The following is a 133,620-nucleotide window of genomic DNA, read 5'->3' as shown; positions in this document are numbered from 1 at the left end:
GAGGTCTAGCGGGACAAGCACAGCGATGAGTCCACTGTCAGAGGCCATAAGAAGATCATTTGTAACCTTCACTAAAGCTGTTTCTGTGCTGTGACGAGCTCTGAAACCTGACTGAAACTGTTCAAATAAACCATTCCCCTGCAGATGATCTGTTAGCTGTTTGACAACTACTCTTTCAAGGATTTTTGATATGAAAGGAAGGTTGGAGATCAAGTGATGGCTTTTTAAATAATAGTTTAACTACTGCCAGGTTGAAGACCTGTGGTATATAGCCAATTATTAGAGACAGGTTGACCATATTTACGATTGAAGCATTAATTAATGGTAGAATTTCACTGAGCAGTTTTGTAGGAATGGGGTCTAAAAGACACATTGATGGTTTGGAGGAAGTAATTACTGAAGTTACCTCAGAAAGATCAATTGCAGAAAAAGACTCTAAATGAATATCAATGGTACTGAAAATACCTGTCGATAAAGTTACATCTGTGAGATAATTATGAGATAATTATAATTTTTTTCTCTAATGGTTAAAATTTTATTTGTGAAGAAGTTCATGAAGTCATTACTAGTTAACGCTAAAGGAATGATTGGCTCAACAGAGCTCTGACTTTTTGTCAGCCTGGCTACAGTGCTGAAGAGAAACCTGGGGTTGTTCTTATTTTCTTTAATCAATGATGAATAGTAAGATGTTCTAGCTTTACTGATGGCTTTCTTATTAAGCAGCACACTATTTTTCCAGGCTACATGATGATCTTCTAAATTAATGATATGCCTTTTCCTCTCCAGCTTACAAGTTATCTGCTTCAAGGTGCGTATTTGAAAGTTATACCAGGGAGTCAGGTACTTCTGATTTGAGGCTCTTTTTCACAGGAGCTACAGTATCCCGAGTCATACGTTGTGAAGAGGTAACATTATTAACAAGATAATCGACCTCTGTTGGAGTAGCGTTCAGGTAGCTGCTCTGCTCTGTGTTGATATAGGTCATTCAAGAAGATAACAGTGGGTGGATTATATTCTTTTTTTTTTCCATTGTTAGATTTTACTGAGAAACGACAGAAAACATAAATAAATGCATTAGAACACTTTTTTTAATTAAGGATCAGAAAAAAACAAAATACTTGGAAGCCTGTCAGAGAGAGAGATAACTACAGTGTACATAATCTTTTTTTAAATTATTAATTGCTTCCTCTGTGCATTCAGAATCATTCAGCCATTCGGGTCTAATGGGACAAACATTTCTGTTTTTCTGTTTTACACACCTGCCAGCTTTTGGCTTTGTCCTGTGGGAGGCTGCCCAATAGACCAGATTAGATTACACACACCCTCGCACACAAACTCAGACTTGAGAATTTCAGTCATTAGTCACCGCAGTATCATTTTCAGCTCTCAGAGTGCCTGTGGACACCCACGGACCCAGAGAGGGAATGTGAAGGAACGTTCGGGACAAAACATAAACCTTTGTTGTGATCCCCGTGATTAACTGAGAGAACCTGTGAGAGAATACATCACAACAATGATGACACTTTGCAGAACTATGAAGACTCCTGAGTGACACATGGTGCGTGCAGGTTAACAGCACAGGGATGGATTACACTGCAAGACGTCTTGAGGACCTTTGACTGGTTGATTGTGTGCCATGAATCCAAGTGGACCATCAAATAGAAATCCAGCACTTTGTGGGCACGTACCTCTGCCGAATCTTAATGGTCTTAGACATTTGTTATTTTAATAATAGCACAAGTTGATTATATTGGATTATATTCTTAAATTTAGTTACAGCACTTTCAGAAAAACATCTACTGTGATGACATCTATTCCTCACTGCTGTGTAATCCATTACTGTAAATGTAAATGTTCTGGTGTTCACTGTTTGCCTGCTGTATCAGGAATAAATGAAAATAAGATGAATTACCTCAGCTTATTTTTTGGCTCAGTAATATTGATGATCAGCTTTGAATGCCTAATAAGGTTTTGGAGGGTCAGAGGACATTCACTGACAGTAGCGGTTTTTGATACGGGCGACACGGGCGGTTGCCCGGGGCGGCATCATGGTGGGGGGCGGCATCACGGGCATCGGCAAAAAAAAAAAAAATTGCTCGTAGTCATGCTGCCCCGACGTCATGCCACCGCATATTGGGAATGGCATAGGGAGTAAGGGCGCCCTCCGTTTGCGAGGTGCGCCTGCTGCTTGCGGCACAGGGAGGAGAGGGCGGGGCGGCGGGGGATTCTCTGGCTGGCTGGAGCGGCATCTAATAACCAACTCGCAAAATAAAACAAAATAAAAATAAACCAACAAACACGAAAACACCAGACATTATGATACAGACTTATAATTTGCACCGATGTTTTTTCGAAATTCTATATGCGAATAGTGAGCGCGAGAGCCCTCGGTGCGCCTGCTTGCTGCTGAAGTCAAATTAAACTTTATTGTCATCTCCGCTACATACAGTCCAGTATATAGAGAGACGAGACGACGAGGCTCCAGTTACAGCAGTGCAAGTAAACAAACAATAAATATAAGAAGAGTAAGAAAATAAATATACACTTTAGGACTAGGGGTAAAGGAATCAATAACAATTTAAAATGTATAATTTACAGTTTGATGATTTAAAGTCTCACACACAACCTGTCGAAAGGGGAGGGGACCGGCTGCTTCCAAATAGAGCACATTTCATTCATAATGATGTAAATCCAAGCCAATTATGTATTCATGTTTTGAATCCTGGGTTGTGTGAAATCCCAGAAATAAACCCTAGACAAAGTGAATCTGTGAACTAAGGTGTAGGTCTGTTAGGTTATGTTGTGGTGATTCTAGGGTTGGGGAATGGGTGTTCATACTGGAGTGCAAAATTAAAACCAAGATGGACAAGAAAAGTTCAAAGCCATCAGGTGCTCAGTTTAGAAAAAAGAGAAAAGAAGAGGAGGAGAAACGAGCAAAAGATACAGGTAAGCAGATGTGTCATTGGATAATGGCAAGTCATCCTGAAACAATCAGAATACTTTATTAATCCCTAAGGGAATTATGTGAGTTACAGTTGCTCCAAGAAGAAATTCTAAAAATAGTAACAGTAACAGACTAAACTCCAAACAATACATTATATTACAGATTTTAATATTAATTAGTCGTTGTCAATTGTTGATTTGTCCTGTTCTCATTGTATGACGAATTATGATGGCTGTTTGGTTGCTGTTCGCATACTATGCATACTCTGTCTCTCTTCATATGTGTGTGTGTGTATGTTTCTCTGGTGAAATTCAGTATGGTTCCAACAACAGTTTTATGTTAATGTACAATCCTGTGTGTACATTAACATGTACATTAACATTAACATGTACGGGGGGCGCCAGAGGGAGTGTTCGCCCAGGGCGCCAAACAGGCTAGGACCGCCACTGTTCACTGATTTATTGAATTATTTGTTGATTCTTTGATTTTAAAATGCATCAAACACATTGTCACAGTTTGGACATTTAAAACGTCTCGCAGGAGCTGAGAGTCTTCGTCAGCACTGAAAACACAGGGCGTCATAAGAGGAATGAGAAAAATGTAAAATCCAGCCATTAGGAGCAGAGTGTGGGCGGGGCTTTCAGCAGGAAACTGAAGGAATGAAGTGGTTTCTGTTCAACCGGTCAAGGCGCACACGTCTGCTGAGTTTACTGACTTCTGTTAAACACAGTTTCCTGTTTGATTTTTAAAAGTTTACCAGAAATTAAATGCACGACTTCCTGCATGTGATCACACATATTGATCATCTGGCACGCGCGCTCTCGCTCTCTCTCTCTCTCTCTCACACACACACACACACACACAAATACACACACACACACACACACACACACACAAGCCCGTTCAGCTATCTTAGTGAGGACCTTCATTGACATAATGCTTTCCCTAGCCCCTTACCCTAACCCTAACCATTAAAAATGAATGCCTAACCCTAACGCCGTCAAATTTGTGAGGACCGGTTTGTGTGCCCTCACAAGTGACTGCTGGTTCTCCCAAGTATAATAGAATGCATTATACTTGCATTTCGGTCCTCACAAAGATAGCTAGACAGGAACACACACACACAGAAAACACATGCACAGCAAAACATGAAATTAAATGGAGTCAAATTCAAACAGAGACCAACTTATAGTTTGCGTTTGTTGGCGGGGGGGCGCACAGAAACCACAGCGAGGAGGTGGAGGTGGTGTCGGGTTTGCAGTGACAGTGGTCGAGTTACATAGAAAATGAACAGAGGGAGAGAGAGGGCGTGTTGGCCGGTAGAACAGGTTTGGGCGAGGCTGTCAAGCGAGCTTCACACACATAGTGAGCCGGAATGAGAGAGAGCAGAGTCAGATTTGTTTCCATTTCAGAGAAGAAGAAGAACACGGCGGCGGCGACCGACGAGCATACAGGTGAGTCCCTGAAACCCCTTTAAATCCTCTGTAGTACAAATACTACAATACATCTACTTCAGCTAAACACTGGAGTACGTCATGTTATAGACGCAGTAGAAGTAACTCTGTACTTGGTTACTGCAGTACCTGTAGTTTATGAATACTTTGATTCACTCGAGAGCACTTTAAAATGTGACTGAAACCTCAGTATAATGCAGTACTCTGTGCTACACTACAATGCACTGTAGTACAGTAAATCAAAGTAAAATACACTACAGTACTGTGTTTACCTGCTCTTTACCCCATCATATAAGGAATCAGACCTCTGAATGTGTCTAAATACTAAGATTTGCAGTACTTTAACTTGTAACCTGTGGTACTTTTTACTTCAGTTAAAGTTTTGAGTACTTCACTGCTGACTTCATGTGATGACTCAGAGTGTGTACACCTCACAGACACATTCATCCAGGTAACATGCCTCACCTGTTGGTCCAGGAGTGTCATCAAATGGTGCCTTCACTTAAAGCAGGAAATCTGGGCCTCGGTGAATTAATCTAACTTTAGTGTTACTGCACGAGCTAATCAAATTCAATCAATCAATCAATCAAATTTAAAGGGCAGATGTCTGGGCGTGGGGCTTTTGCAGCATCACTGAGTACTATCGCATACTTCAAGGGTCACAAGTAAAAGTATAAAGCAGAGGACGAAGTACTCAGATCCTTAACTTTGTTTTACTCTGTGAATGTACTCAATCAGTGAAAGTACTCAGTTACTTTTATCATTCATTGAGTAATCAACCACTCCTCTTATTGGTCAGATCTGATCAGTCACTCTGATCGGAACATCAGTTCTGCAGTAAGTGTACTCATTGATCACCTGTATTGATCTGTTTCCTTTCACATAGGTCTCTTCCTGCACTGCATTAACTGATTGGCCAGCTACCTGATTGGACATAATTTTAGCCTCGCCGTCTTGTGACGTGTCAGCATGTCCTCAAATATCAACGTGTCTCTGGAGAACCCCTACGGTCAGGTAACTATTCCACGGGCTAAGCTCCACTCCTCCAGTGACTCCACAGTGATAGCCAATCCGATGGTTATTACCAGCAATGAGAACCCGTACCAAGTGTCGAGCTCCGCCCCCCCACCATACACGGTGAAGGAGGATGGAGGGGGGGATGATGAAGGGGGGAGCTGCCGTGCCTGCTGCTACCGTTGCAGGAGAAAGAAGTGACATCATCGCAGCAGATCGTGATGTCATAACAGTAGAAGGATTGTGACTGGCTCAGATTTATTTATTTGTTCTTCTAGAGGAAACAAGGATGGAAGGAAATGAGGAAACAATGAAGGAAGGAGGGAAGGAAACTTCATGAACTGGAGGATGTTTTCTCGCTGCGGCCATTTTGTGTCTCAAATACTTCACTTACATGTTTGTGAAGCTCAAACCTCCACCCCTCACCACCATCCCTACCCAGAACTGGGATTTCAGAGGCCATGGGGACTTGTGTGGTTACAAGCACTTGAGGGGTCATGGCGTCTCTGTGGTGCCCTGCGGACTTCGGGGATCACAGGGACTTTTGGGACTCGGGGTCTTTATGGGGTCCTGGGGGTTTTTTGCCCTTGATGGTATTTTTATTTTTTTACTGGCAGTTTTATATCAATACATATAAAAAATATTGGGGAGATGATTTTTAGACACAAAATGGCCACCACTGAACCGCAGTTTCACTTCTGTGCCTTTGTCAAGAAACCTATAGTTTTGATGTTTTTCCTGTAAACAACATTAGGTATGATTTTATAGTGTTACTGGATATAATCAATATGTTGGATTATAACTGATTATATCTAATATCAGACAGAGGATTGTTCTCCAATGTTCTACATGGTTATATAGTGATGTTTGAATTTTGTAGACATTCAGAATTCAGCTGACAAAATCTTTAAAACATTCAATTCATTGATTGAAACTATTGATTATTACAAAAGTTCTTGATCATTAAGAACTCCAAATGAATTGATCTAAAAATATTTTTTATCAGGTTGTAGCAAAGCAGCTGTAAATTATACTGTTTGTTTTTCTTGATGATGATGATGAACATTTGTGTGTTGTTTTTTTGTTATTTGTTTTTGTTTTGTTTTTTAATATTTGACACATAATTGGGATTATTCTTGTTTTTTTCTGTTTTCATCACAGTGACGATGCAAATCAAATGAAGCAATCAGAGCACAGGTCATCATGTGGAATAAAATTTTAAATTTAAACCTTCATCTCTGTTGCTGCTCGCACAACATTAAAGTCTCAGTAACAGCGAGCCGAACATTTCTCTGATTTTTAGAATCATTCTTATGATGGGAATTTTTACAAATTTTATGATAATCATCATTAATTATTGTTAAAATATAAAGTCACCATTTAATTATTTTACTGTTAACAATGAAACAATTATTGATGATGTAGTTGATCATATATTGTGATTGGAGCTGATAGGAGGCAGAACCCTGCCCAATTTGGATCTGCGACCTTTGATTTGATCCACAAGCATAAACTAAGATGTATAAATCTGTACAATGGCTTGTGTCACAAATGTGTGCTCCAACACAAAACATAAACACAAATAAAAAAAATTATTTGAAGATGTAAATTATTTTAAAATGTCTGAATCTAAACCTGAGTAAACAACAATCATTTGACTTACAAATATCTTTTTCACTTTCAGAGCTTCCTGTTGGTACAAATCTCTAAAAATACTTGGCTTTCTTTTCGTTCACTTACATCATCAAGCATTAATTGGCTGATGTGCACGGATCATGCTGCATGTGTGCAGTGAGTTTGGGGGGGCTTTGTAATGCATTTATTGAATAACAAAAACATGGCACAGTACAGTACATCATTCATAATCAGTGTTACAAGCAGACAAGTGCAGATGAAACAAAGCAGAAAGAAAGATACAACAGTATATATTGACAATAATCAAATTAGATATATTAAAAAATCATAATAATAAAAATAAATTATCAAATAAAATGAGATGAAATGTGCTAGGGATTAACATTTAGTTTATATTTTTCAAAAGTGTCGCTGAAAATTGAACCTTTGGACCCTTTCATGAATTTCAAGGAGAAGATGTAATAAACGAATTCTCTATGAAAGGGAATGAGAGCATGCCTTCAGGTTGGGAAACGGGTCATTCGACTGTGTCCCTTGGAGTGTCCTGTGGGGGATGCTTCAAAAGTATGGGCGAATGCCCTCATGCTATGGGCCATTCGATCCATGTACAACTGTTGCAGGAGTGCAGGAGCTTAGTCCGCATCACAGGCAGTAAGTCGGACTCATTTCCGTTGGGTATTGGACTCTGCCAGAGCTACCCTTTGTCGCAGATTCTGTTCATAGTTTTGTGGACAGAATTTCTAGGCATTGCCAGGTGGATAAAGGCTTCCACTTTGATGGCCTCAGAGTCTAATTTCTGCTTTTTGCAGATGATGTGGTTTGGACCCTCGGTGTGGTAAGGTGTAGAGCTCAGCCATCCGGAAGGGGCTCAGAGTAGAGCCACGAGTCCTCCGCACTGAAAGGAGCTAGACATTCCTGGACCAAGGCAGACCTAGGACACGCTGGAGATATTATATCTCTCAAATGGCCTGGGAATGCCCCAGTGTTCCCCCAGATAAGCTGGAGGATGTGGCTGGGGAGAGGGAGGGCCTCTGCTGCCCCTGCAGCCCAGCCCTGGGTAAGAGGAAGAAAAATGATAATTGTTGTTACTTTTCAGGTAATGGAAGACATTTGTTACATCTGACTCGGACCTGGACTCAAACAGGAGGTTGGAATAAAATGTTAGGTTTTATTGCAGGCAAAGAGGATAAACAGGTAGTATTGTAAGGCAGAATTTTCAGAGTGACATTTGCAGGGGAGCAGGCAGGTTATCCACTGAATTCTCTCCACAGTTATTTTCACTGAAGCTTCACCTTCAGATTGTCCTGAGTAAAAACAAAATACAGTTTTTAAATAATGATTTCAGCTATTAAGGGGAAAAAAGGGAGAAAGAACAGTCTAAAAAGTGATTGCCCCTCTTGATAAATCATAAATTTATGGCAATTAAACATATTTTTTGGAAAACCGAGATAGGTTTCACTTCCACACCCAGGCCTCATTATTTTCAGACCTGCCAGACATAGGTATTGAATAGTTTTCTTGTTTAATTAATAAAACCATAACTCAAAAATTTATTTTTTTCATGGTTCTGAGTCTCTGACCCAGTGTTTCATGTTTTGATTCTTGTTAATTCATTATTGTTTTGATTTGAAGAAGTGGGCTTGTTTCTATTGATTCTAATTTAATTACGATTGACTTCCTTGTGTTTAGAAGTCTTTCAATTTCTTTTTAGTTCCCTACTATATTATTTGAGATTTTTAATTTAGTCATAAAAGACTTTAGGATTATTAGTTTACATCCTGTTCCCTTAGTCTCATCTTTGTGTTTCTTACCTTAGTGTATTCCAAGTTAAGTCTGTCACGTTGCCTACGGCTGTGTCTCAACTCAGGGGCTGCATCCATCGGAGGCCGCATTTGAAGGCCGGTTACGTCACAGCGACGCAACGAAGGCTGTCCCAATTCAAAGGCTGCTCCAAATGCAGCCGACAAATGCGTCCTTCATTTCCTCGAATTTGAAGGATGGGTCGGGTGTATCCTTCGTGGCCCAACCTATCCCAGAATTCATAGCACGGCTCAGCCAATTCCAGTTTCCAACAATGGCGGCAACTACTTAATTGTAATATTACTCTTATTAGTCTTGTCAATACTTTATTAATTAAATTATTATTTATAATATTTTTATACTAATATTAATATACTTTTCAAACGTGGCAATGGCGGAGGAGCGCGGCTAAAGAGTTTGAAATATTTCTCTTTCTGGGTCACAAAATAAACTTTTAACATATTTTCAGGTGAGAATGTAGTTGTGTAAACTTCAAATATCTTCTCGGTTTATCAAGACATCACATATTTGCAAAAGTGCTCCAACGTTTTCGGAGACGTCTGTTACCCACCAGCTCGATAGCTCACCGGGTGGTCAAGGCTCACTGGAGCTGGCGAGAACACCGGACTCCCGGCACATCGTTTTCAGACCCAGCGCGGTCTTTCACTACTCAGTTTAAACATGATATATAAGTCTCTTAGATGACTTACAAATGTTATTGTTGAACTTTTTTCAGTGTTTTATTTGATCCTGAGTAAATCGGTTTGGCTGAGATTAAAGTTATAGTTTTTACACGGCTGAATAAACGTCAAAAAGAAAACTGATTAAACAGAAGTGTGAGATGGTCGAGAAATTCAAATGCTCCCAAACAAATTAGTCTGCCTTAAAAACCAAAATATGGCCTGATAACTTTCATTTCTTGAGTTTTTACGAAATAAATCAACAAAGTCCAGTTTCACTTTTCATATCACCAAGTTTTTTGATCAATTGTCTTCTTTCAGCATCATATTTCTGACAATGCATTAAAACATGTTCTATTGTTTCTTCTTCTCTATTGCAGTCACACTTTCCTGTACGGTGTTTTCCTATTTAAAACATGTGCTATTCACAGAGCTTTATATGTTCACCAAAGACAGTAGAAGTGTTAGAAAAACACACAAAAAAGGACAGTTGAAAGGAGTCAAAGTTCAGTGAGGGTCCAGTCTGAGTTTAAGTTTGAATTTAACCCTGAGTTTAAGAGTTTAAAACATTCATGAAACTCATTTAAATCCGACGTGAAATAGTTAGGCCTAATCAGAGTCTGTAAGGAGTTTCCTGCCTCGTTTATTTGAAGCAGCATTCAGGTGACACCCAGGTGGATTTAATCTACTCTAAACCTGTAGCCACAATCCCCTGTTAGAATCGCATCTTTTCTGTCGATCTGCAAGTGAGGGTCTGAAATGCTGGGCTATGGTCCTGCGGTCTCTCAGAGTCACCTCAGGGCTAATGCTAAAACAGGAAGTCCAGTCTGAGCATCAGATATATATAGAAAAGTCACTTTAGTTTCTCTCTGAGATGAACAAAGAAGAGGAAACAGTGAAAGAAGGAGTCCGGTGATCAGTCAGGTGAGCTCCTCACCTTCACTAGATTTATTCACACACTCACACAGTTCCAGTTTCTCTCTGAACCTCTGAATGAGCTGCTCAGTTGAGACAGTGGTATTGTTTCCTGTAACATCAGAATGTGACTAATGAGATGGTCAAACCCAGAGAGACCTGCAGGGGGCACTCCAAACCTGCTCAGGAAACAGGTTGCTCTGAAAAGAACTCTGGTCATATGTTTTTTTTCTGTCTGGCTGAAGTTACAAGTATCTCTGTGTGTGTGCAGCGTTTTTCTCACTCAGAGAAAGGCTACGTCCACACGTACACGGGTATTTTTGAAAACGGAGATTTTCCGTTTTCGTTTTAAAAAATAATCCCGTCCACACGTAAACGCAAAAATGAAGGAAAACGCTGCTAGGAACATGCCAAAGCAACAGGTGGCGATATATTCCTAACCGTGTAGAAATGTTGGCCAATCAGAAGTCTAGAAGCCTCGGTGGGAAATGGTAAACAAAGATGGGGCATAGAAGCAGAACCGAGTCCTATGTGTGGAGGGACAGTAACTGTGTGTGTATATGTAAGCATTTAAACACTGCAGAGAGTACAAATAACAGTAACAGTATTGTAGAAATTCATTTCACCAAAACAATAATGTGGCGCACAGTGTGACGTCAAAAATGGCGCACACCTTTGACGCTGCGTTTTCTCCGTTTTCCTCGTCCACACGTAAGTGCAAAAACGGAGTTTTCGAAAATATCCACCCTGGCAGACGTTTTTAGAAATCTTCGTTTTCAGTGACTGAAAACGCCGTTTACGTGTGGACGAAAGATGGAAACGCATAGAAAAATCTGCGTTTTCAAAAATACCCGGGTACGTGTGGACGTAGCCAAAAACTCATGTGGCCCTAAAGGTGTGCAGACAGTGGATCAGAAAAAAAACTGCAGGTGAAACATAAACACTCCTCTGTACACCAGCTGCCTCCTCCTCCTCAGGCTCATCCTTCTTATGTGGCTCCTCCTCTCATCTCCAACTCTCTCTCTCTTGCTCACTCTCGCTGTTGCTAGGCGATCTTAGTTTATACTGAGCTGTAACCTGATAGGTTGACACAGAAACCAGAAAATAGTTGAACTTTCTATTGGCTGATCAGGTTACAGGTGAAATTGTTGGGTTTTTTCATATAAGAAATTTCAGTTTGTCTCTTTCCTGAAACTATTTTTTATTTTCACTGTCAGTACTTACTGATGAGTTTTTAGATTTGACCTGTTATATTACCTATGTGTTTATTTTCGCTGTGTAACTAATGAATACTGATTTAAACAGCTGTGCAATCTTCATGTTTTATGCTTTCAAGATTGGTGTGTTATTTGACTCTGAGAGAGCTGTGAGTCGACACCAAACAGGATGAATTATTGATAAAGACGAGTCTCTCTCTGAGGCAGGAGTAAAATTGACACAAAGACCAAATAAAGGAGCAGAGAGAACAACAAGAGAAAGCTTAAGAAACAGGAATAAAATAATAAAAAAAAAACATGAGGAAGATAAAAACCAATAAGAGACAACAGAAGAACTGAAGAACAACACCAGAGAGAAAATAAGAGGATTAAAGAGATAAAGACAAAAAAATAAAAGAGGAAAAGGAGAAGATGTGAAGGACAAAATCAGGAAAAGGTAAAACCAGGTGGGTTTCTGTTCCAACCAATCAGAATGTAGGAGGTGAAACGCAAATAAACCCAAAAATAGGGTTTTGATTTTTTAGCCCTTATAGTAAGTACAGAGGATATGCAAATGTATTTTTCAGGTCTGCTCAGTTTTAGTTTTATAGCAACATTCACAGTCTAAGACTGAACCTGGTTTCTGTGAGCAGCTGAAAGCATCGGTGTGATAGATCTGTAGATCTGTAGAGGAGCAGTAGCCAGTGTTGTTACCCTGATGTCTAGAATTAAAGATGTGATGATGATGCAGAGAGCGTGAGGTGTACTCAGGTGTGGTTTGCAACTTTGACCTTTTGCTGGAGGTATGAGTTATACACTCAGTCTTGATAATCATGATGTGATGAAATACAGTTATCACACGTGGTCATTGTGAGCGCTTGAAGTTTAACTTTCACACAGTCTGTCAGGGTCTGGTCTGTGACCCAGTGCTCTCATTTGGTTTTTGATCTCTTTTGCTGTATTTTGAAGATAATGTTAAGTTCTAGGTTAATTATTTAGTTGCCTCAAGTTTAATCTAGTTATGTTACACTTACGTCTTCTGGTTAGTCTAATGTATTTCTTGTCTGTGATTTCAGGTTGTCAAGATTGTATTGTCATGTCTGCGTCTCATGTTTCCTGTTTTATTTTGAAGAGGTCTTGTGTTTCTATGTTCATTGTGTTTAGTTTTACTCTTCCTCTGTGACATCATTATGTTCATTTGTGTTAGCTGTTTCCCCATGTGTTTCCACTTCCCATGATCAGCTCCTGTGTGCTTTTAGTCTGTGTGTGTTCATTCATTTTTCGTCCGAGCATCTGTTATTCTACCTTGTCTCCATGCTTATGCATTCATGCCAGGGCTGTATGTCTATGTCTATGTCTATGTCCATGTCCATGTCCATGTTCCAGGGTTTTGTTATGTTTAGCTCAGCCAGTTTAGATTATGATTTAGAAATGCAAAGCAAAGGGCAAAACTAAGTCCAGCCTTTAATAAACGGCTCGTTTTTCAGTTAATATTAAGTTTTGTTATTTTTGCGTGTCCGCACTTGGGTCCACCTTCTTCACTCTTTACAGTCTGCCTCAGCCAGACTGTGACACAGTCAGTGCAGATGGGAATATAATTTAAAGAGTTTAATTTGAACAGTCTAAAGCAAGATGATTTGGGGTGATACAGTACTATAAGGTCATTAAGATAAGATGGGGCCTGATTATTTAAGACCCTCTATTTGAAGAGCAGAATTTTAAATTTGATTCTGGATTTAACAGGGAGCTAATGAAGGGAAGCCAGTATGGGAGTAATATGCTCTCTCTTTCTAGTCCCTCTCAGTACTCTTGCTGCAGCATTTTGCTTTTCAGGGAGTTGTTAGGAAATCCTGATAATAAAGAATTACAGTAGTCCAGCCTAGAAGTAATAAATGCATGGACTAGTTTTTTGGAGTCAGGATGTTTCTAATTTTAGAGATATTATGCAAAAATATGTCCTTCAGTTTACAAATGTGCAATTAAAGGACATATCCTGGTCAAAAACAACTCAAAGATTCCTCACAGTTTACTAGAGGACAAGGTAATGCCATCCAGAGTAAGAATCCGGTTAGATACCATGTTTCTAAGATTTTCAGGGCCAAGAACAATAACCTCAGTTTTATCTGAATTTAGAAGCAGAAAATTAGAGGTCATCCAGGCCCTTTTTGTCTTTAAAACATTCCTGCAGTTTAACTAATTGGTGTGTGTGTGTTATCTGGCTTCATGAATAGATAAAGTTGAGTGTCATCTGCAAAGCAGTGTACCGTATTTTCCGTACTATAAGGTGCACTTAAAATCCTTTAATTTTCTCAAAAATCGACAGTGCGCCTTATGTATGAATTCTGGTTGTGCTTACTGACCTCGAACCGATTTTATGTGGTACATGGCGCTCAAAAATCTGTCAAATGTTTTACTACGAATTGGGTAAGCTATGAAGCCGCACCGCTTGATGGATTGTCGGAGCATTACGGCTACCATAGTCAGGAGCCTCATGGACTCCAAGTAATCTGGGTCCAAAACTCCGTCCGCTTCAGGTCCCAAAGTCAAACGAACACTGCAGCATCACTGAGAGTTAAAAACTGTCTAAATTCTTTCATCTTTAATAAAATGATCAGCGTTGCTGCTTTACCAGGTGTAACAATTAAGTTTAACATCCAGGCATCCATGAAAACAGAATTTATTAAATTTAACCGAGTTAGATGTTAGCAGGAAGTTAGCTCGCTAGTTTCCACCTAAACATGATATAGCATGTTCTGACTAAGATTTCTGAAAAATTTAAAACTTACAGCTTTGCTATCACTCCCGACATAAATGAAGACAGAAAACTAAACGGCAGTGACTTTTTTAGGGTTACTGAAGTTGGGCTAGCTGGTATATAATGATGTGCCACATGATCACTAGCGACACAGCTATGTTAGCATAACATAAACACAGTGAAGCTAACTTTTTTTCCACTCGATAAAATTTAACGTGAGGGTTCCCGATGGTTAGGGACAAATGCAATCGCATGGCAGGATGCTGTAAACGGACCAAACTTCAGTCAGGAGAACAACTGAGATAATCTATCAACAATATGAGGTTAGTCATTAATATACTGCAACAACATGGGAATAGAGCAGCTGCGAGAGAACTCAACATTAATGAATCAATGGTACGGAAGTGGAGGAGGCAAGAAGAACGAGTTGAGTAAAGTTTGACTTATCTGTTTTGTTTCGCTTGATGCGCCTTATAATCCGGTGCGCCTTATGGCTTGAAAAATACGGTAAATGTATGCTATGCCTTCTGTTAACCCTAAGGGAATCATGTATAATGTAAACATTGTTTTATTTATATCTTATGTATTTTTATTATTTAGTTCCAATGTACACCACTTTGTGTCAGCTGTGGTTGTTTAAAAATGCTTTATAAATAAAGATAATGATGACAATGATAGTGGTAAGATGGTCTAGCTTTACGGAGGGCTTTTTTTTATAAAGCAGCAAACTATTTTTCCAGACTAAATATGATCTTCTAAATGATACACCATTTCCTTTCCAGCGTACGAGTTATCTGCCTTAAGGTGTACATTTGAGAGTTATGCCAGGGAGTCTAGTACTTCTGATTTGAGGCTTTCTTTTTCACAGGAGCTACAATATCTGGAGTCATATATAGTGGAAAAGCAAGTACCTCTGGAGTAGCTGATCTGGTCTGTGTTGGCACAAGGTGTTAAAGAAGATAAGAGTGGGTGAATTATATCCTTAAACCTAATCACAGCACTTTCAGAAAGTGCTACTGTGACGACATCTAGTCCTCTATTCCTCACTGCTGTGCATTGTAAATGTTCTTAGGAAATGATCAGCCAAAAAAATGCTTTTCAGGAAATACCATTGAAAGTTCAGTTTCTATGCCATATGTCAGAACAAGATCAAGAGTGTGATTAACCCTAACCCACAATGGACTGGTCTGGACCAGCTTTAGCTGGGAGACACTGAATCTTCATATTTCTCAGCAAATTCAATTGAGCAGTGACAGGGTTGACCATTGAGTCCATTTCAAATGGCTCAATGAAATTCGGAGCCAACTTTTTCGACTCAGTACGAAGAGGAGTGTTCTTTGCCAACAATCAAACCTTTAGGTCAGCATGGTAGGCTGGAGCAGGAGTCCAGTGACAAAGTCAGTGGAATTCATGCCTCAAGTCTCGTTTTTTTTTTTCATGTTTGTGTTCAAGTTCATGTTTATGGTTTCTCATGACAAATCCTATTTCACCCAGTTTAGGTTATAGTTTAGTTTTCACCTTTGTTCGATTTTGCCATTTGCTTTTGTATTTTTCCACCAGCCTGAATAAACGGCTCGATTTTTGTTAAAGTTCAGTTCTTTCCCTTCTGAGTCTGCTTTTAGGTCCACTCCACAACACACCGGCCATTTGGCCATAACAGGGGATGCTGGACAGATGGTACAGAAAGTTCAACTTCGATGGCTGGCAAGAGAGAAGGTTGGTAGCCCAGCGATGATTCAAAAGGTGATAATCCAGTGGCTGCTGACGTCATGGTCTTGTGGGTGTACTCCACCCATGAAAACTGAGAGCGCCACATGGATTGGTGGGAAGAGACAATACAACGATGGAGGTGATTGAGAATCTGGCAGCTCGGATCCGGTCCTGGACGATATCGCAGCCACGCCCAATGGCGTTCCCCGACGGCGTAGAAGTGGAGGAGGTCCGGCCTGTTCCGGCCCCCAGGATGAGGCCAGCCAGGATGCAGCCTGCCTCCGCGTCTTTCCCCACTCCTCAGGCAGGAGTGAATGGAGCCCAGCAGGGGCCTGCACCCGTTCCTGCTCCCCAGAGGAGGGCTGTTGAGTAATTGCTGGGCGTGCAAGGCACCTTGCGAGCCAGAGGTGGAGGACAAGGCACACCAGGAACCTACTCGGCCAGAGTCGGCGGACATAGCGAGGGAGAGCCCTGCGCAGACAGAGCTGGAGATCGCCATGCCAGCCGTTCCAGCAGTGTCTACGCCAGAGATCAGCGCGCCGTCTGAACCTGCCGCATCTCCACCAAAACCAAGTGCGCGGTGGGGTCCTACATGCTGCCCGCTGGTCAAAGCCGCCTGCGAGTCCCGGCTTACAACCACACCTACTGCACCGGACGCCTACCCAGCCACCTGTGAGCCCTGGCTCACGACCATGCCGGCTGCACCACCATGGCTTGCCACGTGGCCGACCTTTGCAATCACACCTCAGCATAAAAAGCTTTGCTGTCTGTCTGTGGTTGTTGTTGTAGTGTATGTGTCGGGCTGTGATCTGTAGAGCTGTAGCCGACTGTGTGTGAACAGCAACCGTAAAAAGTGTTGAATAAAGTGTGTGTGGAAAGCGTGTACATGTCGTCGGGTCTGCCGTGGATCTTTTACACCCAGATAAGTGAACCAATACCACATGATGGAGGGAAAATGGTCTCTTCCTGTAACGGGCTGTCTACAGACGAAAACCGTCTCGATAGAGCATCAGGTTTTACATTTCTCGAGCCAGGTCTGTAGGTAATGGTAAAGTTGAACCGTGTAAAGAAAAGGGCCCACCTGGCTTGGCACAAGTTCAGACATTCTGCCATTTACAGATAGGTGAGATTTTTGTGATCTATCCCTACAATGAAGGGGTGCTCCAAACCTTCCAGGCAATATCTTTACTCATCCAGCGCCAGCTTAATAGCCAGTAACTCCTGACTGATTTCATTGTGACGTCCAGTAACTGGGCCTGTTTAAGGCAGAAACAGGCAACGGGTCAGGAAGCAGTATAAAAGTTTGTTGCAGTGTAAGGCAACAAATCGAGAGAATGATCAATGACGTTTTGTTCAGGGCCGAGTCAAAGTGCCTCAGCGGAGTGAATTTAGGAGTTAACAATGATTTTGGCCGGAACCAAGAGTCTAGGGTAGGGAAACGTTACCAGAGAGCCTGCCCGCCAGTATCCCCACAGTCACTGGGCACGCCCTTTTGGCTGCATGGGCTGCTCGTCAGACTTGAGTTCACCTTGGCTTTCCAGTGATGCTCCTTCCATACCAGAAGAGGCCAAACAGAAGGCTCCATGGGAGTTGTAGTTCTCTTACAGCCCATGCTCCTACATAGGGTCATCTATATACATATGGAAGTGCATCAAGTGAGGCAATTCTTTAGCTATTAATTCTCTCTTTAAATCATCATTCAAACAATGCAGAAAAACACAATGGAGGGCCTTCTTCTCACAACCTGTCTCAGAATTAAAAAATGGATAGAAAAATCTGCACACTCCGCTTACCTTGCCTTAACGAAAATAGCCCGGGATTAGAGCCCTTGTCAACCACGGTCCAGAATTTACTTAAGAATTCTTCGTACGAAATGGACGACTGGAATCTCAACACCGTCCCCATTTTAGGGCGCTTCCTTGCAGTAGCATCATCATGAAAGCCACCTTAGATTCTCTGATGAAATAGGTCTGACTCTGTTGCTAACAAACTAAGGCGCACTGGGTTAGAAAGCCACCGCTTTTCTCCAATTCACCAGTGAATACCTCCGATGTTGGGGACGGTCTCTCCAGAGGCAGGGGAGGTGAAAGTGGGCATGATTCAACGCTGGATTCTGTGGAGCAGGTGGGTTAGGCAAGGAAACTGTAGAGGGAGTGTGTATCATGCTTTTTACATCAGTCAGGTGTTGAGTTACGGCACTTAACTCTCCTGTGATCTGCTGAAGCATAAGTTCATGGCGTTCCAGCTGCTCCTCCTGAACAGCGAGGGAACCGTTTACATGAACCAAGCCCAATGTGTCCATAATGGCAGGCTTCCAATGATCAGCAGTGAATGTATTTACAGTGAATTCAAACAACAGTTAAAGGTTCAAACACAGTAGTAGCTGCCCCAGTCTCCCCGAGCCTTATGATTCTCCACAGAAGAGTCAACTTACTACTCTGTGACAGGGAATACTCCAAGAAGTCCTCGGCACAAAGACGGGTAAGAAAGAATCACTTTTCACAAATAAATAATCACAAGGGTTTCAGGAGCCAGACAGCACTAACTGTTCTCATGCAACAATCCAGCGAAGACTGAGACTCTGCCACTTCCTCTTGAAGCGTACACAACAAGGTAACCAGAGGCTGGTGTGTGATTACACTAGTGATGCAGAAACCCAGATGCAGGAAACAGTCCAGATCTCGACAATGCACCAAACCCGGTGCACGCCCCGTGCACCTACTATAACCAAGTTTCTGTAAGACAGAGTAAATTGATTTGTTGATCAATTATTAATTCATGTACGAATAGAGACTTGGAAGAGAGAGACCTAACGTTTGATAATCCATATTTCACTGTTTTTGTCACGGTACTGGGTCTGCGACCCAGTATTTGTCCTTGTGACTCTGTAATTATATCATTTGAGTATTGTTGTTCATAGTTTTGGTTTTCTTTAGTTCTTAGTGATTGTAGTCCCTCCTCCCTTAGTAATTATCTTAGCCTGTGTTTAGTCTCTGTTCCCATGTCTACTCTATGCTTTTCCTGTATTCCATGTTTCATGTCTAGTCACTCTTGTTCCTATGTCTCCTCAGTTACTGTGTTAAGCTTGGGTGTCCTGAGTCTGAGTTTCGGTCTGTGCATTTACTGTTTAATTTTGATAGTCCTTGTCCTACACCAGTGTATCTAGTTTTGCTTTCCCTCATCTCATTATGTCTGATTAGTCCCAGCTGTGTTTCCTCCTGTTCCCCATCCTCTCCTGATGCTACCTGTGTATTTTAGTCCTCAGTCTTCCCCTGCTTGTTGTCGCGCCATACCCTCACCGTACTGTGTGTTTTCCTCTGTGTGCCTTAAAGAGTCCTAGTTCTAGTTTTCCCAGTTTAGTGCCATGTTTCTAGTTTCTCATTTTCTGAGTTTTGGTTAGTGCTCTAATGTTTGGATTGTTTTACTACAGCAATAAAGCTGCCTTCCTTAGTTAATTATTCTGTCTGTGAGTCCTGCGTTTGGGTCCAATCTCCTGCCTGCCACAGCACACACCATGACAGAACGACGCGACCACGACATGGACCCAGTGGGCTCAGCCCGGGAGAGAGATCTGGCCCACAACCTAAGCCTGGTGAGGTAAATATCCCACACCTCGGATACGAGGGCAAACGCTATTGGGATAAACGCTATCAGGCAATTCTCGAGGGGAATCCTCATTTTCGCCAGCTCACAGGATTTATGGACTTAATAAACGATCTGTATCAAGTCAGGGAGGCAATACAAGCTCAGGAGCTAGCAGACTTTGCCCGCTCCCAGGATATGATGCCGACACAGCAGCAGCGGACAGCAGCAGCTATGGCACATGCCGCTTTCCGCGACACAGCAGCAGCCGCCATAGCAGGACAGCGTTTCCACGCCGCTGCCGTGGAATTCCTCTCCTTCCACACATCGGTCGGAGGATGAGGAGCAGGCCTTCATTTCTCCGCCATTACCAGTTTCCTCCGCTCCCTCGTCTGGGAGGAAACGGTGTCCACGCTGCCGGTGCTCCTCTCCAAAGCCGGATTCCGGGGCTTCAGAGCAGCCAGCTGTGGTGAGTGACAAAGACGCTATTTCTGTTCCCCCCTGATGTTGAGACTGTTTATTCTGTGCTGCGAGTAAAAACACCTCTTTTTCACTCCTTTCAAGCTGGGAAATACTAAGACTGTTCATTCTGAGGACATCAGTTCTGACTCGTTTTGCTCCTCCCAAGCTTGGGATTATTTCTGTGGGGACTGGTCACTTTGAGGGTAGCTATTCGGACTCAGTGACTGATTATAACCTCAGAGATTGTTAACCCCGGGTCTGTTTACCCAGTGTCTATAAACTCAGTGTCTGTTATCTCGGGGTCTGTAAATTTAGAAATAGTAAATTCAAAGACTGTTTTCCCAGAGGCCACTTTCTCCGGCCCTATAGACTTAAAAGACTCTTTTCATGCTCCTTCCAAGCCCGGGAATATAACAATAAATACAATGGATGCTAACTCAGAGACTGGAAATTCAGAAACAGTGTACATAGCTGCGAAACTGGCATCTCTAGAGACTGTCACTCTCTCAAGGGTTTCCCCAGAGGCTGAGTTTCTGACCTCAGCAGACTCTGAACCCTGGAGGTTGGGCGAGCTGTCTCAGCTGTCTGCAGCAGCCTCCACAGAGAGCTCAGGCGAGCTCACCCAGACTGCAATGAACTTTGTCTCGCTGCAGCCCAAGAAGTGTCCAGAGCTGCCTGCTTCGTCTGGTTCATCTGTTTCCGCGACATCTGGTCCCACGCCGTCTAGTCCTACGCCATCTGGTCCACATCCACATCCAGCACGGCCTGGTCTTCCAAGTCCACGCCCAGCACGGCACCATCACCAAACACTTTCCAGGCTGAGGATCTTCGTCGTCAGGGGTGGCTGTGTTGCCACCGCCGTTTCTCACGCGGCCGGCCTCTGGACCTGTTTTCTCGCCGCTGCTGCTTTCCGCGCTCCAGGCCACTGGATTTGCTTTGCCCACACTACTGCCGCCTTTGCACACGGCTGGCCCCCTGAACTGTCTCATCGCCATCGCTGGCTTCGCGGTGGGCCTCCAGAACTATGTGCTGAACTAGAGTTCCGTCGACCTCCAGGTTGTCCCCCTGAACTGCCCTGTGATGGACTATTGTGCCGTCGGCCTCCTGATTTGCTCTGTTTTGCACTCCTGTGCCGTCAACCTCTGGGTCAGCCTCCTGAACTGTTCTGATTTGGACCTCCCTCCTTTTGACACCAAATCTCTGAGTGTTAAAGGATTACGGTATTAGAAAATTTAATGGCTAGAGGATAATCCTGGTATGAAAATGCAGGCAACAAGAGACCTTTCATATGGTCTAACTCATTTTTAGAAGGCAACTATCCCATATTGTGGAGCTTTAGTGTAAGGTGGCACAGGATAACAACGAAGGTCATCAAACCTAAAATCAAAAGTATTGAACAAACCTCACTTCAGCAAAAAAAGTGGCAGCCTCTCTCTGCTGGGAATACTGGGAATATACAGCTATCTTTGAAATTCTTAACCTAAGCTTAAACCCTCATTTTAGGGATTGTGTTACTTTATATTTTGATCAGTCAATGCAAGTAAATTAGGTATAAACCAATAATATAAATCAATAATTGAAAGCAATCTTCTGTTTTAGTACTGTGAGGGGGTACATGGACTAAACTTGCTGGAGTCTGTCATGTCAGTGGGATGAGTAATTGAGCCATCACTGCTATGTGTCCCTTCCTAAAAGAATTGAATTTTTCACTGTTCTGGCTAAGACAGTGGTGTGGAGTCTTTTTGCGGAGTCCAAATGTATAACTTTTCCTCTTCTCAAAGCCATCATCCACTTGCGTATTAGTGCTCTCCAGTCTCCCAGCATGGAGTCCAGGAGGGCAGGTAGGTGGTGAGCAAAAGGCAAGGTCCAGACACAAGCTGCAGACAAGGAGAAACCAATGTGAAGAAACCAGGCAAGTTGAACAGGTAAGTCATGAATTCTGAACCCACGGCCGAGTAAACTGGAAAGAATGACAAAACAGGATTAACGCAGAGGAACCAAAAGATCGAATGAGTCAGATCAGGGAGGGACTTTATCACTGGTAAGTAGCAGACAGAGCAGAACCCACCCCAACCCAAACTCGGAGGCAGAAAGAAAACAGATTCCAAACACTACAACAGGCCAGACTATGGCGCATTATCCATGTAGGTAGTAGTCCAAGTTACTGAAAGATGACATATATGAATCTTTTTTTGACGTTGAAATCTATCTCTGGCCTCATTACCCCTGTGGCTGTGGAATAGGTCATATCAACAGGCTGCTCTACACCCGGCTCTCCTCTGTTTGGGACTGCAGGACACTTTTTTTCAAAGTGTCAAAAAGATGCAAAAAGTTACTTTTCAGCAAGCTTGCGGAATTTGTCTGTTACTCCCTTCACCTTGGGTTCATACACATTTTCAATGTTTTCTGGGATAGGAGGCATGTTTTTGTAGCAGATGACTCCACTCAAATAAATCAGGAACCTGGAAACTCTCCACTAACATATCATATCATGTACACTGTGCTTCACAACACTTCATCAAATCCCTATCATCCAATTTATTAAGTATTCAGTTGCAACCCCTGTTTCTTTATTACCGTGGGTTTCTATATTGCGCTGTTATAGTTCATTGTTTATTAGATTCCCCTTGTGTCTTCACCTCCTGTGTTTAAGTCTACCTCGCCCTCCATGCGTTTCAGCCATGTCTCATCTCCAGTCCCCTTTTCCTTCTGTATGTTTTTACAGTGTGCATGTTCCTCGTCAGTCCATCTTGTTAAGTCCGTATCTAAGTCTGTCATGTGTTTCATGTCTGCGTGTTCTATGTCGTCAGGCTCTCATTGCCATGTCTGCGTTATGTTTCCTGTTTTATTGTGAAAAGGTCTGGTGTCCCATGTTCACTGTGTTTAATTTCACTTCCCCTGTGGCAGCATTATGTTTATTCCAGTCAGCTGTGTTCCCCTGTGTGTTTCCTTTTCCCTCGTCAACCTCATGTGTACTCATGTGGTCTGCTGTCATGCATTCATTGTCAGGCCATCTGTTGTTTCATGCCATGTTTCCAGGTTTCATGTATTCATGTCCATGTCAGGGTTTTTCATGTTCTATTTTAGTTTACCCAGTTCAGGTTCATGTTTAGTTTTGGATTAGTTTGCCTTGCCCTTTGTTTTGTACTGTTAAAACCAGCCTTTGATAAACGGCTCACTTTCTGTTAAGATTAAATTTTGTTCTCGCGTGTCTGCACTTGGGTCCTCCTCCTCACTCCATATAGTTAGCTTCCCCGACTGTCACACTCTGCATATACAGTGGCTTGCAAAAGTATAATGTCTGTTGTCTGTGGAATCTGTTCAGTTCAAGTTCGAACATTTAATTACAACAGGAACATTGATCAAAGTGCTTTACAGGAATACAAAATAACTTATAATATCAATGTGAAATAACTCTCATGCTGTAATAATTGCTTTCAGATTAGATTTGAAAAGACTGACAGTAGGAGCCTGTCTGATGTGCAGGGGAAGATTATTCCACAGTTTAGGGTAGGCACTACGAACCCAAATGCTCGATTGCCTCTGTGAACAAGCCTAGACCTTGGTATGGCTAAAAGCAAAAGACCATTTCATCTAAGAGATCTAGAGGGCTGCAAGAGGGTCAGACAAAAACCCAGTCGCCTGTCCATTTGGAGCTTTGTAAGTCAATAATAACATTTTAAAATCAATTCTGAAGTGAACAGGGAGCCAGTGAAGAGAGGCAGATACTGGGGAAATATGTTCATGTCTTTTAGTTCACATCAGAAGACGAGCTGCAGCATTCTGGACCAACTGCAGTCTTGGATGGCAGGTCCGACTAACTCCAACTTATAAGGAGTTACAATAGTCCAGCTGGGATGTAATAATGCATGGCTTGTCAGTTTTTAAACGATAAAAATGATTTTTATCTTAGATAAAAGCCTTAGTTTAAAAAAAAAAAAGACACCTGTACCACAGAGCTAATCTGTTTTTCAAAATTATTGTCAAATGTAATCCCCAAATCTTGAGTGTGCAACTTAATAAAAGGCTCAAGACACTGCAGGTTAAAATAAGAAGTGCTGGAATTGCCACTTGGTTCAAACATTATCACTTCAGTTTTGTTCTCATTAAAATTAAGCAATTTGGAGGCTATCCAGGCACTGAAGTAAGGGTTCTAGTGGAGCACAACACCTTCCCTTCAGTTGAAGGTAGATCTGAGTGTCATCGGCGTACAAATTGAAACAAATTTTATATTTTATGAAAATTAGACCTAGAGCCAGCATATAAACAGATAATAAAATTAGACCCAATATAGATCCCTGAGGATCTCCACAAATAAGGGGGGCTGAGGAAGATGTAAAATCTCCAAAGTTCACAGAAAAACTCCTGTCAGACAGGTATGACCTGAACCACTCTAGTAGAATGCCCTTAATGGCGAAATGCTTCAATCGTGAGAGCAACATGCTGTAGTCAACAGTATCAAACTGTCAGATCCAAAAGCAAAAGAACAGCTGAGTCACCACTTTTAAATGTGCAGTTTCAGTGTTTTAAAGAGCTGGAACAACATCATTTAGACAAGACCATCAAGCTATTTTCATAGTTTCTCCACCTGATCAAACACAGGCTCAAACTTATCAAAGACAGAAGAGCAGGTGAATATTTTAGAAAGATCAGGTGAAGGCAGGGCCATCATAGATCAAAGCCATTTTATCTTATTGATTAAAAAACTGCAAAAATCTTTCACAAGTTTCTGAAGAACTATTAATACAAGAAGCTGGAGAAATATTCAGAGCAGAATCAATGATTGGAAAAAGGAGCCTGAGGATGTTACAAAGAGGCACAGTGTCAGTTTTCTGACTGACAGTTGTGAACAGGAGTATTTTTTTTGCTGGCCTTATGGCATGTGCATTTTGCAAGAGTTTCACTCTCAAGAAGCCAACAAAATTTAAATAAGTCACAAATGGGAATTTCAAACTCTGTGGCACACAATTTACTGCAAATTGCACAACATCTAACGTGTCTTATGCCTGTTGTGGTTGTGGCTGGGGTGCTAGGGGTCACCTGTGATGGCCCTGGTTTTCCTGAGACAGCAGGATCTGGTAATGGCCTCCAGGGGTGGCAGAAGGCAGACAATGATTTTTTTGGGCGGTGTTAATTACCCTCTGTGCAGCCTTCCTGTTCTCAGTCGTGGCCCCTACGTACCAAACACCCAGGCATGAGGAGAGCACGCTCTCCACTGAGGAGCGGTAGAAGGCCAGCAGCAGCTTCGGGTCCAGGTTATTCTTCCCCAGGACACGGAGGACGTTCAGCCGCTGCTGTGCCTTCACCACCAGGGTGATGGTGTTGTGGGTCCAGGTGAGATCAGTGGAGATGTGCGTGCCCAGAAACCTGAAGGTGGGGACAGATCCCACCAGTTCACCATTTATAATGAGAGGGGAGTGGACCTGTCTGTGCCTCTTGAAGTCCATTATGAGTTCTTTGGTTTTAAGGACGTTCAGCTTCAGGTTATTTTGTAGGCACCAGCAGGACAAATTCTCTGCCTCCACCCTGTACACTGTCTCATCTCCATCAGAGATGAGCCCAACCACCATGGTATCATCTTCAAATTTTATGCTTCTAAATTCAGATAAAACTGAGGTTACTGTACTCAGTCCTAAATAGAATAGAAATACAGTATCTAACCAGATACTTACTCTGGATGGCATTACTGTTGCCAGTAGTAACCTGTGACATATCCTGGTTTTTGACCAGGATATGTCCCTCAATGCACATATTAAACAAATATGTGGGATTGCTTTCTTCCATTTGCACAATATCACTAAAGATAGAAATATTCTGTCTCAGAGTGATGCTGAAAAAATAGTTCATGCATTTATTACTTCCAGGCTGGACTACTGTAATTCATTATTATCAGGATGTCCTAAAAACTCCCTGAAAAGCCTTCAGTTGATCCAAAATGCTGCAGCAAGGGTACTGACAGGGACGAGAAAGAGAGCGTATTTCTCCTATATCGCTTTATCTTTATTGGCTTACTGTTAAATCCACTGACCCTGGAGACTAAGAGAAACCTGATAACAGAACAGATAAAGTCACCATGAGTGCTGCATGCAGCACCATGAGTGCAGGCAGGTTCAGGACCCAAACGCAGGACTCAAAACAAAAGAGTGAACTAAGGGAGACAGCTTTATTGCTGAAATAACGATATTTAAACATAGAAGAACTAATAACCAAATACTCAGAAATAAACAACTGGGAATAAACTAGGGAGCCGAGAAACACACAGCTAGTGGGACAACACAACAACAAGCAGAGGAAGACAAAGGGCTTAAATACACAGAGGGGTAGCGAGGGAAGTAGAACCACATGGGGAACACAGCTGGGAGAGATGTAACATAAGGAGACAGGGAGGAAGCAAAACTGAATGCACTGCACTGCACTGCACTGCAGGACTCGGAACTGTCAAAATAAAACAGGAAATATGAGACACACTCTAAGATGCGGACTTGACGCTATGACCGGGGAAGAAACAGACATGAGAACATAACTGACTAGGGAGACAGAACGAGAACGCTGTCTGGACACAGGAGATGCATGAACATAGAGACATGGGGGACTAGACATGACACGTGGAACCCAGGAGAGGCACAGAAGAAAATCAAAATCCTAGAAACTACAGAAAATAGCCAAGAAACTAGAAATACAAAGACTACACCATGAAAAATGCTAAATAAATGAATATTCAGAAATCAGAAAACATATAAACCCTGGGTCCTATACCTAGGGCCATGACAGATAATTGTAACTAAACACTAACACTTCATCATCATGGACACATCTCAGACAACAAAACACAAGCAGAATACGGTTAAGTTGTTGCACACCTGGAACAACCAGAGGTCAGAGGGCATAACAGTGATTCAAACTTTAAAGTACCCAGAATGCACTGTTAGCTTCTTCCAGTGAGTTATCAGAAAACATCCAGGGTACGTGAAAGATCAAACACTTCATTAAATAAACTAAAGTTTTGGTGTAAATCAGGTGTTTCTGAGGCTCAGGTGGATTCTGTGATTGGTTTAATATGGATGGCCTTTTCTTCTCGTCCAATCAGATCAAAATGTCTGATGACAGAAAAGAAGAAGATGAGGAGGAAGAAGTCACCTGTCAGCCTCTTCCCCCTCCTCCAGCCTCTGTTGCCTTGGAGACAATGATGTCACTGAGGAGGCAGGACCTGGTGTGCATTGTGTGTTTTGGAAGCTACGACCTGGCAAAGCGGCTGCCTAGGCGACTACACTGTGGCCACACCTTCTGCCAGGCGTGTCTGAAGAGACTGAACACAGTCATCAACGAACAGGTGACTGATGACATCACAGACACTTATCTGAGTCTGTGAGAAGCGAAGGACGTGGATTAAGAGTAACAGGCATGCAAATGTGAGCAGCAGCAGTTAAAGACTGAATTAGAGCTGTGTCCACGGGTGATGTCAGACACACCTGAGAGGCCAGGGGTGAGCAGTTAGGGTAGGGCAGTGTTTATAACTTTTTGATTAGTGGTCAGTCCCCTCTGCCAAATCACAGATGAGGGGTTAATCAGACAGACCTAAAGGTGAGGGATCAGGTACAGAAGTTGTGTGTCTGTAGTCACTCCCCTGTGCTCCACAGGTGTGGATCCCGTGTCCTCAGTGCCGACAGAACACGCCTTCACCCAGAGGAGGCGCCGCAGCTCTGGACCTGGACCTGGCCACCTTCCTGGGAGTGAAGGCCTGTACCTCCAGTCGCAGAGAGGGCCTGTCAGCAGCAGACGCAGCCCAGGACAGGAAGCTGTGGCTGGGGAAGGAGGCTGTGGATGATAGTTGGTCGCACGGAGGGCTGGCTGAGCCCCGCTTCCATCACTATGGCAACTGCTGTCCACCACTTTCCTATTGGTTGTGCTGCTGGTTCTGTTGCCCAGGGCGGGGCTAACAACAATGGGTGGGGCTAGAAGGGCTCAATGATGGAAGTTTAGTTCACTCTTTATTGGTCCCTGAGTTCCTCCTTAATGCAATTTAACCAGGATATTTTGACCATTTCCAGTGAAGAGGTAAACAAGAAATAAAGATAATTTAATTACCATGGTAACTAGGTAACAGCTGGGTGTTACCAGTCTGCACACCTGTAATGTTACACTGACAAAGAGTGACGCTTCTGAGCTCAGACTGTAGTATTTTAGTCACACCATGGTTTAAAAAAAAAAAAACCCACACATAAATAAAAATGGATTATATTTTGTTATGATAAGTAAAATTAAGAACATTTTTATTTCTATAACACCTTTTAAGATGAATATCATAAAGTGCTTCACAACAAAATGCCAGAACATGAAAAAGAGTTGACCAGAAACACAAACCTAAGAAATGACTTTTTAGCTGTGTTTTAAAAGTGACTTTGAGTCTACAGATCTGAACCTCAGGGGGAGAGCGTTCCAGAGTCTGGGGGCCACTATTGCAAAAGCTCTGACTCAGCCTTGTATGATGCACAGCCAGTAGGCCCTGATTAGATGACCTCAGGGACATCCTGGGTACCTATGGATGTAAAAGTTTACTGATGCAAGTTGGTGCATGAAGAGCTCCTTAAACCTTATGTTTAAGGCTGGAAATCACCTGTTACAGTTTCTGATCGCTTATAGCAGGTCATATAATTGTTGGCTTTTCTTTGTTTTCTCTGTAGTATTGTAGAGTCTTTACCTTACAATATAAAGCACCTTGAAAAAAAGTTACATTGAATTGAACTGGATTGAATTGAAATGAATGAATCACTAACCTGTGATCTTCCCTCACCCTTTGATAGCTTAGATAGACTCCAGCTTAACCAGGACCCCAAACTAGACCAGCAGTAAAAGTATGGATAGAGAATGGCTGAGAGGATGATGGATGATGATGGATTGATGGATGGATAGTGACTATGAAAGTATAGACCTGTCTCTGCTGTTTGACCTGATAGTTTCTAAAAAGAATGGAACTCTGTAAAATGTAAATAAAAGCAGAATGCAATGATCTGCCAATCATCGAATGCTTTTATTTTACTGAGAACACATGAAACGTGAAAAGATATCTGTCGTTTTTTTAGAATTTGATGTCAGTACATTTCAAAAAAGTTAGATAAGCTACAAACAACCTCAGACGTTTTAGTAAAACAGCAAATTAACATCTGCCATCTAATGATAATAAGCCGTGATTGGGGTAAAAAAAATCTTCCCAGAGAAGGTTAGAGTTTCTGAGGTTTAAAAAAAAAAGTTTCGAACTTTCTCATGTTTAAAGTCACTGATGAAATGAAGATTTCTGATTGTGTGCATCTGTAAGGATTGCCTGATATACAGCTGCAGATAATTAATAGCTGACCCACGATGTTTCACAGGGTCTTCTAAGGAGCCTTCCCTTCCTGTCCAGTTGCTTTGTTTCCAAGTTCCTTAGACTACGATGACCTGGATGACTGAGAACCTACACAGGCATATTTAAAGTGTCTTCTGATTGGTGGTAATGGCTGTGTTCTTCCACTGGGTGGAGCTGTAATGGTGCTGCAAACCTATCAGCTGATCAACTCCTAAGAAAGAAGCTTTCGTGAGGTGAAAGTGAGCAGCTGTCTGAGAGACTTTATTCCTAAACAAGAAAGGAAGCATCCAGACAGAGAGACACACACACACACACACACACACACACACACACACACACACACACACACACACACACACACACACACACCTGAATGGATTAATTACACTTTACTTAATCTATTTTACACATTCATGTACACTTGCAGTCAAAAGTTTGGACACACCTTCTCATTTAATGTTTTTTCTTTATTTTCACAACTATTTACATTGTAGATTCTAACTGAAGGCATTCAGTGAGAGGTGCCTGAAGGTGTATTTGTGTTCATTGTCGTGTTGAAAAATAAATGATGGTATAACTAAAGGCAAACTGGATGGGATGGCATGTCGCTGCAGGATTCTGCGGTAGCCATGCTGGTTCAATGTGCCTTCAATTTTGAATAAATCCACCAACATTGTCACCAGCAAAGCACCATCACACCTCCTCCTTGCTGCTTCATTGTGGGAAGAGTGCATGTAGAGAGCATCCATTTAGCTTTTCTGTGTCGCACAAAGACACGGCGGGTGGAACCAAAGATCTCAAATTTGGACTCATCAGATCAAAGCACAGATTTCCACTGGTCTAATGTCCTTTCCTTGTGTTTCTTGACTCAAACAAATCTCTTCTGCTTGTTGCTTTTCCTTAGTAGTGGTTCGTGCAGTCTCCTCTGAACAGTTGATGTAGAGATGAGTCTGCTACTGGAACTCTGTGTGGCATCTATCTGGATTTATCTGGGCTCTAATCTGAGGTGCTGTTAACTTGTGATTTCTGAGGCCGGTGACTCAGAGGAATTTATCCTCAGCAGCAGGGGTTACTCTTGGTCTTCCTTTCCCTGGGGTGGTCCTCATGTGAGCCAGTTTCATTATACAGCTTAATGGTTTTTGCAACTGCATTTGGGGACACATTCAAAGATTTAGCAATTTTCCAGACTGACTGACCTTCAGTTCTTAAAGTAATGATGGGCTGTCATTTCTCTTTACTTTGCTGATTGGTTCTTGTTATAATATGAATTCTAACAGTTGTCAAATAGGGCTGTCAGCAGTGTAGCAACCTGACCTTCGCACAACAACGGGGTAATGGGGTTGGGGTCCCAACCCCATTAAGAAGGCAAGAAATTCCACAGATAAACCCTGACAAGACACCTGTGTCGTGAAAACCATTTCAGGTGACTCCATCATGAAGCTCACTGAGAGAAGGCCAAGGGTTTGTAGTGCTGTCAACAAAGTAAAGGGTGGCTACTTTCAGGAATCTAAAATATAAAACATATTTAGAGTTATTTATCAATGTTTTCTTTGCTACATAATTCCATATATCTTCATATATTTGATTTTTTCAGTTTGTATCTATAATGTAGAAAGTACTAAAATAAAGAAAAAGCATTGAATGAGAAGGTGTGTCCAAACTTTTGAACAGTAGTGTATATTCTGATGGGAGTCTGATTGTACAGAAAAGTGTGCTATTGAACACATCTCCTACAAAATGATGAAAGTGCGTGATAGCTGTACACCAACATATCTTTTATTAATAAAGTGTTTTTTTTCTCAGACAGACACCTGCTTGTGTTTAAATGGAGCAACTAATACACCATCCATGTTTTTGTCAAGCATGGTGTGAACCAAATCAGTAAAAATGCAGGATGATAGAGTAAAGCATTATAAAAAGAAAGAAAGAAAAGAAAGAAAGAAAAAGAAATTGACGAGGCGTAAAAGAAGCTAACGTGAATGGCCGATATTGAACAGAGGGAATGGCTTACGACAACAACTGTCAACCACCTACAACACAGTTTTGAGATCCCTTCCCAAGCGCTTCAACACCCACACGCAACTTGTGTCAGCTGACTTTCAGGTCACATGACACATGATAAGAGAACCAGAGAAACCTGGCCTGGACGATAAAGTCTGACTCATCAGTTGGGTAATCGGTTTACTCCCTCCATCGGGACGGCCAAATGTGACTACTTTTTGACCTTAACCACTGATGACCCTAGGAGATTTTGGCAAACTATAAAGTCTCTGCCAGCTCTCATTCCTCTGAGCTACCTCCTCACTTAATTATTGACTCCACTCCTGTGTCAGACAAAACTGAAATGTTCAATTGTTTTAACAAACACTTTGTTGCTTCTTGTTCTTTGTTTAGCACAGTATCAGATGGGAAAATTCTTGCATACAACTTTGCTAGCAGTGCCCTGATAACTAATACTTTTTCCTTCAAACCTTTTATGGGAGAAGAAGCATGCACGGCTTTGAAGAACCTCAACACTAAAAAGTCAACCTGTCCGGACAGTCTATCTCCTTTCTTCTTGGGCCTGGCTGCAAGTATCATAGCTAAGCCAGATTTTTATTTTTTTCAATTTTCCATACAACAGAATACATTACTGGAGATGTGGAACTGTGCCTTCGTACTCCCACTACTGAAAAGTAATGATTCTTCAATGGTCAATAATTACAGACCAATTTTTGAACTCTGCGTCTCAGCTGAGGTTCTTGAAAGGCTGGTATATAATCAGCTTAAGAGTTACCTGGATGAAAATACTACATCTCCTTCCCAGTCTGGTTTTAGGTTATCGCACAGTAATGTAACTGCTTCCTTAATTCTTATTGACATGGATGAAGCCTTGGACTCCATGACTTACTGCACTTCTCTTTTTATTGGTCTTTCAAAAGCCTGTTAGTCATGGAATTTTATGTCAGAGAGACAAAATCTAAATGCATCTGCCTCCCCTCTCCCCTCACTAATGAACAAGACCCCAAAATACTTAAACTCCTTCACTTATTCTATTCATAATGTAAAAGAGCTCAGGTTTCCACTGATTGTCTGTCAGATGTTTCCTTGATTAACTCCATCTGTGGTAAATTCAGTTGACTGGGCATGATTTGGAAAGGCACACACCTGTCTCGGCAGCTCTCTACACAGTCTATGGGATATTTACACCTCATGCTGCATTCATAAGCCACTAGCACACAGGTGTCGAACTCCAGGCCTCGAGGGCCGGTGTCCTGCAGGTTTTAGATGTGTCCTTGATCCATCACAGCTGATTCAAATGGCTAAATTACCTCCTCAACATGCCTTGAAGTTCTCCAGAGGCTCGGTAATGAACTAATCATTTGATTCAGGTGTGTTGATGCAGGTTAGCATCATGGCTGACCCACATCACCCCATCATCCGGAAGTGGACTCTGAACTATCAGGAGCAGGTCGGCGAGATTGTGCAATAGCTTTCCGGCTCCTCCACACTGGACTCTCTTCTCCACACACTTCTTGGACTACATAACACTTTACATAACACTCTCCTCTCACTTCCAATAGTTGCACTATTCAGTATTGCACTGTTCGACTCTGTGTATTGTATTTATTTATTCCTGTTCTTTTCTATTTAAGTACAATAGTGTTGTACTCTTAGTTTATCTTATTTCTGTACAGTTGTATATATGTATATTCAAATTTTTTCAGATTTTTTACACTTTGCACCTTTGATCCAGGAGGACGATATTTCATCCCACTGTATGTTTGACTGTATATTATTGAGTTGACAATAAAACTCAACTTGACTTGACTATTGTCCCATGGTTGATAGTGTCACTATGAGTACAAACCAAGCCGTGGTGCCAGCATCATGCTGTGGAAATGTTTTTCAGCAGCAGGAACTGGAAGACTAGTCAGGATGGAGGGAAAGATAAATACAGCAAGTCATCCCTGATGACAACCTGCTCCAGAGTTCTTTGCACCTTGGACTGGGGCAAAGCTTCATCTTCCAATTGGACAATGACAAAGTAAAGTAAAAGAAAATAAATGGAATCTGGTATGAAAATTGGTATTTAAAAAAGCTGTATATCTCTAAATTGACCAGTGCACTGTGATTTTTTTTAAACATATCTACCCCCACCCCCAAAAAACAATAAATAAAAAAGTGAATGTGACAAAATATTGGACAGTAATTCAGAGTCTAATAATAGACACAAAAGAAGTCTAATAACACAAAGTAAATAAAAGTTTGGGCAGCTAAGAAGTTGGTGGGAAGCTCAGGCCCTCTCTGTATTTTATAAATGTGTTAGCCTTTATATGTTAGCCTAAAACTCATCTCTCTTTATTTCTGTCTCTTAACATCAACATCACTCTGAAATTACAGACACACCTTCCATTAATACCACACTGTTCAGGAACTGATCAGGAATTAGGACCAACTGTGAACATGTTTTACCTGAGCTGTAAGATAAGGTGTGACAAACGTTCCCAAAACATTTCTGCTGCCTTCATTTTTTTTTTTAACCTTTCAGATGAAAATAAAAGATTGAGTAAATAAATTCTGTACATTTTTATTTAATAAAGATAAATTTTTAGTTTGACTTCGCCGCCACAGCTCGGCAGGCTATCCACTGACTGAAGGGACACCATTCAATTGCTGCCACACTCTCACAAAACTCTGCCACCGCGACCACTGGAAGGTTAGAAAGAGCAATGTGCGTGCAGTCTATTTAAAAAGAAAAAAAAACTTTATTCATAATTAGATCTTTTACAAAAGCAGAGAAAATGGAGGAGGTGTCACATTTAAATCCCACAAAAAAAACCAAAAACAAAAAAAACCCACGAGATTAATGAGACAAATTAGTAATAATAACCCTTCAACCAATCACTGGCCTCCAGTCAGATGTGAGCTAGCTGATGCTAACAAAAACCTGTGAGCAATAAAGTTTGAAACATTCAAACAGAAACGTGTTCAGCTGCTGGTCGAGTCTCTGAGTGAGAGGGACAGAGTGGGAGGGGTTTGGCATTTCCCGCTCACGGGCACAAGGCATTCTGGGAGTCTGAGTGCTTGTCGTGATAAGCATCCATTTCGAGTCCTCCGCAGAGAAAAATACCCAGAATTCCTAAAACTCCTCTCTTAAAATCTGTCTCTGATCAGGCCCTGCCCCCTGAGCCTGTAAATCATCTAATTAGAGGCTGCCGAGGCCTTCTCCCACTCTGATTCGTTGGCCAGGCTGCAGGTTGAAGCTGAAGTCTTTGGGGGCCTCGAAAAGCAGAACGATGGTGGAGCCCAGGTTAAACTCCCCGACCGCCTCCCCCTTCTGTAAGGCCACGCCCCCTTCACCAGCAAACTTCACCGTCTGGTCAGCAATGTAGCTGCGATCATGAAAGGAGCCTTTACTGTAACGAGGTGTGTTGGTCTGAAGCTCCTGAGCAATTAAAACAGGAAGTGTTAAAACCAACCATCAATCGATCAGTCAATCAGTTAATCAATATTTCAATATACAGAGTGAACAAGATAAGAAAGACCAACAAGAACTGATCAAAACAAAAAAAAAAACATTCGTTCGCACACGTTCAGAAAATCCACAGGAACACAAAGTAACGTCACCTGGTCAAAGTAAATTCTGATTGAACCGACGTTCGTAGCACCGACCGCCGTTAATGAGAAGAAGCCTTGCTGCCATTGGCCGGTGAGAACCACACGCTCGTTAAGGCAAAAGAGCTCTTTGATCCAACGAGCGACGCCTGGGTTCACCGACATTAACGAGCCTAACGAGGAAGGACACACAGGCGGGTCAGGGTGGGGGCACAAAGACAACATGGCTGCACAGGTGAACACACTCTCACCTGGAAAGTGACGCCGAAGCTCCACCCTCCAGTCTGTGGGCGAATGGAAGCAGTGGTAGTCACCTGGAGCCAGGTAAATGACAACGTGGAAAAGGTCGCTGTCGGGAGACGAGAGGAGGTCGTCCCTGAAGGAGGAGGACGACGAGGAGTCTGAGGACGGAGAGAAGCCGGGGTTAAACAGGTAAACAACAAACAAATCTCAAAGATGCCCTCAGGGATTTAACAGGTGTGACTGCAAAGTGTCAAACTTAAGTCAGGAGATGAGGAGTCACACACGTGCAATCAGGTGAAGTTCACTGAGATTCGCTGTATCTTAGTTCTATCAAACCTGCTTAATATAAAACTCAGCAGGTTTTCAAACCTACAACACCTCAGGGGATTTTCACCTGCATGGTGAATAAATGTCATTTCCAAGAGAAATCATAAAAACTTTAAAGTCAGCTGGTCATTGTGGCAGGGTGTGGTCTTTGGCTAGGCTGCTCATCTGTGTAATGACGGCTCTTCCTTTTTTTCAGTGATGCCTGGTCCTGGAGAGTTGTGTGGACGGGTGGGCCGAAGAAGTTCCCAGTTCCATTATTTTATTTATTATTATTTATTAATGATTCCTTATTTTTTTCACTAGTTTTTGAGCCTTTATAGGGTCCCACATGATCCCTCTTTTAATTTTATTAGACTTTGTGGAGGGGAAAATAAAAGTACTTTCATTTGCCATGTATTCTTGCACATTAATATATTTTGATGCAATGTTTTATTGGGTATATCACATGACATAAAATATACCTGACGTTAGTGTTACAAAACTACACTATGTGAGTTGTACATATGGTCACCGTTACATGGAGGCGGTCTGGTCTTACCTTTGCACCGCCTCTTCTGTGGTCCGAGGAAATGTTCCAGACTGTAGGTGACCCCCTTCACCTGCTCCACCTCTGAGTTCTTTACACGACCAAAGTGGAGGATCCTTCCATCAGCCGGAGAGGTCTGGAAGAGGCCGGAGACCCCAAACAACCAGGTTAACCCCCAAGTTTAATCGCCTAGTTTAACGTTATCTCACAGGTTAACCCCTGGTCTAGCTCCAAGTTTAACTTCGTCTCCCAGTATCTTTCAGATTAGCTTCAGTTAAACTGGGCGATAGAATTGATTTTATCTTCCATCACAAAATTTATTGATCTTTAATGATTCACAGAGCGTCACTAGTTGCACATGTTGTCATGTTACAGCCCTATTCCAAAATTAATTCAATTAATTTTTCACCTAAAAATTCTATACACAATAGCCCACATTGACAAAGGGAAATGTTTGCTGAAATTATTTTTATTAATAAAAAGTAAAAAACACAAATATAACAAGTATCAAGCATCCACAGCATTTATTTATTAATTCAATTCACTTTTATTTATACAGCGCCAAATCACAACAAAGCTCATCTAAAGGCGCTCCATATTGTAAGTTAGACCCTACAATAATATAGAGATGGCACAATACTACTTTTTTATGTCTGATACCAATACCACAAATTTGGATATCTACCGATACCGATATGAATCCGATAGTCTATTTTATATTAAATAAAACTTTTTGTTTTTAAATGTCTTGCTGCATTTTGTATAAGTTCATACTAAAATTTAAAAAAACAAAACAAAACAAACACACTCTATTACACTTGTCTGCAAAAAATACACTGCACCCAAAAATATTTCAGTTTAGCAATACTGATCTTTTTAAATCAAAGTATTTAAAGTAATATTCAAAAAGTAATTTAAAATGCAATTTTATGCAGATTTCAAAAACTCTTTGTTTCTGAAAAAAAGAAGTGCAATATCAGCACAAAATAATGTTTCAACTCAACAACTTAAAAAAAAAAATCAGGTTGTAGAATGGACCCTTTTATACATAAAGCTTAACAATAAATAGACATCCAGAGTGGAAAGCAGTGCAAAAAAATGCAAACACAGCCTCTCACAACACTCATCTTTTATCAAGTCAGTGTAAGCTGTTTCTCTGACATTTAACCTGAGACTGAAATTTGTGCAAATTCTACAAAAAACTTAAAACAAGTATGAAAAAAAGTGTTTTTCATAGTTTTTTTTCTCCAAACCACGAAACTGTTTAGCCATGTGTCGTGCCAAGGTAGGTATCCCTGACAGAATTAGTTTCCCCTGCATCACGCTGGGCTCTCCAAATCACAAACAAACAGTATCTCACATTCTTGATTTTTAGTTCACAAACACTTCTTATAATGACTCCTGAAACTTTGCAGGTTTTAGCTCTTTATACAGTAAAGTTATAGGACGATAAAAATAATTATCAGGCAAAATGTCCTTCATTTGTTAAAATAATCCTGTCTGATACCACGTGAGAATAATAAATATATTATAACCCTCATACTAAATGGTATTGTAACGACACTCATTTTTCACTTTTTCACAAAACTAAAACATCACTACTTCCACGTCTAATTGTCTGTAATGAAGGTGGAGTAAACTAGATCCGCACTCCGTGCCCAGCGAATGCTCGCAACACGGGGAACAAATTTTGTCGGGGATACCTACCTTGGCACAACACCTGGTTTGGCAGCACGTAGCGAGTAGGGATGGGTACCGGTATCCGGTGCCATTATGGCATTATGGCACCGGATACATAAACGGTAGTAAACGGTTCTGACATAAACGGTAGTAACCAGACCGAAAAGCAGCGCACATTTCGGTGCTTCATTTCGGTGCTTCTTTTTACTGAGATGTCATACACTTTGGATTCTAGCCAATCATTTTACCTTTGCAAGCGTAGTAGGCGGGCCCAGGTACGTACGTTCTTTTAGAGCAGAGCTACAGATTAAAAATGCCCAAGGCAAAGCGGTCAAAAGTCTGGCTGTACTTCACAGCAAAAGATGTAAACTCAGCAGCCTGCAACAAGTGCTATTATGCTGATACTGTGATACTGTGCAAAGGAGGTAACACCTCGAATCTGATGAAACACCTGGCGACGCATAGCGTTTTTTTAAAAGCCGAGAAATGCACCGTATTTGATAGCTTGCTGCGAGACCTCACACCGGGCACATCTACTGCGGGTGGGTTGCCTGTTATCGGACCCGGAGTTAGCAACATCCCCCAAGAACCCGAAGAGTAGAGTCCTGGCCCCTAGCCCTGCCAGTGTAGCAGAAATGATGACAGATGATGATGGCAGCAGCAGCCGTTCTTCTCTGCGTGAGTAGCTTAATGTTGTTCGTGTGTAATTTACGTTGAGTAGGCTAAGCACGTTATTAAATTAATGCATGTAAGGTGAACTAGCAAACACCGTCGTAGTTACATGCGGCTGTCTTCTTGTTTGATGGCAGATACTCCCTTCACCCTGGCCAAAATGCTAAAATGACCAAAAAAAGTGGGAAACAGCTAAACATGAGAGGTTTTTGGACAAAGTTGGTGGTTTTTTTCCATTGTTTAAGCACTGCTTCCAGCCAAAAGTGATACCATAAATCCCCTATAGCTACAGAAAAGGCTAACATTGTTATCTTTTTACAAAAAAAACAGCTAAACATGAGGGGTTTTAGGACAAAGTTTGTGTTCTTGATTCTTTAAGCACCGGTTCGAGCACCGTTTAAGCACCGGCACCATTTCAAAAGTACCGGTTTGGTACTGGTATCGGATAAAACCTAAACGATACCCATCCCTAGTAGCGAGGCTCCAAATGCTTTCAGTGTGAACTCCAGACCGCCGACAGGTCTCGCACACAACAGAGCCACACTATCACATGATGCATACTGCTCTGATGTGCTAAGGTCACTACCTGGATTACGCCATGTTGCAAGTTTTGTGAGGTGCTTCTGTGATATTTAATGGATCAGATTACATTTTTTATTTCTACCCCGATATCCGATCCAGTAATTTAGGTCAGGATCGGAGCGATACAGATACTGTATATCGGATCGGTCCATCCTTACAATAATACATACAAAATAAAAAAACCCTGGTTCTGCTGGAAACCTCCAGCAGAACCAGGTTCAGGGAGGGGTAGCCATCTGCTGCGACCAGTTGGGGTGAGAGAAGGAAGACAGGACAAAGACATGCTGTGGAGGAGCCAGAGTATGATGCTACTACTACTAGCTTGTCATGCCTATTTTTGGGCAGTTTCTCCCATTCTTCTTTGCAGAACCTCTCGCGCTCCATCAGGCTGGATGGGGAACATCAGTGAACAGAAATCTTCAGATTTCTCCAGAGATGTTTAATCGGGTTCAAGGCTGGTCTCTGTCTGGGCCTCTTGAGGACATTCACAGCATGGTCCTGAAGAAGCCTGTCCTTTGTTATCTCAGCTGTGTGTTGAAGGTCGTTGTCCTGTTGGTGTTAGATGAAGATTTGCCCCCCACCACCCCGAGTCCAAGGTCCAGAGCACTCTGGAGCAGGTCATCATTGAGGTTGACTCTGTGCATTGCTGCATTCATCTTGCCCTCTACCCTGACTAGTCTCCCAGTTACTGCTGCAAAAGAACATCTCCACAGCATGATGCTGCCACCACCATGCTTCTCTATAGGGATGGTACTGGTCAGGTGATGAGCGATGCCTGGTTTCCTCCAGACATGACACTTCGCATTCAGGCCAAAGAGTTCCATCTTTGTGTCATCAGATCAGATAATTTTGGTTCCATGGTCTGAAAGTCCTTCAGGTGCCTTTTGGCAAACTCCATGCAGGCTGTCATGTGCTTTTTACTGAGGAGTGGCTTCAGTCTGCCTGCTCTAGCATACAGGCCTGATTGGTGGAGTGCTGCAGAAATGGTTGTCCTTCTGGAACGTTCTCCTCTTTCCACAGAGCAATGCTCTCGGTCACCTCTGAGGCCCTTCTACCCTGATCGCTCAGATTGGCTCGGCGCCCAGTTCTAGGAAGAGCCATGTTGGTGTCAAACTTCTTCCAATTACAGATGGTGGAGGCCTGTGTGCTCATGGAGACCTTTCCTGTACCCTTCAGTAGATCTGTGTCTCCATGCAATCCTGCCTCAGAGGTCTACAGACAGTTCCTTAGACTTCCTGGCTTGGATTGTGCTCTGACATGTACTCAGCTATGGTACCTTATAGACAGGTGTGTGCCTTTCCAAATCATGTCCACTCTACTGAATTTACCACAGGTGGACTCCAGTCAAGCTGTAGAAACATGTGACGGATGATCGGTGGAAACAGGAAGCACCTGAATTCAATTTTGAGTCTCGTGGAAAAGGCTGTGAATACTTATGTATATGTTACATTTTTGTTTTTTTTATTTTTAATAAATTTGCAATAATTTTAAGCCAACTGTTTTCACTTTGTCATTCTGGGGTAATATATGTAAAATGAATTTCAGAATAGGGCTGTAACATGACAACATGCGCAACAACTGAAGCTCTCTTGATAATTTCCTGAGGCACAGCAACGTTATCTCTCAGTTTAACCATGTTTATCTCCCAGTTTAGATCCTGTCTAAGCAGGAGGAGGAGCAGGTTACCAGGCAGGAGGAGGCGCAGAGTGGTCGGACTGCAGGTTTAAGGCGTCGCCTGAAAAATTCTCCTAGATTTCTGTAATGATGTAAATCCTCCACCGCTGCCTCCTGGTGGACAAACAGAGGAACAAACAAACTTTATTTAACAGTAATAAAGAAAACAAGATGGCCAAATAAACAAACTGAGCATGTCCTGACCTGCATGTTCACGCCAAAGGTCCAGATATACAGGGAGTAGATGGGTTTCCGAAGCCAAGTGGGGAGCTCCACCCCATTCAGACGACCCCACGCCCGAGAGAGGAGTCGAGTAGGGAAGGAATGGTACAATGCCACCTGTAGGAGGAAACAGCAGCTACACCTTTGAATTTATTTACATGAATGGATAAAATGACTAATGAAGAGTCATTCTATAGACTGGAGTAAAAAGAGAGAGTAAAGGAGGAGTTTTGGGGGAGTCATGGGGAGGAAGAGAATGGATAAATAGGGGTAGGGGACTAAAGGGAGTTTAGATGTCCAACAGTTTTTTTAGGGTAATTGAATCCAATTGATGGGACAAATCAATAAGTTTGTCATCAGTGATCAATAAGGTGTTCTGTTTGTGTTTCTGCTTCTGATTGTTTCACGCTTTCATTTTCAAAATGCAGACAGGTAATGCTGCGTCACTGCATTAACTGGTCGATTGATCAGATATTGATCAAAGGAGACAGGAAAGGAGGTGAAGCAGGATGTACGAATATGGCTGCTGCCCGCCTTGCACTTCAACCAATCAGAGGCTTCTTACCCGGCAGGCCAGTGGCCGCAGAGTGCTCACAGACAGGATATAGCACAGGAAGGAGATTGGCCGGTGGCGCCATGCGGCGGGGCGACTCACGCCACCCTTGAGCGCGCTCAGACGGCGACGGAGAGCCAAACGAGGGACCTGAAGCCTGATTATAATAACAAGATTTAACGTGAACATGAATATTTTTCAAATACAAGAAAAAAATAGACCAGAACAGCTGATGAGTCCAAGTCATGTAAACAGGCGGGCGTAGGCAGATGAGGAGAAGGCGGGGCTTGTGTGTGGGGAGAGGCGGAGGAGGAGCAGACACTAAAAGATAAGAACACTAAAAGATAAGAACACTAAAAGAATGCTAACAGGGATGGAGACTGATGTCACAGTCTGATGACATGATGTCATTAACTCCCCCAAAATAAACTCTCAGCAGCTGGAGTGATGCCATTTATGTTTATATTCTTCAGCCAATAAGATTCAAGCTTCTCACCTGGATACATGAGTCTGACAGAGTGTGTGTGTGTGTGTGAGAGAGAGAGAGAGAGAACGTGTGTGAGTGAGAGCAAGTGAGTGAGACGGAGAGAGAGAGAGTGAGCGAGTGAATATGTGAGAGAGTGCGTGAATGAGCGCGTGTGTGAGAGAAAGTAAGCAATGAATGTGCGTGAGAGGGTTTGGGAATGGGGGTTTCTACGGTGACTGCTTGCTTAGCAGGTCAGCTATTTTAGCTTTAGCTTAGCTTAGTGTGTTAGCCTCTTTCCATTTGATCCTGTGCTAACCTGCAAACCCAGTTAGAGATAACCACTGATGCTAATCCTGCTGCAACACACACAAACACACACACACACACACACACACACACACAAATCCTCTTTAACACACACACACACACACACACACACTTCTTTCACGCCTGAGACTCTTGAGAGTTCTTTGTTTTCAGAGGGTCAAAAGTATTTGGACATGTCAACAACATTTAAATGTATGAACGGTTTGACTGCTGAAGAACCCACAGACTGCTGTGTCTCCTCCTTCAGCTGGTGTCTTCTCTCTGCCTTCAGTTTTAATTACTGAGATCAGCTCTCGGACTTTTCTCTCCCATCATTCTGGTTCAGCTTCATCTTGTTTGTCTGTCTAAAGATCATTTTTCAGATGTTTTAAAGTCAGATCTTCCTGAGTGTACCCAGAGGTTAGTAAGCGCCGTGTTTCCCTCCATGACGGCGTCTCTTGATCACAGACTTTCTCCTCACAGAGACTCCTGATGTTGTGAAGTTGTTTTTCTGAACATGCAAATAATTTTGTCATCACCTTCAGTGCCCTCTGTTGCTGAGCTGATCAGTGATTAATTCTTTTTAACAGTGATCAAGTTTATTGATTGGGACACTGATAAAAAGTTTCTGCTCTGTGACTGGTATATTTTGGCGTTTCAGATCAATGATGGCCTCTCTCACCTGCACTAACGTCTCTTTGGGCCTCACATTTTGAACATGAAAACCATAAAAATTCAGAGATCACCTCTGCTTCGTGAGTCCTGGAATAACATCAACCGTCCGATTACTTCTGACCCTGTGAAGACGGCGGCCTGAGTATTACCTGCACTTCCTGATCTGTGGATCTGATTCGTTAAATTTTAAACTTTGAGCGGCATCCCACCTCTGTCCCTTCCTGTTGTGCTTCTAAATGAAACTGTACTCACTGTTTGTGTAAATAAAGTTTTTCTGTCCTTCCTCTCCCACCTGAATCGTCCTGTCGTTCTCCTCCTCACTCCTCGCCCTCCTCCATCTTTCTCGCTCTCGCTCTCTCCTTTGGGAGTTCGCCTCTGCCGCCTCACCTGCCGCAGCAAGGCACTCTCACCACGCCTCCTGTCGCCACGGCGACCAGAGAAAAACCTCACCATGAACGAGCGTTGGGCGAAGACGCCGTCGCAGGAGAGCGAACCGGCCGACGACACATCAGGACGACGAAGAGTTAAAGAGGAGAGAGAGAAAGAGGAGTGTCCGTGGAGAGCAGACGGAGAAATGAGAGGGAGACGGAGGAACGCATAGAGGAGGAGGAGGAGGGCATAACGCTGAACAGCTCCTCCTCTGTTTATTAATAGCATGAAGGAGGAAGAAACTGTCAATCATTAATCACTGATCATCCATTCACACTGAACCTTAAATAAAAGCTTTATTTTTTATTCTCAGGGTTAAAATCATTTTTATTTTATTTTGGAAAACACTCATGCAGATTATAAAAAGTCAAAAATTAAAAGTTTGTTTTGTTTTATTTCTCCTCCCTGTAATTTTTCCATGTTTGAGGAATTAAAACAAAAAAAATGGTTAAAATACTTTTGTTGAGGATAACATTTAAATTAATTAAAGATTAAAAAAAACATTTTAAAAAGAAACAGCCATTGTTAAATTATTGATCAAATTGTGACAGTTTTTATTATTTTAAATGAGTGTTTAGAATGAAATTATTATTTAACTATTAAAACTATTATTTCAATTTTTTTTTTTGTTTTTAAATTACAAATCTGCACCAAAACAAATAAAATAATTGAAATAAATTTATATTTCAACACTTTATGAAGAGTTTTTAAATAAAGCTCATCTTGTAACCGGAAGGTTACCGATTCGATCCCCTGCTCTGTCTGTCTTGGTCGTTGTGTCCTTGGGCAAGACACTTCACGTACCGCCTACCAATGGCGCGATGTGGCAGCCTCACTTCTGTCAGTCTGCCCCAGGGCAGCTGTGGCTACAACTGTAGCTTGCCTCCACCAGTGTGTGAATGTGAGAGTGAATGAATAGTGGAATTTTAAAGCGCTTTGAGGGTCTAGAAAAGCGCTTTATAGATGCAATTCATTATTATTATTATTATTATTATTATTATTAATAAAATGTATTTTGTCAGTATTATTTAATTATTTTTATTCTCTGATAAAAAGTATTAAAATTATTGTGTTTTTCTTTTTAAAGCAGAAGTGAAAAAATCCTTCTGATCATTAACCCTGCAGATAAAGACTTTTGTGCCAGTCACAGGCCAACCAATCAGAGCAAGACAACACTGAGGAGAGGGGCGGGGCCTGCCTGAGTGACCGAGCTGTGTGACATAACATCACCTTTCACCCAGATAACCAACCACAGGGCTCAGGTTGACTTGCTGTGATGTCACCATATGTTGAGGTTTTTGTTTTATTTTTTGTTTTTTAAAAGGTGAATGTGGCAGCTTCCAGGTGAGGCAGGCGTGACAGGTTAGCGCAGGGGTGTCGAACTCCAGGCCTCGAGGGCTGGTGTCCTGCAGGTTTTAGATATCACCCTGGGTCAACACACCTGAATCAAATGATTAGTTCATTACCAGGGATTTGGAGAACTTCAAGACATGTTGAGGAGGTAATTTTGCCATTTAAATCAGCTGTGATGGATCAAGATCAACTAAAACCTGCAGAACACCGGCCTTTGAGGCCTGAAGTTCGACACCTGTGGGTTAGCTGATCTTAACAGGAAGTGAGGTGTCCTGTTCTATCAGCCAATGGTTTGTTAAAGCACAAACTTATAGATCAACTGTCAATAACCAATAGCTTGTCTGCCCTCTGTCATCACAGAGTAACTTTTAAAGAAACTCAGCAGAATCGCATCATCATTACATCATCACCCTGAGCCTTCAAGCACACAGGTGAGGTGTTACTGATGCGTGAGATCAAAACTGGTATTTCATTATTTAAACTCGGTAACCACAGTGATGAATAGGAGGAGGAGGGCATAATGTCAGCGGTTCAGAGGGGGAGGAGTCAGTCGAACAGGTGACAGTCCAGTTTAAGCTCAGAGTGGGAGGAGGAGGAAGGGTTTATGGGCTGTTTGTGTCCTCTGATTGATCCCCTGTAATAACTGATAACTGACTGTTGTGTAACGCTGACCGCCATCACACCACGTTTCATCTCACAGCAACCTTTGACCTATCCTCAGCTGCTGACACAGCTGGCCTTCTGACTGACACATTTCACTGTTTAATTGTTTCTGTCACGGCTCCACAAACCCCCCGCATCTCTTTCAAAATAAAAGCATGAATTTTTACTGAGCCACTATAAGTCCTCCTGTCGTCAGTGAGAGCCCACGGCACCAACGCCAGCGGCTGCAAAACACTTCCAGAGGCCTCAGAGCATCAAAGCCTTCACAAGCACCGCTGCCGATGTCATCACCACTATGCTGTAATCCTCCGGATATGATTTTAAACAGAGAGACAATCTAAACACAGTCTCACACACACAGACATCGTAGTTACATCGTAAGGTTTTAAAAGCTGAGCTTTAAAATGACTAGTGGCAATAAAAACAGAGAGAGAGTATAAGAATGTGTAAGAATGAGTCCATTTACAGGTTCACTCTGATTCACCGTAGGGGAAATTTGGGGCTCAGTTTTGACCTGAGGACTCTGTCATGCAGACCAGGAGAGCAGGGAATCAAACCATGGACCCACAGCGCCCCCCTCAGGCCCATGAATCTATACATTTCTGTTAAAAATCGCGTAAATAATCAAAAACGTAATTTTATCTTCTTCAGTTACTGTAAAAATAAAAGGCTTCTTTCTTCTGTAAACATAATCAATGAACCGACGCTCTGACTGTAAATGAAGTTTGGAACAAACCGAAGGCCCGAGGAACTGCTTCCTGTACATTTGGTTTGTTTCCTGTTCAAGATTTTCATTTTTCTGTGAATTTAAATTTTTTTAAAAAGTGTTTCAATCATCGAGGAGCTCAATCAATATGAGCCCAATGCTTCCTGTCGCCGCTGTTACAGAAATGTTTAAATATCTGTGGAGTTGTTGTTTAAACGTTGTGTGAGTAGGTCGTCCTGAACGTGAGCGTTTCTGAGTTTTTTCTTTGAAATGAGGCGAGCAGATTTTATTGAGTCGATTTATTTGGGGAGAAACTCAAAACATTTCAAGCGTTTTGTTTCTGATGACGAGAATCAGCATCTTCCACCTGACAGCCGAACGTCTCGATTTTACTTCGCAGAGACAATTTTTCCCATGCTGCCACCGACCAATCACAGAAACGAGAGCTACAAACACGTCGCAGGTAAACGAAAGGCACTGACGCCGCGTTCATTGTGAGTCCGACTGCACGTGCTCAGTGTTACAAGGCAAGTGAGGAGACATCAGAGAAAGTTTTCACTTTACCTGTGTGGGTGTAGCCACAGGGGGCGGGGCTCCATCCTCCCCCTGGCCCCACTTCTGGTACTGCTTGTAACCAAGGTAACCACCACCAGTCACCAATAGGAAGGGCAGGGGCCGGGGGCCCGGCAGAAGCCCACGTCCTGAAGAGACAAGGAGAGCCGATTGGACTACAGAGATTACATCATCCACAAACAAACAACAGCTGAAGAGCTCTGTCTTCTCCAGTTTTGGGGTGGGGGGGGCTCACCTGTGCTGACGCTTCTGCAGCTCTGAGAGAAAACTCTGAAAAACAGGAAGGACACTCAAACTGATCAATCAGATCACATCAGTGATCAATACCTGAGACGTTCAGCATCAGAGAGCACAGGTATCGCCCCCAGTGGACACCTCTAACCTCTGACAGGTTCAGTGGCTTTAAATGAACGAGACACTTAAAATTCTGGTCTCTCTGAGTTTCAGAAAACAAAGATGCTGATTGGTTAATGACTCATTACCGACGGCGACACTGAAAAGCTTAAAAAGAATGTATGTGTGTGAAGGTTCTCAGTCATCCAGGTCATCGTAGTCCAAAAAGCTTCTTCAGTGGAAGAGAGGCTTCTTCAGAGAAGCTTCTTCAAGCAACTTAAAGAAGTCTAGACGCTTTTCTTTCCAAGCTCCTTAAAAAGAACGCTTGATATCACAGCAAATATGCTGCCCTGATCGTCTCAGACAGTGACTGGTTTGATGTATCGATGAGCTATGATGTGTTTTGGCTCCAACATGGCCGCTGGCCTGATGGCACTCACCAGCATGCGTCTCTAAGGGGGAGGAGCCTGCTTGAGGCCACTGCAGGTGAGGGGCGTCACTGAAACATGCTGTCATCTGAGGTGATGATGTCAGACAGGAAGAGAACGTTCCCATAGATATGATGATGTCGTGTGACCCTCAGCATGTCACCTGAGCACCATTAGTTGGCTTCCCTCCAAGTGACTCTTTATGATAGAGGGCAGGTATGTGACAATCACTTCTGCTCTGTGATGTCGTCACCAGGTGCGGGTTACGGAAATACACAGCCGTTCTGAGGAGAATAGATCACGTGCTGCAGGTAAAGAGAGTGCACCTGGCGCATCGTCCCTGACCCAAATCTGTTTCACGCTCACCCTTAAGCCGACCTCCTGTGTGACGTCACCACCGATACAAGATCTTGACGTGAAACTCGATGAAACATAAATTTGACACAAACAATGAACGAGGTCGGGAGCCCCGCGTGACAAACACGGTATCTGTGACGTCCGAGCCACGCGGCTGTCATGTGACATCATACTAAGAATGACCTTTATAAACAGGTGAGATGAAGAACATAAATACCTGCCGCTGCTCCATACCCTCCGAAAGGCCGCCGCCATCTTGTGTTTCCGGACGTGACGTATGACGTCGTGCGTAAGAGCACTACTGGAACGAAGCCCCGCTCCCCTTTTGTCCAACGTGAGGAAACACAAGTATTTAGGTTTATTCTGGATTAAAAAGCTTAAACGATCATAGAGGATTTATTGATTTTAAGATGTAATTATTGATCAATGACGTAACATCCTGATAGCCAAACATGCTCCCTCTCTGAACCCCACTACTTCACCTAAAGAGCAAACGGGTCTCCCGATCACCTGGAACAGCTGGGACAGATATGTCAGCGGGGTCTTCATCCACTACAGCTCCGTCTTGAAAACGCCCCCCTCTCCCCTGCTCCAGGAGCCTGCTCGTACTCAGCGACCGCCCACAGAAGGTCAAACTGAGCCCACAGCTCCACACCTGCTCACTCTCGCAGCACCACAGTGGATTCAGATTCACACTGCTGCGGTTCATCCATAGACAGGAAGTAAGCTAGAAACCTCTGAGGGGCTTTAATGTGAAGAGAATCGGCGGATCAGTGACGTTAACCCTCAGCCTGCTGTTGTTTTATCGAAGTCACATGGTGTGAGTCACGTGGTGTGATGGTGTAGTTTATTATTGGTGTGAAATCAGTGAAAATCTTAACTAGCAACCAGCCAACAGCATAATCAGTGTAAACAGACTGAGGATTATTGATTATCTGGTTATTATTTGGTGTGAGACCTTGAGAGTTTATGAAAACTGTAAATTTTAATTACTTGTTTGTGAAAATCTGAGTAGATACAAAGAAGGAAACAGTGGTATCAAACATACAGCCTGGGTACCAGGACCGGCCAGCAGGATGTGAACTTTGTAGAGGAGGTCAGAAGCCGCGAAGACCTCCTCCCTCTCTGGCCGCGGCCCGTCACATCAGTCGTCTGTCAAGCCTCAGATTGATGACACAAAGATTAATCTTCAGTCTGTGTGTTTGTGGACCGCTGCGTTCCTAGGGATCCTGCAGGGGCGCTTCAGGATTACGCTGTCTCTGAGCTGATGTGGTGGCTGCATGCTGCACTCAGAGCTGCCGAGCGACTCCAATCATGACTCTTATGGACAGAAGCCCGGAGTGGAGGAGGATGGAGGTTTGATGATGATGTGGTCGCTGAGGTAGTTTTGCTGGATTCATCAGGTGGTGACCTGCAGCTCAGTGAAAGCCGTGGTCCTCCGCAGGAAAAGGGTGTTGAGCCTGTTTTAGATGGAGGCGGTAAAGCAGGTTGTTTTCATGAGTGATGGAGGTGGGAGCAGAGCATGGGCGTGGTGCCATGTGAGCACACAGGTAGATACGTACCCACACTCACCCCAGACATGCCGGAGAGACCTCTGACAGATTAGACGGATGTGTAAATTTGAGGATTTCCTGTTTTGTCATGGTAACAAACTGTCTGACCTCCCATCTGTTTCATCACTTCAGTTTCTGTTTGCCTCTGAGCTGCACGGCAGTACTGATCTGCAGCATAAGGTCATTTCCCATCTCGCTGTTAAAGGAACCAATCAGATCAGTCCAAAAATTAATGATTGCAGTAACTGATCCTTCACAGCCACGATTGATCAGGAACCACAAACTCTGACACTCCTCTGTGATCCAGCGTTGTTCAGGAGTGTTGATCCACTATGAGCAAACATTAATGTCCTCTGATCCAGGTGCACACTAATGAGCTCAGGCAAGAAAGTGAGTCCTCCAGGTAATCAGTCTCTTTAAACAGGAACAAAGGGGAACTTTACTGATAATCAAATATCATTATTATGTTAGCAAGTCAACAAGCACATACACAGGAAGTATTCCTCAATGACCTCTGAATTCAGAAAAATCAAACCAAAGACGTTCCGAGACCAGAAAAACTTTATTGATTCAAAAATAGACTCAGCACACAACATACACACTGCAGGCCTGCAGTACAAATAGTACTGCACATAACTCTACCCCGTACCATAGAGTACTGGGGGTGGGGGAGGAGAGGGGGTCATCTTTAATATTAGCAAAAACAAAAACTTAGAAAAAAAAAAAAAAAGGAGTTAGGTTTCACAGTCCGAGTCACAGGTCTTATCCAATCAGCAGCTTAGTGTCTATAATAAGCCCCGCCCTCTTAAAAAGGCTCAAAGGACGTTTTGTCATATTTTCTCAGGTGAGCCTATAGAGGGTATGGTCAGCAGCAGGGGCATGGCCTTACACACTATAAAAAGATCAAAGCAGGTTCATGTTTCACATCTTCATCGTAACCCAAAAAAAAAAAAAAAAAAATCCAAAGAAGCCCGCCCACCACATCACCTGATGGCGTTACTATGGTGACACTCAGTCAGTGGGCATAGTAGCAGCTCAGTTTTTTGGCCTTTTGTTAGCTGATAAGAAGTGATGTCAGAGCTCATACATCCAGACCCTGCCGAGTCAGGAAGTCTTCGAGCGCGCTCAGTCGCTCCACCAGCATCACGTCCAAGTCCGTGTCCTCGCCACCGTTGCTGTGGCAATGTCGCCGAGCAGCTGCTCTTTTCCTGGGTACCATAGCAGCAGGAAGTCCTGCCCCTAAACACAAAAATTTTTCTTCAATTTCACAGTTGATGACAAACAGCTAATCAATAATCAGTAACCACTCTCAGTGTGCCTAGGACAACCTCCCTAATGCAAACTACATTTCCCAGTGTACCTTGTGGTCTCTTCCTCTTTCTGGGCTGTGTGAAATCAGGAAAGAGGAGGAGCCTGCGCCTCTTCTGCTGGCCAATTAGGAGCAGTGCTCCATCCTTTTCCCGAGGCTCCTCAAAGATGGTTTCCAGACTTCTGCAGGAACAAGCAAACCATGCTGGGAGATGGAGTTTGGATATGGAAGCATATTAACATAAAGGGCATGTACAGTCTTTACAGAAAAAACCCTTCACCTGTCATTAGTAGGGATTTGTAGTCTTACCTGTTGTTAGCAGGGGATCTGTAGTTCTTGTTGGTGTAAATCTCCTCTAGACTGAACTCTTTCTTCTTTATTCTGAGAAAGCAAATGTAGGTCCACATTTGAAATAATGCTGGCACTTTTACTGTACATGTAAGTACATGTTTTAGTTTCCTTCCTGACCTTTTGACCTTTGGTAGTCCCATTGGTGTAAGCAGCATTTCGCGCGGTGGCGCACGCCGGATTCTGATCTGTGAGACCCGTTTACCATGCTGCTGTAAAAAAAAAAAAAAAAAATTACTGATAGAGTCCCTGTTATTTAATATTTAACCTGGAAGTGGTCTAGGTCACATTAAGGTTCAACATTATGGTGTGCATGGGGCTTCAAACACTTTGGATAGGATTCCAGGACTTCACTGTAGGAGGCTGACAGCTGGTGCCATGGGCCACCACCTCTGTTCAGTGATGGACGTTCATAGTGGACGTAGATGGCATCCTTTACCCCTCTCAAACTATGTGTGCTCTTAGTCCAAAATATTAAATTTAGCATCTTCAAAGAGTAACCTTTGACCTTTTGGTGTAGGTGTTCAGGTGGGTCCAATGACTGTAGAAAATGACACGACAGCACTTCCTCCCATTGTGCAAAAATGAAGCCAAAATATCCTGCTTCTGGAGGCTGCCATCTTGCATTTTTGGAGCCAGAGTCTGCAAACTAGTGACTTGAGGTGGAAGTGGAGCGACTGTGTCCCGCTCCCACCCACACACCCTCTGGATGTGACCGCAAACACGCCCCCCTACACTTTTTACGTAGCCCGGCTGCTCCAGTTCATTTGCTGATGGGTTTACCGCGACTGACTGTTCAATTAAGGTGAATACAACCACGTCACTGTTACAAAAAAGACACACAGCTTATCATCTTATAGTTCTACAGCATCTGCAATCACTCTGTTGTTAATTTGTTTGCTAGATTAGCCGCTAGCATACGCACTGTGTTGGAGGCTTGTTGCTAGCTAGTTAGTGATGCTACACACCTGTTACTCTAATAGTCTGTATTTTTGAATGATTAAGCACTTCTTAGTTTTTGTTGTCTGTTTTTAGACAGCGATGAGATCAGTTGCACACTCCACAGAGGCCCAGAGTTACTGTTAATATCAGAAATGTAATGCTGTTCTTTGAGATTTTAACATAAGACTGTGAGTTTAATGCATGTAAACCTGTTTAAATCTTCAGAGCACTATACAGCCTGGTAACATAAAAACTTTAGAAATAGCAGGTTTCAGTAGTGTAGTCTAATTTGTTATTTTCATTTAATAATAGAGTCCATATTATATCAACAGCTACATTCACCCTGGGGAGAAACTAGTGAGGGAGACCATCAGGACCAAGCTGGGTTTCCTGGGTCCAGAGGTTTGGAAAACATCTTCCTATTCTTTCATCACAGCTGTCCTGTGCCAGATGTTCTGTTGACCCACAGAGAGGCTTCATTTAAGAAAGACTAAAGCTCGTGGCAGGGATCAAGGAGGACCTCATGATCTTCACCAGCAGCTCCCTCACAGGGAAATCTTCAGAGCTTGGCTGAGATTTAAGTTATTAGATTAGATATAATAAAACTTTATTAATCCCCGGGTGGTTTTCACACAGCTGAATAAACGTCAAACAGAAAACTGATTAAACAAAAGTGTGAGATGGTCGAGAATTTACGCCAGTGTCCTGTTTTATTTTAGATAGCAAGGAGCAGACAGCTGAGTTTATTAAACTCCACCGAGACAGCGGTGACGCAAATCTGAAGGCTAGACTGTCCAGTTTCACAGCCGTTTACTTCCGGCCTACCCGACCTTCTGGGGACCCGGCCCACGTAGACCGCGAAGGCCGGATGCAGGATGCAGCCCATGAATTTGGACACGACTGTTGTTTGATTTATGCTATGTAGAGATCTGAGGACTCCTCCCTGTGACTTTAGTGTTTAGTTTGTTTTCGCAATTCTATAATTTAATAAAGGCCAATATAAGATAGAGAAACACCCTTTACTATTTGAAATATATTTTTTTAAATAATAAAAACTAGAAAACAACTTCACCTCTCCATTTGTGCTAAGAAACTCAGAGCTGACTGCTGATTGGTCTGCTGGGAGTGAAGCAGGCAATCCATTGGCTGAGCAGGCAGGCAGGGGCCGGGGTCGTCGCCGTGGTAGGTAGAGGCTCTGAGTGCTGTGATTGGACCGCTGCTTCTGCTGTCGCCAGGCAGAAAAGGCTGGACTGAAACGCACAAGAAGCACTTTATTTCTTAGATTTTTATCCAACTAAGAAACACAAGTTAAACTACTTATGATGTTAATAATGATGAGGACATTAAACATATTAATATATCACTGGTTAAACTAATTATATTAATATAGACTGTTTAGTTTCACTGAAGAAAAGATTTATTTGTATAAATGAAAAGTTAAGATTCATTACCTCAATATTAGCGTTTGAACATAACTGTGAAGATGAAACAGAAAGACGCCTGTTAAGTAAATTCTGTGATTTAAAGATTGTTAATTAGCCTTATTTAAAAACAAAGTTCGACCAACCAGTGGTCGCTGCTCAGGCTGGGTGGGGCTGTCCAGTCCTTCAGGGACCGCTGTGGACTACAACAAGCTCCACCCCTCACTGAATCCAACATCATTTCCATGGCAGCTGCTGGCAGGTGAAGCAGGGGGGCTGGACTAACAGAATAAGAGGCGGAGCAAACCCTCAGGTGGAAAGCAGTGCGATTGGAGGATGGGGCAAGCGGCTGTGTGAAGCCTGAAAAACGCCACTTGCCAGAAGGGACAATGAACAGTTCTGATTGGCTGCTGGTCAGACTCTCAGCTGACTGGAGGATATACAAGGCATTCTGGGAGGACAAGCTGCAAGTTCAAAAAAATTACAGTTAAATCACCTAAAATCGATTAGCAAGGCTAAAATCTGCTGTGATTGGCTGTTACATCATCAGCCATTGCCCCCTCACCTGTGTTGCAGCAGCGGCACTCTATAACCGTTCTTCCTCACAAACACATTGATGGCCCTCTCTGATTGGCTGGAGCCTTCGGTCTCTGGTCTTTTGTTCTTCCCTTGGCTTAAGTTACACAGCGTGAGCGGCTCCCCCTTTTCACCTCCTCCTCTAACGCATACAGCCATCTGCCCCACAAAGCGCCCCTCTGCCTCTCCCTCCACCTTCTCTTCTTTCTTTTCTGGACAAACACTGAACTCTCCTTGGTGGTTCTTCCTCCTCCTCTTCGTCCTGCTCACTGTCTCTTCTTCTCCTCTCCTCCTCCTCCTCTTTTGTGATTGGATGGAACTGGAAGAAAAAGGAGACGAGGACGACTCCTCACTGTCGGATGATGATGATACTGATGATGAAGAGGATATGGTTACAAGTGGCAGAGGCGGGGTACTACAGGAAAAAGAGGAAGTGGAGCTGGATGCAAAGACAGATGGCCCTGAAAGAAACAGGAAACAAGGATCACTTTTTGTAAGTAGATTATAACCCTTTAAAGACCTGCAGGAACCCTCAACAGGAACCCCCAGAAACTCTCTGACATCCGAACACTCAAAGACCTACATTACCTGTCAGAGACTGCCAGAATGTGCAGGAAACCTCAGAGACCTAAATTAACCTACAGGAACCCACAGGAACTGTGATAGACCTACAAGAAGGCTCAGAGACCTGCAGGAACCAACAAAGGGAACCCCTAGAGACCTGTAGAAACACCCCTCAGGAACCTCCAGAGACCTGCAGGAAACTTCAAAGAACTTGCAAGAACCCTCTGAGACTTGCAGGAAACCCCAGAGAGAACACCCAAAGACTTGCAGGAACCTCTTGAGACTTCCAGGAACCTGCAGGACTCCTCTGAGACCTGAATGAACATTCAGGAACCGACAGAAACAACCCCCACCCTCGAGACCTAGGAACCTGCAGGAAACCTCAAAGAATTTGCATGATCCACTAGATGCCTACCAGAACCGGCATGAAATCTCAGACCTAGATGAACTTACAGGTACCTGCAGGAGCCTTATTAGACCTCCACTAACCTTCCGAGACCTGCCAGAACCTGCAGGAAACCTCAAAGAACTTGCAGTAACCCTCAAAAATGACTCACCAGTCAAACATGATGCTCCTTCTTCTTTTTGTTTCTGGGTGTTCTTCTTCTTCCTCCTCGTCCTTCTGCTCCTCCTTTCCAGAGAATTCAGACGACGGCCAAGAGATGCTAGAGCTCCTCGCAGGAGGCGTCGTACCTCCATCCGGTGGCTTGAGAGGAGTCGAGGCAGGAGAGCGGCGCAGGGGCAACAGGGAGGAGGAGGAAGAGGAGCTAAAGGAGATAAAGAAGAAGCTGGAGGAGGAAGAGGAGTAGTTGAAGGAGGAAGGGGGCTAGCTAAATGTACAAAAGGAGGAGCTGAACAAGGAGGAGATGAAGAAGGAAGAGACGTGGTTGAAGGACGAAGAGGAGGATGAGTGGCTACTGGAACTGAAGGAGGAGTAGGAGCTGAGGGAGGAAGAGGAGAGGAAGGAGGAGAAGAAAAAGAATGTTGATGGGGAGGAGTAACAGAGGAGGAGAAACAGGCTGTTAGCCTTTGTAAATCATCAGGAAATAAAAACACAAAAACAAATGCACACCTGATTGTGTGTCCTCATCCTCATCAACCAATGGGAGAACATGGGGCGGAGACATCACCACTAGGTCTTGGCCCCTGCCGTCACTCTCGTTTAGTGTAAGCGGTCGAGAGAGCATGGTGAAAACTGCCAGAGAGAGACTAATGAATACAATCAGAAATTATGTTCCATGTGACACAGATCAAAACTTTGTAATGATGTCATTGTCCTGAAAAATGAAAATATAAAAGATAGACAACATGGCTGCACTTCCTCCCATTGTAGAAAAATGAAGCCAAAATTTCCCAGTTGTGGGAGCTGCCATGTTGCACTTTTGGAGCCAGAGGCTGTGTCTCAATTCAGGGGCTGCAACCTTTGAAGGCCACATTTGTAGGCCAATTACATCACAGCAACGCGACGAAGGCTGTCCCAATTCGAAGGCTGCTCCAAATGCAGCCGACAAATGCGTCCTTCATTTCCCCAAATTTTAAGGGTGGGTCGGGTGTATCCTTCGTGGCCCAACATATCCCAGTATTCATAACGCAGCCCAGCCAATTCCAGTTTCCAACAATGGCGGCAGCTACTTAGTTGTAATATTACTCTTATTACTCTTTTCAATACTTTATTAATGAAATTATTATTCATAATGTTTCCATGATAATATAAAAATACTTTCCAAACGCGGCAATGGCAGAGGAGCGCGGCTAAAGACTTTGAAACATTACTCTTTCTGGGTCAAAAAATAAACTTTTAACATATTTTCAGGTGAGAATGTAGCTGTGTAAACTTCAAATATCTGCTCGGTTTTGCAAATATGTGATGTCTTGATAACGTGCTCCGACGTTTTCAGAGACGTCTGTTACCCACCAGCTCGATAGCTCACCAGGTGGTCGAGGCTCACTAGAGCCAGCGAGAACACCGGATTCCCGGCACATCGCTTTCAGACCCCCACAGTCTTTCACTACTCAGGTTAAACATGATATATAAGTATCTTAGATAACTTAAAAATGTTATTGTTCGGCTTTTTTCAGTGTTTTATTTGTCCATGAGTAAATTGGTTTGGCTGAGATTCAAAGTTATAGTTTTCACACAGCTGAATAAACAGAAAACTGATTAAACAGAAGTGTGAGATGGTCGAGAATTTGCTCCAATGTCCTGTTATATTTTACATAGCAAGGAGCAGACGGCTGAGTTTATTAAACTCCACCAAGACAGCGGTGACGCAAATCTGAAGGCCAGACAGTCCCATTTCACAGCCTCGCGTTTCCGGCTTTCCCAGTCTTTAGAGGACCCGGCCTTCGTGGTCCTAAGGATGCAGCCCCTGAATTAAGACGCAGTCGGAGTCTGCGCAGTAGTGACTTGAGGTGGAGCATCTGTGTCACACTCCCGCCCACACACACCCCTACACTTTTTACGTAGACCGGCTGCTCCAGTTTATCTGCTGATGGGTTTACCACAACTGATGACTTTACCACAACTGATGACTTGTTAAATTAAGGTATATACAACCAGATCACTACTATGAAAAAGAAACAAAACTTATCTTATAGTTCTACAACACCTACAATCACTCTGTTGTTAATTTGTTTGCTAGCAGGAGAAAGTTTCATAGAAGTGTAATTTGTTATTTTCATTTAATAATTATCCATATTATTATCAACAACTACATCCACCCTGGGGAGAAACTAGTGAGGGAGACTATCAGGACCAAGCTGGATTTCTGGGGTCCAGAGGTTTGGAGAAACTTCTTCCCTTTCTTTCATCACAGCTGTGTCCTGTGCCAGATGTTCTGTTGACCCACTGAGAGAGGCTTCATTTAAGAAACACCAGGAAGACTAAAGCTTATCGCAGGGATCAAGGAGGACTCATGATTTTCACCAGCAGCTCCCTCACAGGGAAATCTTCAGAGCTCCACCATAGGCCTGCCCCAGAAGATGGATAAACCCAGCATTTCATGAACACTGTGATGGAGACTTGCTTTGTCTAATGTTAGAAGTACTCAGATAATCCTCAGAGGCTCTGGACTTTTACACAAAGATGTTATATTCAGTCCTGTAGAAAGTTATATATTTAAAAATAAATTATCCTCTCTGGTTAATCTTGTATGAATGACTCCGGATTACTTTATGATAAATAATACACCATTGGCAAACAAAACAGTGAAAGAATTCCAGATCACAAGTTTTTAGCTCAACATACAAGTGACGACCTTTGACCTTCATCAGGTTTTATTTAATTGTGTCAGAGAAAATCTCATGTGCTCTTCATGCAGCTGAGTACATCAAGTGTTTAAAACAGAAGCTGTGCAGGTCTGAGATCAGCAGCTTTGTGAAATGCCAAACTGAGGTCCTGTTATTGCTGATATATAGTGACACAGATACATGATTAGTGATTAATCCTTTTGATTTTTTGTCTTTAACTTTATCAATAAAACAGCTTCAGCTTTCACTGACAGCACATGTGGTTAACCTTTGTACTGTTTTCATCAGTTAATCTTGCAGTTAACATGTGAACATGTTGGATGATCTGTCTGCTTTCACTGGTTGGTGCTGAGGTCTGAATCTGAGGGCAGCTCCTGTAATCACAAAGAGAACAGAATCATCACAAACTGAAATATAAAGTTTATCTCTCAAATCTGAAATAAAGCTGATCCTTCTCTGCCCTCACACACTCAGGATCTGAAGTTCTTCTCTTACATTTCTTCAGTTCTAAAGTTCTGCTGACAGCTGAAATATGAGCTGTTTATTAAAAAAAATGACAAATCCTTATATACTAACACATTTTCCAATATAATGTTTACCTTTGAGTTGCTGGTGCTTTTTAAGTGGAGATTTGCTAAGATGAGATGATGGAGCAGGTTTCAGTCCTGGTTCAGTCTGCTGTTGCATCGTGGTCACCAACATACAGACGTGTTATCAGCAGTGATGGGAATAACGGCGTTACAAGTAACGGCGTTACTTTTTTCAGTAACGAGTAATCTAACTAATTACTATTCCTATCGTTACAACGCCGTTACAGTTACTAACAAGAAAATGCGGTCCGTTACTATTTTTCAACAAACAGACGGTTGAAGCTGTGTTCAGCTTACCGCATCTTATATCAGTTGCACGGAAGTAGCTGTAAGTAATCTGGACGCTACAGCTTTAAGCAGCTGCGCGCTCCCGCGGACGGTAATCACGATCACTGTCTAGCACAACACCTGGAGCTAAGGGGCAAAACAATCGCATGAGTGCTGCTGTTTGACTGAGGAAGAATAAAGTAGTCGTGGTAAGCCAATCACATGACCACTTAAAGACAAAACAACAAGGTGATATATACCGGTTTATAAATTGTGTTGATAGGCCACGTAAAACCAGAGTCATGATAAACAATATATACGCGGCATTTTTTCCTCAATAGTTTTGTCACGTTTACTGTCTAAGGACAGCGCTAGCAAGCACTCTCTGCTTATGACCAAAAAAAAAACTAAACAAAAAACAGGGGAAGTTTTAGGAGTGACGGCGAGAGAGAGAGAGAGAGACAGAGAGACAGACAGCAGAAAAAGAGAGAGAGCGAGTTTTGAGATGTGAGAGATATGTGACATTTAGCGTGTTTGGAGTGTGTAGTTAATGTGTTGTTTTGTGTAGTTAGTGTGTAGTGTTGTGGATAGTTTTGTGTTGTGTGTGTCAGAACAATGAGGCGACTGCTGTCTCCAGGTAGAAACAGGAGTGATACACCTGCTGCTGTCAGACCTGCAGGTATCAGGCTGTGATGTTCTCCTTTATAGTGGACAGAAATTATTTTTTTAGAGTGGCACAAATAATTTGTGTGGCATCTTATTGAATGCAGAACAGTTGATTGTTCTGTAAATAGTTTGAAATGGTTATTTAAAAAATCAAGGTAAAAGGTAAATGGATGCAAATAACTTTGTTTGCAAAACTTGTGCATAGGATTTTAAAATTGACAATTTATATTTGCATTTAAGGTTATGAAATATGATTCATTAAACATGTTTGTGGTTGTTACAGTAAAAAATATAACTTTTTCTACTCTGATTTTAAGTTTTTTGTCTGATTTTAGATCGTGTTAATACAGTATGTCAAAATGAAAACATAACTGTAAATTCAGACACGTGAGGTTGTGCTGAAAAGAATGATACCAAACAAGGCAAAGTAAATAGTTTTTAAAGGTAAAATGTGGAGGGAAAATCAAAAGTAGTTAAAAATGGACAATTATACCCTGGACCCCAGAGGGTTAAACGTTTTTTTAAAGTAACGCAATAGTTACTTTTCAAGTAATTAATTACTTTTAGAATATTGTAACTCAGTTACTTTTTTGAAGAAGTAACTAGTAACTATAATTAATTACTTTCTCAAAGTAACTTGCCCAACACTGGTTATCAGAAGTGTTTGAGCTGCTGCCTGAGTATTGGACAAATATTAATACGTTAAATTATTTCCCTCAAACGATGTAAGCTGTACGCAGTACTGCAGAAGTAACTTTGTGAAAAACATCTCATTTAAAATAATCCAGACTGTTATTTCAACCAGAACATTTGAAACAAACCTAGTAAAAAAAAAACCTTTAACTTAAGCTGCCAAACGGCCGTAGTTGGTTTCAGTACAGGGCTTTGCTATTTTCATCCATAGTTAATGATTAATGAAGGGTTACTGAAGTGCAAGCTTTTTTTTTTTTTTTTTAATTTGGGGTTACTGTCCTTACAGATGTAGCAAGAGACAGAAAACATGCTGCTGTTTGCACATATTTAATAATCGTAACAGTAACGGTAGTTGGTGACTGAGCGGCCTGGTGCTTTTATGATTTCTTTAGTCAGGGTAAATTCATTCACCTGCACGGATTAGCTAAACGAACTTTACAAAACAAGTTTCCCCGACAGCCGAGTGCTCATCTTAGCTAGCTAGGTCTCATGACCTAGCTAAGGACGGTAGTTACCGATTAGCTTAAAAACACGTTTAACTTACCGAAAAAGTGCGGCGGGGCCTCGGGTCCTTCTGTCGGGTAGTTCAGTTTACTGAAGAACACCTCAGGCTGTCAGTTTGAAACAGTTGGTGCGGTTTTGTAACGTAAACGCTGGACCTCCTCTCAGCTCTGTCTGCCTTTCCCGAAAGAGATACGCAAGTTTCTCCGTGACTGCAGCTGCCAGTCAAAGCTGTTATGATAAAGTTCCACCCCAATTTAACAGCATTATGGTAGAAATTAGAATCAAACTTATGAGTAAGAAGACCCCTAAAAACAAATCAGAGTCATGAGAACTACTGATAGTGGAAGAAAGCATATTTGGAAAAAGTTTATTTGAGGAGATTTTAAAAAAATTTTTAGTCTGACCCCAGTCCCATCCACTAACATGGAGGCAGGGGTTATGACCTATACTGCAGCCAGACACTAGGGGGCGATAGAAAGACGCTTCATTTTTGGGGAGCTATTAGGTCGCATCTTGACATATTAGGACAGATCTTGCAGCTGTGTCCATCCTCCATCCATCACAGCACATCTAGGAACAACAGCTATACTTAGAGCTGGACCAATCAGCTCTGAGTATATTAATGACAAGAAGCAATCATCAATGGAGCTCTGACACTGTGATTCACCACGGCAACAGGTAAACAGACGTCAGAGGCTCAGTTTAAATTCAGAGGACACGCATCAGTACTGACTGAAATCCACTGTTGTTATCATCCCAGACTGAATAAAGTTTGATATAAATCTGTCTGTGCTCATCGTTTAGAACAGATGAAACTAAATCATGGTTTGACCTTTGACCTTAAATGTAACGATTAGAGTCAGTTGATGTTGCAGTGATGCAGCAGACTCGAGATCAGTTCATGAACATTTCATTTCATCATTATTCACAAACACTGGCTGTTTTTCAATATTTGTACTTGTGTTCCTATGGACTTGTGAAACGCCATCAGTTGTATTCTTCCAATTCAAAGTACGCATCAAGTCAAGTACGCTAAAAATGCCTAAATGTGTTTTTTTGCTCCGCCCATTTTATCAAGCATTCTTAGTGATGACTTGTGTGGACTTGGTGCAACGAGTATCCCAGAATGCATTTCGTCTGAAACTTAAAAGCAGCAATGATGGTGGAAAGCGGCTAAATCTGTGAGGAAAGTTTAATATATTCAGGGGTGAACGTAAGTGGTCCGCAGGTGCGCATTCGCTGTCAAAATAAAAGACACGCACCAGATAAGAAGTTGCAACGCGCGTTTGCGTGCATAAGATTTTCTGGAGGAGGACAGACATTTGTTTAGAACTCTTAAAGATGTCGAAGAAGCTCCTTTAAGCAATTACTTTGGTGTTCCTCCACCTCCAAAGAAATGTCAGAAGGAGTCCGAACCCCAAAAGAAACGCGTATGCTCGGAAAAGTGGTTGCAGGAGGTGAGCTGGCTTCAAACAAATGATGAACGCACAGAGATGTGGTGCAGAATATGCCGTGAAAATCCCACTCTAGCGGACAAAAACAGTGCCTTTTATATGTACGCAAACGCGCGTTGCAACTTCTTATCTGGTGCGCGTCTTTTATTTTGACAGCGAATGCGCACCTGCGGACCACTTATGTGCACCCCTGAATATATGACTGGTGCTGTGACACGAAATAAACTTTTAAGATATTTTCATGTCAGAATGTAGACATGTAAGCTTCAAATATCTGCTCGATTTATCAAGACGTCACCTATGTGCAAAAGTGCTCTGATGTTTTCAGGCAATGTAGTCACCCCACCAGCTGTCAGCTGACTGGGAGGTTGAGAGTCACTAGAACCAGCAAGAACCCCTGACTCCTGGCACACTGTTTTCAATACTTTTCAGAATATTTTATAAATCCCTGAGGAAATTGTGTGGTTACAGTCGCTCCAAGATAATAACAGTAACAGACTGAACTAAATTAAATAATACCATATATTACAAAGTTACAAATATAAGAAATAGCTCTAATATATATACAAATAGCTCAATTATAAATATCCAGAATATTACCGAGATTAAATATATATGATTGATATTTTACTCTAAACTTTAAAACTTTGTCATTTTCACTGTAGAAGATGTGCAAAAGGGTGTAACTATTGCACTGTGTACTGTGACATGTTCCTATGACTGGCCAGCACATCATGGAGTGGGTAGGAGGTATTGTCCAGCATTGTCCTTATGTTGGACAACATCTGCCTCTCCGACACCACCTTAAAGGGAGTCCAGCTCCATCCCCACAGCATTACTGACCTTGTGGATCAGTTTGAGTCTGTTGGCATCTGCGACCCTCAACCTGCTGCCCCAGATCTGTCTGTACACAACTACGGTCTTGTGTACTTGAGTACTGTGAAATGGCCACTGAGAGTCCTGATGGGCTGGAAGAGGAGCTCATCATTTCTGAGATGACTGCACTGATGGTTAAAATCGCTTTATCGTAACCATCGAGTATAGGTTGCCATGGAAATATTAAGCTGTCTGCACGTAATTCAGATTTTTTTTCTTCCACATGCTGCAAATGCATCATTAATCCCCCTCCCAACTGGAAAATTTTCTACCCAGCACACTGTGTTGAGCATGTGTGTTTATATACTACCAGATAGGGAAAAATATGGCAACAGTGGGAATTTCACTTAAGTGAGAGAATGAGACTCGATGGTGTTTGGATTTTATGAGGATATCAAACAAAATGTGGTAATTTGCAAAACATGCCGTTAAACTATTGCCACATAAGATAGCAGTACCACTAATCTATTCCACCAGCTGGAAAGTCATCCACTGCAAAATTAAGAATGTTTTAAACTCTGCACGTGAACATCTCCCCACACACCGAAGAAAACTTTAGATAAGCCAGCTTTTATATGAGCTACATATCGGCAAGAGAAACAAAGAAAAACTGCACGGTAAGCCTGATTCCATGTTATTGTTTATCGAACGTGAAGTATATTTATGGTCTTCTTTTGCAGCTGGTTCAGTGAATTTTGGTCGGAGCGTGACAAAACCTGCAGTTTTGGAATCTGAGAGATCTCTGCTTTTAGACAATGTGCCATTTGCTTGGTTACATGAAGTCGAGTGAGTTCGTAGCTTCATTGTTTGTGGTTGGGCACATTTTGTGAAATTACATGAATGCTCTTTTAATTGTTTGTTATTTTCGCTGTGTTTGGTGGTTGTAGAAATGGTTTGTATGAACTTTTAGCTGAGATTCTGAGGTTTCTGTGGATACCACACATGCAGCTATTTACGTAAAAAAACTAAATTCATGGAGGCTTAAACTGCAGCTCACCCCCTTTGTCCCCGGTACCGAGGGCGCTGGGGCTCAAGACATATCGCAATACACATATATATATATATATATATATATATATATATATATATATATATATATATATATCATATTATATTTTCCTCATATTGCCCAGCCGTACCCTGAATGCATGGCTGACACTCCATCAGAGAGCACAGGTCACATGACCACAGCCCGCTTGAAACAACCTCCGACTGATCTGATTGACCTTCTTGGTTTCACTGATGATCTCCAATTGATCCATCTTCCCCTGATACATAAAGGCGGAGCTTTACCTGCCATTCTGCATACACTCCACAAATCACCTCACTGTACCTGTCAGTTGAATTACACTTTATTCATACAGCCAAACAGGAAGCTTGGGTAAATGTTACATCATCAGAGGGAACTCACCTGTGAGGTTACTGTGGGGACAAAGATGTCGCCTTCAGGATTAAATGACCTCACTTACACTTAGGTCTTAACTGTAAATGTAGTTCTATTTTGTGGTAGTCTGACGAGCAATCGGCAGGTGGAATACAAATAATGAGATGTCACAGCTTCACGTTTTCTCGCGAGACTTACAGAACACCCAGAAATATTCCTGTTACCCGTTTTCAGTCAACTGATTAACGGCTCACCTGACGTTTTTCTATTTCGTCACACCGGACCTCATGTGACGTAACATCAAGGGAAGTCACGAGGCGGGAACGGTAAGGGTCAAAGTGGGAAAAAACGGGATTTGGGAAAATTAGTAAAGTGTTTGAGCTAACAGCGGCTAGCTGCGTTAGCAGGCTTTACTGTGAGGGAGGGAGTCAGCCCGGGACAAACCGAGACATTTTTAACCGCTGTGTTTACCTGGCTTTAGCCCGGCGGATCCTTCAGGTTCCGTTAAGTCTTCACAGATCCCATTTTAGTCGGTTAAAGGGAAATGCGGAATCCGTCCGCCCTGTCCACTTTCGGAACCTCTGTTTGCACCACACAGGTCGACAGGAAGCTAGCAGCAGTTACACAGAGGAACCTCCGCCGGAAACTTCAAAATAAAAGCTCAGGAACAGGAAACGGCTGTGTGTGTGTGTGTGTGTGTGTGTGTGTGTGTGTGTGTGTGTGTGTGTGTGTGTGTGTGTACGGGTTCGTACTATCCTGGTGGGGACCAAAATCTGACTTTTACTATCCTGGTGGGGACTTTCTGCACCGTGGGGACCAAAATCCAGGTCCCCTCGGGGTTGAAAGCAATTTTCACACTCAAAATGCGGTTTTACTGTCACGGTTACAATTAGGTTATGGTTAGGTTTAGGGTAAGGGTTAGGGTTAGGCATTCATTTTTAATGGTTAGGGTTAGGGTAAGGGGCTAGGGAAAGCATTATGTCAATGGGATGTCCCCACGAAGATAGCAAACCAGACATGTGTGTGTGTGTGTGTGTGTGTGACGCCTGCAGTACGGCGCTTTGAGCTCTCGGATGTACTGTATTTACTTATCATCCATTTTAAAGCAGATCAGAAAAGGTGTTCATGAAAGCTGCAATGTTGAGTTTCTGCAGATCAGAGTGTGATTAAAGGAAGAGTGTGTTTCATGTACAGTCTAAGTCTTGATATTTAATATTCTCACAGACTGAGAGATGAATATGAAGCTGCTCAGGCTGTGGTTAAAGTTTTATTCTGTGATATGTGTTACTGTGTCATTTTACCTGAGCTGACTCTTAAAAACTGTGAGTGAGGTCCAGCAGGACAATGAAAAAACAGGTTTCTGTGTTTGCCTTGAAGCAGGCCAATCATGCTGTCCAATCAGAGCTCTCACCTTTATCTGACCTCTAAGCAGATTGGACTCTGGACATGCAGTTCCAGTCTGACTGGATTTGCTCACAAACTCAGGATCTTTTTGTTGTTTCACACATGATGCAGGTTTCCACGTCTCTTCCTCTTCTTCCCTTTGCCCTCGTGCTCCTTCATCCCGTCTCCCCAGTACATGGTGGCCATGTTCTGGCATTTCCGGGAGAGTTCAGCCATTGGTTGAACATGCGGACCATCATAGAGGAGCTGGTGAAGAGGAATCATTCTGTCACCATCTTAGTGCCCGATGCATCACCGTCTGTCAACTACAACAACAGCCGCGATGCCGCCAAGTTTAACTTCCTGGTCTTCAAGGTAACACTGGCGTTTATACAGAGTGCTTGTAGTCACCCAAAGAAGATCCCTGACAATCACTGTGAAGTAATGGTTCTGAGTAATTTTAATTTCCTGTCCTTCCCCCTGATTACCCGCAGACACCTCTCCGTGTTTGTCTCATTTCAGACCTGAAAATCAGAGGAAAGCATTTGTTTGTTTGTCTGTTTGTTTGGGCGTAGCTGATATAGAATCAGTGACCTGATCAGGTGTTTCCTCCTGCAGGTGTCGTACAGCAGGCAGGAGTATCTGGACCTCATACAGGAATTAATGCGTTTCTCCATGTATGAGGCGCACTTGTCTTCGCCACTGCAGAAGTTCCTAAAGACGGCTTCCTGGATACTGCACTTCCTGGACTTCGGGAGGCAGCAGTGTGACGGAATGCTGAGGAACAAGCAGCTGATGGCGACTCTGCGCCATGCCAGCTTTGACGTCGTCTTGCAGGACCCGATGGCAGTGTGTGGTGACCTGGTGGCAGACTTGCTCAGTGTGCCACTCATCATCTCAATGCGCTTCAGCTTCGGCAGTGTTTTTGAGCGACACTGTGGCCACGCCCCCGTACCGCCGTCCTACGTCCCGTTAGCTCCTCTCCCATTCAACGACCACATGACACTCGGTGAGAGGCTGATCAACATGGTGATATATGTGGGGTCGTCAGCAGTAAGCGAACTGACCTGGAAGCTGACGCTCGATCAATACTACAGGGAGATCAAAGGTCAGAGGTCAAGGGTTAGGTCTGCACCTCTGAGGGCATCACACAGGGTTTAAATAAACCATCATTATGTGACTGAAGGCAGACGTTCAGCTTTGATTCAGAGTTTAACTAAAATAACAGCTCACAGAAATTTCTGAATGCATGCTCAATATTCAGGTAGGAAAATCCCAAAACGTTGATTCTGTTCATCTGGACGTTTTCAGTGGGTGAAAGACGATTTCAGGTGACTTCTTCAGTCTTAGATGACTGCAGAAGTCCAACCTTATAAACAGTATATTTGCATAATAACTTAAACTAGCACTATTGACGAACAATGGGCTGTGAGGTCAGTTTCATAACTATTAATATACAACTCGTCATGACCATTGATCAACAACCACTGATCAAAGACCATTGATGATTCATGAGTGACCATTGATCATTGATCCATGAGTACCATTCAAAGAGAGTTAGGGAATGGCTGCAATCACAGCATTGTAAGATGGCAAAAGATGTATCCTTAGGCCCCCTCCTCGATTCAGAGATGGTCTTTCCCTTTTCACGTAAATGGCCTCTTTGACTCTGCGCTCAAACCAGCGTTCCTCCCTGTCCAGGATGTTTACATCCTCATCATTGAAAGAGTGTCCACTGGCCTGTAGGTGTGAATAGACTGTGGATCTGCATTTAATCAATGATCATGACAATGTCCATATTAATAATCAAGAAACTGACCTTACAGCCATTGTTCGTCAATGGTGCTAGTTTCAGTCATTGTGCAAATGTACTGTTTATAAGGTTGGGGAAGCCTGCAGTCAGCTGAGGCTGAAGAAGTCACCTAGATGATGATGATGTAACATTTCTCCTGTAACTGGAAAGGCTACGTCAAGATGAACAGAATCAACTTTTTGGGAGTTCACAGATATGTTTACACTCATGTCACAGGGTCAAAAGTCTTCAGACAGCTCACTGATGAACAGTGCAGTGGTGGCTTAATGTCTTTCTGATAACCATCTGAGCACATCCAAAATAATCAGAGGTCCACAGAGCAGAGATGTTACAGCAGTATTTATTTGAAGGAATAAACACCTACAGTTTCCATGATGTGAGCTGAAAATAAGGATTGCAAAGATTAAGATATGAGGATGTGATGTTAAAGACTGTCTTCCTTAGGGATGGGAATTGATAAGAATTTTGCAATTCCGATTCTGTTATTAATATCACTTATCCCATTGACTCCACTTTGAGAGTCACCACCATCTCTAAGCAGCATATCAAAGACATTACATTCATGCAAAATAATTACATGCTGTGGGTCACATGTTTGTGCATGTTGGAGGTATTTCCCCTCACAGATTACTTTTCCTAAAAGTAATGCAGTACCAATGTTCCCTCTAAGCTGCGCGCGTGCGCAATTGCGCACTGCTGGCACGGTCTCTGCGCACAGAAAATCTGCGTTGGGCACAAAAAAAAAAATCTAACCTGAATTGAAATTAAAATTAATACTTTAACAATTCTGTTTTGCAGTGTTAGTCAGTAAGTGACTGGCTGCTCCCGTATGGGATTAGAACGATGCCACCTTATCCCATAGTCCAGCCAATGATGCGATTCACATTCGTATATACGCAGCTAATCAACGTCGTTGACAGGCTATGACAGCGTCCTTATGTGCCGACACCGGTGTTTTAGCTAGCAAAGCGGCGTGGCTGATGTGGAGTGAAGCCACATTAATGACAACGTGTACAACCATTGGAGATGTGAGCAGGACAGATGGAACAATTGATGGGAAAAGTGTGGACTTTATACCAGTTTTTAAATTGTGTTGATAGGCCACGTAAAACCAGAGTTATGATAAAAATATATGCAATGTTTGGTTTTCTTCCTGAATACTATCGTTATTTATATTTACTGCGGGAAGAAACGGTAAAAACGGCGTTTTATAAGGAAAACGCTTGAAAGCACTCGCCGCCTGTGAGCAAAAACAAAACCAAAAAACCCCCACCCTTTCCTATTGGTGGAAAAATGTACCATGTCGACCAATCAAAAAATGATATGGCAACATGGCATTTAGTTGTTTAGGAAAGGGGGAAGTTTTAGGAGTGACGGCAGTGTTTTGAGATGTGAGAGATTTGCGACGTTTAGCGCTAATCTTGTGTAGTTAGTGTGTAGTGTAGTCAATAGTTTTGTTGTGTGTGTCAGAACAATGAGGCGACTACTGAATGTTACAGGTGTTACAGGAGTGATACATCTCCTGTTGTCAGGCCTGCAGGTATCAGGCTGTTGTTCTCCTTTATCTCACAGTGGACAGAAATTATTTTTTGGAGTGGCACAAATAATTTGTGTGGCATCAAATTTAATGCAGAACAGCTGATTGTTCTGTAAATAATTTGAAATGTTTATTTAAAAAAACACCTTGGCTGCATTTTTAGGTAAACAGCTGAAAAAAACTTTGTTGTTTGCATAACTCAGTTACTTTTTTGAAGAAGTAACTATATAATTAATTGCCCAACATTGGTCATTATATACTGTATTTTGCAGACAGAGAGTTACAGGACTCTCTCCCAGACCACAGACTCATACTCATAATACATATAAAGTCAGAGCTTTATAAAAAAAAAAAAAAAAAGAAAGAAAAAAGAAAGTTGTGTTTTCAAAATTGGAGTTCAAGTTATTTTTACTTCCAATAGTGTTAACATACTACACAGGTCATGAACAAGATTTTTTAAAATTTTCATTGTAAGTGGGCTAAAGCAGTTAATTAGTAGTCTAACATAAATGCTGTAATTTGATTATTTTAATAAACCATGTAACTTGGATGGATTCAATGGTGGCATGACCACAGTGCACACGTCAGCTGTTGCTCACAGTGGTCCAAGGGACTGCTCAGGGAGTTTGTGTGGTCGCTCAGACACACGAAAAATTAGAGGGAACATTGTGCAGTACGTTACTTAATTACACCCAGGAGAAAGACATTCTCATTATGTTACTTTCATGTTACTCTTTAAAATGATCTGAAACACACTGTCTCATAATCAGCATTTAACAATATAAACCTACAGGCTACAGCCCCACACACCAACACAAACCCCTATCCTAATGAGATCACACGTGATCTTTCTCTTAGTATTTAGGTATGAACACAAATCAAAGATGAAAACCAGCACAAAGACACTCTGCTCACATTCACATTGATGCTGTAGAACTGATCACACTGAGCTTCACAGAGCAGACAATGATGAGCCAAAGCAAACTGCAAAACAACCCAAGATACTCTTTAATGACTGAGTCAGTCAGCTGATCTCAGACCAGCAGAGCAACATTTCAGTATTCAAGTACAAAACTGAAGGCAGAGAGCAGAAACCAGCAGCAGCTGGAGGAAGAGACACAGCATTTGGTCTGTGGGTTCTTCATCAGTCAAAGGATTTTCATCAAGTAGTGAGAACTGTCCTTTTATGTAAAATTAAATTTGTTTGTAACGTTATTTTTAGATCCTCTGAGAATGAGGGACTGTGTAAAAAAAATGTCTGTAATTCATGAACTGTTAATGTTAGACTGAAGTTAAACCCTGAATTAAAGCTGAAAGACTGCACTTAGTCACATCTCGATGGTTTGATGTAAAGTCCGTTATATTGATGCACAGAGGCAGAATTACAGAAACCATCCTTGTCCAAATAACTATGGACCTGTACAAACCTTTATTTTGAAGTCATATCCCTTCTTTCCTGTATGGACAGGAACTCCCAGCAGTGTGTGTGAGACTATAGGGAAGGCCGACGTGTGGCTCATCAGGACCTTCTGGGACATCGAGACGCCACGGCCGACCCCACCAAACTTCAAATACGTGGGCGGTCTACACTGCAAACCGGTTAATCAGCTGCCAGAGGTGTGAGCTCTGATTGCACACACTTTTATTCTGAAATGGGACAGGTGAGTGTTGATGTAATGATGATGTCACATTTTCCAGGACCTGGAGGCATTTGTGCAGAGTTCAGGTGATGCCGGCATAATTGTGGCTTCCTTCGGCTCCATGGTAACCAACCTGACGATGCAGCACGCTAACATCATCGCCACCGCCTTCGGTCAGATCCCACAGAAGGTCAGAAGCTCCGCCCACTCACAGACAAACATTCAGGGACTGCGTTACCAGCAGATTACATCATTGATTACTTTCTGGAGTAAAAAATAAAAAAATACATGCAGGCAGAGGAAGCTTAGATGTTTTGTTTGTTTGTTTACCTGGATATTTGTTTCGTCTTTACCTGAGGAGTGTTTTCTTCCTTTCAGGTGATTTGGCGTTACCGTGGCAAGCCTCCAACTGCATTGGCGCCAAACACGAAGATTTCTGATTGGATCCCTCAGAACGACCTGCTGGGTATGACTCATTCATGATGTCATGGGATTTCAAAATAAAAGCTCAAAGAGGCCTCTTATTCACTTACTAAGTAGCAACGTACCAAGCCTCCTTCCAGGTCCAGACTCCTCCTGCGTTCATTAAAGCTGTTGTCTTTTTAATGTATTCTAATGCTCCTTATCTTTTTTTACTGAAGATAAACAAGCCCCCAAAAATAATTAGTGGTTATCGTCAGTCTATCTGGCTTTTTATTAGCACTGTTCATGTGCAGCTCATCTTTAAGCTCAGTTTTTAAAGCCTTACAATGTAACTACAGCTCATGGGCTCATGGTAGGCCAGACACCAACTATTTGAACGGTTCTACAAGAATTTTAAGATTTTAAGATTAGGCTTAAAACTTTCCTTTTTGCTAAAGCATATAGTCAGGGCTGGACCAGGTGACCCTGAATCCTCCCTTAGTTATGCTGCAATAGACGTAGGCTGCCGGGGGATTCCCACGATGCATTGAGTTTTTCCTTTCCAGTCACCTTTCTCACTCACTATGTGTTAATAGACCTCTCTGCATTGAATCATATCTGTTATTAATCTCTGTCTCTCTTCCACAGCATGTCTTTCATCCTGTCTTCCTTCTCTCACCCCAACCGGTCGCAGCAGATGGCCGCCCCTCCCTGAGCCTGGTTCTGCCGGAGGTTTCTTCCTGTTAAAAGGGAGTTATTCCTTCCCACTGTCGCCAAAGTGCTTGCTCATAGGGGGGTCATATGATTGTTGGGTCTTTCTCTGTATCTATTATTGTACGATCTACTGTACAATATAAAGCGCCTTGAGGCGACTGCTGTTGTGATTTGGCGCTATATAAATAAAATTGAACTCAATTGAATTGAATTGAATGACTGTGAGGCTAACTAAGATATCAATGAAACTAAGGCTCAGGAATTTTTCATAGCGACTAATCTAAACCTGCAGCAGATTAAAGACTGACCTCGTATTGTGGATGGATTATCATTTATGTCCGAAGTGATAACAGTATATTTTATGTTTTTGGTGAGGGGGGGGGGGGGTTTAGAAATCTCTCAGTCAGTGCATGGTGTATCTTTACATAGAAGCTAACTAGCTGACTTCCCGTTAACTTTAAACTCTGTTAAACTTTATAAATCATATGTTTCTTGGATGCCTGTATGTTAAACTTTATTTAAACAGGTTTGAGAGAAGCCAAACGGATCATTTCATTAAGGATGAAAGAATTTGGGCTGTTTTTAACTCTCAGTGATGCCCAAGTGTTTATTTGAGTGTGGGAATCTTTGGGAAGTTTTGACCCAGAAATGGTGACTAACGTAAGATTGAGGAAGCAGATTTTCAATAGTTGCAAAAAGATGTTCTTTCACAATAAAAGCTCTGCATTTGTTTGTTCTCAGGTCACCCAAAGACAAAGGCATTCGTGACACACGGCGGCACTAACGGTCTGTATGAAGCCGTGTTTCACGGTGTGCCTCTGGTGGGCGTGCCACTGTTTGGCGATCAGCCTGACAATCTCGCCCGTATGAGCCGCCTCGGCACCGCCATCGTCCTGGACTTCAACCATCTGACAGCTGAGGAGCTGGCAGAGGCGCTGCACGTCGTCATAAACCAGCCAAGGTAAAGGTGATTTTAGTGTGGAATTGTGTTTGTATATTTCCTGTTAATAGTTTAGTCTTTGTACATTTGGACCTGTTTAATAACATTTTATTTCCTGTCTTTGACCCCATTCCTTCACAATAAAAGTGCACTACTGTTTAACAGTGAAACTGTCATATGACTTCCTGTTTGTTTACCATGCACAGCTACAGGACCAACATGCAGCGTCTGTCAGCGGTGCACCGCGACCAGCCAGTAACGCCACTGAGTACCGCCGTCTTCTGGGTGGAGTTTGTGATGCGACATGGTGGAGCTAGGCATCTGCGGTTGGCATCATACGACCTGAACTGGTTCCAGTACCACAGCTTGGACACCGGTGCTGCCCTGCTGGTCGCTTTGATGACCGTCGCTGCTTTGTGGTGGGTGGGGATACGCTGCATCCTGCGGCAGTGCAGACGGCAAGCAGGAAGAGAGAAGAAGGACTGAAGAGAGATTTCCTGTTTGCACCGTCCTGTTGGTATTTACAGAGGAGAGTCTAGTAACAAGACTATGTATGAAAGATGGGAAACTTTATCAACTGACCCTGTTCAAGGCACAAAACATAGGGAGGAGAATATTTAAATTAACCAATGACCTGATTTACAGACCTTTGCAAGACACTATTTACTGCTGATTGCAACAATATTTAACACATAAAAACAAACATGTTTTTTTGTGCCTGATATTGAAATGAACTGACTACGCCAGTGTTTAGTCTGTGTTTAACAGGTTAAACACAGATTAACTGGTTTCATCTTCATTAAGATTTAATATCGAAACTTTTCAGAATCCCTTTCCATCACTAATGGTGTTCCACAGGGATCCATCCCTGGACAGATTTAATGACTCCTTGGATACTAGATAGAATTTTATCACAATGCTGAGCACATATCAATATAAGTTTTATGCAGAAACAGTCTATGTTGAAGCTTCAGTGTTTTTGTTTTTTTTATTACAAGTGATTCTTTCCCTGCTCACCTTTGTATGTAAAAATCGGGATGGTCTGCCCTCACAAGCTGAAGAGAGCAGCATTGTGCAGTCTTTATGAGTTTACTGCACTGATTAACCAATCACATCCACGTACAGTCAAACACAGTGCTCACATAAAGCTCTCCTTTTCCACTGGAACATTTTCAAAGATTATATTTATGTATCAGAGGTCACACCTGCACCAGCATTTCTTAATCGCTGTATCTGTGTATTCTGGCTATGCATGTTGATTGTGCAGAAGTCTCCTTGGACAGAAAGCTCCTGATCACAGTGAGAAACCTGTAAAACTAAAGGATGTGGAAATAAACTGCTGTACTGGAGTTTTTCCTGGGTGCTGTGTGGTTCACTACTCTAAATGTAAATGTTACTTAGAGTCAGTCACACTGCAGAGGGTTTCCAGCAAACACAGTTACCGTGAGTGGCTTTATTTATATTTTCACAGACTAAGTCTGATAATGAAAAAATTGGCAGTTCTGAACCTGCGGTTAAAGTCACCTGCTGTGAAAAATGTTATCTGAACTGAGCACTGACTCTGATGAACCTCTAAGAAATGAGAAAACTTGAGAAACTGTGAGTGAGGTCCAGCAGGACAATGAATAAACAGGTTTCTGTGTTTGCCTTGAAGCAGATCAGAGTTTGCACAGCTCAGCCTCAGGCTTTGTGTTGTCGTCCAATCAGAGCACAGCTCTCACCTGTAGCTGACCTCTGAGCAGATTGGACTCTGGACATGCAGTTTCAGTCTGACTGGATTTGCTCACAAACTCAGGATCTTTTTGTTGTTTCACACATGATGCAGGTTTCCACGTCTCTTCCTTTTCTTCTTCTTCCCCTCACCCTCGTGCTCCTTCATCCCGTCTCCCCAGTACATGGAGGCCATGTTCTGGCATTTCCGGGAGAGTTCAGCCATTGGTTGAACATGCGGACCATCATAGAGAAGCTGGTGAAGAGGAATCATTCTGTCACCATCTTAGTGCCCGATGCATCGCCGTCTGTCAACTACAACAACAGCCGCGACGCTGCCAAGTTCAACTTCCTGGTCTTCAAGGTAACACTGGCGTTTATACAGCATGTTTGTAGTCACCCAAAGAAGATCCCTGACAATCACTGACAATCACTTCCATGGATATTAGTGTTTTTCTGATGGCAATTTTCCTAGAGGCTTTCCTAGAGGAAAATAATGTGTTGATGCACTCAGGCTTTCTGCATCAATTTTAGATATTTATTGTTGTCTTTTCTCTGTTCCACTCTGTGGTGTCACAGTGCTGAGTTCTGTTAATATTTTGAGTCTTGGTTCAAGTTTTGATTTCATTTTTTCTGATGGCAATTTTCCTAGAGGCTTTGAATGTTTGTGATATTGCAGAAGTCCCAATCTTAATTATTCCTAATAATTGTATGAATTTTTCCTGTAGTATGCTGGTACCTGTTTTTTGTTAAAACTTTAGCCCACTGTGTGTTTACAGTCCTGTGAGAAGCAGGTTAAAAGTGTAAGTTCATGACAGCTGTGAGGGACCAAGCAGCCAAAGCATAGAGGACACAGGAAAAAAATGTCTTCAAAAAGGGTTTTCTTCATTTTAACCCTCAAAAAAGTTCAAAAGACAAAATTCAAAAACATAACTAGCAGGCCCATAAAAGAGGCCAACTAAATATAACTCTACAAAAAGTAATTTCCAGAAACTTAAACAAACAAAGTGGATACAATTTAACTCACAAACTGACCTAGATACGCAAGAGGGTAGCTTTTATAGTGGTTTGGCCAAACCATTTACACACAATAGGGGAAAATAAAAACACACACTAATATTAACTAAGCACAGAATAACATAAGTAAACCTAAAACACCCCTGTTCCTGATAAGCACATGGCTGGCCCTGCTGAGCAGCCATTTTGTTCTCAGGGTCCTCAGCCACGCCTTTTGCCCAGACAGGAAACAGCCACTGCCCAAACCCAGGTAACTCAAAGAAAGTGAAACATAATTAATATAACAGAAAACATTTTTAGAAAAACCACACAATGCTATTATGCGCGCGCCTCATAAAATCAGTGTTAGGTTTAAATAAAATGATTAATGAATTATATTAATGAAAAAAACCTGCAAACCAAACTAATAAAGTGAACAAATGGACTGATTTACCCATGTGTGGCTGATGCCATCACAACAGCACAATTTGAAACACACTGAACAAATATGGCTGAAGGGATTTCAGGAGAAATCATCTTCTCTCTGAAAAGAACATTGCAGCATGATTTATGGTTGCAAAGCTGCATCTGGACAAACCACAAAGCTGCTGGATGTCATGGTCTGCAACCTGCTGCCCAGCATTCTGTGTTTTTGGGTTTTAAAGTTCTGTTAAATTGTTTACTTAAGTTTACATTTCATGTATTAGTCTACAACTTCTGTTATAGCCTTTGTTGGTTGATTTTGGTATTTGTAGTAATCTTTTATTTTGAGTCCTACTAGTTTTTTCTCCTTTCTTGCTTATAGTAGTTTGCATTGTATTCCTGTTTTACTTTATCCTGCCTTCCCTGTGTTCCCCATGTTTAGTTAATGTTTTGCCAGTCTCTGTGTTCCCTTAGTGTGTTGCCCTCCTCTGTCAAATTGCTTGTATTAATTTCATTAAGGTGATTGTGTTTTCTCTGTTTAATTATTACTTCCTGTTTTACTTTGAGAGAATTTGTGCTCCTTGTGCTTTGCTTTTAGTTTTGCTTCCTTTGTCTAGTCTGCTCTGATTTGGTTCACCTGTGTCTTGTTCTCCACAGCGGTCTCCACTTCCCCTAATCACCCACCTGTGTGTGTATTAGCTGTGTCCCAAAACGTAGGCTGCATCCTTTGGAGGACGTGGCCTTTGCGGTCTACGTGGGCCGGGTCCTTCGAAGACCAAGAAGGCCGGAAGTGCGAGGCTGTAAAATGGGACAGTCTAGCCTTCAGATTTGCGTCACCGCTGTCTCGGTGGAGTTTAATAAACTCAGCCGTCTGCTCCTTGCTATCTAAAATATAACAGGACATTGGAGTAAATTCTCGACCATCTCATACTTCTGTTTAAGCAGTTTTCTGTTTGACGTTTATTCAGCTGTGTAAAAATCCCGGAGGAACCCGATGGATTAATAAAGTTTTATTTAATCTAATCTAAGATAATAACTTTGATCTCAGCCAAACTGATTTACTCCGGAACAAATAAAACACCGATAAAAGCCAAACAATTACATTTTTAAGTTATCCGAGTGACTTATATATCATGTTTAACCTGAGTAGCGAAAGACAGCGGGGTTCTGAAAACGATGAAGCCGGGAGTCCGCTGCTCTTGCCGGGTCGAGTGACCATTGAACCCCCCGGCTAGCTATCGAGCGGGTGGGTAACAGACGTCTCCGAAAACGTCGGAGCACTTTTGCAAATATGCGATGTCTTGATAAACCGAACAGATATTTAAAGTTTACACGGCTACTTTCTTGCCTGAAAATATGTTAAAAGTTTATTTTGTGACCCATAAAGATTAATAAGAGTAATATTAAAACTTAGTAGCGGCCGCCATTGTTGGAAACTGGAATTGGTTGGAATTCTGGGATATGGTGGGCCACGAAGGACACACCCGACCCATCCTTCAAATTCGGGGAAATTAAGGACGCATTTGTCGGCCGCATTTGAAGGAGTCGACGAATTGGGACAGCCTTCGTCGCCTGGCTGTGACGTAATCGGCCTTCAAATGCGGCCTCCGAAGGATGCAGCCTACGTTTTGGGACACAGCTATTGTCTCACTCTCCTTTTGTCAGAGTGTCAGTTCATCTTCCCTTTTTGTCTCTCAGCTCCAGTCCCTCCTTGCCCAAGTATTACTTCCCAGTTTACGGCTTTGAGTTTCGTTTTGTGCTTTATATTCTACATTGTATTTTTCCCTACAGCCAAATGGCTCATTGTGAGTTTACCACAGCCTGCCTTACATGTCTGCATTTGGTTCTTAACACACCTCACCCTTTGGAATTTGTGACGGTATACTCTAACCATAAAATGGACCCAGGCACTATCCCAGAGGAGTTTAGAGAAAAGAGAATTGTCCGGGAAACCAGTCATGAAGTTTCACTGATCGGCAAGGAGGTGGCTAGCAAAGGTGGACCACCTCTGGTGGTTTGGTCTGGGGCCAGCATCAATGTGGGAGGAAACAGGACAGCTCTGGAGGCCGCCATCAGTGAAGGTGACCGAGCACTATTGGTGGCTTGGCTGGACACTGATGGTGACGGTGAAGACCCCTCTGTGACTCAAATGCCATGGGACATTGAATTCTGGCTCAGGCCCTGCACTCTCAGGCAGAGCGGGAACCTTTGACTTAAGTGGCATGGGACCAATAGGTACTGCTGAGGAGCCAGGGGTATTGAAGACTTGGGGGACGTAAAAAGCTGATGCCAGCCCCAGCCGATGCAAGTGAAGGTTGCGTAGGCTAGGACTGGACTCATAGCTGACTGTGGAGGCTATGGCAGCGCCGCAGAACATGCAGATCTCCTTAGAGGCTGACGCTGCAGCTGGGACCCACCTGCCCCCCACCCTGGGAAAAAAAAATTGGGTGCAGGAACAAGCTGGACCCTAGCCACCCCCATTCAGGGAGTGAGGATGGGTGTAGGGTTCTCATACTCAGGGGAGGACCCGGGTAGATCATCAGTCTCTAAGAGTGCAAGTTGTAATACATAAATATTGTCTGGAAGGACCTGCACATATGCCCTACTAACAGTCTTAGGAATGCAGGCAGTGAACAGTGAACAGTAAACAGTCTCTGGGAATCCAGGCTCAGGAGCATAATAAGCAGTGCTCTGCTAGGGCTTGCTTGGGAATATCACCAATGGACTTAGAATGAGCTGACTGAGACACACAATGAGCAGTTGTTGATGAGACTCGGGTATGTTATTATTCATTTCTCAAAAACTTTAACAGTTTTAGCCCCTATAGGCTCAAACAATAATGGCTTGGCTTTAGCAGAAACAGTCTTTGAAGCACCTAATTCAGGTGAAGCAGTTATCATGTTTGCTAACTAGAAACAGAGCTCAGACTTTAAATGAGCAGAGGTAGAAAAAATAAGCTCAGGTAATTCATTATTGGAGAGTGAAACACTCAACTCAATTCTGACATCAGAAGGCTTTTTTTTAACCCAAACGGTAACCTCTATATACAATTCACCAGTCTCAATGTTAATACATACAAGAACACAATTATAATACCAGCTGAGTCAGAAATAGCTGATTTATTTATTACTCGCTTGAAAACAGAAAGGTTTATGTGACCATTTGCATTAGCTAGCACAGAGAATGAAATCGCTTCTGTAATACACCCAACACAATAGTTTATTTATTTACAGATTCATTAGTCTTCAATTTTTCCCCAAAAACCCAGTGGTGGATGGCATTACCTTGGCCTCTAGTAACACTGTGAAGAATCTTGGAGTCATTTTTGACCAGGATATGTTCTTCAATGCACATATTAAATAAATATGTAGGACTGCTTTCTTCCATTTGCGCAATATCTCTAAAATAAGAAATATTCTGTGTCAGAGTGATGCTGAAAACCTAGTTCATGCATTTATTACTTCCAGGCTGGACTACTGTAATTCATTATTATCGGGATGTCCTAAAAACTCCCTGAAAAGCCTTCAGTTAATCCAAAATGCTGCAGCAAGAGTACTGACTGCTTCCTGGTCCCAACTCTGGATAGCCATGTAGCCAGACTTCTAGAAATCTGCTCCATCCAAAGTGGGATGGATGCCGTCTCACCTAACAAGACCTGGTTTCCTCCAGAAAGCAGTGTTGGGAAGGAGCCTTTTAAATGTATTCCACTACAGATTACAGAATACATGGCACAAAATGTAATTTGTAACGTATTCCGTTACATTACTCAATGAGAGAAATGTAACGGAATACTTTGGATTACTTAATATATTGTCATGCTTTTTACAACTACATGAATGTACTATTGCTGTGTGATTTATTACTATTACTGAAGGCTACTCACCATACCAATACCAACTAGACTTTTAAATCTTAACATAAAATGAGTAACAGTAGGGTGGACATTAGGTAAGGCTGCACTTTTTGCAGTGATCTTGTATAGAAAACTATTTCTGTATCAGTAATATGTTTTCTTTTTGTCTGTTAATAATCATGTGGAAGTGATTGTGCTTAACTGTATGAAGCTTATTAGACATTATGAAACAGATGATACATAAAAGTGAATTTTGCCAAAGTGCTTAAGATACTTTTTAAAATTATTTTTAAAATTTTAAAAATGTTTTTTTTCTTAAAGAAATCTACTACATCATGTGTATTTTTTTTTAATGTCATGTGTCATTTATATTGCAAATATTAATCACAGTTAAATTAAGAGGGGATGTCAATAAAAACTCAGGAGCTGTGGTGTCATCAAGTACACCGCCATTCCAATTGTAGAATGATCGCGCTGCGTTCTTGGAAAGTCCAGACTCCCGTATGAACTGTGAAGTCCGGACTAGCGAAAACGTGATTACAGACTGGCGTACTTGAGTATTTAGAAACGGCCTAACAGTCTGCAGTCTATGAACTAACCTCAACTAACGCCAGCTAACAATGTTAGCTCGGTGGCCGTCATTAGCCTTCATTAATAGTAATAAAAATCACACAACAATAGTATATCGAAGATGCTGAAGTTTCGCCCATCCCATTCTTCTTATGAAGTGGTGTCCAACTAAGAAATGCATTCCTGCCTGTGCACTGCTGGCTCTGCTGTGCTGGCTCTGGGTCCATTGTGTAACTGACGCCACCAACATTAACAGGACACTTACATTAGCAGCCTCTTATTGCGTGTTTTGTTTGGGTTTCCAGCAATCAGAATCAGAGAAACTGTATTAATCCCGGATGGGAATTGAGTTAAAAAAAAAAAAAAAAAAAAGAAAAGAAAAAAAATAATTATTATCAGGATAATTCTGATAATAGATAAAATTATCCGGTCGTATTCGAACCCGGGCCGGCTGCTCTCAGGCATGCAATATACAGTGGCTTGCAAAAGTATTTGGCCCCCTTGAACTTTTCCACATTTTGTCACATTACAGCCACAAACATGAATCAATTTTATTGGAATTCCACGTGAAAGACCAATACAAAGTGGTGTACACGTGAGAAGTGGAACGAAAATCATACATGATTCCAAACATTTTTTACAAATAAATAACTGCAAAGTGGGGTGTGCGTAATTATTCAGCCCCCTGAGTCAATACTTTGTAGAACCACCTTTTGCTGCAATTACAGCTGCCAGTCTTTTAGGGTATGTCTCTACCAGCTTTGCACATCTACAGACTGAAATTCTTGCCCATTCTTCTTTGCAAAACAGCTCCACAACTGCCCTGTGACGGCCTCAGAGGTTGTCTAAGAGAATATTGGGAGCAACAACACCATGAAGTCCAAAGAACACACCAGACAGGTCAAGGATAAAGTTATTGAGACATTTAAAGCAGGCTTAGGCTACAAAAAGATTTCCCAAGCCTTGAACATCCCACGGAGCACTGTTCAAGCCATCATTCAGAAATGGAAGGAGTATGGCACAACTGTAAACCTACCAAGACAAGGCCGTCCACCTAAACTCACAGGCCGAACAAGGAGAGCGCTGATCAGAAATGCAGCCAAGAGGCCCATGGTGACTCTGGACGAGCTGCAGAGATCTACAGCTCAGGTGGGGGAATCTGTCCATAGGACAACTATTAGTCGTGCACTGCACAAAGTTGGCCTTTATGGAAGAGTGGCAAGAAGAAAGCCATTGTTAACAGGAAACCATAAGAAGTCCCGTTTGCAGTTTGCCACAAGCCATGTGGGGGACACAGCAAACATGTGGAAGAAGGTGCTCTGGTCAGATGAGACCAAAATGGAACTTTTTGGCCAAAATGCAAAACACTATGTGTGGCGGGAAACTAACACTACACATCACTCTGAACACACCATCCCCACTGTCAAATATGGTGGTGGCAGCATCATGCTCTGGGGGTGCTTCTCTTCAGCAGGGACAGGGAAGCTGGTCAGAGTTGATGGGAAGATGGATGGAGCCAAATACAGGGCAATCTTGGAAGAAAACCTCTTGGAGTCTGCAAAAGACTTGAGACTGGGGGGAGGTTCACCTTCCAGCAGGACAACGACCCTAAACATAAAGCCAGGGCAACAATGGAATGGTTTAAAACAAAACATATCCATGTGTTAGAATGGCCCAGTCAAAGTCCAGATCTAAATCCAATCCAGAATCTGTGGCAAGATCTGAAAACTGCTGTTCACAAACGCTGTCCATCTAATCTGACTGAGCTGGAGCTGTTTTGCAAAGAAGAATGGGCAAGGATTTCAGTCTCTAGATGTGCAAAGCTGGTAGAGACATACCCTAAAAGACTGGCAGCTGTAATTGCAGCAAAAGGTGGTTCTACAAAGTATTGACTCAGGGGGCTGAATAATTACGCACACCCCACTTTGCAGTTATTTATTTGTAAAAAATGTTTGGAATCATGTATGATTTTCGTTCCACTTCTCACGTGTACACCACTTTGTGTTGGTCTTTTATGTGGAATTCCAATAACATTGATTCATGTTTGTGGCTGTAATGTGACAAAATGTGGAAAAGTTCAAGGGGGCCGAATACTTTTGCAAGCCACTGTATGACTACATGCTCATCCAACTGAGCTAAACCTGCGCCCGACTGTGAGGGGATAGCCTACCATATGAAACCAGAAATGACCGCCGTGTATTCTATTTATTTCAACAAAGTAACTGTATTCTGATTACCACCTATTCAAACGGTAACTGTAACGGAATACAGTTATTCATATTTTGTATTTTAAATACGTAACACCGGTACATGTATTCCATTACTCCCCAAAACTGCCAGAAAGTTTCCCAATTATCTATAAAGCCCACATTATTTTTTGGACACCACTGAGACAGCCAGCAACTTAAGGAGAACATGCAGCTAAACATGTCACTTCTGGTCCGATTGGGGAGGGAAAACATTGTTTTGGCAAAGTTACCCACAGATTCATTATTAACTTTAAGGACCTCCAATTGACGTAACCGGGTGCCATTACTGCCAATGTGATTATATTTTTATTGAATTTATGTTTACCCTTAGCCAGCAGTTTTAAATTTCCCTCAATGTCGCCTGCTCTGGTTCCTGGAAGACAGTTGACTATGGTTGCTGGTGTTTCTAGCTTCAAGTATCTCAGAACAGTTGGATTCTGATGACACTATATTTCTTCCATAACCAATTACCAGATTTTGATCCCCAGCGGGTGTGTCACCAAGTGGAGAAGAGCGGTTAGACACATGAATGGGTTGGTGGTGTACCAGGGGCTTCTGTTTAAGACTATACTTCCTCCTCACTGTCACCCAGTTATCCTGTTTCCCCGGCTGCTCGAGACAGTCTGCTAGGGGATAGCTAGGGGGGCCTATGCTACCTTCAGCTGCACCAGCTACAGGGGCCTGGCTAGCAGCGGGTTTTTCAAGGGTGCGAAGCCGAGTCTCCAATTCAGTAATGCTGGCCTCCAGAGCTGCAAATAGGCTACATTTATTACAAGTATCATTACTGCCTAAAGGAGGCAAAGGAGTAACTAAACATCTGACACAATGAGCAGGAAAGTTTAGGAGAGACAGGTGAAGAAGCCATGCTGCTAGCAAGTCGACTATGAGCTAAGCTAAGTTAGTGAATCCCTAAAGACATAGTAAGTGAATACTGTGACTATAAATTAGACCATAATTACACTATGAAATAAGAAGTTTTCTATAAGTTTTTAATTAAATTGGCTAAGCAGAGAAGCTACACATGATTCCCATGATGCATTGAGTATTCCTTCTTCAGTCACCTCTTTCACTCACTATGTGTTTATAGACCTCTCTGCATTTAATCATTACTTATTATTAATCATTGGCTCTCTTCCGCAGCATGTCTTTTGTCCTGTCTTCATCCCTTCACTGGTTCTGCTGGAGGTTTCTTCCTGTTAAAAAGAAGCTTTTTCGTTCCCACTGTCGCCAAAGCACTTGCTTAAAGGGGGTCGTATCAATCAGAATCAATATGAGAATATTTTAATAGTAATAATAATAATTACAAGACAATAACAGTAACACACTAAACTGATTAAATAATACAATATATTACAAAGTTAAATATCAAGAATATTACCGAGGTGAAATATATATGATTGATATTTAACTCTAACCTGTGAAACTTTGTCATTTGTTATTTTATTGTAGAGCATGTGCAAAAGGGTGTAAATATTGCAGTGTGTACTGTGCATTAGATGAAGGAGTTGTACAAGAGATGGCCACGGGCAGGAATGATTTCCTGTGTCGTTCAGTGGTGCATTTTGGTAATTTCAGTCTTTTCTCTGTAGTATTATTGTAGCGTCTACCTTGCAATATAAAGCACCTTGAGAAGACTATTGTTGTGATTTGGCGCTGTATAAATAAAATTGAATTGAATTGTTGCTGGACGATGGTCGAAAAAAATGAAGCTGATAGAGACCCAACATCAGCAGGTGAGGGTTGAATGTCAGTCAGACAGGTGTGCCACTAACCGGAGCCCGGCTTCCTCTTGGAATAAGGAGCTAACCAGGCGGTAGCCCAGGCAGTGCGACCTACGGTGCTCATGGCGGTGTCGAGCCAGGAAAGCTGAGCAGTGGCATCAAGGCAGAAGAGCAGTCTTACAGTGGAAAGGAAGTGGTGTGGCAAGTGCAGTGTTCTTTCTTGACCACAGATGCGGGATAATCTGGGAAAGGTTCCTCATCCTCTGACCACTGGCTTGCCAAAAAGGATGCAGGGCCAGGCAAAGAAAAAACAGTCTGTGGAAATAGTGACGATGCGGAGCCAGTGAGGGGACTCGTATCAATTCTCTTGTGGAAACCAAGAATGTGTTTAGAAATCCTAGGCAACTGAAGTAATCATGGGTTGTCCCTGAGGATGGCGTCAATGCCTGTTAGCCCGACTGATAGAATCTTTAAATCAAAGGACTTGTGAATGGGAATGCAATCCTGAATAATCTTTCCACCTTCTCTCCAAACTCCTCTGGAATAACATCTGCGGGGGCTGTTTTATGGTTAGAGTATACTTTCACAAATTGCAAAGTGCGAGATGTGTGAGGAACCAAATGCAGACATGTAAGGCAGGCTGTGGTAAACTCACAATGAGCCATTTGGCTGCAGGGAAAAATACAATGTGGAATATAAAGCACAAAATGAAACTCAAAGCCGTGAACTGGGAAGTAATACTTGGGCTAGGAGGGACTGGAGCTGAGAGACAAGAAGGGAAGATGAACTGACACTCTGACAAAAGGAGAGTGAGACAATATGCACACAGGTGGGTGATTAGGGGAAGTGGAGAACAAGACACAGGTGAACCAAATCAGAGCAGACGAGACAAAGGAAGCAAAACTAAAAGCAAAGCACAAGGAGCACAAATTCTCTCAAAGTAAAACAGGAAGTAATAATTAAACAGAGAAAACACAATCACCTTAATGAAATTAATATAAGCAACTTGACAGAGGAGGGCAACATACTAAGGGAACACAGAGGCTGTATCCCAATTCAGGTTCTGCAGCCTTAAAGTACGCAGCCTTAACGGTCCTCAAGGGTCGCGTACTCAAAGACCGCTAAGGCCGGAAGTGCGAGGCTTGTGAAATGGGACGGGCTAGCCTCCGTCGCGCTGTCCAGGTTGCCTAGCAACCATGATACTAACCGCTGGAAACGTGTCATACAGCTTTATTTGACAGAAATGAAGGAGAACATATTTTGTTTATTTGTTTGTTTGTTGTTATATGAGCTTTGTGTGTTTTGATAAGTATCTGAAGCATCTCACTTTGGTAATGTAAATATAATATGGCCAATATTACAGTTATTATATTTATCATTATAAGTTATTGCAGCAGTGAGTTTGAACTCTGTGTCAAATACTGAGCTTCAGTAAAGATTCAGGTTGCAGTTATTTATATTTCCTTTTTTTTTTTTTTTTTTTTTTAAACCTGTCCCCTTTGGTTCTTTTGCCATCAGAATTATTGTCTAAAGGCGAAGAAAGATGCCCAACGGATTTACTTTACCAAATGGACCATCCCAGCCTTGCCGTAATGGTCCATTTGATTTACCTTTTATTGTTTATTTTATTTTATTTTATTTTATTTTTTTTACTTGCTAGATACGGGACAGGAGAAAAGAAAAGGGAGAAAGAAAGAGGGGGGAAAAAACAAAACAAAACAAAACAAAAAAAAACAGCGGAGAAGAGGGACGGGGATAAAGGGCAAAAACCAAAAACCAACAAAATAAGCAGACAAAAAATACATATATCGATCACCTGTTGAGAAAGAAAAAAGAAAACAAGCAGAAGAAAACGAGAGTAATAGAATAAACAACATCACAATGATATATGGGAATATAACACTAAATACTTAATATTAAACATTATTGTGCAGCACGTAAGATCGACAGCGCACAGTGTGCTTTGAGGTAGGAGCCAAAAAGGGTGTAGTTTGTGTGTGTGATCACCTGTGTGTACACCTGTGAGCATGAGCGCGCTTGTATTTAAAAGGTTCCTTAATGTAATGATCTGCTAGAGGGTGTGGGGGGCCACAGTCCCATCCTCCAGGGCATGAAGCAGGTATGGAGGAGATCAAAACTCCAGACATCCAGAGGCCCCCAGAACACAAGAGACCAAGGAAGACCAACAGAGGGGCAGCCGCGCCACTGTCCCAGAAAGAGCTGAGGAGAGTCCCAGATGAGGGATCACTCAGCAGCCGCGGAGCAGAAGCCAGGGGGGGGTTGCAGTGACGTGCCCGTGAGCTCCGCCGGCAGCCAGCTGTGCCTGAGTGACCGAGCCCCAGGCCGAGAGGCAGTTATTTATATTTCCTATCACCTTAAATCTTCACTCAAAGACAAGTATCTTTGACAGTGTATATGTAGATGTATTATATATAAGAAACAAATGTTGTTCTTTCAGTATGTTGGCATTACTAAATTTGGCTCAATGCTTACATATATGTGTAAAAAGAAAATGTGCGAGCTGTGATAACTGTTTCTGATAAAATGAAGAGTAGACTGATATATTAAATATTCCTTTATTGGGTGAGAAAATCAGACCATGTCATAACTGCTTTAAGTCATACAGAATAGATATCAGAGCCTTAAACAGGCTGACTTCTGCTAAATGGGACAAACTGGGCAGAAAGTATACAAACACATAACATCCTTATAGAATATGATGTAACACTATAGATCAACTTACCTCAGAATATATAAAGCATATAAACAGTTACAGCAATATGATGCAACAAACACAGCAGTACTACTAATCCAAAATACTCAAAGCTTCATAGAACTGAAACAAACATTTACTTTTAGGTCCATTCTGCTGCTGATACATACTTTAGGTTTCTGAATATTAAACTTGTTGCTGCCTTTCATAGTGTTTAACTTGAAGGCCCTGAGTACTTTCTCCCACACTGAAAACACTGGAATGATAACATTATTTGAACATTACCTAATAAGACTGATTCAGGACAGACAATTAGTTATTTTAAACTTTTCTAGCAGTCCTTCACAAACAGGGAACAGTCTGTCTATTCTCTCCATCTGTCAGCTGCTGCTGGCTCTTCCTCCTCCTCTTCCTCACACACTGCTGAGTTTGTCCTGGTGGATCATCAGGGGTGCAAAGCCTCACAGATGATGTGCAGCAGTGGGTCCCTCAGTCTGTCCTCACTCTGGACACTTGCAGTTGTCACACATGGAAATCAAATGTGTGATAAGCTGCAGGATTCAAACACAAGTGTAACTTATAAATACATGTTCATACTTTTATTACACAATCAGAGAGAAAGAAAAAGAGAGAGAGTGCAGGACAGACAGACAGGTGACAGTCTCAGGTGTATACACTGCTACAAAACAGCACAAGAGAAGGAGGATTTAGTGTTTGTGTTATTACGAGTGCTACACAAGAAGAGTTCCCAGATGGTACAGTGGACACATGTGTGACTCCTGTGATTAAAGCATCTTTCTTTCAGCTTAACGAGTGAACCGTCAGCTCGTTCAAACACACGTTAAAGTCTGTTTGGCTCGACACCACCGAACAGAGGCAGCAATATAACATAGCTAACATTAACAGTGCAGTGAATCCTGCTTGTGCCGTGATATTCAGGACTGCAAACCGAGCAGCATTCACTGACTTTCGGCTTGTTGTGTTTGTGGATATATGACTGACTTTAATTATCCATAAAATCATCACATTCTCTGTAAGATTAAGGTCAGCTATTGTATTATTATATTTTAAAGGCTTTAAAACCAAATAAACGCTGAAAGTACAAACATCGCTAATGGCAAATAACTTTGCCGACACGTGGCCAACAGTAATGTTTTAATGTTCCTCATTATTAAACATTTGCACATAAATAAGTGACATAATATTCAGTACTTACTTTTATCAGTTTACTCTTCGGCCGCTACGCTTCTGCCGTCTGCGGCAAAATTATCCACACCGACTGCCGCGCTATGAATTGTGGAATATGTTGGGCCACGAAGGCTACACCGCCACAGCCTTAAAATTCAGGGAAATGAAGGACGCATTTGAGGGCCGCATTTCGAGCAGCCTTTGAATTGGGACAGCCTTCGGCGCGCCGCTCTGACGTAATTGGCCTTAAAATGCAGCCTTTAAGGCTGCAGACCCTGAATTGGGATACAGCCAGAGACTGGCAAAACATTAGCTAAACATGGGGAACACAGGGAAGGCAGGATAAACTAAAACAGGAATACAATGCAAACTACTATGAGCAAGAATGGAGCAAAAACTAGTAGGACTCAAAATAAAAGATTACTACAAATACCAAAATCAACCAACAAAGGATATAACAGAAGTTGTAGACTAATACATGAAATGTAAACTTAAGAAAAATTCTAAAGATGTTTGAACCTAATTTGAAAACCCAAAATACACAGACCACTGGGCAACAGGCCCAAGACCATGACACTGGATTAAGGTCCTTTGGACAGACAAGGCCAAAGTGGAGATGTTTGTCCATAATGCACAAAGCCAAACACAGTATATCAACATAAACACCAGTTGCATGAGGCTTTTATTCCATGTTTCATGACCAGAGGTGGGTCGAGTATCCAAAAGTTGTACTCAAGTAAGAGTAGCATTACTTTAAAATATTATTACTCAAGTAAAAGTAAAAAGTAGTCATCAAAAAAGTTACTCAAGTAAGAGTAAAAAAGTACTTCGCGAAAAGACTACTCAAGTAGCGAGTAACTGTTTGAAATGTCAGATTTATTTTATAAATAAATGCTATCAGACAAACAAAAATAAATAAATATACAAATTTTAGTATTTTCAAAAGGAATATATGTAAAAACATCAACAAAATAAGGCACAACAATTCTAATTTCCAGATTTCAGTTTTTCACAACATAAAGCTATTTTCACCAATACCTACAGTAAATAATATAAATATATAAACAGTGCAAACAATTACCTGTGACAAGATATGCTGTAAACTTTATTTTCATTTTTGCTCCAAATGACACAGCAGCCTCAGAGAAACATTAGCATGAGGCATCTTCAACATATGTACATACAAGGGAGCTCAGTTTACCATAAATTGTATGGTTGTGCATCTATTTCTGCATATTTAGCAAAAATGTGCCATTTCTTCACTCAGTGAAGTGATGGTTAAGCTTCAGCAGCAGTTTGCTCTCAAGGTTCTTTCTGTGAAGCTGTAACCGTTTAGCAGTGAACAGGAGTCCTGCATGACTGAGAAGTCCTTCACAAGCTCCAGATGCAGGAAGAGCTGTATTGATTTTGATCGACAGCTTCTTGATGTGAGGAACGCCATGCAATAGATCCACACCTCCAGTGAATGGACATGAAAAGTACCTCTCCAGCTCCCCTGCTTCTGGCTTTCCTGACCCCATGGATCCATCATCTTCGTCGGTTAGGCTGCTGTTTGTGCTGGCCTCATCCAGCTTTGTGTCTAGATGATGTCTGATGAAGTTGAGACCTGTGGAAAGATGTATGGTTTTCAAAAGAATTAGGTCTGGTCATTATAGTGCTGTATACACTGCCAAGCTGCGGATGTTTGTTTGGAGCTAGCCTCCAAAAGCTGGGCATACACTGTGCGATTTTTGGCCCATTTTGAGCCTATTTTTCAGTCGCGCAACCGTTTTGGGGATCGGCCTGAGTTTTGCCTTAATCGTGTGTCGTGCAGTGGGGTAACGAAAAGCAGTTACACCTCACGACCAGCTCCCAATCACCAATCGTATGGTCGCAAGATAATCAAACCTGTTTGAAATCCTGTCGCCCCTCAACGCAGCCTCTCACACTGCGCACGCACAAACACAGAAATGAAAGTGAAAAGGTGGAGCAGCACGGCAGTGCAGCGTGTGATCTGGACACAAGAGATGGAGGCACAACTTGTAGAACTTTGGAAAACTCATCCGAGTACGTAAGCGTAGAGCTGCCACCCAGGCAAAAGAAAAATAGAGCTATATCACGTTATAACGTGAAAAGTTTATTGTTCTAACAATATACTTTTCATGTTCGTGCAATATAATATTTATATTGTATGAACGTGATAATTATGTATATTGTAATAACGTGATATTATATTGTTCAAACGTGAAAGGTGTATTGTACTAACATGATAGTATATTGTACAAACATTAAAAGTATATTGTTAGAACAATATACTTTTCACGTTATAACGTGATATAGCTCTATTTTTCTTTTGCCTGGGTGGCAGCTCTACGTTTACGTACTACGCTTCCGTATCCGAGGCTTTTTAATGTGGCCTCACAAAATTATCACGACTACAACAACCATGAAAAGAGTTGGATGGACATTGCTGCTGATTGCAGCTGCCTGGTCAGTGTTTTTCATTAGTAATTTAGCAAAGTTGATGGTGGTGGTGGTGTGTGTGTGTGTGTGTGTGTGTGTGTGTGTGTGTGTGTGTGTGTGTGTGTGTGTGTGTGTGTGGATAGAGACAGGGAGAGCGATATACAGATTTTGTATGATAAGCTTCATGTTATGAAGGCACAGTTTGAGCACTCAGGTCGCATCAGAGCATCAGGCCGTATAGTGTGAGACCCTACATCGTGACCTATGAACTTCTAACCCCTGCGATTCAATTGTACAGTTTGAGCAGGAGCTGAATAACGTGACTGAAAAAAATCGCACAGTGTATGCCCAGCTTAATGCAGACTGTTTAAACTAAACAAGCTGCTGTTTCACATAATAAAGCCTGTCACCCGCAGTATTGCCTTCTGTTTTAACAGTTAAAGCAGTAGAGCTGTTTGCATGTGCGTGGAACTCTAGCGTCATTAACCAGGCTAGCTGTTAGCTTATAGCTCACGCTAGCTAACCAGCGAGCAGTTAAAAGGACAGCCGAAGCTGCACAAACCACCCACAAACTTAACTCACTACAACGTAGCGCCGAAAATATGACTCGCAGCTCAAACTTGACATAGCTGCTGTAACATAAGACTGACATCCAGCTAACCACAGCTAAAAAGATATTTAGAGAAAACTTACCGTTTCCTCAGGTTACACGAGTTGAGTTGTTTCACGCTGAAAAGTTGGTTTGTTTTGGCTCTCACTGAAGACACCGACACTGAAGACATAGCTGTTGTTTTGTACTGCTTTTCCTCTTCAGCTCTAGCGTAGACAATTGGCTCTGCCATGTTTTCATGTGTTTCTTCTTTCCGTGTGTCCGCTACGTTGAAACACTTGGGCCGCTCTGCCCGCCACAGTTTCAAACTGGTCATGTGACTGCATGGCCACATCTGATTGGTAAAAAAAAGTTACCGGAAACTCCACTGGCGGCATGTTATCTAATGTGTTAAACTAATTATTTTTAAAAAAGTAATGAGTCGAATTTTGCAAATGTAGCGGAGTAAAAGTACCGTTTCTTCTTCACAAATGTACTCAAGTAAAAGTAAAAAGTATCGTCCAAAAAAGGTACTTTAATGGTACATTCTTTTCAAAAACTTACTCAAGTAAATGTAACGGAGTAAATGTAACTCGTTACTACCCACCTCTGTTCATGACTTATTTTATCTTGTCTTTAATCTCCAGGCTGACAGTTTACACACCATTACTGGGCAGTAACTAAACAATAAACTTGATCAGGTGTTTTTTCTCTTGCAGGTGTCATATAGCAGGGAGGAATATGTGGGCACCATGCACGAATTCATCCAGTTCTCCATGTACGAGTCACACACCTCTTCACCGCTGCAAAAGATCATGAAGATGAACTATTTCATGGGCCGCACCCTGGACTTTGGGAAGCAGCAGTGTGATGGGGTGCTGAAGAACCAGCAGCTGATGGCGACTCTGCAGGACAGTGCTTTCGATGTTATCCTACAAGACCCCCTTGCAATGTGTGGCGACTTGGTGGCTGACATGCTCGGCGTGCCACTTGTCCTCTCGCTGCGCTTCAGCTTTGGCAGTGTTATGGAGCGACACTGTGGCCACGCCCCGTTGCCACCATCTTATGTTCCATTAGCTCCTCTTCCATACAACGACCGCATGACGTTCACGGAGAGACTGATCAACATGGTGACATATGTGGCGTCATCCACGCTAACTGAACTTGCCTGGAAGCTGTCTGTGAATAAATACTATAGTGAGATCAAAGGTCAGAGGTCACATCATAATGATGTCATTATCTGATACACAGTGGTGGGAAAAAGTGTTTGTCCCCCTCCTGATTTACTATTTTTTGTATGTGTGTCACTCTTCAATGTTTCAGATCATCAAACAAATTGAAATATTAGACAAAGATAACACAAGGAAACACAAAATGCCGTTTCTAAATGAAGGTGTTTTCTATTAAGGGGAAAAAATCCAAACCTACATGTCCCTGTGTGAAAATGTGATTGCCAGATTACCTAATAACTGGTCGGGGCTCTCTTTGCATTTGGGCAGCAGGCTGCATTTGCAGTAACTGGCAATGAATCTTTTACAGTGCTGTGAAGGAATTTTGGTCCACTCATCTTTCCAGAGTTGTTGTATTTCAACCAAATTGGAGGGTTTTCAAGCATGAACCACCATTGTAAGGTCATGCCATAGCATCTCAATCGGATTCAGGTCAGGACCTTGACTGGACCACTCCAAAGTCCTTAGGAACTAAGTAAAGCGCCATACAAATACAGGCCATGTTACTTTTACGTCAGATGTACTGGGACACACACTTTTCAAAAAGTTTAACTTTTGTCCCATCAGTTCACAGAGTATTGTCCCAAACTCTGGAGGATCATCAAGATATTTTCTGGCAAAACTGACATGAGCCTTTATGTTCCTTTTGCACTGCAGTGGTTTTCGTCTTGGAACTCCGCCATGCAGGCCATTTTTGCCCAGTCTTTTTTATGGTGGAGTCATGAACACTGACCTTAACTGAGACAAATGAGGCCTGCAGTTCTTTGGATGTTGTTCTGGGGTCTTTTGTGACCTCTTGGATGAGTCTTTGATGTGCTCTTGGGGTAATATTGGTCAGCCTGCCAGTCCTAGAAAGGTTCACCACTGTTCCATGTTTTCTCCATTTGTGAATAATGGCGCTAACTGTGGTTCGCTGGAGTTCCATAGCTTTAGAAATGCTTTATAACCTTTTCCAGACTAAAAGACTGCATTTTAACTTTACTTGTGTTATCTTTGTCTAATATTAAATTTTTTTTAAGATCTGAAACAGATAAATGTGACAAACATACAAAAAAAAAAAGGTAATCAGGAATTGAGCACCCTTTCTCACCGCTAAATGTGAAATTTAGGAAATAAAAGTAGCCAACTACAAGCTTTTATTTTGAAGTCATATCCCTTCTTTCCTGTATGGACAGGAACTCCCAGCAGTGTGTGTGAGACTATGGGGAAGGCCGACGTGTGGCTCATCAGGACGTTCTGGGACATCGAGACGCCACGGCCGACCCCACCAAACTTCAAATACGTGGGCGGTCTACACTGCAAACCGGCCAATCAGCTGCCAGAGGTGTGAGCTCTGATTGCACACACTTTTATTCTGAAGTGGGACAGGTGAGTGTTGATGTAATGATGATGTCACATCTTCCAGGACCTGGAGGCATTTGTGCAGAGTTCAGGTGATGCCGGCATAATTGTGGTTTCCTTCGGCTCCATGGTAACCAACCTGACGATGCAGCACGCTAACATCATCGCCACCGCCTTCGGTCAGATCCCACAGAAGGTCAGAAGCTCCACCCACTCACAGACAAACAATCAGGGACTGGGCTGTCAGCAGATATTGATTAAATCATTGATTACTTTCTGCAATAATCATCAAAAAAATAAGGTGGTTTGTTTCATCTTTGACTTGAGGAGTGTTTTCTTCCTTTCAGGTGATTTGGCGTTACCGTGGCGAGCCTCCAACTGCATTGGCGCCAAACACGAAGATTTCTGATTGGATCCCTCAGAACGACCTGCTGGGTATGACTCATTCATGATGTCATGGGATTTTGAAACAAAAGCCCAATGAGGCCTCTTATTTTTCTAACTTCCTCAGGCGGATTGTGATGTTCCTTCACAATAAAAGCTCTGCATTTGTTTGTCCTCAGGTCACCCAAAGACAAAGGCATTCGTGACACACGGCGGCACTAACGGTCTGTATGAAGCCGTGTTTCATGGTGTCCCTCTGGTGGGCGTGCCGCTGTTTGGCGATCAGCCTGATAATCTCGCCCGTATGAGCCGCCTCGGCACCGCCATCGTCCTGGATTTCAACCATCTGACAGCTGAGGAGCTGGCAGAGGCGCTGCACGTCGTCATAAACCAGCCAAGGTAAAGGTGATTTTAGTGTGGAATTGTGTTTGTATATTTCCTGTTAATAGTTTAGTCTTTGTACATTTGGACCTGTTTAATAACATTTTATGTCCTGTCTTTGACCCCATTCCTTCACAATAAAAGTGCACTACTGTTTAACAGTGAAACTGTCATATGACTTCCTGTTTGTTTACCATGCACAGCTACAGGACCAACATGCAGCGTCTGTCAGCGGTGCACCGCGACCAGCCAGTAACGCCACTGAGTACCGCCGTCTTCTGGGTGGAGTTTGTGATGCGACATGGTGGAGCTAGGCATCTGCGGTTGGCATCATACGACCTGAACTGGTTCCAGTACCACAGCTTGGACACCGGTGCTGCCCTGCTGGTCGCTTTGATGACCGTCGCTGCTTTGTGGTGGGTGGGGATACGCTGCATCCTGCGGCAGTGCAGACGGCAAGCAGGAAGAGAGAAGAAGGACTGAAGAGAGATTTCCTGTTTGCACCGTCCTGTTGGTATTTACAAAGGAGAGTCTAGTAACAAGACTATGTACGAAAGATGGGAAACTTTATCAACTGACCCTGTTCAAGGCACAAAACATAGGGAGGAGAATATTTAAATTAACCCATGACCTGATTTACAGACCTTTGCAAGACACTATTTACTGCTGATTGCAACAATATTTAACACATAAAAACAAACATGTTTTTTTGTGCCTGATATTGAAATGAACTGACTACGCCAGTGTTTAGTCTGTGTTTAACAGGTTAAACACAGATTAACTGGTTTCATCTTCATTAAGATTTAATATCGAAACTTTTCAGAATCCCTTTCCATCACTAATGGTGTTCCACAGGGATCCATCCCTGGACAGATTTAATGACTCCTTGGATACTAGATAGAATTTTATCACAATGCTGAGCACATATCAATATAAGTTTTATGCAGAAACAGTCTATGTTGAAGCTTCAGTGTTTTTGTTTTTTTTATTACAAGTGATTCTTTCCCTGCTCACCTTTGTATGTAAAAATCGGGATGGTCTGCCCTCATAAGCTGAAGAGAGCAGCATTGTGCAGTCTTTATGAGTTTACTGCACTGATTAACCAATCACATCCACGTACAGTCAAACACAGTGCTCACATAAAGCTCTCCTTTTCCACTGGAACATTTTCAAAGATTATATTTATGTATCAGAGGTCACACCTGCACCAGCATTTCTTAATCGCTGTATCTGTGTATTCTGGCTATGCATGTTGATTGTGCAGAAGTCTCCTTGGACAGAAAGCTCCTGATCACAGTGAGAAACCTGTAAAACTAAAGGATGTGGAAATAAACTGCTGTACTGGAGTTTTTCCTGGGTGCTGTGTGGTTCACTACTCTAAATGTAAATGTTACTTAGAGTCAGTCACACTGCAGAGGGTTTCCAGCAAACACAGTTACCGTGAGTGGCTTTATTTATATTTTCACAGACTAAGTCTGATAATGAAAAAATTTGCAGTTCTGAACCTGCGGTTGAAGTCACCTGCTGTAAAAAATGTTATCTGAACTGAGCACTGACTCTGATGAACCTCTAAGAAATGAGAAAACTTGAGAAACTGTGAGTGAGGTCCAGCAGGACAATGAAAAAACAGGTTTCTGTGTTTGCCTTGAAGCAGATCAGAGTTTGCACAGCTCAGCCTCAGGCTTTGTGTTGTCGTCCAATCAGAGCACAGCTCTCACCTGTAGCTGACCTCTGAGCAGATTGGACTCTGGACATGCAGTTTCAGTCTGACTGGATTTGCTCACAAACTCAGGATCTTTTTGTTGTTTCACACATGATGCAGGTTTCCACGTCTCTTCCTTTTCTTCTTCTTCCCCTCACCCTCGTGCTCCTTCATCCTGTCTCCCCAGTACATGGAGGCCATGTTCTGGCATTTCCGGGAGAGTTCAGCCATTGGTTGAACATGCGGACCATCATAGAGGAGCTGGTGAAGAGGAATCATTCTGTCACCATCTTAGTGCCCGATGCATCGCCGTCTGTCAACTACAACAACAGCCGCGACGCTGCCAAGTTCAACTTCCTGGTCTTCAAGGTAACACTGGCGTTTATACAGCATGTTTGTAGTCACCCAAAGAAAGATCCCTGACAATCACTGACAATCACTTCCATGGATATTAGTGTCCTTTGAACATTGCTACACATTAGTTAAGGGTTTGTAGTACCTCCCATGAAAAGTTTGATCATCAGACACTTTCACTTTCTTTATCTGGAAGAAATCATGTTTTTTCTCAGATAACATCCATTCATTAATTTTATTAACTGCGTATCTAACTCAGGATCACAGCTAGCCTGTCACAGGGCAAGGTTGGGGTACAGGGTCAATTTCAAGTGGAAAATAATGTGTTGATGCACTCAGGCTTTCTGCATCAATTTTAGATATTTATTGTTGTCTTTTCTCTGTTCCACTCTGTGATGTCACAGTGCTGAGGTCTGTTAATATTTTGAGTCTTGGTTCAAGTTTTGATTTCATTATTTTTCTGATGGCAATTTTCCTAGAGGCTTTGAATATTTGTGATATTGCAGAAGTCCCAATCTTAATTATTCCTAATAATTGTATGAATTTTTCCTGTAGTATGCTGGTACCTGTTTTTTGTTAAAACTTTAGCCCACTGTGTGTTTACAGTCCTGTGAGAAGCAGGTTAAAAGTGTAAGTTCATGACAGCTGTGAGGGACCAAGCAGCCAAAGCATAGAGGACACAGGAAAAAAATGTCTTCAAAAAGGGTTTTCTTCATTTTAACCCTCAAAAAAGTTCAAAAGACAAAATTCAAAAACATAACTAGCAGGCCCATAAAAGAGGCCAACTAAATATAACTCTACAAAAAGTAATTTCCAGAAACTTAAACAAACAAAGTGGATACAATTTAACTCACAAACTGACCTAGATACGCAAGAGGGTAGCTTTTATAGTGGTTTGGCCAAACCATTTACACACAATAGGGGAAAATAAAAACACACACTAATATTAACTAAGCACAGAATAACATAAGTAAACCTAAAACACCCCTGTTCCTGATAAGCACATGGCTGGCCCTGCTGAGCAGCCATTTTGTTCTCAGGGTCCTCAGCCACGCCTTTTGCCCAGACAGGAAACAGCCACTGCCCAAACCCAGGTAACTCAAAGAAAGTGAAACATAATTAATATAACAGAAAACATTTTTAGAAAAACCACACAATGCTATTATGCGCACGCCTCATAAAATCAGTGTTAGGTTTAAATAAAATGATTAATGAATTATATTAATGAAAAAAACCTGCAAACCAAACTAATAAAGTGAACAAATGGACTGATTTACCCATGTGTGGCTGATGCCATCACAACAGCACAATTTGAAACACACTGAACAAATATGGCTGAAGGGATTTCAGGAGAAATCATCTTCTCTCTGAAAAGAACATTGCAGCATGATTTATGGTTGCAAAGCTGCATCTGGACAAACCACAAAGCTGCTGGATGTCATGGTCTGCAACCTGCTGCCCAGCATTCTGTGTTTTTGGGTTTTAAAGTTCTGTTAAATTGTTTACTTAAGTTTACATTTCATGTATTAGTCTACAACTTCTGTTATAGCCTTTGTTGGTTGATTTTGGTATTTGTAGTAATCTTTTATTTTGAGTCCTACTAGTTTTTGCTCCTTTCTTGCTTATAGTAGTTTGCATTGTATTCCTGTTTTACTTTATCCTGCCTTCCCTGTGTTCCCCATGTTTAGTTAATGTTTTGCCAGTCTCTGTGTTCCCTTAGTATGTTGCCCTCCTCTGTCAAATTGCTTGTATTAATTTCATTAAGGTGATTGTGTTTTCTCTGTTTAATTATTACTTCCTGTTTTACTTTGAGAGAATTTGTGCTCCTTGTGCTTTGCTTTTAGTTTTGCTTCCTTTGTCTAGTCTGCTCTGATTTGGTTCACCTGTGTCTTGTTCTCCACAGCGGTCTCCACTTCCCCTAATCACCCACCTGTGTGTGTATTAGCTGTGTCCCAAAACGTAGGCTGCATCCTTTGGAGGACGTGGCCTTTGCGGTCTACGTGGGCCGGGTCCTTCGAAGACCAAGAAGGCCGGAAGTGCGAGGCTGTAAAATGGGACAGTCTAGCCTTCAGATTTGCGTCACCGCTGTCTCGGTGGAGTTTAATAAACTCAGCCGTCTGCTCCTTGCTATCTAAAATATAACAGGACACTGGCGTAAATTCTCGACCGTCTCATACTTCTGTTTAAGCAGTTTTCTGTTTGACGTTTATTCAGCTGTGTAAAAATCCTGGAGGAACCCGATGGATTAATAAAGTTTTATTTACTCTAGCAGATCATTACATGAAGGAACCTTTTAAATACAAGCGCGCTCACGCTCACAGGTATACATAAGGGTGCTCACACAAACAAACTACACCCTTTTTGGCTGCTACCTCAAAGCACACTGTGCGCTGTCGATCTTACGTGCTGCACAATAATATTTAATATTTAGTATTTACTGTTATATTCACATAGATCATCGCGATGATGTTGTTTATTATATTGCTCTCTTTTTCTTTGCTTGTTTTCTCTTTTTTCTTTCTCAACAGGTGATCCAGGTGATTGATATATGCATTTTTTATGTCTGTTTGTTTTGTTGGTTTTTGGTGTTTGCCCTTTATTCCCCGCTCTTTTTCTTTCCCTCTTTCTTTCTCCCTTTTCTTTTCCCCAGTCAAGTCTGTCCCGTGTTCAGCAAATGAAAATAAAATAAACAATAAAAGCAAAGGTGAATCAAATAGACCAATACGGCAAGGCTGGGATGGTCCATTTGGTAAATTAAATCCATTGGGCATCTTTCTTTGCCTTTAGACAACAATTCTGATGGCAAAAGAACCAAACGGGACAGGCGAAAAAAAAATGTTTTATTTAATCTAATAATCTAATAACTTTGATCTCAGCCAAACCGATTTACTCCGGAACAAATAAAACACCGATAAAAGCCAAACAATTACATTTTTAAGTTATCCGAGTGACTTATATATCATGTTTAACCTGAGTAGCGAAAGACAGCGGGGGTCTGAAAACGATGAAGCCGGGAGTCCGCTGCTCTCGCCGGGTCGAGTGACCATTGAACCCCCCGGCTAGCTATCGAGCGGGTGGGTAACAGACCTCTCCGAAAACGTCGGAGCACTTTTGCAAATATGCGATGTCTTGATAAATCAAACAGATATTTAAAGTTTACACGGCTACTTTCTCGCCTAAAAATATGTTAAAAGTTTATTTTGTGACCCAGAAAGATTAATAAGAGTAATTTTAAAACTTAGTAGCGGCCGCCATTGTTGGAAACTGGAATTGGCTGGGCCGCGCTATGAATTCTGGGATATGGTGGGCCACGCAGGACACACCCGACCCGTCCTTCAAATTCGGGGAAATTAAGGACGCATTTGTCGGCCGCATTTGAAGGAGTCGACGAATTGGGACAGCCTTCGTCGCCTGGCTGTGACGTAATCGGCCTTCAAATGCGGCCTCCGAAGGATGCAGCCTACGTTTTGGGACACAGCTATTGTCTCACTCTCCTTTTGTCAGAGTGTCAGTTCATCTTCCCTTTTTGTTTCTCAGCTCCAGTCCCTACTTGCCCAAGTATTACTTCCCAGTTTACGGCTTTGAGTTTCGTTTTGTGCTTTATATTCTACATTGTATTTTTCCCTACAGCCAAATGGCTCATTGTGAGTTTACCACAGCCTGCCTTACATGTCTGCATTTGGTTCTTAACACACCTCACCCTTTGCAATTTGTGACGGTATACTCTAACCATAAAATGGACCCAGGCACTATCCCAGAGGAGTTTAGAGAGAAGAGAATTGTCCGGGAAACCAGTCATGAAGTTTCACTGATCGGCAAGGAGGTGGCTAGCAAAGGTGGACCACCTCTGGTGGTTTGGTCTGGGGCCAGCATCAATGTGGGAGGAAACAGGACAGCTCTGGAGGCCGCCATCAGTGAAGGTGACCGAGCACTATTGGTGGCTTGGCTGGACACTGATGGTGACGGTGAAGACCCCTCTGTGACTCAAATGCCATGGGACATTGATTTCTGGCTCAGGCCCTGCACTCTCAGGCAGAGCGGGAACCTTTGACTTAAGTGGCATGGGACCGATAGGTACTGCTGAGGAGCCTGGGGTATTGAAGACTTGGGGGACGTAAAAGGCTGATGCCAGCCCCAGCCGATGCAAGTGAAGGTTGCGTAGGCTAGGACTGGACTCATAGCTGACTGTGGAGGCTATGGCAGCGCAGCAGAACATGCAGATCTCCTTAGAGGCTGACGCTGCAGCTGGGACCCACATGCCCCCACCCTGGGAAAAAAAAATTGGGTGCAGGAACAAGCTGGACCCTAGCCACCCCCATTCAGGGAGTGAGGATGGGTGCAGGGTTCTCATACTCAGGGGTGGCCCCGGGTAGATCATCAGTCTCTAAGAGTGCAAGTTGTAATACATAAATATTGTCTGGAAGGACCTGCACATATGCCCTACTAACATGTGACACCAAGAGTCCACACCCGTTCCATTCCACACCCCACAACCCTAAGTTGGTTCAGGGATCATTAACTTTAATCTCAGCCAAACCGTTTTAGTCAGGAACAACGAAAACACTGAAATAAACCAAACATTAACATTTAGAAGTGATCTAAGTGACTTGTATATCATGTTTAACCTCAGTTGCGAAATCTCAATTAATAAAAATAGTGTACAGGTATGTCTTAATAAAAACAACCAGGTGAAATGTTAGAACACCTTTATTTTTATTTTAGTGGACACTTAAAAATTACAATAGACAGCTGCTGGGGTTTGGAAGAGAACTGAACAAATATTTAAAATATAATCTGATTATTTTGAAGCAGCCTTCAGAATCTCCACGTATTAACATGCTGTTTTTGTTCCCGGTGAAAATGTTTCCTCCTGCATTGAAATATATCTCAGCCAAAACGATTTACTCAGGAACAAAGAAAACACTGAAATAAATCAAAAATTAACATTTCGAAGTTACCTAAGAGACTTATGTATCATGTTTAACCTGAGCAGCAAAAGACAGCGGGGGGGTTGAAAACAATGTGCCGGGAGTCCGCTGTTCTCGCCGGCTCTAGTGATCCTCGACCTCTTGGTTTGCTATGGAGCTGGTGGGTAACAGACCTCTCCGAAAACGTCGGAGCAAATTTGGAAATATATGATATCTTGATAAATCGAGCAGATATTTGAAGTTTACACTGCTACATTCTCGCTTGAAAATAACTTAAAAGTTTATTTTGTGACCCAGAAAGAGTAATATTTAAAAGTTTTTAGCCCCGCTCGTCCGCCATTGCCACGTTTGAGTTTTGGATGAAATGCATTCTGGGATATTTAGCTGTACCAAGTCCACACAAGTCACTACCGATGCATGCTCGATAAAAGCGAGAACACATCTGGGAATTTTTCACGTTCTCGAGTTGATGCGTACTTTGAATTGGAACAGTACTTGGTCTCCGACTGATGACGTATCACGAGTACACGAGAACGCAAGTACGCATAAGTACGCATATTGAGACAGGCCCAGAGTCTCCAATTCAGTGATCCTTGCTTCCAGAGCTGCAAATAGGCTACATTTATTACAAGTATCATTACTGCCTAAAGGAGGCAAAGGAGTAACTAAACATCTGACACAATGAGCAGGAAAGTTTAGGAGAGACAGGTGAAGAAGCCATGCTGCTAGCAAGTCGGCTATGAGCTAAGCTAAGTTAGTGAATCCCTAAAGACATAGTAAGTGAATACTGTGACTATAAATTAGACCATAATTACACTATGAAATAAGAAGTTTTCTATAAGTTTTTAATTAAATTGGCTAAGCAGAGAAGCTACACATGATTCCCATGATGCATTGAGTATTCCTTCTTCAGTCACCTCTTTCACTCACTATGTGTTTATAGACCTCTCTGCATTTAATCATTACTTATTATTAATCATTGGCTCTCTTCCACAGCATGTCTTTTGTCCTGTCTTCATCCCTTCACTGGTTCTGCTGGAGGTTTCTTCCTGTTAAAAAGAAGCTTTTTCGTTCCCACTGTCGCCAAAGCACTTGCTCAAAGGGGGTCATATCAATCAGAATCAAAATGAGAATACTTTAATAATAATAATAATAATTACAAGACAATAACAGTAACAGACTAAACTGATTAAATAATACAATATATTACAAAGTTAAATATCAAGAATATTGCAGAGGTGAAATATATATGATTGATATTTAACTCTAACCTGTGAAACTTTATCATTTGTTATTTTATTGTAGAGCATGTGCAAAAGGGTGTAAATATTGCAGTGTGTACTGTGCATTAGATGAAGGAGATGTACAAGAGATGGCCACGGGCAGGAATGATTTCCTGTGTCGTTCAGTGGTGCATTTGGAAAGCTGAGCAGTGGCATGAAGGCAGAAGAGCAGTCTTACAGTGGAAAGGAAGTGGTGTGGCAAGTGCAGTGTTCTTTCTTGACCACAGATGCAGGATGATCTGGGAAAGGTTCCTCATCCTCTGACCACTGGCTTGCCAAAAAGGACGCAGGGCCAGGCAAGGAAAATACAGTCTGTGGAAATAGTGACAATGCGGAGCCAGTGAGGGGATTCGTATCAATTCTCTTGTGGAAACCAAGAATGTGTTTAGAAATCCTAGGCAACTGAAGTAATCATGGGTTGTCCCTGAGGATGGCGTCAATGCCTGTTAGCCCGACTGATAGAATCTTTAAATCAAAGGACTTGTGAATGGGAATGCAATCCTGAATAATCTTTCCACCTTCTCTCCAAACTCCTCTGGAATAACATCTGCGGGGGCTGTTTTATGGTTAGAGTATACTTTCACAAATTGCAAAGTGCGAGATGTGTGAGGAACCAAATGCAGACATGTAAGGCAGGCTGTGGTAAACTCACAATGAGCCATTTGGCTGCAGGGAAAAATACAATGTGGAATATAAAGCACAAAATGAAACTCAAAGCCGTGAACTGGGAAGTAATACTTGGGCTAGGAGGGACTGGAGCTGAGAGACAAGAAGGGAAGATGAACTGACACTCTGACAAAAGGAGAGTGAGACAATATGCACACAGGTGGGTGATTAGGGGAAGTGGAGAACAAGACACAGGTGAACCAAATCAGAGCAGACGAGACAAAGGAAGCAAAAATAAAAGCAAAGCACAAGGAGCACAAATTCTCTCAAAGTAAAACAGGAGGTAATAATTAAACAGAGAAAACACAATCACCTTAATGAAATTAATACAAGCAACTTGACAGAGGAGGGCAACATACTAAGGGAACACAGAGACTGGCAAAACATTAGCTAAACATGGGGAACACAGGGAAGGCAGGATAAACTAAAACAGGAATACAATGCAAACTACTATGAGCAAGAATGGAGCAAAAACTAGTAGGACTCAAAATAAAAGATTACTACAAATACCAAAATCAACCAACAAAGGATATAACAGAAGTTGTAGACTAATACATGAAATGTAAACTTAAGAAAAATTCTAAAGATGTTTGAACCTAATTTGAAAACCCAAAATACACAGACCACTGGGCAACAGGCCCAAGACCATGACACTGGATTAAGGTCCTTTGGACAGACAAGGCCAAAGTGGAGATGTTTGTCCATAATGCACAAAGCCAAACACAGTATATCAACATAAACACCAGTTGCATGAGGCTTTTATTCCATGTTTCATGACTTATTTTATCTTGTCTTTAATCTCCAGGCTGACAGTTTACACACCATTACTGGGCGGTAACTAAACAATAAACTTGATCAGGTGTTTTTTCACTTGCAGGTGTCCTATAGCAGGGAGGAATATGTGGGCACCATGCACGAATTCATCCAGTTCTCCATGTACGAGTCACACACCTCTTCAATGCTGCAAAAGATCATAAAGATGAACTATTTAATAGGCCGCACCCTGGACTTTGGGAAGCAGCAGTGTGATGGGGTGTTGAAGAACCAGCAGCTGATGGCGACTCTGCAGGACAGTGCTTTCGACGTTATCATACAAGACCCCCTTGCAATGTGTGGCGACTTGGTGGCTGACATGCTCGGCGTGCCGCTCGTCCTCTCGCTGCGCTTGAGCCTTGGCAGTGTTATGGAGCGACACTGTGGCCACGCCCCGTTGCCACCATCTTATGTTCCATTAGCTCCTCTTCCATACAACGACCGCATGACGTTCACGGAGAGACTGATCAACATGGTGACATATGTGGCGTCATCCACGCTAACTGAACTTGCCTGGAAGATGTCTGTGAATAAATACTATAGTGAGATCAAAGGTCAGAGGTCACATCATAATGATGTCATTATCTGATACACAGTGGTGGGAAAAAGTGTTTGTCCCCCTCCTGATTTACTATTTTTTTGTATGTGTGTCACTCTTAAATGTTTCAGATCATCAAACAAATTGAAATATTAGACAAAGATAACACAAGGAAACACAAAATGCCGTTTCTAAATGAAGGTGTTTTCTATTAAGGGGAAAAAATCCAAACCTACATGTCCCTGTGTGAAAATGTGATTGCCAGATTACCTAATAACTGGTCGGGGCTCTCTTTGCATTTGGGCAGCAGGTTGCATTTGCAGTAACTGGCAATGAGTCTTTTACAGTGCTGTGAAGGAATTTTGGTCCACTCATCTTTCCAGATTTGTTGTATTTCAACCAAATTGGAGGGTTTTCAAGCATGAACCACCTTTGTAAGGTCATGCTATAGCATCTCAATCGGATTCAGGTCAGGACCTTGACTGGGCAACTCCGAAGTTTCTGTTTTTCTTAAACCATTTAGAGGTGGACTTGCTGCTGCGTTTTGGATCATTATCCTGCTGCAGAATCCAAGTGCTCTTCAGCTTGAGGTCACAAACAAATGGCCGGACATTCTCCTCCATGGTGTTTTAGTAGACGGCAGAATTCATTGTTCTATTTACCACAGCAGGTCATCCAGCAAAACAGCCCCAGACCATCACACTACCACCACCATATTTTACTGTTGGTATGATGTTCCTTTCTTGAAATACTATGTTACTTTTACGTCAGATGTACTGGGACACACACTTTTCAAAAAGTTAAACTTTTGTCCCATCAGTTCACAGAGTATTGTCCCAAACTCTGGAGGATCATCAAGATATTTTCTGGCAAAACTGACATGAGCCTTTATGTTCCTTTTGCACTGCAGTGGTTTTCGTCTTGGAACTCCGCCATGCAGGCCATTTTTGCCCAGTCTTTTTTATGGGTGAGTCATGAACACTGACCTTAACTGAGACAAATGAGGCCTGCAGTTCTTTGGATGCTGTTCTGGGGTCTTTTGTGACCTCTTGGATGAGTCTTTGATGTGCTCTTGGGGTAATATTGGTCAGCCTGCCAGTCCTAGAAAGGTTCACCACTGTTCCATGTTTTCTCCATTTGTGAATAATGGCGCTCACTGTGGTTCGCTGGAGTTCCATAGCTTTAGAAATGCTTTATAACCTTTTCCAGACTAAAAGACTGCATTTTAACTTTACTTGTGTTATCTTTGTCTAATATTAAAATTTTTTTAAGATCTGAAACAGATAAATGTGACAAACATACAAAAAAAAAAAAAGGTAATCAGGAATTGAGCACCCTTTCTCACCGCTAAATGTGAAATTTAGGAAATAAAAGTAGCCAACTACAAGCTTTTATTTTGAAGTCATATCCCTTCTTTCCTGTATGGACAGGAACTCCCAGCAGTGTGTGTGAGACTATGGGGAAGGCCGACGTGTGGCTCATCAGGACGTTCTGGGACATCGAGACGCCACGGCCGACCCCACCAAACTTCAAATACGTGGGCGGTCTACACTGCAAACCGGCCAATCAGCTGCCAGAGGTGTGAGCTCTGATTGCACACACTTTTATTCTGAAATGGGACAGGTGAGTGTTGATGTAATGATGATGTCACATCTTCCAGGACCTGGAGGCATTTGTGCAGAGTTCAGGTGATGCCGGCATAATTGTGGTTTCCTTCGGCTCCATGGTAACCAACCTGACGATGCAGCACGCTAACATCATCGCCACCGCCTTCGGTCAGATCCCACAGAAGGTCAGAAGCTCCACCCACTCACAGACAAACAATCAGGGACTGGGCTGTCAGCAGATATTGATTAAATCATTGATTACTTTCTGCAATAATCATCAAAAAATACCTGCAGGCTTAGAAGAAGCTCAGATAGTTTGTTTCATCTTTGACTTGAGGAGTGTTTTCTTCCTTTCAGGTGATTTGGCGTTACCATGGCGAGCCTCCAACTGCATTGGCGCCAAACACGAAGATTTCTGATTGGATCCCTCAGAACGACCTGCTGGGTATGACTCATTCATGATGTCATGGGATTTTGAAACAAAAGCCCAATGAGGCCTCTTATTTTTCTAACTTCCTCAGGTGGATTGTGATGTTCTTTCACAATAAAAGCTCTGCATTTGTTTGTCCTCAGGTCACCCAAAGACAAAGGCATTCGTGACACACGGCGGCACTAACGGTCTGTATGAAGCCGTGTTTCATGGCGTCCCTCTGGTGGGCGTGCCGCTGTTTGGCGATCAGCCTGATAATCTCGCCCGTATGAGCCGCCTCGGCACCGCCATCGTCCTGGACTTCAACCATCTGACGGCTGAGGAGCTGGCAGAGGCGCTGCATGTCGTCATAAACCAGCCAAGGTAAAGGTGATTTTAGTGTGGAATTGTGTTTGTATATTTCCTGTTAATAGTTTAGTCTTTGTACATTTGCACCTGTTTAATAACATTTTATTTCCTGTCTTTGACCCCCATTCCTTCACAATAAAAGTGCACTACTGTTTAACAGTGAAATAGTGATATGACTTCCTGTTTGTTTACCATGCACAGCTACAGGACCAACATGCAGCGTCTGTCAGCGGTGCACCGTGACCAGCCAGTAACGCCACTGAGTACCGCCGTCTTCTGGGTGGAGTTTGTGATGCGACATGGTGGAGCTAGGCATCTGCGGTTGGCATCATACGACCTGAACTGGTTCCAGTACCACAGCTTGGACACCGGTGCTGCCCTGCTGGTCGCTTTGATGACCGTCACTGCTTTGTGGTGGGTGGGGATACGCTGCATCCTGCGGCAGTGCAGACGGCGAGCAGGAAGAGAGAAGAAGGACTGAAGAGAGATTTTACATTTTTGGAGTGATATATAAATAGGTTTGGAGGTTTTAACCATCCAAAAGAACAAATGCAGACATAGTCCACAGGTTTGGTTCTTCTTTCATTTTAAGAACACATGACTGCACTGTATTCTCTGCTTCAGAGGAGATGTCCTCAACTGCAGCTTCTCTATTATATTTTCTAATAAACCAAACTGTCTCATCAGTGTAGAGTGATGCCTCTTATTCAGTCTGCCATCTGCCATGAATTTGTGGCTGTGGTCACAAAGCTGTGTCAAAGGTGTGACTGTGAACAGCTACAATGAAAGATGAGTTCACTTTCTGCAGGGTTTTTCCAAGCCAATCCATTCAGTGTACTTCACACACTGAACGACAAAAGGAGGCATCTGAATTACATTTTTATTTGTAATGTTACAAACCCCTCTGACACCTTGGCTTCCAATCACAAATTCATTGTGCTCTCAGCAGTAATTCCTGGTACCACATTTTGTTTTCTAAATTTTATGTTTATTGGTGGGTGGGTGGATGGATGTACTGTCGTGTTCTATTTTCTTGAGAGAAAAAAATATGCTCAAATTATGACTTTTCAAAATTAATTGTTAAATGGTTGGTATTTTAAGTTTATTTTACATAGCGCCATGGACCTCTGCCTTTCAGGGCTCAGAGAGACAAAGGATGACACACCCAAGCAGTAAGCACTTTGTGTGTCATAAGAACAGAATGTTAATGTGATTGGTTAAAAAGTCAGGGAAAACCATGGATTTAGAATTGATTCCCCTTATCTGGCTTGAGTCCAGTATCTGGCTCACATTTCATATCCTGCACCTATTGGACATCTCTTTGTAACAGGAGATGACTCTTCCCACATCACCATGGCAACCACCTCTCCTCCTCTGGTCAGGCCTATAGAAGTGAAGAGAGAGAGAGAGCTCTCCCTAGCTCCATTATTTACAGAGCCTGCTTCCAAGCTCTATTGTGTAAATCTCTACCATTGGAATGTGTGGTATAAGTGTGGCATTTTTTTCTCAACACTCTATTCTGCATTACATATTTGGGCAGATAAGATAAAACATAAATGTAAGTTTACTCTATCGGAATGAGATTACAGATACAAGTGGTGGAAAGCTTTCTCCAAAAGGTGGACGGTGCCTTCGTGATAGGGTGAGGAGTTCAGTCATTTGGGAGGAGTTCACAGTAGAACCACTGCTCCTCCACATCACAAGGAGACATCTAAGGCTGTCGCCTCCTGGGAGGAGTCCCCCAAGTGTAGACCCGGGACACGCTGGAGAGATTGCACTTCAGATTAGCAGAAGAAAACAACTAAATGATTTATTGTTTTATTTTAGATTTTAACTTTTATGGAAGTGGGTGGGTGAACAGCGTTCATCGTTCATAATGCACTCTTCAGTTGCAGTTTTTCGGATGTTCATTTGTTATATTTTAATAACACGTTAACTTTTGTCGTAACATGTTTTGATATCATATTTAACATCAGTTTATTAGTGTGAATGCTTGTAAAAGCATTCACAGTATTGTTCTTCTAATCTTTATTAGTGTGAATGCTTGTAAAAGCATTCACAGTATTGTTGTTGTAATCTTTATTGTGTGGATGCTTTAAGGCATCCACACTATTGAGTTCCTGTTTCTCTTTATTCTTTATTGTGTGGATGCCCTAAAAGGGCTTCCACACTATTGAGTTCCTGTTTCTCTTTAAACTTTATTCTTCAAGTTGCTCCTCCATTCTTTGCCGATTAACTACTCCCTCAGTTTTCAGCCGATTTTCTCCGTTCAAACTCTAAACTGTTCTGCTATTTCTGCTCTTTCCGGCTATATCTTTTGGTGTTTATTACTATTATACTTTTTAAAATACTACAATTTTTTTGTCCCATTGAAATGAATGGAAAACTTCCACAATTCTGCTGAAACTAGCTTGTTTTTGAAACTTAACTGCTTCCTCATACTTTCACCTAGAAACTCCATTCAAACTGTAAAACATTCTCAAATTATAGGGCTATGCCTGTGTGATTCAGCTTCTTTATATCTTTTACCGTTTTAATTTAGTGCCTCTTTAAGTTTTCAGTTGCAGCTTTGTGATTTTTCAGAAAATACATGCGTTGCTATGGTTGCTATGCAATTAACTCACAGCGAGCGCTGGTCCTTTGTAAAACTTCTCTTCATGTCCGAACAACTTCTTGCTGCTCGCTCAATTTTCACTCAACCCCCACAAATTATACATCAAAACGTAGGTATTTTTGCTGGCTTTCAGACAATGTTACTATCTTTATTGTGAGATTTACCGTTTTTTCGCAATTTGCCTCAAAGTGACACATGGTCTGGATACTCCCCATTCAAAGTCTATGGGGAGGTTTTGAAATTCAGAGCTGAAATTCTGTAACAGGAGGCATTTTCAAATCGCCATATCTCTTGAATAAAGCAAAGTTAGGACATGAGGCTTGTGCCAATATATCTTCAGACACTGCTGACACTCACAGTGGAAGCAGTTTTTACAATTATCTTACCGTTGAGCCATAAATTACGTTTGTTTAAGGGGTGGAAATCTGTCCTCCTCTCAGTTTTCAAACTCCGAAAATGAAGCCGTTTCTTCTCTCGTCATATCTCCGCGACGGAGGTACAAAGAGCTATGAAAATGGCAGTCAAAATACACCAAAGTCCGCTGATTCACCCAGTACAAGAATTATGCTGCTAGCCCTCCTCGTTTTTGACTTACACGACATTTTGTAACTCCAAAAAACGGCGCTTTTCGCCTCTCACCGCGATCTATTTCTGATTGCTGATGTCTTTGTTTTTCAGCCGCCCCCCCCCCCTCTTTCCAGGTGGCGCAATCAGTAATGACCCGGCTCTGCAGCTCAAAGGTCGTGGGTTCAATTCCACCTTGGTCAATTTTTTTTTTTTCACTACAAATTTATACACTATGACAGACCTGTAATTTATATAGCTAATTTTTTTCACTACAAATGAGTAGTGTAAAAACATACTATGTCTGCAACATCACAGTATATCTGTTATGTTATAGTATTACTACTAAGTCACAGTATTTCTGCCAAATCATAGTATTTGTACTAAATCATACTACTCGTGCCAAATCATAGTATTTGTTGCAAATCATAGTATTCAAATCAAAATATAGTATTTGTACCAAAGCATTGTATTTGTACGAAGTACAGTATTTCTGCCAAATCATACCATTACTGCAATTTCATAGTATTTTGAGGAATCCCTTTTGTTATAGTATTACTTCTAAGTCATAGTATTTCTGCTTTGTCATAGTATTTGTACTGAAACATAGTATTTCTGCCAAATCATAGTATTACTGCTATTTCATAGTTTTTGAGTGAAATTACAGTGTTTCTGCAAAAACATTGTATTTCTGCTAAATCATAGAATTTCTCTCATCTTAAAGTACTCAATTATAGTATTTTTGCCAAAGTTTAGTATTTCTGCCAACTCATATTATCTCTGCTGAATCATAGTGTCTGCCAAATCATAGTATTTGTGCCAAATTATGGGATTTTGCCAAAACATGGTACTTGTGCCAAATTATAGTATTTATGCCCAATTAATATTTCTGTTATGTTATAGTATTACTGCTAAGTCGTAGAATTTCTGTTATGTTCTGCCAAATCATTGTATTATGGCTATTTCAAAGTATTTGAGTGAAATTACAGTGTTTCTGCAAAAACATTGTATTTCTCCTAAAGCATAGTATTTCTGTTATCTTAAAGTACTTGCACTCAATTATAGTATTTGTGCCAAAGTTTAGTATTTCTGCCAAATCATATTATCTCTGCTAAATCATAGTGTCTTCCAAATCATAATATTTGTGCCTAAGCACAGCATTTGTACCAAAACATAGTATTGCTGCTATATCATAGTATTTGAGCCAAATCATAGTATATGTCCTAAAACATAGTATTACTGCCAAATCATAGTATTTGTCCTAAAGCATAGTATTCCAACAAAATCACAGTATTTCTGCTATGTTACAGTATTTGTGCTTGTAGAAAAACCTGTGTTATTGTGAGCTACATTACCCAGCAGCCTCTGAGCAGTGAGGGAATTCATGGGACTTCTGAGCTAGATGGTCTTCCTTCGTTCCTGGGCTAACGATTGAGGAGAGAGCTGCTGGGAAGGGGAGCAAATAGCCCATCCTGTATTTGTTGGGGATGGTGTGTGTCACATAAACGTGAGTTAATGTTCCATGCTTAAGATGTTTACCCTGCTACTTGTGTGTATCGGTTTTAGTTACCTTTAGCGTATGTGCTAGTTAGCGATAGCTATGGCAGCCCAGTTATTTCATTGTTTTGGGCTTGTTCCTTCTTTGTTTGTTCCCCCTGCAAATTTATGTGAATTTGTACACTGTAATATCGCTGTATTACGTAGTGGCTAAGTAGGAGGCTGACTGTTACTAAGTGCATCAGTGTACATAGGTCATCTCTTGTGTTGGAGTGCCCTCTTGTGGCGCCTTTTGGGTAGTGCCTTAGTAAACGTGAACACTGCAAAGAAGTGGTATCAGACTGGTTTGTAGTGGAGGAATTTGTTGCCAGTTTCTTCCATCTTTAATCCGTATTCATGTTGTAATGTAGTAACTTTTGTGGCACAAATACCACAATATGGCAGAAATACTATGTTTTGGCACAAATACTTTGATTTGGTATACTTTAGCTTCTTCACCCCTTTTCAGCAAAATTTTCATTTTTTTTCACCCCTTTTCAGCACAAATTCCAGCTTTTTTTGGCTGTTTTCAGAAAGAAAAACTCTTTTCAGCAGAAACTCTGCTGATTCACCTCTTTTGAGCGCAACGTTCTGCTTCTTTGCCTCTTTTCTGCAGAAATTCTGCTGATTCACCTCTTTTCTGCAAAATTTTCATCCTTTTCGCCTCTTCTCAGCACAAGTCTCAGCAGCTTCTGATAATTGCAGCGGAATTGTCAGTCTATCCATCTCTTTGTTGAGAGAATGAGTTTGGCTCAGTGAGATGAGTAGCTACCAGGAGGGCCAGGTTCAAATCCTGCTCATTGTTAAATTTCTTTTCACCACTTTTCAGCAAAAATTTCTCCGTCTTTACCCCTTTTCAGTAGAATATTTGGCTTTTCACCACTTTTCAGCAAAAATTTGTGCTTCTTCACCTGTTTTCAGCAGAATTTTCAGTTCTTCACCGCCATACAATTTTTTGCAACTTTTCAGCTTTTTCAGCTATTTTCAGCAGACAGCTTCGGCGTTAAGGCATCCACACAGCATTTTCGCAGGAAATGCAAATTTTTCTAGTTCTTTATTGTGTGGATGCTTTATGCATCCACACTATTGAGTTCCTGTTTCTCTTTATTGTGTGGATGCCTGAGGCATCCACACTACTGAGTTCCTGTTTCTCTTTATTGTGTGGATGCCCTAAAAGGGCTTCCACACTATTGAGTTCCTGTTTCTCTTTATTCTTTATTCCACTATTTACTAGTTGCTTCCGTACGTTTTTCGGCACTTAACTACTCCCACAGTTTTTATCCGATTTTCGCCATTCAAACTTTAAAAAATTCTGCTCTTTCTGCTCTTTCCGGCTATGACTTTTGGTGCTCATAACTTCTATACTTTTTGAGATATTGAATTTCTTTTGCAATATTTTTTGCCCATTTCTGCCATATCATCAGTGGCGTCACTGATTTTCCTTGCCGTGTTGACCTGTGTTTTAGCTCAGTGAGATGAGCATCCGTTCTCAGACTGGGAGGCCCGGGTTCAAATCCCGCTTATGGCAACATTTCTTTCAGTTAACAGTTAAACTTTTTCAACTCAACTTCAGCTTTTTCACCCCTTTTCAGCAAAATTTTCAGTTTTTTCACCACTTTTCAGCACAAATACCAGCTTTTTCAGCTATTTTCAGCAAAAACATCTTTTCAGCAGAATTCTGAAAAGTGTTCTGCAGAACACTTTTCGCCTTGCGCCCAGGAGGGCCAGGTTCGAATCCTGCTCAGGACGACATTTTTTTTTCACCACCATACAACTTTTTGCAACTTTTCATCTTTTTCAGCTTTTCAGCAGACAGCTTCAGCATTAAGGCATTCGTTTTCAACAGAAATCTCTGCCTCAAGGCATCCACACTATTGTGTTCCTGTTTCTCTTTATTCTTTATTATTCTAGTTGCTTCCGTACGTTTTTTGCCGTGGAACTACTCCCTCAGTTTTCAGCTGATTTTCTCAGTTCAAACTCTGAACTGTTCTGCTCTTTCTGCTAATGATGGCTATGACTTTTGGTGTTTATTACTATTATACTTTTTAAAATATTACACTTTTTTCCTTTAATTTGTCCCATTGAAATGAATGGAAAACTTCCACAACTCAGCTAAAACTTGCTTGGTTTTGAAACTTAACTACTTCCTCATACTTTCACCTAGAAACTCCATTCAAACTTTAAAATGTTCTCAAAGTATTGGGCTATTCCTGTGTGATTCAGCTTTTTCAGACCTTCTACCGTTTTAATCTTATCTCTGCATCAGTGTACATAGGTCATCTCTTGTGTTGGAGTGCCCTCTTGTGGCGCCTTTTGGGTAGTGCCTTAGTAAACGTGAACACTGCAAAGTAGTGGTATCAGACTGGTTTGTAGTGGAGGAATTTGTTGCCAGTTTCTTCCATCTTTAATCCGTATTCATGTTGTAATGTAGTAGTACCACAATATGGAAGTTTTGGCACAAATACTTTGATTTGGTATCCTTTAGCTTCTTCACCCCTTTTCAGCAAAATTTTCATTTTTTTCACCCCTTTTCAGCACAAATTCCAGCTTTTTTGGCTGTTTTCATAAAAAAAAAGATATTTTCAGCAGAAACTTTGCTGATTCATCTCTTTTCAGTGCAAGTATCTGCTTTGTTGCCTCTTTTCCGCAGAAATTCTGCTGATTCACCTCTTTTCTGCAAAATTTTCAGCCTTTTCACCTCTTATCAGCACAATTGTTAACGCTCCATGGCAGAAACAAGTACACAGCCTGATGAAGCAGACAGAGGCAGTACCTCTGATTGGTGAGATTGAGCAGGACCAGGTTGTTCTTTCATTTCATTTCTTTATTTATTTCACACATGGTTGAACAGTGTTTCTTTTTCTACATACAGAACCTTCTGCCTCTTTTCAGCAGAAATTCTGCTCATTCACCTCTTTTCAGCTCAACATTCTGCTTCTTTACCTCTTTTCTGCAGAAATTCTGCTGAGTCACCTCTTTTCTGCAAAATTTTCAGCCTTTTCACCTCTTATCAGCACAATTCCCAGCAGCTTCTGCTAATTTCAGCAGAATTGTCAGTCTGTCCACCTCTTCTCTATGAGAATGAGTTTGGCTCAGTGAGATGAGTAACTGCCTTCAGCCCAAGAGGGCCAGGTTCAAATTCTGCTCAGGGCGACATTTTTTTTTTCACCACCATACAACTTTTTGCAACTTTTCATCTTTTTCAGCTTTTCAGCAGACAGCTTCAGCGATAAGGCATCCACACAGCATTTTCGCAGGAAATGCAAATTTTTCTAGTTTTTCTAGTTGTGTGGATGCTGGAAGCATCCACACTATTGAGTTCCTGTTTCTCTTTATTGTGTGGATGCCCTAAAGGGCTTCCACACTATTGAGTTCCTGTTTCTCTTTATTCTTTATTATTCTGGTTGCTTCCGTACGTTTTTCGGCACTTAACTACTCCCTCAGTTTTCAGCCGATTTTCTCAGTTCAAACTCTAAACTGTTCTGCTCTTTCTGCTAATTCCAGCTATGACTTTTGGTGTTTATTACTATTATACTTTTTAAAATATTACACTTTTTTCCTTTAATTTGTCCCATTGAAATGAATGGAAAACTTCCACAATTCTGCTAAAACTTGCTTGGTTTTGAAACTTAACTGCTTCCTCATACTTTCACCTAGAACCTCCATTCAAACTTTAAAATGTTCTCAGATTATTGGGCTATTCCTGTGTGATTCAGCTTTTTCAGATCTTCTACCGTTTTAATCTTATCTCTCTTTAAGTTTTCAGTTCTAAAATTGTGATTTTTCAGAAAATACATGCGTTGCTATGGTTGCTATGCAATTAACTCAGAGTGTGTGCTGGTCTGTTCTGAATTTTCTCTTCATGTCTGAACAACTTCTTGCTACTCGCTCAATTTCCACTCAACCTCCACAAATTATACATCAAAACGTAGGTATTTTTGTTGGCTTTCAGACAATGTTACTATCTTTATTGTGAGATTTACCGTTTTTTCGCAATTTGCCTCGAAGTGACACATAGTCTGGTTACTTCCCATTCAAAGTCTATGGGGAGGTTTTGAAATTCAGAGCTGAAATTCTGTAACGGGAGGCATTTTGAAATCGCCATATCTCCTTAACAAAGCAAAGTTAGGACATGAGGCTTGTGCCAATTTATCTTCAGACACTGCTGACACTCACAGTGGAAGCAGTTTTTACATTCATCTTACCGTTGAGCCATAAATTACGTTTGTTTGAGGGGTGGAAATCTGTCCTCCTCTCAGTTCTCACACTCTGAAAATGAAGCCGTTCCTTCTCTCGTCATATCTCCGCGACGGAGGTACAAAGAGCTATGAAAATCGCAGTCAAAATACACCAAAGTCCGCTGATTCACCCAGTACAAGAATTATTCTGCTAGCCCTCCTAGTTTTTGAGTTACACGACGTTTTGTAACTCCAAAAAACGGCGCTTTTCGCCTCTCACCGCGATCTATTTCTGATTGCTGATCTATTTGTTTTTCAGCCGCCCGCCCCCTTGCCAGGTGGCGCAATCAGTAATGACACGGCTCTGCAGCTCAAAGGTCGTGGGTTCAATCCCACCTTGCTTCAACATTTTTTTTCATTACAAATTTAAACACTATCACAGACCTGTCATTTATATTGATCATTTATTACAATTCTGCAAAGTTTTATCATTTTAGCAGCTTTTCTAATATGGACCGAAATACATACAAGTACCCAGCCTAATGAAGCAGACAGAGGCAGTAGCTCTGATTGGTGAATTTGAGCAGAATCAGGTTGTTCTTTCATTTCATTTCTTTATTTCACACATGGTTTATCGTGTTTCTTTTTCTACATACAGAACCTTCTGCCTCTTTTTAGCAGAAATTCTGCCTCTTTTCAGCAGAAATTCTGCTCATTCACCTCTTTTCAGCGCAATGTTCTGCTTCTTTGCCTCTTTTCTGCAGAAATTCTGCTGATTCATCTCTTTTCTGCAAAATTTCCAGCCTTTTCACCTTTTTCAATGCTTTCATCTTTTTCAAATCATAGAGTTAAAATCAAAATATAGTATTTTTACCAAAGCATTGTATTTGTACGAAGTACAGTATTTCTGCCAAATCATAGAATTACTGCAATTTCATAGTATTTTGAGGAATCCCTTTTGTTATAGTATTACTTCTAAGTCATAGTATTTCTGCTTTGTCATAGTATTTGTACTGAAACATAGTATTTCTGCCAAATCATAGTATTACTGCTATTTCATAGTATTTGAGTGAAATTACAATATTTCTGCAAAAACATTGCATTTCTGCTACTGTATTTCCGCTGTATTACGTAGTGGCAAAGTAGGAGGCTGACTGTTACTAAGTGCATCAGTGTACATAGGTCATCTCTTGTGTTGGAGTGCCCTCTTGTGGCGCCTTTTGGGTAGTGCCTTAGTAAACGTGAACGCTGCAAACAAGTGGTATCAGACTGGTTTGTAGTGGAGGAATTTGTTGCCAGTTTCTTTCATCTTTAATCCGTATTCATGTTGTAATGTAGTAGTACCACAATATGGAAGTTTTGGCACAAATACTTTGATTTGGTATACTTTAGCTTCTTCACCCCTTTTCAGCAAAATTTTCATTTTTTCAACCCTTTTCAGCACAAATTCCAGCTTTTTGGGCTGTTTTCATAAAAAAAAATATTTTCAGCAGAAACTCTGCTGATTCATCTCTTTTCAGTGCAAGTATCTGCTTCTTTGCCTCTTTTCTGCAGAAATTCTGCTGATTCACCTCTTTTCTGCAAAATTTTCAGCCTTTTCACCTCTTATCAGCACAATTGTTAACGCTCCATGGCAGAAACAAGTACACAGCCTGATGAAGCAGACAGAGGCAGTACCTCTGATTGGTGAGATTGAGCAGAACCAGGTAATCAGTAATGACACGGCTCTGCACCTCAAAGGTTGTGGGTTCAATCCCACCTTGCTTCAACATTTTTTTTTCATTACAAATTTAAACACTATCACAGACCTGTCATTTATATTGATCATTTATTACAATTCTGCAAAGTTTTATCATTTTAGCAGCTTTTCTAATATGGACCGAAATACATACAAGTACCCAGCCTAATGAAGCAGACAGAGGCAGTAGCTCTGATTGGTGAATTTGAGCAGAATCAGGTTGTTCTTTCATTTCATTTCTTTATTTATTTCACACATGGTTCATTGTGTTTCTTTTTCTACATACAGAACCTTCTGCCTCTTTTCAGCAGAAATTCTGCCTCTTTTCAGCAGAAATTCTCCTGATTCATCTCTTTTCTGCAAAATTTTCAGCCTTTTCACCTTTTTCAATGCTTTCATCTTTTTCAAATCATAGAGTTCAAATCAAAATATAGTATTTTTACCAAAGCATTGTATTTGTACGAAGTACAGTATTTCTGCCAAATCATAAAATTACTGCAATTTCATAGTATTTTGAGGAATCCCTTTTGTTATAGTATTACTTCTAAGTCATAGTATTTCTGCTTTGTCATAGTATTTGTACTGAAACATAGTATTTCTGCCAAATCATAGTTTTACTGCTATTTCATAGAATTTGAGTGAAATTACAGTGTTTCTGCAAAAACATTGTATTTCTGCTACTGTATTTCCGCTGCATTACGTAGTGGCAAAGTAGGAGGCTGACTGTTACTAAGTGCATCAGTGTACATAGGTCATCTCTTGTGTTGGAGTGCCCTCTTGTGGCGCCTTTTGGGTAGTGCCTTAGTAAACGTGAACACTGCAAACAAGTGGTATCAGACTGGTTTGTAGTGGAGGAATTTGTTGCCAGTTTCTTTCATCTTCATTCATGTTGTAATGTAGTAGTACCACAATATGGCAGAAACACTATGTTTTGGCACAAATACTTTGATTTGGTATACTTTAGCTTCTTCACCCCTTTTCAGCAAAACTTTCATTTTTTTCACCCCTTTTCAGCACAAATTCCATGTTTTTTGGCTGTTTTCATAAAAAAACTCTTTTCAGCAGAAACTCTGCTGATTCATCTCTTTTCAGTGCAAGTATCCGCTTCTTTGCCTCTTTTCTGCAGAAATTCTGCTGATTCACCTCTTTTCTGCAAAATTTTCAGCCTTTTCACCTCTTATCAGCACAATTGTTAACGCTCCATGGCAGAAACAAGTACACAGCCTGATGAAGCAGACAGAGGCAGTACCTCTGATTGGTGAGATTGAGCAGGACCAGGTTGTTCTTTCATTTCATTTCTTTATTTATTTCACACATGGTTGAACAGTGTTTCTTTTTCTACATACAGAAACTTCTGTCTCTTTTCAGCAGAAATTCTGCTCATTCACCTCTTTTCAGCGCAACATTCTGCTTCTTTCCCTCTTCTCTGCAGAAATTCTGCTGAGTCACCTCTTTTCTGCAAATTTTCAGCCCTTTCACGTGTTATCAGGACAATTCTCAGCAGCTTCTGCTCATTCCACCATAATTGTCAGTCTCTCCATCTCTTCCTTTATCAGAGTGAGTTTGGCACAGTGAGATGAGTTGCTGCCTTGCACCCAGAAGGGCCAGGTTCAAATCCTGCTCAGGATAACATTTTTTTTCACAACCATATAACTTTTGCTACTTTTCATCTTTTTCAGCTTTTCAGCAGACAGCTTAAGCGTTAAGGCATCCACACAGCATTTTCGCAGGAAATGCAAATTTTCTAGTTCTTTATTCCACCATAATCTAGTTGCTTCCGTACGTTTTTCGGCACTTAACTACTCCCTCAGTTTTCAGCCGATTTTCTCAGTTCAAACTCTAAACTGTTCTGCTCTTTCTGCTAATTCCGGCTATGACTTTTGGTGTTTATTACTATTATACTTTTTAAAATATTACACTTTTTTCCTTTAATTTGTCCCATTGAAATGAATGGAAAACTTCCACAACTCAGCTAAAACTTGCTTGGTTTTGAAACTTAACTACTTCCTCATACTTTCACCTAGAAACTCCATTCAAACTTTAAAATGTTCTCAAAGTATTGGGCTATTCCTGTGTGATTCAGCTTTTTCAGACCTTCTACCGTTTTAATCTTATCTCTGCATCAGTGTACATAGGTCATCTCTTGTGTTGGAGTGCCCTCTTGTGGCGCCTTTTGGGTAGTGCCTTAGTAAACGTGAACACTGCAAAGTAGTGGTATCAGACTGGTTTGTAGTGGAGGAATTTGTTGCCAGTTTCTTCCATCTTTAATCCGTATTCATGTTGTAATGTAGTAGTACCACAATATGGAAGTTTTGGCACAAATACTTTGATTTGGTATCCTTTAGCTTCTTCACCCCTTTTCAGCAAAATTTTCATTTTTTTCACCCCTTTTCAGCACAAATTCCAGCTTTTTTGGCTGTTTTCATAAAAAAAAAGATATTTTCAGCAGAAACTTTGCTGATTCATCTCTTTTCAGTGCAAGTATCTGCTTTGTTGCCTCTTTTCCGCAGAAATTCTGCTGATTCACCTCTTTTCTGCAAAATTTTCAGCCTTTTCACCTCTTATCAGCACAATTGTTAACGCTCCATGGCAGAAACAAGTACACAGCCTGATGAAGCAGACAGAGGCAGTACCTCTGATTGGTGAGATTGAGCAGGACCAGGTTGTTCTTTCATTTCATTTCTTTATTTATTTCACACATGGTTGAACAGTGTTTCTTTTTCTACATACAGAACCTTCTGCCTCTTTTCAGCAGAAATTCTGCTCATTCACCTCTTTTCAGCTCAACATTCTGCTTCTTTACCTCTTTTCTGCAGAAATTCTGCTGAGTCACCTCTTTTCTGCAAAATTTTCAGCCTTTTCACCTCTTATCAGCACAATTCCCAGCAGCTTCTGCTAATTTCAGCAGAATTGTCAGTCTGTCCACCTCTTCTCTATGAGAATGAGTTTGGCTCAGTGAGATGAGTAACTGCCTTCAGCCCAAGAGGGCCAGGTTCAAATTCTGCTCAGGGCGACATTTTTTTTTTCACCACCATACAACTTTTTGCAACTTTTCATCTTTTTCAGCTTTTCAGCAGACAGCTTCAGCGATAAGGCATCCACACAGCATTTTCGCAGGAAATGCAAATTTTTCTAGTTTTTCTAGTTGTGTGGATGCTGGAAGCATCCACACTATTGAGTTCCTGTTTCTCTTTATTGTGTGGATGCCCTAAAGGGCTTCCACACTATTGAGTTCCTGTTTCTCTTTATTCTTTATTATTCTGGTTGCTTCCGTACGTTTTTCGGCACTTAACTACTCCCTCAGTTTTCAGCCGATTTTCTCAGTTCAAACTCTAAACTGTTCTGCTCTTTCTGCTAATTCCAGCTATGACTTTTGGTGTTTATTACTATTATACTTTTTAAAATATTACACTTTTTTCCTTTAATTTGTCCCATTGAAATGAATGGAAAACTTCCACAATTCTGCTAAAACTTGCTTGGTTTTGAAACTTAACTGCTTCCTCATACTTTCACCTAGAACCTCCATTCAAACTTTAAAATGTTCTCAGATTATTGGGCTATTCCTGTGTGATTCAGCTTTTTCAGATCTTCTACCGTTTTAATCTTATCTCTCTTTAAGTTTTCAGTTCTAAAATTGTGATTTTTCAGAAAATACATGCGTTGCTATGGTTGCTATGCAATTAACTCAGAGTGTGTGCTGGTCTGTTCTGAATTTTCTCTTCATGTCTGAACAACTTCTTGCTACTCGCTCAATTTCCACTCAACCTCCACAAATTATACATCAAAACGTAGGTATTTTTGTTGGCTTTCAGACAATGTTACTATCTTTATTGTGAGATTTACCGTTTTTTCGCAATTTGCCTCGAAGTGACACATAGTCTGGTTACTTCCCATTCAAAGTCTATGGGGAGGTTTTGAAATTCAGAGCTGAAATTCTGTAACGGGAGGCATTTTGAAATCGCCATATCTCCTTAACAAAGCAAAGTTAGGACATGAGGCTTGTGCCAATTTATCTTCAGACACTGCTGACACTCACAGTGGAAGCAGTTTTTACATTCATCTTACCGTTGAGCCATAAATTACGTTTGTTTGAGGGGTGGAAATCTGTCCTCCTCTCAGTTCTCACACTCTGAAAATGAAGCCGTTCCTTCTCTCGTCATATCTCCGCGACGGAGGTACAAAGAGCTATGAAAATCGCAGTCAAAATACACCAAAGTCCGTTGATTCACCCAGTACAAGAATTATTCTGCTAGCCCTCCTAGTTTTTGAGTTACACGACGTTTTGTAACTCCAAAAAACGGCGCTTTTCGCCTCTCACCGCGATCTATTTCTGATTGCTGATCTATTTGTTTTTCAGCCGCCCGCCCCCTTGCCAGGTGGCGCAATCAGTAATGACACGGCTCTGCAGCTCAAAGGTCGTGGGTTCAATCCCACCTTGCTTCAACATTTTTTTTCATTACAAATTTAAACACTATCACAGACCTGTCATTTATATTGATCATTTATTACAATTCTGCAAAGTTTTATCATTTTAGCAGCTTTTCTAATATGGACCGAAATACATACAAGTACCCAGCCTAATGAAGCAGACAGAGGCAGTAGCTCTGATTGGTGAATTTGAGCAGAATCAGGTTGTTCTTTCATTTCATTTCTTTATTTATTTCACACATGGTTCATCGTGTTTCTTTTTCTACATACAGAACCTTCTGCCTCTTTTCAGCACAAATTCTGCCTCTTTTCAGCAGAAATTCTGCTCATTCACCTCTTTTCAGCGCAACGTTCTGCTTCTTTGCCTCTTTTCAGCAGAAATTCTGCTCATTCACCTCTTTTCAGCGCAACGTTCTGCTTCTTTGCCTCTTTTCTGCAGAAATTCTGCTGATTCATCTCTTTTCTGCAAAATTTTCAGCCTTTTCACCTTTTTCAATGCTTTCATCTTTTTCAAATCATAGAGTTCAAATCAAAATATAGTATTTTTACCAAAGCATTGTATTTGTACGGAGTACAGTATTTCTGCCAAATCATAGAATTACTGCAATTTCATAGTATTTTGAGGAATCCCTTTTGTTATAGTATTACTTCTAAGTCATAGTATTTCTGCTTTGTCATAGTATTTGTACTGAAACATTGTATTTCTGCCAAATCATAGTATTACTGCTATTTCACAGTATTTGAGTGAAATTACAGTGTTTCTGCAAAAACATTGTATTTCTGCTACTGTATTTCCGCTGTATTACGTAGTGGCAAAGTAGGAGGCTAAGTGCATCAGTGTACATAGGTCATCTCTTGTGTTGGAGTGCCCTCTTGTGGCGCCTTTTGGGTAGTGCCTTACTAAATGTGAAAATGTGAACACTGCAAAGAAGTGGTATCAGACTGGTTTGTAGTGGAGGAATTTGTTGCCAGTTTCTTTCATCTTTAATCCGTATTCATGTTGTAATGTAGTAGTACCACAATATGGTAGAAACACTATGTTTTGGCACAAATACTTTGATTTGGTATACTTTAGCTTCTTCACCCCTTTTTTAGCACAAATTCCAGCTTTTTTGGCTGTTTTCAGAAAAAAAAAAACTCTTTTCAGCAGAAACTCTGCTGATTCATCTCTTTTCAGCGCAAGTTTCTGCTTCTTTGCCTCTTTTATGCAGAAATTCTGCTGATTCACCTCTTTTCTGCAAAATTTTCAGGCTTTTCACCTCTTATCAGCACAATTCTCAGCCGCTTTTGCTCATTCCACCATAACTGTCAGTCTTTCCATCTCTTTCCTTGTGAGAGTGAGTTTGGCACAGTGAGATGAGTCTCTACCTTGAGCCCAGGAGGGCCAGGTTCAAATCCTCCTCAGGGAGGCATTTTTTTTTTCACACCACCATAAACTTTTTGCAACTTTTCATCTTTTTCAGCTTTTCAGCAGACAGCTTCAGCGTTAAGGCATCCACACAGCATTTTCGCAGGAAATGCAAATTTTCTAGTTCTTTATTCCACCATAATCTAGTTGCTTCCGTACGTTTTTCGGCACTTAACTACTCCCTCAGTTTTCAGCCGATTTTCTCCGTTCAAACTCTCAACTGTTCTGCTCTTTCTGCTAATTCCGGCTATGACTTTTGGTGTTTATTACTATTATACTTTTTAAAATATTACACTTTTTTCCTTTAATTTGTCCCATTGAAATGAATGGGAAACTTCCACAATTCTGCTAAAACTTGCTTGGTTTTGAAACTTAACTACTTCCTCATACTTTCACCCAGAAACTCCATTCAAACTTTAAAATGTTCTCAGATTATTGGGCTATTCCTGTATGATTCAGCTTTTTCAGATCTTCTACCGTTTTAATTTTATACCTCTTTAAGTTTTCAGTTGCAAAATTGTGATTTTTCAGAAAATACATGCGTTGTTATGGTTGCTATGCAATTAACTCAGTGGACAGTGGAAATTTCTGAATTTTCTCTTCTTGTCTGAACAACTTCTTGCAACTCGTTCAATTTCCACTCCACCCCCACAAATTATACATCAAAACGTAGGTATTTGTGCTGGCTTTCAGAAATTGTCACTATCATTGTTGTGGGAGTTACAGAATTTTGGCAAATCTCCTCAGAGCAACACAAAGTCTGTAAAGTCTCCTTAGAGAGTCAATGGAGAGTTTGTTCAAAATCAGCGCTGGATTTCTCTAATGACAGGCATTTTCAAATCGTCATGTCTCCTTAATGAAACAAAGTTGAGACATGACGTTTGTGCCAATATATCTTCAGACACCCCTGATGCTCACAATTCAAGAATTTTTTTCTCACCTATTACCGTTTGGCCATGAATTACATTTGTTTGAGGGTAGGAAATTCGTGCCTTGCTCAGATCGCTTCAGATTTCAAACTCTGGAAATGAGCAACTTTTTTCTCTCGTCAGATCTTTTTGATGGATTTCCACAGAGACCTGAAAATTCCCATGACTGTTCACCAAAGCCTGCTGTTTCTTACGGTGAAAGAATCATTTTGATGCTCCATATAGATTTAGAGTTACAAAACGTTGTTTGAGGGCAAGTCAAGGCAGTTTTGCTTTGCCTCTACGCAGTTACAGTGTATTACAAGTCATATATCTTCAATAATTTATATTCTAACGCTGAATTAAGAAGACCTGCAGATTCCCCCATCTCTTCTGAACAAAACGGTGTCAGAATGACCGTTCTAGCCCCTACGGTTAGGAAATTATGGCCATTTGTTCGAGGGGAATCCTAAATGTGAGAAATACACTGCAGAAAACTTATACCTCTCTGTGTGTCTGTGTGTGTAAGGGCTGATTACAGCAGGTGCAGCTAATTTAGCTGACCTAGATATACCAAGCCCAGACTCTTAACAGCCACTGTTCCCTTTAGGCTCTGTGTATGTTTTTGTGTCTGTATCAATATTTCTCCCATGTTAAAGTATTACTCCTCCATAATAGTATTTCTGTTGAATCAAAGTGGAGCAGTTTTTACAGTCATCTTACTGTTGAGCCATAAATTACGTTTGTTTGAGGGGTGGAAATCTGCCCTCCTCTCACTTTTCAAATTCTGAAAATGAAGCCGTTTCTTCTCTCGTCATATCTCCGCGACTGAGGTACAAAGAGCAATGAAAATCGCAGTCAAAGTACACCAAAGTCCGCTGATTCACCCAGTAGAAGAATGATGCTTCTATTCCACCTAGTTTTTGAGTTACACGACGTTTTGTAACTCCAAAAATCGGCGTTCTACGCCTCTCACCGCGATCTAAATCTGACAGTTCATCTCCCTTTTTTCCAAGCGGCCGCCATCTTCTTTCCCAGTGGCGCAGTTGGTAATGACGCCGGTCGGCAGCCTAAAGATCACGGGTTCAACTCCACCTTGGTCAACATTTTTTTTCCCCCCCTACAAATTAATACACTATCACAGACAAGTAATTCATATTGTTCATTTATTACAATTCTGCAAAGTTTTATGATTTTAGCAGCTTTTCTAATATGGACCTCAGATTCTTGTTAACACTCCATACTGTTCCCTTTAGGCTCTGTGTATCTGTGTGTGTCTGTATCAATATTTCTCCCATGTTAAAGTATTGCTCCTCAATAATAGTATTTGTGCTATATCAAAGTAATTCTACTACATCTTAGTACTTCTGCTCAATCATAGTATTTCTGCTAAATCATAGTATTTTTGCCATATCATGGTATTTGTGCCAAAACATTGTATTTGTACAAAGTCATAATATTTCTTCTAAATCATATTATTTCAATCAAATCTCAGGAGTTGTGCTAAAACACAGTATTATTACCAAATCATAGTATTTGTACCCAAACATATCTGTTCAACTTATTTAACTCTTCTCAACAGTCCAACACCTATCACAGACCTGTAATTTATATTGCTAATGTTTTCACTACAAATGAGTAGTACAAAAACATACTATGTCTGCAACATCACAGTATATGTGTTATGTTATAGTATTACTACTAAATCACATTTCTACCAATTCAAGGAGGCTGACTGTTACTAAGTGGATCAGTGTACATAGGTCATCTGTTGTGTTGGAGTGCCCTCTTGTGGCGCCTTTTGGGTAGTGCCTTAGTAAACGTGAACACTGCAAAGAAGTGGTATCAGACTGGTTTGTAGTGGAGGAATTTGTTGCCAGTTTCTTTCATCTTTAATCCGTATTCATGTTGTAATGTAGTAACTTTTGTGGCACAAATACCACAATATGGCAGAAATACTATGTTTTGGCACAAATACTTTGATTTGGTATACTTTAGCTTCTTCACCCCTTTTCAGCAAAATTTTCATTTTTTTCACCCCTTTTCAGCACAAATTCCAGCTTTTTTGGCTGTTTTCAGAAAAAAAAACTCTTTTCAGCAGAAACTCTGCTGATTCATCTCTTTTCAGCGCAAGTTTCTGCTTCTTTGCCTCTTTTCTGCAGAAATTCTGCTGATTCACCTCTTTTCTGCAAAATTTTCAGCCTTTTCACCTCTGACTGTTACTAAGTGCATCAGTGTACATAGGTCATCTGTTGTGTTGGAGTGCCCTCTTGTGGCGCCTTTTGGGTAGTGCCTTAGTAAACGTGAACACTGCAAAGAAGTGGTATCAGACTGGTTTGTAGTGGAGGAATTTGTTGCCAGTTTCTTTCATCTTTAATCCGTATTCATGTTGTAATGTAGTAACTTTTGTGGCACAAATACCACAATATGGCAGAAATACTATGTTTTGGCACAAATACTTTGATTTGGTATACTTTAGCTTCTTCACCCCTTTTCAGCAAAATTTTCATTTTTTTCACCCCTTTTCAGCACAAATTCCAGCTTTTTTGGCTGTTTTCAGAAAAAAAAACTCTTTTCAGCAGAAACTCTGCTGATTCATCTTTTATCAGCGCAAGTTTCTGCTTCTTTGCCTCTTTTCTGCAGAAATTCTGCTGATTCACCTCTTTTCTGCAAAATTTTCAGCCTTTTCACCTCTGACTGTTACTAAGTGGATCAGTGTACATAGGTCATCTGTTGTGTTGGAGTGCCCTCTTGTGGCGCCTTTTGGGTAGTGCCTTAGTAAACGTGAACACTGCAAAGAAGTGGTATCAGACTGGTTTGTAGTGGAGGAATTTGTTGCCAGTTTCTTTCATCTTTATTCCGTATTAATGTTGTAATGTAGTAACTTTTGTGGCACAAATACCACAATATGGCAGAAATACTATGTTTTGGCACAAATACTTTGATTTGGTATACTTTAGCTTCTTCACCCCTTTTCAGCAAAATTTTCATTTTTTTTCACCCCTTTTCAGCACAAATTCCAGCTTTTTTGGCTGTTTTCAGAAAAAAACCTCTTTTCAGCAGAAACTCTGCTGATTCATCTCTTTTCAGCGCAAGTTTCTGCTTCTTTGCCTCTTTTCTGCATAATTTTCTGCCTTTTCACCTCTTATCAGCACAACTCTCAGCAGCTTCTGCTCATTTCAGCAGAATTGTCCGTCTCTCCACCTCTTCTTTGTAAGAAAGACTTTGGCTCAGGGAAATGAATAGCTGCCTTAAGACCAGGAGGGCCAGTTTCAAATCCTGCTAGGGCGGTATTTATTTTTTTCACCACTTTACAACTTTTTGCAACTTTTCATCTTTTTCAGCTTTTCAGCAGACAGCTTCAGCGTTAAGGCATCCACACAGCATTTTCGCAGGAAATGCAAATTTTTCTAGTTGTGTGGATGCCGTAAAAGGGCTTCCACACTATTGAGTTCCTGTTTCTCTTTATTGTGTGGATGCCCTAAAAGGGCTTCCACACTATTGAGTTCCTGTTTCTCTTTATTCTTTATACTTTATTCTTCAAGTTGCTCCGTTCTTCGCCGCTTAACTACTTCTGCAGTTTTTGTGCTATTTTCTCAGTTCAAATTTCACAATATTCAGCTATTTGTGCTCATTTGTGCTATATCTTTTTGTACTTTTAACTATTATACTTTTTAAAATATTAAGCTTTTTATGCAATTTTTTGTCCCATTGGAATGAATGGGACAGTTCTAAAATTCTTCAGAAATTCTGCTAAAACTTGCTTGTTTTTGAAACTTAACTACTTCCTCATACTTTCACCTAGAAACTCCATTCAAGCTTTAAAATGTTCTCAGATTATTGGGCTATTCCTGTATGATTCAGCTTTTTCAGATCTTCTACCGTTTTAATTTTATACCTCTTTAAGTTTTCAGTTGCAAAATTGGGATTTTTCAGAAAATACATGCGTTGTTATGGTTGCTATGCAATTAACTCAGAGTGTGCACTTGTCCTTTCTGAATTTTCTCTTCATGTCTGAACAACTTCTTACTACTCGCTCAATTTCCACTCAACCCCCACAAATTATACATCAAAACGTAGGTATTCTTGCTGGCTTTCAGAAAATGTCACTATCATTGTTGTGGGATTTATAGATTTATTGCAAATCTCCTCAGAGTAACACAAAGTCTCAAAACTCTCCATAGAAGCTCAATGGAGAGTTTCTTCAAAATCAGCGCTGGAATTCTCTAATGAGAGGCATTTTCAAATTGTCATATCTCCTTAACGAAACAAAGTTGAGACATGAGGCTTGTGCAAATATATCTTCAGACACTCCTGATGCTCACAATTCAAGAAGTTATTTCTCACCTATTACCGTTCTGAGATGAGTTACACTTGTTTGAGGGTAGGAAATTCATCATTCGCTCAGATCTGTTCAGATTTCAAACTCTGGAAATGCGGCACTTTTTTCTCTCATCATATCTTTTTGATGGATTTCCACACAGACCTGAAAATTTCCATGACTGTTCGCCAAAGCCTGCTGTTTCGTACGGTGAAAGAATGATTTTGATGCTCCATATAGATTTAGAGTTACAAAACGTTGTTTGAGGGCAAGTCAAGGCAGTTTTGCTTTGTCTCTACTCAGTTACAGTGTATTACAAGTCATATATCTTCAATACTTTATGTTTTATCTCTGAATTATGAAGACCTGCAGATTCCCCCATCTCTTCTGAACAAAACGGTGTCAGAATGAGCGTTGTAGCCCCTACGGTTAGGAAATTATGGCCATTTGTTCGAGGGGAGTCCTGAATGTGAGAAATACACTGAAGAAGACTCATACTTCTCTCTGTGTCTGTGTGTGTAAGGGCTGATTACAGCAGGTGCAGCCAATTTAGCTGACCTAGATATACCAAGCCCAGACTCTTAACAGCCACTGCTCCCTTTAGGCTCTGTGTATATGTGTGTGTATCAATATTTCTCCCATGTTAAAGTATTACTCCTCTATAATAGAATTTGTGCTAAATCAAAGTACTTCTACTACATCTTAGTACTCCTGCTCAATCATAGTAATTCTGGGTAATCATAGTATTTTTGCCAAATCATGGTTTTTGTGTCAAATCATGACATTTCTGATATGTTATAGTATTACTAGTAGGTGGAGGTATTTCTGTTATGTTATAGTATATGTGCTGAATATAGTATATCTGCCAATTCATAGTATTTATCCCAAATCATAGTATTTATGCAAAATTGCAGTATTTCTGCTAAAAAGCAGAAATAGTACCTTTTAGCAGATATTTCTGTCAAAAGATATTATTTATGTTAAAACATAGTATTTCTGCTAAATCATAGTATTTGTGCCAAATCATAGTATTTGTACTAAGTCATAGTACTTGTGCCAAATCACAGTATTTGTACCCAATCATAGTATTTCTGCCATATGATTGTATTTGTGCCAAATCATTGTATTTTTTTGCCAAATCATGGTATTTGTGCCAGATCATGTTATTTGTGCCCAATTAAAATTTCTGTTATGTTATAGTATTACTACTAAGTCGTAGAATTTCTGTTATGTTATAGTATATCTGCTGATTATAGTATATGTGCCAAATCATAGTATTTATAGCAAATCACAGTATTTGTGCCCAAACATAGTATTTCTTGCCAAATTGTAGTATTTGTGCAAAAACATACTATGTCTGCAAATCACAGTATATCTCTTATGTTATAGTATTACTACTAAGGCATAGTATTTCTACCAAATCATAGTATTCCTTCAAACTCATAGTATTACTGCAATTTCATAGTATTTGAGCGAAATCGTAGTATTTGTGCAAAAACATACTATGTCTGCAAAATCACAGTATATCTGTTATGTTACAGTATTACTACTAAGGCATAGTATTTCTACCAAATCATAGTATTCTTTCAACATCATAGTATTACTGCAATTTCATAGTATTTGAGCGAAATCGTAGTATTTGTGCAAAAACAGGCTATCTCTGCAAAATCACAGTATATCTGTTATGTTATAGTATTACTACTAAGGCATAGTATTTCTACCAAATCATAGTATTCCTTCAAAATCATAGTATTACTGCAATTTCATAGTATTTGAGCGAAATTGTAGTATTCCTGCAAAAACATACAATGTCTGCAAAATCACATTATATCTGCTATGTTATAGTATTACTACTAAGGCATAGTATTTCTACTAAATCACAGTATTCCTTCAAAATCATAGTATTACTGCAATTTCATAGTATTTGAGCGAAATCGTAGTATTTGTACTAAATCATGGTACTTGTGCCAAATCATAGTATTTTTTGTAAATCATATTATTCGAACCAAAACATTGTATTTGAACGAAGTCATAGTATTTCTTCTAAATAATAGTATTTCACCCAAATCTCAGTACTTGTGCTAAAACCCAGTATTATTGCCAAATCATCGTATTTGTACTAAATCATAGTACTTGTGCCAAATCATAGTATTTCTGCCATATTGTGCTAGTTGTGCAAAAACATAGACTGTCTGCATATCATAGTATATCTATTATGTTATAGTATTACTACTAAGTCGTAGACTTTCTGTTTTGTTATAGTATATGTGCTGAATATAGTATATGTGCCAAATCATAGTATTTATAGCAAATCATAGTATTTGTGCTAAAACACAGTATTTCTGCCACATTATAGTATTTGTGTAAAACCAAAATGTCTGCAAAATCATCATATATCTGTGATGTTATAGTATTACTACTAAGGCATAGTATTTCTGCAAAATCATAGTATTTTTGCAGAAACATTGTACTTCTGGTAAATCATAGTATTTCTACTAAATAATAGTATTCCTGTCAAATCATAGTATTTGTACCCAAACATATCAGTTCAACTTATTTAACTCTTCTCAACAGCCCAACACCTCTTCTTCACCCCTTTTCAGCACAAATCCCAGCTTTTTCAGGTGTTTCCAACAGAAATGTCTTTTTTAGCAGACATTCTGCTGATTCACCTGTTTTCAGTGCAACATTCTACTTCTTTATCTCTTTTCAGTAGAAATTCTGCTGATTCACCTATTTTAAGCAGAATTTTCAGCCTTTAACCTCTTATCAATACAAATCTCAGTATCTTCTGCTCATTTCGGATGAAACCCTTTCACCTCTTTTCAGTACAAATTTGAACTTCTGTACTCCTTTTAAGCAGAATCTTTGCCTTTTCACCTCTTTTCAGCAAAAGTTTCTGTTTTTTCACTTGTTTTCAGCAGAATTTTTCAGTTTCTTTACTGCCATACACTATTTGCAGCTTTTCATCTTTTTCAGTCATTTTCAGCAGACAGCTTCAGCGTTCCGGCATCCACACAGCATTTTCGCAGGAAATGCAAACTTTTTCTAGTTCTTTATACTTTATTCTAGTTGCTTCCGTACGTTTTTTGGACGTTAACTACTCCCTCAGTTTTCAGTCGATTTTTACCGTTCAAACTCTAAACTGTTCTGCTCTTTCTGGAGATGGGTGCTATATCTTTTGGTGTTTATTACTATTATACTTTTTAAAATATTACACTTTTTTCCTTTTTTTTGTCACATTGAAATGAATGGGAAACTTCCACAATTCTGCTAAAACTTGCTTGTTTTTGAAACTTAACTACTTCCTCATACTTTCACCTAAAAACTCCATTCAAACTTTAAAATGTTCTCAGATTATTGGGCTATTCCTGTCTGATTCAGCTTTTTCAGATCTTCTACCATTTTAATCTTATACCTCTTTATGTTTTCTGTTGCAAAATTGTGATTTTTCAGAAAATACATGCGTTGTTATGGTTGCTATGCAATTAACTCAGAGTGTGCACTTGTCCTTTCTGAATTTTCTCTTCATGTCTGAACAACTTCTTGCTACTCGCTCAATTTTCACTCAACCCCCACAAATTATACATCAAAACGTAGGTATTTTTGCTGGCTTTTAGAAAATGTTACTATCTTTATTGTGAGATTTACAGATTTTTTGCAAATCTCTTCAGAGCAACACAAAGTCTTAAAACTCTCCATACAAAGTCAATGGAGAGTTTGTTCAAAATCAGCGCTGGATTTCTCTAATGAGAGGCATTTTCAAATCGTCATATCTCCTTAACGAAACAAAGTTGAGACATGAGGCTTGTGCCAATATATCTTCAGACATCCCTGATGCTCACAATTCAAGAATTTTTTCCTCACCTATTACCGTTTGGCCATGAATTACACTTGTTTGAGGGTAGGAAATTTGTCCCTCGCTCAGATTTCTTCAGATTTCAAACTCTGGAAATGAGGCACTTTTTTCTCTCGTCATATCTTTTTGATGGATTTCAACAGAGACTTGAAAATTTCCATGACTGTTCACCAAAGCCTGCTGTTTCTTACGGTGAAAGAATGATTTTGATGCTCCATATAGATTTAGAGTTACAAAACGTTGTTTGAGGGCAAGTCAATGCAGTTTTGCTTTGCCTCTACTCAGTTACAGTGTATTACAAGTCATATATCTTTAATAATTTGTATTTTATCTCTGAATTATGAAGCCCTCCAGATTCCCCCATCTCTTCTGAACAAAACGGTGCCAGAATGACCGTTCTAGCTCCTACGGTTAGGAAATTATGGCCATTTGTTCGAGGGGAATCCTGAATTTAAGAAATACACTGAAGAAAACCCATAGCTCTCTCTGTGTCTGTGTGTGTAAGTGCTGATTACAGCAGGTGCAGCCAATTTAGCTGACCTAGATATACCAAGCCCAGACTCTTAACAGCCACTGTTCCCTTTAGGCTCTGTGTATGTGTATGTTTGTGTGTCTGTATCAATATTTCTCCCATGTTAAGGTATTACTCCTCCATAATAGTATTTGTGCTAAATCAAAGTACTTCTACTACATCTTAGTACTTCTGCTCAATCATAGTATTTTTGCCAAATCATAGTATTTGTGCCAAGTTATAGTATTTGTGCCCAATTAAAATTTCTGTTATGTTATAGTAATACTATTAAGGCATAGTATTTCTACCAAATCATAGTATTCCTTCAATATCATAGTATTACTGCAATTTCATAGTATTTGAGCGAAACCGTAGAATTTGTGCAAAAACATACTATGTCTGCAAAATCACAGTAT

General features: G+C 41.4%; 6 protein-coding genes across 13 annotated transcripts; 4 read left to right on the top strand and 2 right to left on the bottom strand.

Annotated features, from left to right (window-relative positions):
- Window positions 1-27,240: 27,240 nt before the first annotated feature.
- On the top strand, window positions 27,241-28,084 carry rnf224 (ring finger protein 224). Its single transcript, XM_063480311.1, has 2 exons — window positions 27,241-27,477; window positions 27,785-28,084. Exons 1-2 carry the CDS (start codon window positions 27,241-27,243, stop codon window positions 28,082-28,084), a joined length of 537 nt encoding a protein of 178 aa, XP_063336381.1.
- A 6,134-nt stretch (window positions 28,085-34,218) lies between these two features.
- Window positions 34,219-48,626, bottom strand: pisd (phosphatidylserine decarboxylase). 3 transcript variants are annotated; one of them, XM_063478988.1, is made up of 10 exons: window positions 48,339-48,626; window positions 48,074-48,178; window positions 46,974-47,008; window positions 46,730-46,866; window positions 40,997-41,131; window positions 40,805-40,906; window positions 36,197-36,320; window positions 35,340-35,489; window positions 35,101-35,261; window positions 34,219-34,918 (listed from the first exon to the last, which is right to left on the bottom strand). In XM_063478988.1, the coding sequence occupies exons 1-10, from the start codon at window positions 48,563-48,565 to the stop codon at window positions 34,679-34,681; spliced, it is 1,416 nt and encodes a 471-aa protein (XP_063335058.1). In that variant the 5' UTR covers window positions 48,566-48,626; the 3' UTR covers window positions 34,219-34,678. The 3 variants fall into 3 exon arrangements, with proteins under 3 accessions (XP_063335058.1, XP_063335059.1, XP_063335057.1); XM_063478989.1 differs by lacking the exons at window positions 46,974-47,008; window positions 48,074-48,178; window positions 48,339-48,626 and adding an exon at window positions 41,580-41,724 and having other exon boundaries at window positions 46,730-46,863; XM_063478987.1 differs by lacking the exons at window positions 46,730-46,866; window positions 46,974-47,008; window positions 48,074-48,178; window positions 48,339-48,626 and adding exons at window positions 41,580-41,724; window positions 43,307-43,923.
- A 1,715-nt stretch (window positions 48,627-50,341) lies between these two features.
- Window positions 50,342-64,860, bottom strand: wu:fi75a02 (uncharacterized). 4 transcript variants are annotated; one of them, XM_063478980.1, is made up of 11 exons: window positions 64,724-64,860; window positions 55,642-55,778; window positions 55,127-55,510; window positions 53,995-54,466; window positions 53,576-53,893; window positions 53,460-53,483; window positions 53,081-53,258; window positions 51,187-51,278; window positions 51,028-51,099; window positions 50,770-50,900; window positions 50,342-50,648 (listed from the first exon to the last, which is right to left on the bottom strand). In XM_063478980.1, the coding sequence occupies exons 2-11, from the start codon at window positions 55,754-55,756 to the stop codon at window positions 50,491-50,493; spliced, it is 1,944 nt and encodes a 647-aa protein (XP_063335050.1). In that variant the 5' UTR covers window positions 55,757-55,778; window positions 64,724-64,860; the 3' UTR covers window positions 50,342-50,490. The 4 variants fall into 4 exon arrangements, with proteins under 4 accessions (XP_063335050.1, XP_063335049.1, XP_063335051.1 ...); XM_063478979.1 differs by having other exon boundaries at window positions 55,642-55,764; XM_063478981.1 differs by having other exon boundaries at window positions 51,187-51,275; window positions 55,642-55,764.
- LOC134631052 (UDP-glucuronosyltransferase 2A2-like) lies at window positions 64,013-74,024 on the top strand. 3 transcript variants are annotated; one of them, XM_063478984.1, is made up of 8 exons: window positions 64,015-64,578; window positions 65,768-66,010; window positions 66,254-66,644; window positions 70,454-70,602; window positions 70,684-70,815; window positions 71,004-71,091; window positions 72,483-72,702; window positions 72,888-74,024. In XM_063478984.1, the coding sequence occupies exons 2-8, from the start codon at window positions 65,882-65,884 to the stop codon at window positions 73,165-73,167; spliced, it is 1,389 nt and encodes a 462-aa protein (XP_063335054.1). In that variant the 5' UTR covers window positions 64,015-64,578; window positions 65,768-65,881; the 3' UTR covers window positions 73,168-74,024. The 3 variants fall into 3 exon arrangements, with proteins under 3 accessions (XP_063335056.1, XP_063335054.1, XP_063335053.1); XM_063478983.1 differs by having other exon boundaries at window positions 64,016-64,578; window positions 66,254-66,743; XM_063478986.1 differs by lacking the exons at window positions 72,483-72,702; window positions 72,888-74,024 and adding an exon at window positions 71,676-72,129 and having other exon boundaries at window positions 64,013-64,578; window positions 66,254-66,743.
- A 444-nt stretch (window positions 74,025-74,468) lies between these two features.
- On the top strand, window positions 74,469-95,810 carry LOC134631049 (UDP-glucuronosyltransferase 2A2-like). Its single transcript, XM_063478977.1, has 7 exons — window positions 74,469-74,755; window positions 91,855-92,344; window positions 93,540-93,688; window positions 93,770-93,901; window positions 94,053-94,140; window positions 94,269-94,488; window positions 94,674-95,810. Exons 1-7 carry the CDS (start codon window positions 74,498-74,500, stop codon window positions 94,951-94,953), a joined length of 1,617 nt encoding a protein of 538 aa, XP_063335047.1. The 5' UTR covers window positions 74,469-74,497; the 3' UTR covers window positions 94,954-95,810.
- A 463-nt stretch (window positions 95,811-96,273) lies between these two features.
- Window positions 96,274-107,804, top strand: LOC134631050 (UDP-glucuronosyltransferase 2A2-like). The gene is made up of 7 exons (XM_063478978.1): window positions 96,274-96,541; window positions 104,281-104,770; window positions 106,185-106,333; window positions 106,415-106,546; window positions 106,719-106,806; window positions 106,935-107,154; window positions 107,341-107,804. The coding sequence occupies exons 1-7, from the start codon at window positions 96,284-96,286 to the stop codon at window positions 107,618-107,620; spliced, it is 1,617 nt and encodes a 538-aa protein (XP_063335048.1). The 5' UTR covers window positions 96,274-96,283; the 3' UTR covers window positions 107,621-107,804.
- Window positions 107,805-133,620: the final 25,816 nt, after the last annotated feature.

This window comes from Pelmatolapia mariae, linkage group LG7 (genome assembly GCF_036321145.2).
Source record: "Pelmatolapia mariae isolate MD_Pm_ZW linkage group LG7, Pm_UMD_F_2, whole genome shotgun sequence".
NCBI lineage: Eukaryota > Metazoa > Chordata > Actinopteri > Cichliformes > Cichlidae > Pelmatolapia > Pelmatolapia mariae.
Note: the sequence above shows the minus strand (reverse complement) of the source record. Positions and strands in the feature narration are given on the sequence as shown.

Excerpts from the sequence above, each read along its gene's own strand:
- wu:fi75a02 (XM_063478980.1), bottom strand. The coding sequence starts at position 55,756 with ATGCTCTCTCGACCGCTTACACTAAACGAGAGTGACGGCAGGGGCCAA. Across the intron at positions 53,484-53,575 it reads AGCCTGAGCAGCGACCACTG|TTATGTTCAAACGCTAATAT; the intron begins GTTGGTCGAACT and ends TCATCTTCACAG. Across the intron at positions 50,649-50,769 it reads AAAGAGGAAGAGACCACAAG|GGGCAGGACTTCCTGCTGCT; the intron begins GTACACTGGGAA and ends TTTTGTGTTTAG.
- LOC134631050 (XM_063478978.1), top strand. The coding sequence starts at position 96,284 with ATGATGCAGGTTTCCACGTCTCTTCCTTTTCTTCTTCTTCCCCTCACC. Across the intron at positions 106,547-106,718 it reads TCGGTCAGATCCCACAGAAG|GTGATTTGGCGTTACCATGG; the intron begins GTCAGAAGCTCC and ends TCTTCCTTTCAG. Across the intron at positions 107,155-107,340 it reads GTCGTCATAAACCAGCCAAG|CTACAGGACCAACATGCAGC; the intron begins GTAAAGGTGATT and ends TACCATGCACAG.
- LOC134631052 (XM_063478983.1), top strand. The coding sequence starts at position 65,882 with ATGCGGACCATCATAGAGGAGCTGGTGAAGAGGAATCATTCTGTCACC. Across the intron at positions 66,011-66,253 it reads TTAACTTCCTGGTCTTCAAG|GTGTCGTACAGCAGGCAGGA; the intron begins GTAACACTGGCG and ends TTCCTCCTGCAG. Across the intron at positions 66,744-70,453 it reads ATACTACAGGGAGATCAAAG|GAACTCCCAGCAGTGTGTGT; the intron begins GTCAGAGGTCAA and ends CTGTATGGACAG.
- rnf224 (XM_063480311.1), top strand. The coding sequence starts at position 27,241 with ATGTCTGATGACAGAAAAGAAGAAGATGAGGAGGAAGAAGTCACCTGT. Across the intron at positions 27,478-27,784 it reads ACACAGTCATCAACGAACAG|GTGTGGATCCCGTGTCCTCA; the intron begins GTGACTGATGAC and ends TGTGCTCCACAG.
- LOC134631049 (XM_063478977.1), top strand. The coding sequence starts at position 74,498 with ATGATGCAGGTTTCCACGTCTCTTCCTTTTCTTCTTCTTCCCCTCACC. Across the intron at positions 93,902-94,052 it reads TCGGTCAGATCCCACAGAAG|GTGATTTGGCGTTACCGTGG; the intron begins GTCAGAAGCTCC and ends TCTTCCTTTCAG. Across the intron at positions 94,141-94,268 it reads CCCTCAGAACGACCTGCTGG|GTCACCCAAAGACAAAGGCA; the intron begins GTATGACTCATT and ends GTTTGTCCTCAG.
- pisd (XM_063478987.1), bottom strand. The coding sequence starts at position 43,671 with ATGCTATTAATAAACAGAGGAGGAGCTGTTCAGCGTTATGCCCTCCTC. Across the intron at positions 40,907-40,996 it reads CCTTTGGCGTGAACATGCAG|GAGGCAGCGGTGGAGGATTT; the intron begins GTCAGGACATGC and ends TTTGTCCACCAG. Across the intron at positions 35,262-35,339 it reads GCTTCGGCGTCACTTTCCAG|GCTCGTTAATGTCGGTGAAC; the intron begins GTGAGAGTGTGT and ends CTTCCTCGTTAG.